The 144,179-nt window shown below is 45.8% G+C and overlaps 1 protein-coding gene and 1 long non-coding RNA gene across 3 annotated transcripts; both read right to left on the bottom strand.

The window, feature by feature from the left end:
* Nucleotides 1-16,879: 16,879 nt before the first annotated feature.
* Nucleotides 16,880-20,920, bottom strand: LOC125641477 (uncharacterized). The gene is made up of 3 exons (XR_007358068.2): nt 20,674-20,920; nt 20,407-20,505; nt 16,880-19,425 (listed from the first exon to the last, which is right to left on the bottom strand). It is a non-coding gene; the product is annotated as an uncharacterized LOC125641477 (long non-coding RNA).
* Nucleotides 20,921-51,535: 30,615 nt separating this feature from the next.
* On the bottom strand, nt 51,536-113,497 carry ADRB2 (adrenoceptor beta 2). 2 transcript variants are annotated; one of them, XM_048860363.2, is made up of 2 exons: nt 111,372-113,494; nt 51,536-52,407 (listed from the first exon to the last, which is right to left on the bottom strand). In XM_048860363.2, exons 1-2 carry the CDS (start codon nt 112,555-112,557, stop codon nt 52,373-52,375), a joined length of 1,221 nt encoding a protein of 406 aa, XP_048716320.1. In that variant the 5' UTR covers nt 112,558-113,494; the 3' UTR covers nt 51,536-52,372. The 2 variants fall into 2 exon arrangements, with proteins under 2 accessions (XP_048716320.1, XP_048716319.1); XM_048860362.2 differs by lacking the exon at nt 51,536-52,407 and adding an exon at nt 78,844-79,529 and having other exon boundaries at nt 111,372-113,497.
* Between the last annotated feature and the right edge of the window lie 30,682 nt (nt 113,498-144,179).

Genomic DNA, 144,179 nt, shown 5'->3' with positions numbered 1-144,179 from the left:
CCTCAGCGTTTCCTTTGTTGACATCCAGTGTTCAAAATGGATAATAAAATTATTTAAAAAAAAAACCCACCCACCTTTCTCTACCATGCTGCTAGCGCCTGTGTCATTCAGAGGGGTCCTGCTAGTGCCTTTAAGACAATGAAGTGTGAGTCATCTAGATGGAGGGTGTCTGTTTGCCATTGTCTCCGTTCCCCAGAGGCCTCTGTGGTAAGACAGACAAAGAGAAAGGGACATTTCTGATGTCCCAGTTCCTGACAGCAGCCCCCAAGTGCATGCGTGAGAATCTCAGGAATGATTAGCAGCTCGTTAGTATTTCCTGACACACAGGCTAGCGTCTGTCATGTTGGGCGGCCACACAGACACAGCTCCGGCTCTCGCAAGCATCCTGAAGCGCTCCCTCTGCCAAACCGCAGCTGCCGTTTCTGTGTGATTGGGGGAAACGAGCCCTTTCCTTCCCCCGCCTTCAACAGGGGTGAGAGGCCTTGGTTGGTATGAAAATAAATGTGAACCACGGTCAGGACAAAGGCGAGTCCCAGAGCCAGATACTGTTGTAAACAGTGTCTTTCCTTCCCCTCCCCAGGCCCTGAACATTCCTGGTGGTTTCCCTCCTGCCCCTGACAGCAGGGCTGCTGTCTCAGGGTTTGGCTTAGCATGAAGACTTGGTTGGTTTTGGTGCACTTTTCAGAGAAATACGTGCCCTGCACCAGAGAGATGTGCAAATCCTGCCTAGTAACTATTCAAGCACCTCAAAGGAAATGGGAGAGGGAGAGGGTAGGGCTGGGGAGGAGGGCAGGGGAAGGAGTATCGGGGAAGTGGAGGAACTAGCTACTTGTTTCATGTCTAATGTTCTGGTGATTCAGAGCAAGGGTGGTGGTGCTTGATTTCATTCACCTGCTGCCATTCTAAATCAGCAAGGAAAGCTAATTTACCCCAGCTCCCTCCCTTCCTTGGAAAGTCAGTACATGTGTATCCATATCAATGGTATGGTGACCCTCCCAGGTGGACATGAGCTCCCCTGGAGACATAACAGAGGGGTTATAGTTAGTTTGCAATGGAAATGGAGTAGATCACTCTCTCCTCCTCCTCCCTTCACTTTCTAAGCAGCAGGGTGTTTAGCACAGGAGGAAATAGCCTCTAGTGAACAAGATGGAGGTGCTGGTATGAAAATCAAGAAAAGGCGTGTTAACCTGAGTTCCCTTGAGTATAGGGAGCTAGGGTGTAGAAGTAGAGACTAGACACGTGGCCTGTCAGTGCCACAAACTCAGGACTGTGTTAGACCCTAGAGCGGAGGGAGGACACCCTTAATTGGCACTAGTACAGTGGTTTCCAAACTAGGGGTGCCGCTTGTTCAGGGAAAGCCCCTGCCGGGCCAGGTCGGTTTGTTTACCTGCCGCGCCCACAGGTTCGGCCGATCGCGGCTCCCACTGGCCGCAGTTCGCCGCTCCAGGCCAATGGGGGCTGCGGGAAGGGCGGGCAGCACGTTCCTCAGCCTGCGCCGCTTCTCGCAGCCCCCATTGGCTGAGAACGGCAAACCGCGGCCACTGGGAGCTGTGATCGGCCGAACCTGCGGACGCGGCAGGTAAACAAACCGGCCCGGCCCGCCAGGGGCTTCCCCTGAACAAGTGGCGCCCCTAGTTTGGGAACCACTGCTCTAGTAGAAGTTCTTTTATCATTTCTGGGGACTAGCCACTGGGGCGCTATTTCTCTCTCACACACACCCACCCCCCCCCACCATTTCACAGCGATCAGTGTGGGCACACAGTTGAGCAAAAGAAAACACGTGTCTCGATCACTATTGATGTTACCCGCAGCCCTGTGGGGCTTTCTCCATTCTGGGCTAACTCCATGCAGGCCAGTGTTCCCACCTCAGAGGGAGGTGAAGGCTCAGTGACCAAGAAGACACACTGAGTGACTGCAACCAGGTCCGCTTACCGTCTCTGTAAAAGGGGAAGCATAATACCAACCCACCTGTGGGCGTCTCAGTCCCAAGGTGCTCAGAGCCAACACCACCTTGGTGGCTACAGCACTAGAACTCTGGCTCAGGATAGGCCCCCACAAAGGAAAGGGTTAATCTCCTGTTTTAGGGTTAATTTCCAATTTTTTGCCTGGGCATGTTGGCTCTTCCTGTTCTTGCTAAGATACCCATATTCCAGGGTTCTTCTGGGGCTGAGAACCAAGTTAATTAAAAAGATATGACAGCTTTTAACTGAACAGGTGGGGAAGGAGCAGATCCCAAAGGAAAAGGCTGAAGGTATCTGGAGTGAAGAAATCTTCACAGAGGACAGCTGGAAGGCTTGATTGGAGCCCTTGTCTGGAGTGAGTGAGACAGTGACAGGTCCCTCATCTGTGTGACAGAGGTGGCAATTTCCTGCAATACCTCTGGGAGATCTTAGTGACTTAAGTTTAAATAACTTGGGAGTCCGTTGTATTATGAATGCAAAATTTATGTATCATGGGATTGTGTGTAACTTCTCTCGAGGGGAGTCGTGGCCAATGTGAACCCTGGGAAGTGTTGGGAACTTCAAAGGAATATTTTAAACAATGTGCCAGATTAGAAAACACTTTTGGGATGAACAAAGTTAAGTGGATTTCATAGGAAACATCTGGAGGGGAGGGGAATGTAAATCTTTTGAAGTTGAGCGCTGAGGAGACAACCATTTGATGGGCTGTTTACCTGTTCATAGTCTCTGCAGCTCAAAGATCCAGGCTGTACCAGGGAAAGGCTAACCTATGCATTTGTGTTCTTGTTCTGAGCAAAAGGTGCTATGAACCTGTAACCACAGAGAATGCCAGAGTGGGGTTTGAAGAACTGACTCTTACTAGAGCCCTTGTTGGAGTTGTGGTGATCTCTGGTACCTTATTATCATATGTGTAGGTTCCTTTATTTTTTAAATATGTTTTTTCTGTAATGCTTCCACCTTAAGAATAAACGTGCTTGCTTCAGAAAAGCTGTGTGGCACCTTATAACTGGGGGGCAATTACTCTGCTTACAGCTTCTGAGGAGAAAAGTAAAGCAGGCCTGATTAAACATTCTGACTTGTGGGGAAATTCACAGTGCAGGCAGGGAACTGTGCATCCAGTAAATACCCTGATCAGGAGGAAGAGAGATATGGATCTCTCTCTGCCCAAGAGAGGTGACTGAGGAGCCCGGAGCCTAAAAGTGAGTGCCCATGCTGGACCACAGAGGGGGAATACAGGTGCAGTAGCCCTTAACTGTAACCATCTGGTCACTGGACACACTCTCATCTCCCAGGGTCTCCATTAGCAGTGTGTGTTTGTTTCTAGATCTGGATTCTAGGTGGGCGATACATTACAAGCTGTTTCCAAAAGGCCTTACATGAGCTCCTTAAATTGCCTGTGTATATGTTCCTGTATTCAGAATGAGAGATGTGCACGCAGACATATGCCCCCCAGGTTGCTGTCATGATATTTGTGTGACAAACTGCAGGGCCATGTGATAAATTGCTTTTGTCATGGGTCTTTGAGCACCTCCCCAGCACTTGGCTCATTAAACTGTCTCTGTAGCATGTATTTATATATATATATATGCATGTATAAAAGCAACACATACAGTTCTCTGCAGATTAGCCTATAAATAGAGAGATGAGCTAATATTTAACTCATTTGGGCACTTTGCACACAGAGTCTATGCATTAATCTCTCTCTCTTTTTTTTAGAAGCTTTAATTAAGCTAGATTTAGCTGCAGCAGGCCTGGGGACATCTCAAGTCAAGACATGTTGCAGTTAAATGTTTACACATAGTAAATAATTCTTCTCATTTAGTTAGAGGGTGATAATTGTTATCAGATTCTGAAGGACTCAGAGCTTGTGTAAACACTTAAATTATCCTCCTCGGTTTCAAGAGGCTAGTCAGGGACTGTTTGGAAATCTCTTAAGTTTCCATAGAGCTAATAAACCATTCATTTGGGTTCTTTATTCCCCTTGAAGAATTGCTCATCCTTAGCCGTGCTGCCAACAGTCGGTCTTTAGCTGCTAAAAGATAACAGGCGCCAGCCTCACAATAAGCATCACCACAGCCGACACAAATCCTGGACCAAAATGAACCAACCACAAAATGTAAGAGTAAAATACTTCCCAGTGCTGCAGCAGCCTGCCTCTCTAGGGCCTGATCCTGTGAGGGACAGAGGACCAATTCCCACTGATTTTAAAGAGAGCCAAGGGGGCTCAGTGTCATTCAAGGCTCTTGTGCTGCGCAGTGAAAGCATTTCCACGGGCTGTATATATTTCAGCTAATGTTGGCATAGGTGTGATGTTGCATTCGTTGTGGATCTGACAGTTATTGTTGCAACAGCGGCCACTGGGGATTGAATTGAGGATTACAGCTGGCTGGGAATTTTTCAGCAAAGCTTTTTTTTGGTCTGAAAATGTCAATTCCTTAATTGAAACTTTTTGTGGAAGCATCTCAGTTTTCATTAAACCCTGGGAAGTGGGGGGTGGGGGCTGTAGGTATGTGTGCCAACAGACCAGTGGTTCAAGTGCTCACCTGGCCTATAGGAGATGCAGGTTTAAGTCCCTGCTCTGAATCAGGCTATGGTCTATTCTTGGATAGCTCTTGCGCTCATGGTTTTCGGTGAACATTTTTGAGAGGTCTCATTTTTGTTCCAACGTGGAACAAAATCAAATTTTGAAACCTCTACATGTTTTGTGAAACAGAATGCTTTCTTTTTTGGCCAGCCCTGCTAGGGATCTCCAGAACTAAAAGCATGAGTTGCTACAGCTTGAGCAAAAGAACTAAGCTTGGATCTAGGAGCTATAGCAGGCTCACACCCTCTGAGGACTGGGCACAGCGGGGATGCAGAACACACAATGAACAGCGTATTGCATAGTCACCACAGATCCATGGCACTCACATATTTCAGGGTGGGTTTCTGAGGAACCTGTGGTAGCCAGGCACTCGACTCCCATTGAATTCCAGTGGGATTCAAACACCTTATTTCATATATTTTTAAGGTCAGTGAACGGGGTCATTAGGATCACATCTTTCTTGCATGACACAGGACACTCACCAGTCATTCCTGCCTCAAGTCCATATCTTCTGGTTAACCTATATATAGCATGTCTTTTAGAAAGATATTCAATCTTGATTTAAAGACTCCGAGTGATGAAGAACCAACCACACCTCTAGGTGATTTTTTCTCATGATTAATTACCATCACCATTAAAATGGTGCATTATTTCTAATCTGAATTTATCTCATGTTAGCTTCCAGCCACTGGACTTTGTTACACCTTCGTCTGCTAGAATGATGAGCCCTGTATTATCAGAAATCTTCTTCCTGTGTTGGAACATACAGATTGTGATCAAGTCACTCCTCAACCATCTCTTTGTTAAGCTAAATAGATGGAGCTTCTTTCATCTCTCACTGTAAGGTCAGTTTTCCAGACCTTTATAATTTCCTTACACATCTGGCCAATATCTGCAAATAATGTGTGTGTGTGTATAGATGGAGCCTTTCTAAGGGGGTAAATTACCTTTTTGGGGTAATTTAATATTCTGCAGAATTCTACAGTCAGGCTGGGGAGGACACACAGAGTTTGATAATTTCCCTGTCTATTACAACATTCATTTGATGTTCAGTTCATCAGTTTAATAAAAATGGCCCTGTTCTTGCAGCCTTTATTCATGCAAAATGCTATATAAACACATATCAAGAAATGCCGAAGCATTTAAGATGCAATAAGCGATGTAATAAACAATCACTGAGGACTGAGGAGGGAAGACCAGGATAGCGTGTGGTTATGTTGACTTGCTATGTACAGAGTGAGATGGCCTGATTTATCTGATGTTTTTAATATGACAGACATAAGTACTTACAAGAGATCAGCACTAGGCCAGTGACATGTGGTAGTAGATTATATTGCCTGGTTTTTAGGTGGCCTGAGGAGGGGTAGGAGTTGTGCGTCCTCTAGTACCTAAAAAAATCGGGCTTCGGAGATTCGGATTTCCATCTGGTATTCCCCACTGACTGGCTAGGCTTGTGTGGACAGTGGTGGGATTCTTCAGTTCTCTATTATCCCACTGGTCGTTCCTGAGAAAGGTGCCAACATTTAACAGCGACCAGCGGGATAGGAATTGGCTCAGATAACCCTTAAATAAATTAGAAGCAAGGTTCTAACAATGTGACTAATGTGTGACAGATGGGTTGATTCCCGTGCCTGGGTTCACAAGTTCACAGCAAACATTTTCAAAGTTATAGAGCAAAACTTACATATGTTCTTACAGCCTGGAATACAGCCATTACAAGTGAGATTAATGCATGCAGTCGCTTACAAGCATTTCATAGTCTAACCACTAACTACATCCTATTAGACTAATATCTATCCTGAGCAAAGCTAACATACAGGTGAACTGGTCTGGTCTCCAGCTATGAATTTGTCAGTTCTCAGCTAACGCCTACAGCCTGGGCAAGAACTGGCACCTGGCCTGGCCAGCATCACAAAGCTATCTGATTGCACTGGCATTTGATCGGACTCCTTCCCCTCAGAATGAGAGCGAAGGGGAAGCAGCTGGGGGGAGGGAGAAGCCATTGGTGGGGGTTTAGGGAGAGCAAAGCCCAGGGGGTCCAGCTTGGAAATGGGCAGCAGAAGAGTTGCCCTGGCTAAGGAGAGCTAGCAGCGAGTGACCAACTGTGTGGATTTGACATGGGAGCAGGAGAAGGAGGAAGGCCAAAGCCTGGCCAATCACAGTTTGGATCTATTTCTAGTAAGACTGAGTGAGACTGACGCTGCTGGGGATTCATATCCAGCCCAGATTGAGCAGGTCTGTCTCTGGTAGGGACTGGTCTCCAATAACATTAACCTCAGCAGGGATGGTGATTACCTGATATCAAACCCAAATGTCTAGTGGTGTGGTCCCCCTAGATACTGATTGGGAACCAGCTATATGTTTTTCCAGCTTCACCACTTGTTGAACCAACATTATAGTCATCATAATCGCACATACCCTCGGTGAGGGTGGTCTTGCATTCAGAAAAAGAAAGAAAGCAAAGGAAGCTTTTCTATCTAAGCAGGAAGGAGCTCTCCTGAGATACATAGACACAAATATTCACGGTGAGCCTTCCAGCCCCAGTGAGGATGTGCGTGGTGAGGAGATGCCCGATCTTCAGGTTAGTCAGAGTGCAGGTGACCTGGCAGCTACTGCAGTATCCATATCTCCATCTCAAATGGATGTAACCATGCACATTCCTGAAGAAAAGTGTAGATCAGAGAAGAGTGTGGTGGAGGCGCAAGAAACAGCTGCTGCTGAGTTTAGTTCCTTAAGTCTAGATGATCCATGACTATGGACCCACTCGAGGAGTAGCCTGAGGGACTTCCTTGTACTGCATGGGCCACAGCAAGTGAAAAACTTCATGTTCCCCAAAGACAATGAAAATAGAAGTTTCCATCTAACACATTACTGGTGTGAAATCCTCAATGGTGACAAAGTGGAGAGGCCATGGCTTATGTACTCAAAAACCCAGAATGCTGCATACTGTTTTTGTTCCAAACTCTTCCAGTCTAATGTTCCAGCCACATTAGGTTCTACAGGAACAAAGGACTGGAAAAATCTGGCTAGATATCTGGCATGCCATGAGAAGGCAGCAAATCACCAGAGAGCATTCCATATGTGGAAAGAGCTTGAGATGAGATGGAGGTTAAAGGCCAGCATCAAGGCCAGCTTGATGATCAGCATCAAGAGAAGATTGCATCAGAGTCTCTTTACTGGCAAAATGTTCTGAAAAGGCTCATTGGCATTGTGAAAATGTTTGCTACCCAAAACCTAGCACTGCGTGGCACTTCAGATCAGCTGTATGTGTCAAACAATGGAATTCTTAAAATTGAATTCTTTAACCAGGTGCTTGATTGTGCAATACAGTCAGTTGAAGAATGTTTCATGCAGCTCAAGGAACACAGCTGTATATGTATGATATTCCAAAACTCCTCACTATAACTGAAGAAGACCTGACCTACACCAGCAATGCAGGGCACTAGACACAGTGTTGACACATGATGACATGCGTGATACTGATGCAAGTGATTTAGGTGATGAACTGAAAACCCTTTCAAGATACATTTCAGCAGGATCAACTCCAAAGGCTGTACTGGAATATATGTGCACAAATAGGATGACCACCCTCTTTCCAAATGCTTTTGTTGCTCTGCGCATACTTCTAACACTTCCTGTAACAGTTGCCAGTGGAGAACGCAACTTCTCCAAGCTGAAGTCAATAAAAACACTTCTATGCTCCACAATGACACAGGAGAGGCTGGTCAGCCTTGCAACCATCTCAATAGAGCATGAGCTGGCCTAGACTGTGGACCTTCAGAAAGCAGTTCAAATCTTTGCAACAAAGAAGGCACGGAAAGCACCACTTTGATTATGCAAACAGATAAAAATGCCAGTGTTTACTATGCAGACAAGAAAAGTTACATTTGCTGTTCAGGTGTTTGAAAGTTAAGTGTTACTTAAAATGCCCTATACAAAAATTTTAAATTGTTAGTTCTCCTTTACTGGGGTAGGTAGCAGAGCAGTACCATGAGAGGAGTAGAACAAGAAGAATGCAGAACTGAGACCTTTCAAAGTTTTGGCCCAAGCGAGGTGGAATGGAGGCGTCATTTGAGCTCCCCGCCTCAGGTATCAAAATGTTGTGGGCCAGCCTTGGTATCTCCAACCCAAACAGAGTGTTTGGGATTCCTTTTGATTGAATATAGCTAGACCCTTTCAGTGGTGTTACTGGATACCAGTCCCTACCAGAGACAGACCCTAATAATAAAGATCTTTGTATATTCCAGAAGTACTTGACAATACTCGACCCGTTCCTGCTATTCCCTCCAATGCCCTGAGGTCAAAGAGCCAACTCATATTTCCTTACAAGTTGACACCCCTCTCCCTGCCTCGCCCCATCTTGTTTAAATGAATGTATTTCAAATTTAAGATTACCCTAAACTTCATTGGCCTGTGGCCTTGGTTTTTAATAATGTTTCTAGATGAGTCACAGGCCTGCTTATAGCACTGTAACATGTTAGAGTGAGCGGTGTATTATTCTCTACACAGAAATCAAAGATAGGATTTCAAGAACATGGAGATGGAAGGTAAGGACTGGGGGGCTGTTAAGAAATTCTGGAGCATGACTGCTCTCCTTTACTATAGAGGCTGCCTAATAGAAAAAGTTAAGAAGAAATAGTCTAAATATGTTCAGTCAGAAAATCTGGAATGATTTTCTGCTCCACATAAGAAAAAAATGAACAGCCAAGTTATTCAAGTAAATCCTGTTTGGCATATAACCTGTTACTTAAGTGAAATCAAATGGCCCAGATTTAGGCTTATTGCTTAAGACCCATGAGTTAATCCATAGGGTTAAAGGTGATAATTCTGGGAGAAATAGACCTAATTATAAATTCACTAGCACAATCTTTCAACAGCAGCTCAAGAAAAGGAGGTAGAATGACTACATGGGCCTCATCAAGACTTTGTAAAAACTTTAATCAGGATTGTCTCATGGAATATTGTTGGCCTTATGGCAAATTGCCGGCACTACTATGATGGGTCCCATGCTTTCTCTTCTGGGGGGGAGGGGGGTGTTTCAGGGCGCCATTTCTCGGCCCTTATCTGGGGTATTAACTGTCCCACTAGTATCCCAGAGAAGGGGAGTGGAGAGGGAGGGACCCCAGGCCTGCCCTCTACTCCGGGTCACAGCTCAGGGGCCCTAGGGATAGCGGCAAACCACTTGGACTAGTGATTCCTTCCCCTGTCCTACATCCCTGTCCAGCCCTTCAGCTTGTGGGGCTTCCTGCCCTCTCTCTGCTTGGGCCAGGTTTCTCCCAACCACTTGTGTCTGTGGAGTCCCTCTGCTCTGCACAAGCCAGGTTTCCCTTTATCTAGGGTCTTGGTCTTCTGACCCACCACAGAACTTCTCCAAACTCTCCTCTGCTTCCCTCCAAACTGCTCTCCTTCAAACTGCTCTCTGCTCCAACACCAAACCACTCTGCTTCAACTCCTGCAACTATCTGATTGAAGCAGCGGTGTTTTATCAGGTGACTGGCTTCAGGTGCTCTAATTAATCTATAGCAACCTCTCTTCCCTCTACAGGGAATAAGGCTCTCATCATCCTTGAGCTAACATATCTCTCCTCCCCTCAGCTCCGTGTGCAGGTGACAGAGTCCCCCTCGGTGCGCCAGAGGTTGGTCCTGGGAGAAGTCACCAGAGTTGGAGACCTCCTGGACTACGGCCGGGGAGACTGGCTGGATTCCCTGACACTCGCTCAGTGCATGGGGCTCTCCTGGCCTTGTACTCCCTGGCGCGTACTTCAGGAGGTGAAGGCTTCTAAACTGGACAGTGATAATCAACCCCTTCGGTGAATTTTTGTTCACTTGCCACCTCTGAATGGGGGGATATTAGCTCAGGCAGAATGTGTTCCATCTCTGAATTTGAAGTTGTAAATTTGAGGCAAATTAAATGGACTGCCTTAGTTAAACTTAAAATCAAAGAGAAATTTGTGTTTAACAACCTGACCATTTTGAAGAAACAACTTTTGGCCCTTAAGGGATACACTGCTAGTCTGTATAGTATTTATTGATATTGTTAAAAATACTACAGGGTGATTTAGCTACGAAGAAATGATATTTTCATCACATAAAAGAATCTGGTATGGTACAGATTACTTTGGTTATAAGAAACAGCTTCAGATTATATAGCAAGGGAAGTTAGAAGCAGAAGTTCACCAGAATCCATTAGGGAACATAAAAAAAATTAAATAAAAAGTTTGGAAGGAATTCGAACTCACTGCTGCTGACCAAAAAAAATTACTTTTCTTTTGAAAGTTGGTGGTAAAGGGCTATATGATAACTCAGCCACTACCCCTTCAGCATGGTCTGTTCTGATGGACCTTACCTATCCCACTCTTGCAGAATGGCCACCAGTTTCCATTAGAGATGTTAAAACTTTAATAAATCAACAACATCATAATAAATTTCCTGCTGAAGACTTTATTCCAACAGAAGTCTATGAGGATCATATCAATTGAGGTGTTCCTGTTTCATCAAAATTATTTACCAATACAAATACAGGGGTCCCAGCTGATTTATCTACGAGTAGTATTGTCCCTCTTTAGCAAAAAGATGAAAGAAATATCCTTGGGAATTAACCTCCAAGTCAGACTTTTAGCTGTGATCTTTAAAATTAGAAGACCAGGCTGAGAGCTGTAACCCATTTGGAGAGGCACGAGCTAGTTTTTGGAATGGCCCTGCAACGAAGGTAATTGTTTTGTGCTCTCACATTTTATTTATAAATACTGCTCCCTCAAAGGGAGGTTGTGGTGCTTTTAGAGGGGGAGCAATATTTTACCCCTAAAATTCTAAATCAGATGTCAGTCCCACTGTACGAAGATGATGTGACTTTGTTGTCCCAAACACTTCCGGGTCTGAAGTATCCTTGAAAAGATTTTAGCATTTCCTGTTGACAGAGGTGTATGAATACGAACTAACAGAAAACTAAAGGAATTTCCTTTGGCTGTAAACCAAAGTTGCATTAATGGATAATCGATTACCACTGTGTTGAGTTAAATCCTTTTCTTACCTGGGTATTTGCTTTACATGCAAGGGTGACAGGGATAAACACAGAATCATAGAATCGTAGGACTGGAAGGGACCTCAAGAGGTCTTCTACTTCAGTCCCCTGCACTCAAGGCAGGACTAAGTATTATCTAGACCATCCCTGGCAGGTGTTTGTTTAACCTGCTCTTAAAAAACTCCAAATTCCACAACTTTCTTAGGCAATTTATTTCAGGGTTTAGCTACCCTGACAGGAAGTTTTTCCTAATATCCAACCTAAGCCACCCTTAGTGCAATTTAAGCCCCTTGCTTCTTGTCCTATCCTCAGAGGTTAAAGAGAACAATTTTTTTGTGGTGCATTGGGTCTGGGAACTTTCCTTTTAGGCTTCAGTTCCACAGGGGAAACCACCTACAGTCTAGAAGGAAATGTTCATCTGTGTATTTTCAAGGCTCCAAGCTCCCCCAGGCTCTCTCTCTTTGGCTACACATTATGGTTGATCTTTCTCTATCTTTCCTAAGACTCTCTTCTCTAGACAACACTGCTTGTTCCAAGAGACAGGAAGCACAAAGTCACTTCTCCATGGAAAGTAGCATTTCTCAGGACTGAGGCACATTGGAAATTGCATTTATTCAAGGTCTACAAACCTGGAAATGGGCTCGGGGATGAGGCAGTCAAAGTGGGCTGAATCATGCTTTCTCCCCTGTAGCACCTGGGTCGGTTTTTGTTCTCAGTAATAACGAGCAGCCATCAAGTGCCCTTTGTCAAGACATCTCTTTGTCTGCCTACCTACATATCAAGAAACTTTAACAAAGGATTCCATGGGAGAGCAAAGAGCAGGAGGACATGTGACTCTAGCATTGTGAGCGAACTGATAACAGCAGCCATTTATTCCAGCAGAATAGTTGGGGGATAGGAGATCTTCTCCATTCCCCACTACTGATGGCCTCAGAATTAGATAGTGAAGCTGGGAGGCATTTTAAGAAGAAGAAAAGCTGATGGAGAAGGAGACTCGAGTGGCTGCTTTACAAACTGTTTCATTTTTCTTCAAAATGAATTGGCTGAAATCAGACAAGACCTATTGTTAAAAGCATACAGTCACTTTTTTAATTACCCTGGCTGTTGGTAAAGCCTGCTTAGAAAGTGGAAAATCATTCCCCCTCCTCTTCTGCTTTTCTTCATTTCCATGTGGGGGAAAAGCAATTACCAGACTACATTGTTAAACTGCAGGCACCTCATAGCCAAAGGCAACAGGTCTCTGGAAAAATCCCAAATAATAACACTAATAAAAACCCTCTGTAAAAACAACTCAGCTGAAAGAAAAACAAAGCCAACCAAAGCATACACCTGGAGAATGCCACAGATGTATCTGGGGGCATGGAACAGGGAAGGTACACCATACTGTGAGCCTACAGGGGAGATACCCTGGCTTCCTCTATCATCTCCATATGTGGGTTGGCAAAGGACTCCGATCCCACCAATCTTAACTGCCCCTTCCAACAGTATATTGCTGGTTTATTGGTTTTGATTTATTTACACACACACACACACACACACACATATCTGTGTATGCTAAAGCTCTGCTCAGAAAATGACTCAATAAAAACGGCACTGCGGCATTCCATTATTTCTCAATGTACCAGTACAAAGAAGGGGATGGCGAGGATGGGCAATGATCAGCTCTGCTCTTGCAGCTCAGCAGCTGAAAATCAAACTGGGTTCTTTCCCGCTCACAGGTCACCCCCAGTAAGATTTTGCAGGCCAAACCCCAGCCTGAGTCCCATCACATTGTGTTCAGTGGGCTCGGAAAGACGTGACTGTGTCCCCAGGGGATGCACGGGTGCATAAGTTGGCCCTAAAGGTTGGAAAGAACTAACTGTCATTTGGGGGGGGGGGCGCGAATAGAAAAACTACCTATTTGCTGATGGGGCACCCACACCACAGCTCTGCCAACCCCCAACTGTGGGAGGCCCAACTGTGGGAGGATAGAGAAGGAAGCTGGAAATGAAGTCAGTCTTTTTAGTAAACCTCTTAGGAGCCACTGGTGGAGTTCTCTGAGCAACCATTGATTTCCATGGCAATGTGTCACATGGAAATTCAGTAGCATTCAAAGTAGGATAGCTTGCAGAGCTGTCCCTAGGGTATGGCAAATCAGGGCAACCACTCTGGACCCTATGCTTTGTGGGGCCCCACAGGTCGGCACAATTGGAAGTGACGGATTCGTCACTTCCGCCCCGGACCCCGCACCCTCCTAGGGATGGCCCTGATAGATTGTGACCACAAGGGCCTCATAACCTGCTGCTGGTGGGTTTAGACAACTGCCTAACATGCTGACCAATATCATCTCAGTGTTTTCTCTTGTCTCAGACTGTAAGGGGCAGGATCTGTCTTCTAGTTCTGTGTTTGTAAAGCATCTAGCACGGCAGGGTCCTGGTTCATGGCTGGCGCTCCTAGACACTGCAGTAATAAATAATTACAACACCTGTGTGGGTCATTTACAGAGCAGCAAAGGAGCTGAGCATGTACATGGCTTTCTGCAGTCCGGCTCTCATGATTCAGCATTTCTCATGTGGCATCCTATCCAGGCTATTTATTCTTAGGGGCTCTTGTTATTTATCAGTCCCCCCACATGGGTATGGTATAGGGAGCTGGCTTAGCTGTGCAGGCTGACTCGCACTTCTGTTGGCCACATCAATATTCATCTCTTTGTAAACATAGCCTGCCCCTACTGCTTGGAATCACTTGAGATTATTCATATTGATTCAGCAACCCGTTAATGATTAAATACAATGTTCCTCAAAACTAATATTTAACAGGAAAACCTGATTGGATTTGCTATTTTCTGCCTCGTGGAACATGCTGTCATGGTGTAAATGAAGAATCATCCTATTGTCTTTTAATAAAAATTTCCATCTCCGGCAAATTTGCATCCTACTGGTTAATTAAATATACTATTAGCATACTGTGCACAGTATAATCCCCACTGTCACCCAAAACCTAATAAACAAAAGCTATCTCAAGCAAAGCATCTCCTGGAGGTTTGCAGGGCTGGACCCACATTGCAGGTAAAAATCCAGATGGGGTGGGGATTTGTCCCCCGTCTGACACTCGTGCAGGTGGGGAGAGAGCATCAGGACTGGAACAGGGGTGGCTAAAATCAGGACTTGGGTGCACTGGCCGAGCTGTGTGGGGCCAGTGACATGAACAGCAGGAGGCCAGGATAGAGGTGCATTAGGACAGATGCATGGCAATCACGGACTAGAATAGTAGCAAGCGCCATAGGTCCCAGCAGAGACGCATTGACAGGACTGTGTAGGGCAGAAACTTGCAGAACACTTATCAGTACTTTTATGGCCATTACCTTATTACCATTGTATCTGAGAGCCTCATAATCTCTAATGTATTTATCTTCATAAAACCCTTGAGAGGTACCATTATCACATTTTACAGATGGGGAACTGGGGCGCAGAGAGACTAAGCAATTTGCCCAATATCACCCTGTGGCAGAGCAGGGACTATGAACCTAGATTTCCCAAGTCCCCATGCTAGCACGCTCACCACTAAACCATCATTCCTCTCTACACTATCCCAGCCTCTGTCACACCTGACATACTATGCCTGGCTCTAGCCAGCTGTTTCCATTTCTCAGTTCCATGGGTACTAAATTCACTCTGAATTTTGTAAATAACAAAAATTAGAAAACAATATTGCCTAACATTCTGTAGCCGGCCCAGAGTCCCTCAGCAGATAGTTGCAGTCCTCTGTCAAACCCTGCTTAGACATGGCAAGATCCAGGTCTAACATCATAAAGTCACCATGCCTACCCATCCTGCCAGCCCACCACCACACTTCTCAAGCGTGGTCCCATGCCTGCAAAGTCCGGAGTCTTCAAAATTATTGCAACATGAACAACCTTGTGCAGCCCTGGACACAAGCAGGAGGAGAATGGTGAAAACAAACATGCACGGTCACGTTACAGTAGCTTCACTAGAGCTGACGTAAAGCAGCCTGGCAGAGGTATGTTGCCTACGAGGTTTTCACCACGTTAGCTCTGCAAAGAAGACCCTTAACAAACCCTCATGGAAGAGCAAACCTACCCACATTGAGAAAAAATAGATGGATATGGACTTTCTGTGAAGCTGCATGAAACAACTTAGCACGCATCTCAGATCACAATAGCCGATGGACACTTCCAAATCATGGTCATGTCATTAGTTCTGAGTACAGTAAACTAGAAGCCAATTTATCTTGATAAAATAAATTCAAGGCACAGTGCATCACACCTTTCGCTGGCCTGCTTTGCAGATGGCAGCTGACAGATGACATTTGCCTGGTAAAAGTTGTCACCATGAAACTGCTGCTTGAAGCAGACCAGCTGTATCCTGCATACTGTCCCTACTTCACCATCAGTCCAAGCAAAGCAAAGCAACAACGGAACTTGGGAGGGGTGGAGCACATAGGCTTAGTAACCAGAAGTTAACATGCGGAGGGAAAACGCTTCGGCCCAGGTAAGGCTTTGCAGAAACCTCCAAGAGAAGGGTGGTGTAGGGTGAGAAAGGCCAGAGCAAAATCAATCTACAGTTCTCTCTATTTGGGGCATGGAAATGCTGGGCTAGGAACAGAACCTGCATTGCTTCCATGGCCACTTTTATCTGTTGCTGGCCTGAGGGCAAAAAGAGACAGAACTATTAGCTGGAAGTGGTTAACTCACATGGCATTGCAAAGCATTATTAGCTAGGTCACTGGACTGGCTCATCATGGGCTCACTGTGCACAGCTTCCCATTATGTCTGATGGCAGTGGCTGTGTCATAAGAATTACCTGAACTCCATCATCACCTCCTTTTAGCTATTCCCCCAATCCCCACTTCATTCCCAGGGCTCTGGAGATAGGAGGCCAGGTGAAAATAATTCTTCTTAACCTTTTCTCTATCTTAGTTCTTCCGCATGGTAATGAAACAGTTCTTTGCTTTTTCATTGGTCTTTCCCATTCATCAGCTTAGTAAGTTTCAAATTAAAATGAAATTAAGCCTCCCTTGAAGGCAAAAGCCATTTAACGATTACCCAATGTCTCCATTAAAGATGAAACAAAGCATAAATATTTATTCATGCCTGAGAGAACCTGCCTGGTGATGACACCACATGTTGCTTAGGTAATGGGAATGGGATTGCTGTCTGCACTCCATACTGCAGGTTTCCTATATTTCAGCTAGCTGTAACTCTCCATGTTTACATGGTATTAATAGAACTGTTTTTCTGTCAAGTGATAGAAAATGCAGTAAATTAATAAGTAATACACAATTTTGGCACAGCCCTTTGCATTTCAGGATCTCCAAGAGCTTTGCTAACATGAATAAGAACCTATACAGAAGAATTGTAGCCATCCATCTGGGAAAGATAGATATTATTACTTGTCTTTTACACAGGGGAAAATCAGGACACAAAGAGATGAAGGGACTTGCCCAAGGGCCACCAAATCAGTGGCAGAACTAAAAAAGAACCCAGAAACCCTGACTAACAACACTCTCCTCCCCTATGTTCTTATATGATATAGAAATCTGGGATCAGGTAAGCAGTCATCTTTGTGTAAGCGGGGGAATAGTCCCGCTCTTGTGGGGAACTTTCCTGGCTTCTGCACTACCCCGGTGAAGTGGGCTAGCGAAAGGATCTGAGTCCTCGCTCCCACTTCCTTTACCCAGTGGCCACCCTGCCCTTGAGGACTCGCCTTCCACTTTCCTGTCTGGCAGAGTCCTCGTAACCCCAACAAGGCTGGGCCCCGGATTCCTGGGGAGCTCAACCCCCAACCCTGCTGTGGTCACCTAGGACAGGGGCTAGGGTGTTCCCACTCCGGGTTTCTCTCTCTGCACTGGGCACTTCTCTGACCCACTTACCATTACATACAATTTAAAGCAAATGCAAGCTATTTAATCAACAATTAATTTTAAAAAGAATAAGGGAAAATGGGAAAGGTTAAAAGAAACACATCACCCCGCTCTGTGGCAGGGAACATCACAAACAGTGTCTCTGGAATGTCCGGGCAGTTCACAGTCTGTTCCTTGCAAGTCCCAGGCCTTCTTCTCAGGCCCTGGCTGTGCTGCAGGGATGCTGTGGGTTGGACACTTGCTCTGGTGGTGGCCACACGCTCTCAGGCTCTAAGCGGTAGGACCCTTCTTCCCAGCGTCTCCCCCGCCCTGTCGAGGTTATGATCCAAGCCTGGCCTGCAGAGCCCCTTGGCTGAGGCGTCTCCCTCTGCTGGGCCTGCTATCCAGGGTCCCCCTCGCTCTCCCCAATTGCTCACCGCACCCAGCTCCAGACCGCTCCAGCCCCAGCTGCGCCACTCTGTCTCTGCACTGCTGCTGCTTCTCTGCCTTCAGGTCCCTGGGCTGCTTCTTTGGCTCCTCTGGTTGCTGCAGCTCTGCTCCCAGGACAGGTCTGCTCTGCAGGCTGCTTCTGTGACTCTGCTCCCAGCACTGACCTGCTTCATGGGCTGCTTTTCTGGCCCCTCTGGCTCTGGTTGCTGCAGCTCTGCTCCCAGGGCAAGTCTGCTCTCTCTGGGCTGTGCCTCTGGCTTTCGGGCTGCAGCTCTGCTCCCAGGCCAGGGTCTGCTCTCTCTGCATGCTGCACAGCTCAGCTTGGGCCCTTGCTTTCTCCTTAGCTCAGCCCCACTCTGTCTGACCCAGGCAATTCCAGCTCACATGGAGGATGGGACCTCCCTGGCCTCCTGACTCCCTGATTAGCCTGCTCGCCCTGTCATTCAGGTTGACCTGGAGCATTGGCCTCTCCCCATTGTTCCTGGAGACTGTCCATCTCAGGGTCCTGATTTCCCATAGACCCTTCCCCTTTTAATACTGGGAGCTAGCCAACCAAAACACCGCACTGAATGTTAGTAAGGGGGCAACAGTCCCCTTACATTTGTGTGACAGCTTCCTCAGACACACTCCTAGAGAATTCAGTCTGTGTGGTAGAGATTCCTGTCAGATATGGATTCTGTGATAAATGCAATCTGTGATCCATGGATTTCCTGACTCAGGAGTTTGCCCTATGACATATGGATTATTCCTTCCCATCTCTCCCCACAGCCGGCCTTATGAGTGGGTGACATGGGCATCCACCCAGGGCACCATGGTCAGGGCGGCACCAAAGTCAAGAGGCAAGAAGTGGGGCAGGCCTAGGGTGCAAGGCTGTGGAAGGGAATGTGGGGCAATGGGGGGAAGGGAGGCAGCAGAGCCTGGGTGTGATATAGTGTGGGTGTGGAGTCCAGGGAGGCAGCGTGGGCCAGCAGTGATGGGAGGATGCAGGGTGGGGGAGGCAGCAGGGGCCGGGGCACCAAAATACAAGTTCACCCAGGGCACCATTTTCCCTAGGGCTGGCCCTGTCTCTCCCTCTCAAGATGCTTGTACTCGAGCTAGAGAAGTGTATGAGGTTGATTTCCCAATATGAAGCCCTTCTTGGAAACCAGAACAATGGGACTGGTGAAAATGACATGCCTTTGTATTATATATCCTTTCTAACAGTCTTTCCCTAGCAGTTCTATACCTGAAGGCTTAACTTGTTCTGAAGTGTCCAAAGTGTAAGCATCAGTCCCAGCAGGAATCAAGCAAGCCTCTTGTATTCCATTATAGTGTGAACACCGAGGTGGTCTGTAGTTTCCAGCTCTTTCCTAATCTGAGAATGTGTGATCAGTTCGCCCCCTGCTCTTCACCCAGGGACATCAGATGTCTGAGAGACTGCTCTTCCTCGCTCCCCCACAGGGAGAATGCACAGTCAACATGTGCGGGCAAAACACTTGTGACCCATCCCTTTGGCTCGGATGACCGTACCTCAGAATGATATCCTTCTGCACATATGAACTGGTTCTCACAGCATCTGAGAGATGAGTTCTGCAGAGGAATAAGGGCTTTATTTATATCCCAGACATTACACTCCAAAGCACTTGAGACCAGAGCACAGATCCAAAACTCACTGTCTTTTGAGGATCTCCTAAGCTGCTTTTTTAATGGCAGCCAGGACTAGTGAAATTGGACTCCCTGGGTCCTGGCTGGAGCTGGGAAATGGTATTTGTGACCCTTTGTCTGCACGCTGCCAATATTGATATGAGAAACCTCACAAGAGAGCGTGCCCTGAAGACATATTTAAATGTATATTTGCACAACTGTTGGTGCTGGAAGGATTTGCACGTGTTGTGTCCCTCTGCTTCAGTAAATACAATGGGGATTCTTTATTGAGGCTTCTGGACACAGACAGGGCCTGTGGATTTCTCTGGAAAGGCAGATTCTGATTGACCAATACAGACTGTGTTGCTTAATGTCACCAAAGGGTCCCCTAAATCCTGTCTTGGACTTCATAGACAGGGAATGGACTCTAGAATACATTACAGCCCGGTTAGTTTGAAAGCTCTTTGTGGGGTTAGGAGACATCCAGTCAGGGAGCAGAAACAATACCAGTGTGATTTAGATGGCCAATCACAAAGTGGGAATAGTAAACTATGCCTAATGAACACCTGAAGCTGTAGGCACAGCCAATAACATTCAAGCAGCTGCCCATTGGCTGAGCTAGGCTTCTGTGAACCATTTGCTAAATACTGCATATGGAAGCATCTGTAAAAAGCGAAAGAGTCAGTTCAGAGACAAAAGGGCAAAAATCTGTTTAATACAGTTCACCTAGCTCTAGCCCTGACCTTAGATGTAGACCTAATCCTTCTGTGATTCGATCGAGTTGGGAGGATCAAAGGAGAAGGACTGATTTAGTGTTAACAAGTCACAGACAAGCTTGTAAGATGGGGTGTGTGTGTGTGTGTGTGTGTAGATGGATTCTTTTTCTGTATATAATAATACAAAACCAACAGAGCATTTTGTCCTTACCAAATGATCAGAATAGGAAACTCCTTTGGCCAGGAACTGGATTGGGTGGAATGGATTGTTTACGAAGTCAATTAAGAGTCCTTCGGAAATTATTCCAGCCTGTGAGACAGAAACATAATCAGAAGCACAAGTTCTGGAGGCAGTTGGTAGTGGTCTACAGGCAAAGAAACATGGAAAAGGATACAAGTGGAACTAGTTAGACAGGACAGAGCTGCCAAAGGTAAACAACCGAGTTGCATGCAGCAAATGTGGCCTAGTAGAGCTAACCTGGAATATTTTGAGCTTCTGTTGGGTCCTCAATCCACGATGTGGTGCTGACTGTAGTCTTGGCAGATGCTGTCTTTCTTTTCCTGGTGAAAAGGGGTCTCCCATAGACATAGGCTACAGCAGAAGAGGAGCTGTGGGGAATGCATATGAGATTCAGCCCCACCTTCATTACAGCCAGAGTCCTAGGTGAACTTCATGACCACATCACACTCAGCAGGTTTGGAAGGGGGAAGTGAAACCTCTGAGAGTGTTTCAGGCACTGATCATTTTGTTGCTGTTAACTTGTATTTCTGCAAAGCCCGTAGCTAGGAAACTGCTCACCAACTGTGCAGCTAGTGCTGCTCAGCGTGACTTTCCTTTTCTACCAGCTCCCAATTGAAATGACAGGGAGATGATTTCCTTTCTCTGCAGCTTAGGCTCAAGCTGGGAGAATTAGAAAGAGAAAAAACTAATTGAACAGAGAGCACATTCAGTACATCCACCAAAAAGGCTTGTCCAATTTCTCTCTAATTAGGTGTGTGGATACTCAGAACAAATCTTATCACCTGCACTTTGCTTCTTTGTTAATGTCCCCAGTGATGGAAGGGGAATAGCTGCTGGGAAACGCTGCCCACTTGTGTTCATTCACACACTGCCCTCCATATTGTCACTCCGGGAACCTCAGCATTCCTTTCAGAGCCTCCAGCACCCTTCACCCTCCATTTCAAGGCCACAGCACAACACACCCAGCTGTGGACACTCTCTTTTCACTTGAGAAGGACTGGATATAGATTTGATTCATCTCAGAAACCATCATGGTGCTCCTTCATTGTCCAGATGGATTTTGCTCAAGAGATAGGGGATATTCCCTTTGCCAGAGCCCAGTGCTTATAGGGCAGTGAAGGATTAACCCTTTCTTTAGTCATTAGCCAAGGCTAAAAATGTTATTCCCTACCCCAGCTTGCTCTACTTAAGGCTTAACAGTAAAGAACTTGCTCCATCCCTATAGGCTGCTAAGGGGCCTAACAAAGAACATGGCAAACAAAGGAATTTTCAAGCATATAAGAGAATACTTTGCATGCAGCGTTCCCATGATCAGAGAGTCAGGCATAACACAAAACATGACTGAGTCACACATCAAGATGACTGTGGAGACAACATGAAAAATCTTCTTCATATACCTTTCCCCCTCCCTCTTTTGGAGGTCCTGATTGCTGCTCCCATCTCCTCTTGCCCAGGTTTTGGTAACCATGTCACTATTCCAGAGTCCTCCAATTCCCTCCTGGCTCATGGGGATAGAGAAATGGGATGGGAAGTGGAACTCAGGGCTCCATGCAGAGCACTAGTCACAAAGCCCACTGGTTCAGGCTTGATTATTATGTATCTAGGTAGTTTCACGTGCCCCACGTTATGTATTTTATGATTTTAAGACGAATGACGAGACACTATGGCACCCTGCTGCCACAGTGATGGACATTTTAGAAATGCACTGGCAGAAAGATGTGGGTCTACTTCAGTATGTCTTTACTATTTATTGTAATGAACGTACTGAACAGTAATAGGTCAGCAGAGAGCAATGTGATGAATCTGCTAAGGGGGAATCAGGAGGAAGACAGGGAACCGGGTGCAGGGAGGTTCCTTGGCAGTTGGGAAGCAGTGGATTATGGAGTCAGCAGGGCAAGGGCCCCTGACAGGAGTGTGGTGGCTGGAGGCAGTGGGCAGAATGTTGATTGTGATCCAGTAGCTGAAGCACCTACAGCACTTGCCTGGGAGCAGTGTGCCTGACAAGGTACGGGGATCGGTGTCCCATGGCCCCGTCGTCCCCCCACAAGGAAGTGACTGCTACTCTATGTAAACTATAGAAAGGTGACCTAAAGAGTTGTTCCAGGGCTAATTTGTGACTTCAGGCTACAGTGAACACTACTGAAAAGTCAGTGCTCCCCACCCGTTACCCACACCACAGCACCTGACTAACACAGTGAGTTTCTATTGTAAGTTATCATCTCGGGCTGGTAAATTTTAACTGAAAACCTAGCACATCCATCATAACAGGAAAACTCTCCCCAGCTATCAGTAAGCTCGGTGCATTTCCCGAAGCATGTCCAGAACCCGCAGTGCATTCCCAGAGCCCAGTTGTCTGCACTGGTATAAAATACCTGTGAACAGCAAGAGCACTCTAGGTGCTAGAGCCATGCAGAGAAGTGCTCTGAGTAACCCCCTTCAGAAGCCAGTGCTGATATTTAATGAAGCTGATTCTTATTGGTCAGAGTTTCAGCCCTTTAAAATGAGTGGAGAGACCATTCAAACAGTTCCGTCGGGTACAGTACAGGACATTTTCTTTTTTTGGCCCTTTAACACCTTCTCCTTTGTGCACTAATTTTATTACATGGATAATCCTCTGTGAATTAGAGGATCCTGAATTCAGAATCAGTTTGTTTTCTTGCTTAGCGTTGGGGATGGATTCAATGTGGTTTCCCCCCTTGTTTTTTTAGGTCAAATGATTTCCCCCCACCCCTTATTTAGACAAAGATGGTAGAACCATATAATTTCAAAACCAGTGCATTGTCCTCTTGTTACTATTTTAGCACATGCTTTGTCCGAGAGTATTGCAGTATATGTAGCGAGGGAGACATGATTTTGCTTTATCCGCTCTGTGCCTTTAAAGTTCTAGAAGGCTTTGATGTTCTGGGGGAAACTGCCAGTCAGACTCAGCCTGTTCTAGAGAAAACATACACAGGCTGTACCTATTCTCTTATGGAGACTTTACTTTTGTTCTCGTTGAGCCTAAAATAAAAGCAATTAAGACTGAAACTATATGGTCACTCCTTATGTGTGGAAAACATAAAAAGGACAGGATCTACACAGGGGCCTCATTTCAGAAAAATTTCCAGGGCAGGGCAAAGTTGTGTCAGCATATAGGATATCCTCTGTGATTAGTTTATATTTTGTAAAGTCGGGGTGTGTGGAGTGGAAGACCTAATGGGGCATATAGACCAGGGGTTCTCAAACTGGGGGTCAGGAGGTTATAACATGGGGGGTTGCGAGCTGTCAGTCTCCTCCCCAAACCCCGCTTTGCCTCCAGCATTTATAATGGTGTTAAATATATTAAAAAGTGTTTTTAATTTATAAGTGGGGGGGGTCGCACTTAGAGGCTTCACCAGTACAAAAGTTTGAGAACTACTGCTATAGACCATTGGTCTCCAAAGTGGGGTGCGCAAGACCATCCCTGGGGGTGCACGGCAGGAGGAGCGCTGCCGAAGGAGTGCCGCTGGCATAGTGGCAGCAGATCTCCCGGACTTTTGATTCTTCGGCGGCACCTTGGCTCTCTCCGCTTCATATTTGGCGGCACCTCTTCTCTTTTTTTTTTTCTTTTTGCTTCCCTAGAGCTGGCCCTGGGGGTGCGCAATCCAAAAAGTTTGGAGACCACTAATATAGACTATGAAAAGTTGGGGGGGGAGGCAACTTCCCCCCTAAAGCCATAGCAAATCACCCATAATGGATCTAAAACAAGGAAGAGCTCAGAGGAAGTGAAGTAGACATAAAGAGGTTTTCTGGTGAAATAGAAAATCTTCAAGTTATGTCCCCACACATATCACTTTCAGTATCCAGTCCTCATCAAATGCCTTGAAGAGGCCAATTTCCACAAAATCACTCACTGTAGGCAAAATTAGCCTACACTAATGTTATGAATTGGATCTAGAAGCACTTTCATTGCCTGATTTTTGCATAGTTGAAAGTTTCTACCTTGAGGATTTGGTTTTCTTTAAATAACCAGTGACAACAATTGCTTCTACAAGAGCCAGTTAATGTTCCTTTGCTGAATTCTATCAGAAATGGATGATAAAAATGGCAATACCTAGCTCTTAGGTCAGCTTTTCATCAGTGGATCTCAAAGTGCTTTACAAAGGAGGTAAGTCATTATCCCCATTTTACAGATGGAGAAACTGAGGCACAGAGTGGGGGAAATGGACTTGCTCAAGATGGTCAAGCAGGTCCAGGGCAGAGCCAGGAACAAAACCCAGATCTCCTAAGTGTTCTAGCCACTAGAGTACACTGCCTCCATCAGGACAGGCACTTGTTGATCATTAGGAGTCTGCAGACAAAACACCTTTAGCAGTCACTGAATCCCAGCCATTGTCAGATACTCCAAAGATTAAGCTCCTTCCTTCTGAAGAAGAGCTTCCTGCTGCTGTTTCAGTGAGCTCAAATGCAGGTGTTTGGACACAACACCTGCACATCACTAGGGAAAGGGTTCTGTTTAGACTTAATGTGATGTGATCACACTATCCTAATGACCGCCATTCAGCAGGACAATATTGGAGCCAGGATAGCAGAGACACCTGTCAGGACTAATTTAGGAAACAGAGACCCCTTAACTCAGCCCTCCTCGCCTTTACACTGAGCTCATACCGTGTCAAGTGAGGTCTGCTGGAGTAAGGGTTATGGAAAGTTCTTTTTGCAGATACAGACTAACATGGCTGCTACTCTCGAAAGTTTTGTTCTTAATGGAAATGTTGGGTCAGGAACTGGCTTACCAAGTCCCCTTGTAACACACAGCTCAGGTTATAACTTTGTAGGTTTTTAGTGGCTGCAAAAAACCTTACAAAGAAGCCCACTGGTGTAATTTGGAACCAACTTTGCTCCTAGAGGTTTGCCCATTCCTGGGATCTCAGGTTTGGTTTCAAAGGCACAATGGTTGGATTGAATCCCCATTTATTACAAAAGAAGCGAGAGTTCAGCTCAAGTTTAGACCCTCCAGGGGACTGCATGTCCCACTGGTGTCTTGGAACGAGTTGGAATTTCACAGCTGCAATGCCCAATCTAAATCCATTAGCTTAGTTCACCCTCTGCCTGCAGCCAGCGTGTAGCTTTCACTTCAGTAACCCTCTGGAGGGACTCTTATCCCAGGGCAGCTGCACTGGGAAGAACTAAAACAGCCCAGATTTGCAGTGTGGACCGTAGACCAGCACAACTAGGAGACCAAACCACAGGGATATTTTAGGGCTGCTTTCCCACATACTAGAGGGCAATGTGAATACACCGCTCAGGGGCAGCATGCACATGCTCTTGTGCAGCAGGCATATTATCAATCATCATCAATTATTTCTATTATTATAGCACCCAGGAGTCACAGTCATGGACCAAATTCATTGAAGAGACAACAGTGAGGAGGTTTTCTCTCCTAGATCTGGGGTCAGCTGGAGATCACATAATGACAAACAGGGGCACTACATCCGACAGGGATGGCTCTAAGGTGGGCTCGGTGTGGCTGGTTTCCGCTCTAAGGTGGGCTCGGTGTGGCTGGTTTCCACTCTCTTTGTACCAACAAAATCAGTGCAAATGGGCCACAGAGCTACCGTGGCTCAGGCCCATGGAGCGTACAGGCCGACTGAGAATTCTTTCAGTGTAATGCAACACATTGCGTATTTGATAGACGGACACAGGCCAATCCCAGCAGACTCCCAGGAAGCAGGCTTTGGGTCACTATTATTCTTATCACTAACATTATAGCAGTGCCTAGAAGCTCCAAGCAGGAGGGGACCCAGCCATGTCCAGCCCTGGCAGACATACCAACCTGCACTTTTGAATCCTGTAGGTAACTGGAGAAGTTGGCAATACCCTGGGTAGGCTGGAATCAGTGGCTTTGTTCGTAAGTGTTAGCCTTGGAGCCACTTTCTGCAGCATAGACTCTCCCCCTCCTTACTATTTTAAGCAGGCTACAGGTTTTCTGCTTCTAAGTGGAGGAAGCTGGGTTGGTCCAGACAGCTTGCAGTGCCATCGTGCAGGAGAGCTGGGTTTGGTTTCCAGTTACATCCTCTGCCATATAGCCTGGTAGCAGCTGGGTGTGCTGCAGCGACTATGCACTTTGGCTGTTTAGGGACAAAAGTATCATAACTAAAACAAGGGATTCTGACACAAACTGTAAAACAAACACAACAAATGTTCTTTATGCAAACAGATGATGAATCCTCCCCACCAAGGACAGATCTTACAGTGATTTGCATGCAGAATGAAGCATAAATGTACGATTTCTCATCAGAGTAGCTGATCTTGGCAGCCAAGTACACACTTTTCACGATTATATTGCAATTAATTCAACTTAACGCCAGAGCTACTTTTGTTGTTGTTCCATTATTTTTCCAAGACTTTGTCATACTTGAACCTTCTCTTTAGAATTACTGTCTTCTCAACACAAGGGGAAGTTATTGCCTCTCACATTTAATTTCCCTGGCAACAAATTCATAAACCCAAACCCCAACAAACTGAGTCTGAGAGATGCAAATGTATATCAGGCAAGGACAATCTTTAACTGCTGGGAAAAGAAAGTAGAACAATTCATCCAAAAACAGAGGAACTAATTTTGCTTGAGTTAACCCTTCACGTAGGAACACATGTTGTCAAACTTGATTAGATCATTGGACTGTCAAGTCCAGTGTCTTGCCTCCAGCTCTAGCTAGAGTAATGCCTGATACATCAGAAGATAAAACAACCCTGTAAAGCCAAGTGTGCAATTCTGTTCTTCTTTTCCCTTACCCCGGGCAATCAGCTGAGGCCCTGAAGCTTGAGCTTTCAATCCCTTTACAATTCCGTCCAGAGCCTGCAGAGCTGCAAATGTTATGGATGGTGGTCATAAAGTAATCTGGACCTTTGTCAGAGCCAGCCATAATATTTAGCTTGATGTCCTTCTGCAGCAGTTACTCCCACAGCTCTGCCATAAGCTAAAGGGAGAAGTATCGCCCTCTCTTTGCTTTCAGTTCGAATCTGTACATTCACAGCAGTGATTATAAACTGAATGACATAATAGCTTCTTAACTCAGACATGCCTAGAAATAGAATACAGTAAAGCTAGAGGGTAAGACGTGGCAGAGCGCTAACCAGGAGCCACTCTAGGAGACGGGGCAGGATTTTCAACAGTGCTTCTAGGCGCCCGACCTGAGACTAGAACTAGTTGGAAAAATTTCAACAAAACATCGTTTCATCAGAATTTTCCAATTCCACAAAATCAAAATGTTTTCTAGAGATAGTTCAGTTTTCCGAACAGAATCCTGCCTGCTAAGCCAGTTGCTAGACAGCCTGGGCTCACAGGGTCTGTGGCTTCAGGGCAGCGCACCCCACCCCCCAAGGGTCTGCAGCCCACCAAGTGGATTGCCCCTGAAATGGGGACATCAGAGCTTCGAGGTTTCACAGCACTAGGGCAACCAGCCAGGCAGGATCCAGACCCTTTAGAGGTGAATTTCCAAATTTGGGAGCCTGGGGGAGGTGGGAAGGGGAGGGTTGTTTTTAATCAGAATGAAACCAAATGCCAAAATATCAAAATCCTCTGGGAAACAGAATTACTTTTCTCTGCTCAGCTGAGCTGGTTATACCTTAGAAGGGCCTGGTTTCCTGAAAGTGCCAAGCTCCCTGCCTCTGAAAATCAGCCAGCTTTATAGTATTTGAGTCTGAACACCCCAAAACTGAGCCCTCCCCCCAAAACCACTAGCTCTTTATCGAAATTGTAGCCAGAGTGCCTTACCCTTGTCAGTAAACACTGTGGTCCCTCACCACCTCTCTAGTCTGCTGGGGTCCCAGTGCCAAGATGGCTCTAGTGTCCTTGCTATACCCTTGTTTGCTCTTTGTTTAGAGATCCCCTGAGAGCAGCGCTCCTGCTGAGACGAGAGATGCAAGCATCCCATTGCTCACCCCCACAAGGCACTAGAACCTAGACTTCTAGTGATACTGAGGAACCCTCAACTCCCAATTGAAGTCAGTGGGAGCTGCAGATGCTCAGGCCCTGGGGGTTCTCATTCTGTATCCCCTCTTCTAAGCACCGTGGTACAGGCATGGATGAATGTGGGTGATACACAGCATAAGAATGATCCTTCTCTCTTGCTATCTTTTCCTTTAGAAGTCTGCAATGTTCCATCCTTTCCCCAGCACAGAGCTGAAACCTACCCTTTCCTATGGAAGAGGCTCCTTAGATAATGGAGTGATACAGCAGGAACACAACTCAGCTAAGCTCTGGACTAGAATCTCTTTGTGAAATAGAAAATCTTTAGCCTAGCTCCACCCCATTTTCACTAACCCACAAAGTTAAGAGTTATTTTAGGTGATGAGGAAACATCTTCCTTGCCCTAGTTCAGTTGCCAAACACTAGATCTCTGAAACACTCAACTACTAACTATTGCCACTAGCTAAGCTCAGCTGAGGCAAATTTACAGAAACACCTGCATGATGACCAGCTGTTAGCAGGAAATAAGGCAGTAAGGGCACAGGGTACAGGTACAAAAGGCCTGAGACAGGACTCTAAAGTCATTTCTGTTTGACAATTGAAGGGAACAGATCAGAGTGTAGAAAAGTTAGACTGTAACCTGGATTATAGTTTTGGACTGTGCTCAAGAGCTAAGCAAGCATAAAAACCTTTGTTTTACATCTTTAATTGGATCTATCTGTATCCTCTTTAGGCAGTATAGCTTGATGATATGTATATCCATTTCTTTTAATAATAGCCCACTAATGAGTCTGTTTCTCTTACAAAGACAGTGAGTCAAGGGGGACACCAAAGCTGAGTGGCCTAAAGTTAGATCTGGCTCACCCAGATACTATAGTAATGAAGGTCATATAAGTTAACTCAGTAGACAGGTTATCCTGTCATTTGATTCCTAGTCTAGGAGGCCTGCTGGAAGTGGGCAGCAGGCAGATTTCAGTTGCTTCCCCCTGCTTGATTGCAGTAATGCAGTGGACAAACAATGTGAGGTCATCTGGTGTTAAGGAGTGTACTCCACCCTGAGTTTGGTGATTGTGGAGGGTAGAACTACTTAAAGATTCAATACAGAGTCAGTATCGCAGCCCGTGTGTGGTGGGAGCTCTTCCTGACTCAGAAGTGCAGTTTATTTTGAGGTAATGGAGGAGAGGATGCTTGATGCTCTTCTGTTCTCTTTGGGGTCATATGCCACTGCCATCACCATGGTATCTGTGCTGCCAGTATCCCCTTTAAAGCTAATCCCCTCTGGGTCTGCTTGGATAGGAAGTCCAAACTCCTGACCACATGTTAGAGTAGTTGAGCATTTGCAAGCCAGCTCCCATGAGGTAGAGGGTCTCGAGAAACAGCCACCCGTGGATTCTTGCCAAGTGAATGGTTGCTTGTATCTCCTTTGTTTATGGTGCAATTTCTACTGTAATAAATGATAATCTCATTTATGAATCACAAGCAGACAGCCTTCAGCTAAAGCATTTTTCTGCCACTGTAAAGTATGCCCTGATCAGCAAAAGACAGAGAAATAAATCTGGCACAGACTGAACCCAGCATTTGAACAGGGCACACAGCTCTTTCTCACCCAGATGAGCACAGAGGGATGAGAGGAAATTTCCCACTCCGTGAAGCCTTTTGTCTTTCTTCTACTAAGACTTTAATACTAGAGGGGGAAGTTGGCAGGTCTAACTCCATTGCTTTCAAAGTACTTCACAGAGGTTGGTATTGTCATTCCCATTTTATCAGGGAAACTGAGGCACAGAGACAGGAAGTGATTTGCCCAAGGTATCATAGTAGTTCAGTGACAGAGGAGGGAATAAAACCCATCACTGTCTAATCCCAATCCCGTGCCCTACTCTCTGGACCTACTTGCCTCAATATAACTTTATTTGTTCAGTGGGAGGTTGCCTTTGAGTTCACGCTTGAGGAGGCAATGAGGGGGAGAATTCCTATTACTGGGATCCCTTAGGATCAATCCCCAAACTTCCTCTGCCTCAGAGGTGAGCTCTGCTTATGTAAAGTCTCCCTGGTTTAGGCTGATGGGCAAGGACTCCGGAGGGAGTTACAAACAGAGAATATGCATTCATCACTGCATCAGAACTTAGCTTGCTCAGTGGTCCTAGACACACCAGGCACCGGATCTGCCTCCTGTGATTAAAGACGTCTCTTTAGTAGTTAGACAAAAGCTAGTCCCATTCCTTGAGGATAATAAAAGTCCCTCAGAGCAAGGAAAAAGCAAGTAGCTCCCCAGGCTTCTCTCCACCTTTTAGAGTAATCCCAACACACTCTCCCTTCCTCAAACCAACCTTCTTTCATCTCTTGATCAGGATCTTCCTGCCTTATTGCCTCTCTGCAGGGAGGGCAGACAATGGAAGTTAGGAACCTAACTACCTTTAAAGATCTGGGTCCTGGAGACTTTCGGAGGGGGAGAGATTTAACCCTTTCACCTCCCAGCACAGGGGATGTGGAAGTTTTGGGAAGCAGACCCCCACTGGAGAGGTTAGACTTCTGCCTATTTGAATTTTCCGGGCAAAGCAGGTCTGGTCCCTACCAAGCCTCAGGGGGTGGCCTGAACACAGTGGGCAGTGCCTGCTGAGCACCCAGCCCAGCACCCACACTTCTTTGGGAAAGGTCAGCAGTGCTTGTGAATGGATTCCTAGGTGGGTGGGCTACAGACAGCTGGAAAAATGGAGAGGAAAAAGATTAGTCCAGCAAGGCCATGTGAGGAGCCCTCCAGCAGCGCCCGGGTAGCTGGGAGAAGAATGTTAAGGGCAGTCGTGAAGGGCACTTCTGTCATCAGGCAGACATCTGCATGGGGCAGGCCAGAGCGGCTGAGCCTCCACAGGCAAACAAGGCCCTGGAAAGACTAACGCCAAAAAGGGGATGGAAAAGTAGCTCAGTCATGAACTTTCATTCCCTGGTAAAGGGTCTGGAGGGAAATTCAGACACAGGTGCAGCCAAGGCGAGGATGCAGTGAGCCAAGTTCTTTTTCCTCCGTCTAATAATACCATGTGACCTCCCCCCTGGAGAAGTGTTACAGGGGGTGAGTTGTGCCCTGGGTTACATTAGGTCACATGGAGTCAAGCACTGAGGGAATCTGAGCTGGTGAGGCTCCGGGGGAGAGGCAGCGGTCAAGTAATTCCACCCGTGGGCATGATCCTCTACTCAGTTACACCCGTTATGCAGGGATGTAGCTCCTCTGGCTTCATTGGAGTCACCCTGGATTTACTCCAGCATAACTGATAGGGGATCAGGCCTAGTAAGCCTGGGCTGAAATCAGGGTAGTTGATGCAGACACAGGTGGCTGCAAACTCCAGCAGGGGACTCTGCCGGGGATGACCTCTAATTAATTATATCAGCTGGTGACTCTTTCTAAGAGAATGAAAGTCCCAACGGAGGCACTCTTCCCCTCCGCCAACTCAGCCCTACAGCACCCCTGAGAGCTTTTAGGGTACCCCAGGATTTGGAGCTGTGGGCTCCCCTGGAATAGAAACTAACAGCTCCTCTGGCAAGTGAAAGGATGCTGTGGGGAGCTGTTAGTGAGAGAGCATCTGCAATGCACCCCCTAGAGCAGTGTTTCCAAACTTGTTCTGCTGCTTGTGCAGGGAAAGCCCCTGCCCGGCTGGGCCAGTTTGTTTACCTGCCGTGTCCACAGGTTCGGCTGATTGCGGCTCCCAGTGGCCGCGGTTTGCTGCTCCAGGCCAATGGGAGCTGCTGGAAGTGGTGCAGGCCAAGGGACGTACTGGCCACCGCTTCCAGCAGCTCCCATTGGCCTGGAGCAGCGAACCACGGCCACTGGGAGCCGCGATCGGCCGAACCTGCGGACACGACAGGTAAACAAACTGGCCCAGCACGCCAGGGGCTTTCCCCGCACAAGCAGCAGAACAAGTTTGGGAACCACTGGCCTAGACGTTAGTGATTGGTGCTACATAAATAAACCCTTTCAACAAATCCAAACTGTCTCCTCACCTCAACCTCCCTCGCCAAACGCCCTGCATGCGACTCTCAAATACGAATTGGATTTATTAACAGCACACACATAGCAAACAAGCCTTTATCATCTCCTGAGCCTTGGTTGGGACAGAAATCCAGGCATGAAAAGGGAACAGACTCATGCCCCCTCTACCACCACCCTGACATGTGATCCTAACAGGGTGTAGGTCTGTTGCACTCTGGAGGATAGAAGCTATGTCACGCACCAAGGATATCATCCCATCAGATGCTGTGCCAAAGTTTCAGGGATAAACCTCCTGTACTCGGGGTTATATGATGGATCAATTAATAAAGATTAAAGCTTCATTGAGTTGCCTCCTGTTGCCATAGAGCCAGAAAGAAGCTGGAACGCTCAGAATTATAAAGCACTTTCCCTGCAGACCTACCGCTGAGCCCTCCCTGCCAGCTACCTCTGTGCCAGAGTAAGAAGAGGGGCTTAGAAATGGCTGCCTTTCTCCTTCTAAGCACCTCCAGAGGGACCCCCTCCTCAGGCCAAATCCTTGGCCCATTTAGTACCAAGAGGCAAGATTTGGGCTGTAGGTCCTGAGAGGGGCAGCCCGATTCAGGCTTCTCTATCCAATGGCAGGCTCCCCAGGGCTGTAGGTTGCTTGTATAGCAGTCCAGAATCCACACAGCTCTCATTGGGGGTATGACCTCTCTCACCTCCAGCTCTGACCCTGCAGTGCCAGAGCTTGCAAGGGGGGCAGCATAGGGACACGTCAGCCCTACTCTGCTCTTGCACCTGGGCAAGGTCTCCCTTGGTACACTGAGACTTTTGCTGTACTCAACAGGAACGGTATAAATGGGACAGAGTAGGGGGCAGACCTGGCACCTGCTGTCTGTATTTAGGCTGCCAAAGGCACTGTGTTTATGCTGTGGACAATACAGTTTAGAACTCCTCCCACACCTTCCCTATGAGCTCATTTCATGTAGGCCAGCATCATCCCCGAGCTGCAGTAGGTAACAACACCTGGTCATTGTTGATTGGGGCTAGATTAAAACCAGTGAGCAAGGAGTTTGTGTCCCACTGCCTATTCCCTAACACTCTGTCACCATCAGCAGGTGGCCTCTTCTAGTTTACTGCACCTTCAGAGCAGGACAAACCAGGATGTGATCTGGGTTCATTCATATTCATTTTCCTTCCATCTTCCTGTGTGCTCACTGCAAGCGATCCACATCTGCTCTCACTTGTCTTGCAACCCCAGACATTCTCTGCCCCTTCAGGCTGGCTTCAGTCAGTCCAAACCCTGTCTGATGATTTGGACTTGCCTGATTTTTCTTGACAGTTATATTATTGTAACCTAATGTTTGCTCAGTCCAGACCTTGCCTACTGCTGCTGCTCCTGGTGCTACTGATTGTGTGAGGCTATCCCCCCATTGTAGGGTCATGCTCTTGTTAGATTTAATTACTCAGATATTGAGTGGGTTCATTACTCAGATACTGACTCAAAATGCTGTGTGGGACCTGCTTCTAGAGATGGAGCTGGTAACTGATTCATTACTCGGCTTATTGAAAGAAAGCTGTGCCCAGTTTTGCTCATCCCTAACTAGCTGAATATTCAAAAGGTCAGAAAGTATCTCAGAATGAATCAGATGTGAGATGTATATTTGAGCAAAAGGATTTTTATTTCAATTGGCAGTGGAAGCCATCATGCTTATAAAACTTAGTCCAACTTTTCCGCTCTGAATATGACTCTGCATGAATCCCTGCACCTTCTGAACTCCTGCTTCTAATCCCCCTGGCTCTCCAAATGCCCTGAGATTGACCAGAGGAGGAGATGTAGCAAAATAATTTGATTCTATTTCTTTTTCTCTCCTATCACAGCTCTTCTGCTATATAATAATGCTTCTTCTCTTTCTTAGTGTTGATTAAAGCATCCAATTTCCTCACTGAAACTGCCCATCTAGATCAGTGAGAGGAAATCCCGGTGTGCCAGGTTTGTTAATTAAGAATTTGAGAATTAAACCTTGTGTTGCAGGGCATAAACTGATCACCATCAAAGCAATGAGAAAGATTCCTCATTTTGTTCCAACCTCTCCCTCTCCCCATGCTGAGTGCTGAAGGCATTCTGGTGGTTTACTTTTATGCCTTCCTCTAAAACACTGGCTGCTCTTGGAGATAGATCTAAGGTCTATTATCCTGGTGTGTTAAAAGGCAGGATGTCAGACTAGGTGGAACATTGTTCTCTTCCAGCACAACAGGAGGAGGGACACCAAGCAAGAGAGACATTTGATCTTTTAATAATTATTCATCCTTTGTATTATGGTAGCACCTAGACCCCCAAACTGAGATCAAGACATGCAGCAGGTCAGTGGATGAGCTGAGAATAGGTACCAGGTCTCCTGACTTGTAGGCTGATGGCCTATCCGCTAGGCCACACTGCTCCCCAGCTGAACCATGCTGATATGGACCATGTGTACCAGATGTAATACCTTGCACAAAAAAAGAAGAATGGCATATTAATGCTTTGCATCAGTACAGATTCCTGTGGGAATATCTACGAAACCCACATTAATACCCTATTAGTTCATTAGGATTCATACTGGGGCCAGGAAGTCTTCACCAAAGGAATGAATAGCAATGAGGCCATTATTTGACAGGGTTTACTGGAAACAATTACTTTTTTTCCATGCGGTATTAGTGTAGCGTAGCCAGAAGGTGATGTTCTAGGCAGAGCTGAGAGACATTGCCAAAATGCAGTGATCTCGTAACTCCTACCAATTGGCAGCTGAGCCTCTCTTTGACACTCCAGGGTCATGCTTCCCTGATTATTTTAGAGGCCATGACTTCCTGTCTGATAGTAGGAAACCATTCCAGAGCCATTGCAACCATGCAAGGGGTCACCTGGGAGAATCCAAAACTGGTCAAGGGAGCAACAGCTGCTGACTTCTTTTGCCTACTTTCCTCCTCTTTCTCCACTGCTTTTAGGAATGTGGGACTGGGCAAATGGAACAGTGCTCACCTGTTTGCAGTGTGAGATCTGTGTCTTTCCCCTGTCTCTCTGTCTTGCTTCCCTTGGATTCTTTGTTCACTTCCCTCATCCCCTCTTTTTCTAAGGCTGTGATCTCCCCTTTTGCATGGGGAGAAACAGGGTTTGGCTGCCACTGAGGCTCAGCTGCAAAAGTGACATTTTGAAATCAGCACTTACTCTGAAAACAACCCCCTCGGAGGTGTTCTGACCCTACCCTGGCACTGGGTGTGTGCATGCACTCAGGGTGGGGTATGGTCTGGGATAATGAGTGCTATGCCTTCACCTCCTGAACAAAACCCCCCAAACACCTGCAAGGCTAAACTCCTCAATGCACAATTTAAAATGAAGAGGGGAACGGAGCAGGCAGAGCCAGGGTCCCCAGCCAGTGAGGAACAGCCTTAAGCAATACAAAATGGTGTCATCTCTCGCAAGCTGACATGCGGGTGTCCGAATATGGTTTGCTTTCTCCCAGGTTGAGTGCCTGGACAGCCTGACACTGCATGAAGCCAGCTTCTTCTGTTGCTTGTTTTCTCACATGGAGGTGGAAGCACGGTCATGCTAATTCCACCCTCAAAACTCTCCGTGTGCTCCCCAGTATAGGTGCAGATGAAAATTGTCTTCCTTGTTTTTTAAAATCCTCCAGAGACTCACCCCAGTCTCTCTTCCATCTCCTCCCTGATCCACCAGCACTGCGCTCCATTTGGTCCTTCCAGATGATCTGGCTGCCGTTGACAAAAGTCTCCTCCTCCGTATCTCCTGCCATCTGGAATGGCTTCCCCTGTCTCTCCAGATGATTGGCTGTCCATCTCATTTCAGATCTGGTGAAAGTCATCCCTGTTCTCTCGCATCCTTCCCATTCCCTCCCACATCCCCTGGCTATTTTTCTCTGTGATTCTATCACCCAGCTCTGTAAAGGGTTGAGGGATACAGTTGTATGAGACGCACTTGGCTAAACAAAGTTACACTGCATTGCGCTGATAGCGGGCGGATAGCAGCTTTGTCCCCACATTCATTATTTCCCTACATTTTTGTAACAGCATCTGAATGTTGTCTGCTTAGTAATCTGCCATGAGTCAGAGGGGGTCTCACTTTAGATCAGCTTCTGACCTGGAACTGAAACCAAGTAAAGAAAGGCCTGTCAAGTCAGGCCGGGTTTTCCCCTCCAGTTGCTCCTATGGCCCGGGTAGTGCTTGTCCTGAGCTACTTTCTCTTCAAACTCTGCTAAAAACGGCTCTTTGAATTTTGGTCCCAATAATCCCACCTGCTCTCGAGTGCCTTCCAAAAACAGTGCCATGACTCTGTGCACACTACACGTGTAATAGTACCCATAGGCTCCATCTTCTCTCAATTCCCACTAACATCCACGAGAGCTATGGACGTGCAGCGTGAGGAGTCCATGGGAGTCTTTCCATTGAATCCACTGGGCTTTGGATCAGGTCCAGTGGGAAGAATGGATTCCTAAAAGGGCAACGTAGCTCTGAAAAGGGTCTCCTTTCCCTCTTGGAAGAGGGGCACTGCTTTTCCTGAAGCGTTTGCACTTGGTGGGCAACTCTCTAACCTGCTCTGTTAGAAGTGGCAATCACATGTAATTACACTTAGCATGAAGGTTGAGTAGCCCCATAAGGGCTAAATCTTAAAGGTTAAATTTTATCTCTATTAATGGTTGAGCAATTTAGGCTTACATAGAGGCATAGTGGTGTACAGGGCTTCACTGATAACTGGATCTGGAAATCATACATAGATATGATGAGCTATTTATGCTAATGATATCTATATATGATTATCATAAATAGCTGGTACTGCGTGGGTTTATATTCCAGTAAGACTAATGAAAGCTCACTCTTCTTCAACACTCAGTGACAGAAATAGCATTAAGCTAAACTTACCCAAGGGACTCTAGTTTGAGGAGGAGGAGACCCCAGGAAGTATCTCTTTCCTGATCCTGAAACCTCAACAAGCTTGTGCTGAATTTGCATTTTTGGTGTCCATATGGCAATGATTTGTAAAGTTGCTTATACTTTTTGAAGAAAGATTTATGATAAAAAAAATCTCAATAGGGATTTAATATGCGCAAACTATACTGTAAAATGTCAGGTGTTTCTTTAATGCAGCACATGGAGTTTATACCATCTGAAAGGAAGCACACAATCAGAATCAAACAATGCATGAGCTTTCTTTTCACTGCAAAAGATTAACAGCTGCAGGAGAGAAAGGCACTTCAAATACCTGCTACTGCACCTGTGACTATTGCATGGCATGCCTGGCATCTTCATTTCAATGGCAGGATTTGTGCAGACACCAGGCTGTATAACTGAGTATGCCTTTAGAGTAACAGCCGTGTTAGTCTGTATTCACAAAAAGAAAAGGAAGACTTGTGGCACCTTAGAGACTAACCAATTTATTTGAGCATAAGCTTTCGTGAGCTACAGCTCACTTCATCGGATGCATCCGATGAAGTGAGCTGTAGCTCACGAAAGCTTATGCTCAAATAAATTGGTTAGTCTCTAAGGTGCCACAAGTCCTCCTTTTCTTTTTGAGTATGCCTTGAATCCCTATGTTACAGTGCCAAGCACAAAGGTTTTGCCAATGTAGAAGGGTGCGGGTGTTCAATCAACTCAGTAGCTAATTTAATCATCTCAAGGTCTACTTTCAAAGAGTGGCTCCTGAATGTCTATGCTATGACTAACCAGAGTCTGTATACTCCTAAGACATGAGACGCTCACTGGATGGGTAGCTTGAAACATGATTGGCTGTTATTTCAGTAGAGGTGGCGAAAAAATTTTAACCAAAAAGTGGGATTTCATCCAAAAAGAATTTTTTTCAAGGGAAAATGTCATTTGTGATTAAACTTTTCATAGGAAAATTATGAAGCACAGCCAAACGTTCCATTTCAATATGAACTGAAATTTTCACTTGGTTTCAGTTTTTGAAGACAGAACAGTTTTCAAAATGTTGAATTTTTGTTTTCCCCCTTTCTACTCCTTGGTTTGTTTTGGTTTTTCTGAACACAATAGAATGAACGATATGGAAGGTGTTTTCCTCACACTTTCCCCACCATTTTTTCTTCCAACCTGTAATACTTTAAAACGTCTCCAACAAAAGAAAAAAATAGAAGGAAAAAAAAGGAAAGTAAAGCAATCAAAAATCCTGGCCATTGTTCACTTTATCGTTCTCGGGCAAAAAGGGAGAAGTGTGGGGAGGGGTGGCAGCGGCAGGGGTAAAAATAGATTTTTATGAAAAAAAATCGTGAAACATTTTGCAAAAATGTCAAATCGTTCCATTTTGATCCTTGCAAAATGGAAACAACTTTGAAATTCCAACATTTTTGTGAGATTGTTCTTCCATTGTTTTGACCCACTCTGTATTTAACCTATTCTTCATCTTGACTGATGAGTGGAGATGGCCAGTTTTGCAATATTTGTTGTGGTATGTTTTTGCAGTGGCTGTGGCTTATGTGTGCTTTTGCAATAAACCAAGCAGGACTAGATGATGGAAACCAGACTGGAATTTCAGTTCCCCAAAGCTGCGAGGCTAATGCATTCATCACTTTGCTGCACTCTAATGGCAGGTGAGGTAAAATGTATCTCCACCACTGATCCACCTGCCAGGTATATTACCTGTGTTAGGCCTGATCCAAAGCCATTCAAGTCAATGGGAGTCTTTCCATCCAGCTGAATAGTCCACAATCAGGCTCATTGTGATTTCATTGGCACTTCAAAGACAACCAGCTCACCATAGAAGTTGCAGCAGAGAACAGCAGCATTAACAGTTCATCCTGAAGCATCGAGTACCCTTCTGCTCCTTCAATTTCAAGTCAGAAGTGTTGTCCTGATGAGGGGAGCAGCATCAATAAACAGGTCTATTTTTTTGGCCAGGCATGGATACTCTTTACTTTTATTTTCTGGGATTTAATTACCAACATTTTCATTTTGGTAACACCATTTTCTCCCCTGGTTTCACTTCCAGTTGTCAGATCAGGGCCTTGTCTGCACAGATCCACATTTTCATTATGAATTTCTTGGGCAAAAAAACATAAATAAAAATTAAAAAACCACTCTATGAGCCGATGAGGCAAAATCCTTCCCAGCAGCGCATCCTCTGCCAGGATTATGCATTTGAAAGGTGGCCCTTATGTCAATTTCCATGGAAACTAAAGCGGCGTGTCAGAGTCTCAAAGTTCTTTCATAATACTCAAAATTATGGTAAATTACCAGCATGCAGTTATTTAACCCCACATTTACTGACAGGTGGTTTGTGCCTAATAGATTAGAAGGTAGATGTGATTAGGAGATGCAAAGATCTTCTTCCCAGCCTGACAAGCAGGGCAGAGCTGTCTGGCATTGTTAGAGTCTATTAAGACAGGACTGGTGCTTCTTCAGTGGGGAACTAGTGGTGGCAGCAGATCCGAGAAGTCCTGCTGGGGGAAGGCAGGCATCAGGAATGGCAGGATAAGGCAGGGAGAGCAAATGGAGGCTCTTTATGCTTCTGTCTCTGGCTGACTTGGGGCAAGAAGATTGAGAGGCCAACGATCATGAAATAGTGGTGTTGTAGGCTCCTGTGAGTCAGTGGGTATCTTATATGTGTCTTAATTTTACAGCAATAAATTGATATTTAACTCAAGATGGCCAGCTGGGCATTGTATTCCATAGCATAAACCAATCTTTTGCTGGTCTAAACCAAAAGGTGTAGTCAGAGTTAGGCCTCTGACCGGGCCAAGTTTCGTGGGTTAAAATATTAGAAATCCATAGTCCGCTGGCCCCTGGAAGAAGCAGCCAGCCTTTTCTGTCTTCCCTCCTAAGCGGTGACTGGCTTCTGCCTGCTCCCAGCTCTTCTAGACACTGGGGGACCAATTCATTTTGGATCTGCCAACTGCTGATTCTGATTGGCCCTAGGTAGCTCATGGAGGTCTGAACTTTCACTGCTCTTTTTCTCCTAAAGTACACCTGCCTCAGGCATGCCAATGGGCCTCCAGCATGAGGCAGCAAATGCCTGGTACACCCCATCACAATTCAGGACCCTAGAACAAGAAAACATGAATGTTGCTGGTCTCTGGAGAAGAAGAACCTGAGAGGGAAGTTCATGCAAAACCAAAGAGAACATTGGCTGAATATCATTAAGACATCCTTGGGTCACATCACAGGCCGAGAACTATGGTGGCTGTTGGCAGATCATCGTGCAGCCATATTTTCATCATCATCTTAGAACAGCACTTATTGCCACAATATCCGAGGTCCATCACCCTTTGTCTCCATGATATGATGCCTCTGTTCATGAAACCCAAAATCTCATTGGTCCTTTCATTAAAGCCAGTGATAAACAGGATGCTAAACAATAGCTGCTAAGTTAGACATTTTAAAATCAGCAAATCCTGATAATGTGAATCCAAGAGTTTTAAAAGAGCTGCCCGAGGAGATTGGTAGACATTAATGAATTTTTTTTTCAAAATGGACTGGAAGAAAGCTAATATGCCTATATTTTAAAAGAATAAGTGGGATGATCTGAGTAAGTTTAGGCCTGTCATCCTGACTTTGATTCCAGGCAAAACAATGGAGCCGCTGCTACAGGATTCAATAAAGAATTAAAGGAGAGTAAAATAATTCATGCCAATCAACATGGATTTATGGAACACAGATCCTATCAACATAACTTTATATCTTTTGCTGATGAGATTACAGACTTGTTTGATAAAGGTACTAGTGCTAATGAAATATACTTAAGACTTCTGTAAGGCGTTTGACTTGGTACCACATGGTATTTTGATTAAAAAACCAGAAGGATTGAAAATCAATGTGGCACACCATTAAGTAGATTAAAAACTAGCTAACTGACAGGTCTTAAATGTAATTGTAAGCAGGGAATCATCATTGAGCAGGTGTGTTTCTTAGTGGGATCCCCCAGGGATTGGTTCTTGCCCCTTTGCTATTTAATATTTTATCAATGACCTGGAAGAAAACATAAAATCCTCACTAATGAAGTTTGCAGACAACACAAAGATTGGGGAAGTGGTAAATAACAAAGAGGTCACTGATACAGTGCAATCTATACTGCTTAGCAAACAGGATGCAAGCAAACAATGTGCATTTTAATATGGCTCAATGTAAATATGTACATCTAGGATCAAAGAATGCAGGCCATGCTTACAGGATGCGGGATTCTATCCTGGGAAGTGGTGACTCTGAAAGAGATTTGGGGGTGCTGGTCACTAATCAGCTGAATGTGAGCTCCCAGTGTGATGCTGTGGCCAAAACAGCTAATGCGATCCTTGGGATATAAAAATGGGAATATCGAGCAGGTATAGAGGGGTTACATTACCTCGGTATATGGCACTGGTGTGACTGCTATTGTGTCCAGTTCTGGTATCTGCAGTTCAAGAAGGATGTTGATAAATTGGAGGGTGTTCAGAGAACAGCCACAAGAATGATTAAAGGATTGGAAAACACGAGAGAGCTTCAAGGAGCTTAACCTATTTATTGTAAGAAAGAGACTGTTAAGAGGTGACTTAATTACATTTTCTAAGTACCTACATGGGAAACTACAATTTGATAATTGGCTAACAGAAGGAGGTATAACAAGATTCAATGGCTGGAAGCTGAAGCTAGACAAATTCAGACTGGAAATAAGGCACACATTTTTAACAGTGAGGGTAATTCATTATTGGAGCAATTTACGAAGGATTGTGGTGAAGTCTCCATCACTGGCAATGTTAAAATTGAGATTGGCTGGTATTTTGCTAAAGGATATGCTTTAATTCAAACAGAATTAATTCAGGGAAGCTCTATAACCTGTTTTATACAGGAGGTCAAACTAGATGATCACAGTGGTCCCTTCTGGCCTTATCTATGACTCTATAAGCCTGGCCAGATTCAGCACTCAGAAACTTAAATTGGTACAGCCTTGAGATAAGTACTGGAGTGGAAAGTAAACAAGAGAAGGCTGCAGGAGTTTGCAATGCAGAAAAAGAAATGATGGCCACGGTAATACAGATGCTATTGAAGCTGTGTGTGTGTGTGTGTGTGTGTGTGTGTGTGTGTGTAGTTATAAACATCTTGCCTGACCTGCTGCAGGCCTGGCACCGTGTTCATAATTGTAGCTGCCTGTCTAACATTGCTGTGATGGCACACTGAATCACTGCACAAATAAACTAAAAATGACACACCATTAACTGAGACTCAGGGAGCTGGAAGTCAGGTGATGGCAGCCCCTGCCTAGGAGGAAGGTGCTATTTCTTCAGACCAAAGAAGCTGAGTAATGAGACCTGAGCCAGAGAATTTAAACACCTTGAACCACCAAAGATTAGCAAAGGATAATGCAAACAGGAAACAAAGTTTATATTTAAGATCAGTCCATTCTCTGCTCCTTCCCTTCTTCCTCAGGCTGAAAGAGCAACAGGACTCAGAGTACCATGAACATTCTTCTGGACCACTCTCTCGGTCCTTTTTCCATTTGCTGCTTCTTGTGACTATCCAGGGTAGAGGAACTCTGGAGAGAATCCAAGCTGATGGTTATTCCCCAGCTCTGCTAATGCTGCAACTCTGTGGATAAATCTAAAGGCATGGGGCATGCTCAAGGGTGCTAAAGTTGCCCCCCATCCTGAAAGCAATCCCAGTTTTGAACTACCCCACATCCTCCTAGGCTAGAGTTGGTGATGCTGGGAGGACCTGAGGCTGAATTAGTTAACCTCTGACTATAATGTTCTTTAGGCCCTTCTAGTCCCTCATTTCAAAGAAGATCAAATTATTATGGAGGTCTCATGATGTCACCATGCCATGCCCCTCTTTGAATCCTTTCATGACCTTCCTCCTACTTACAGCACCAGGCTCAAATTTCTCATTCTCATCGTTCAGGTCACACACAACTGTCTCCAGATGTTGTTATAATTAATAATACCTAGCTTTTATATAACACCTTTAATCTGGATATCTCAAATAACTTTACACAGGGAGGTCAGGATTATTATCCCCATTTTGCAGATGGGGAAACTGAGGCACGGGGAGATGTGACTTACCCAAGATCATCCAGCAGGCCAGCAGCAGAGGCAGGAATTGAACCTAGGTCTCAATTTACATTGAGTCCTAGTCCGGCACTCTGTCTCCTAGGCAGCACTGCTTCTTAAGGCCTCCACTTCTAAGCCTCACTCTGAGTCATGTCCTTTGTATCCCACTCTCATTTTTAAGCTTTTTTCCATGCTGTTATGGAATGCTAAACTGTGTTATACTGTTCAGCCACTAGGTGGCATTGTGTGTAAAATACCTTATTTAAAAGAAACCTCAAGGATTCTATGATGAACACATCCAGTGTGTGTAAGTAAATTCTGTGACCAGTCCATATTTGGAACAAAAGAACATGACATGGTGTCAGGAATAAACTAAGAACAGAAACAGAAGGAAAACAGCAACAAAGTTTGCAGACAAAAGGAACAAAGAAACAAAGGTGGCAGGAACGCAACACTCTTCAATGCACAAAGAACTTCAGCTTTGACAAACTGTCAGAGTGGATAGACTGGAAACAGTATTTTGCATGACTTGGCATTCCAAACAAATTCCACAAAGAAACTGGAGATATACATGTATCGTCTTTAACTTATGCTATGGGGAAGCAGGCAGAGCATATCTTTAAATCCTTTGACTTTACTGAAGACAGTCATACAGGTGACTAGGAAAGGGTTCGGGCTAGGTTTGAAGTATATTTTTATATTCCAGAGAAATGTGGTTCATAACCACCGACTCCGTGGGTGCTCCAGGGCTGGAGCACCCATGGGGAAAAAAATAGTGGGTGCTCAGCACGCACCGACAGCATCACGGATCAGCCCCTCCCTTGCCCCTAGCACCTCCCGCCCGCTAGCGGCCTTGCAGATCAGCTCCTCCCTTTCCGTCCCAGTGCCTCCTGCCTGCCACGGATCAGCTGTTTAGCGGCGTGTAGGAGGCACTGGTGGGGGAGGGGAGTAGCAAGGGCGGGGTGCACTTGGGGGAGGGGGCGGAACAAGGGCAGGAAGAGGTGGGGTGGGAGCTTGAGGAAAAGGGTGAAGTGGGGGCAGGGATGGGGTTGAGCACTCCCCGGCAACTCATAAAGTTGGCACCTATGATGTGGTTTATGAAGGAGCATGTTTTCACCAGAGAATTCAGCCCCTGGGGGGAATGTTGCATGTTTTTTAAGAGCTCTGCATATGCTGGCTGAAAGCTGTGGTTTGGGGACTGCAAAACACGAAAATATCAAAGACAGGCTGGTTATTGGGTTAACAGATAAAAGCCTTGCACAGCAGCTACACTTGAAGAGAGATTTAACCCTAACCACAGATATACAGGTAACAAAACAGTCAGAATTAGTCAAACAACAGAACAAAAGGCAGGAGCAACTTGAAAACCTGAAACTAGCTTTGAAGGAAAGCTAAATGTTAAAGACACATAAATGTTAAAAGTCATTATCAACCTCCAAAGCGGCCAGACAGGAAGAGAGTAGCCAAATCTGATAAAAAGGCTAGAAGAGCTTGTGAACACTTTTACAACAGAAGTCACTCACTTAGAGAACTACCAGGTCTAGAACCTGGTGACTGTGTTACTGTCCAACTGGATGGAGAAATAGGATGGACAACTCCTGCTGTTGTGAAGAAAAAGAATTCAGTGCCCAGATCCTATGTGATTGAGATCATCAATGGAGAGTTGAACGGAAACCGTCGACATCTACAGTTTGTTCCTCAGAAAGAACAATCAACAGAGCAAACTCTATCAATGGCAAATGCAGAACAAGAAGACTCAAGGATTCCAAACCAACCACAGCCAGTCATTGCCCCTACTGGACAGCCTGATGACCAATTTGTCATGCATTTGGGCCATGTAATTAGAAAACCAGTACAATTCTGGGACACTCAACAGACTGATATGTACTGAACTTCAAAGACAGCGTGATAGTGTAAATGTTGTAAATGGTAGGAATGTAGAACTTAAAGGGGGAGATGTAATTGAATGCTAAACTGTATTATATAGTTCAGCCCTACTGATGAACCTCAGCCATACCTGGCAGAGCATTAAAGGATCTTATGATGACCACATCCGGTGTGCATAAGCAAGGTCTGTGAACAGTCCCTATCTGGTACAGAAGAACATGACACATGCCATCTCTAATGCTTATCTGTAAGAAGCACAGATACAGCTCAGAGGGGCTGTAGAGCACATAGTTCACACCAGTTGCGGTGGATACCCTCCTCCAACATTAACAATGGGCTCGCCACCTTGGCTAAATAAAATAATTCTGAAAGTGTCAGTAACAAACAAACAAGTTGCAATTAGTTCAGGAGCAATGAAGTCTTTCCTGCTGCCTTGCTGTAGAAGCAAACTGGATGAGTGAAAGATTTGTAATATCTGCTGCATTCTGCACTCCCTACTGTTTGCAAGATAGTAACAAAACCAAGACACATGTGGTTTTAAAATTAACCAATTTATAGTTGCAAAACCTGATCAGCTGCAAAAATGACACAGCACCAGAGAAATCTAGACCATAGAATGAGCAAACGGATATTAAAAGCAGTCCTTTTGCTGCGAGGTATAAGTAAGAGCTGTTTGCCTTTTGGAGAGATTAAATAGATTAATAAAATACTCCCACTTGGACACCACTGTTTGTGACTGCGGCTGGTTCAGTCAGATTAACAACAGCCACATAAAGCAATTTTACATTCTCCTATCAAGACAATCTAAGATGCCATAATTCATGTTTGTACATCTAACCATGAAAGGATGAAGCTGTGTTTTATTGCAGCCATACGCCTAGGAATATCTCCTTGCAGTTATTTTTTGGGATGGGGGAGAAGCTTTGGGCTGCATGAAACTTTTTGGAAAGTAAGAAAAATATTTAGATCAATTGTGAATGTCTGGGTATTCTTAAAAAAAAAATCTTTTGGAAAGCATGGCTCAATTAATCACTTTGCCCCATCCCAAAAACCAAGGCAAACATCAGTGCTTGCTCAATTCTAGAAGCTAAAACATCCACAATGTTCAGTATGTGGGGAGTATAAAGAAATGTTGAGTTGATAAATGGTTGGTGGATTAGGTAAGCCCTACTGAAACTATGTGGGTTGGCAGGCTTGGATCTGGAACTAGACAGAAAAAAGATACAAGAGGCATAATTAAGTTTTGACACCCTTTGGTGCAAGATGCCATAGGCATACAAAGTGCCACTTCTATGCCTTCAGCTGAGTTGTGCCCGCTGATGGCACAGCTGAATATGCCCTACCGTTTTCTAAGCCCTACTTCTTGGAATCAGTGTGTCAATGCATGTGTTGGAGACTGAGAGATGGGTTAGCTCCACAGAGCAATTATCTGTTTTCAGGGTCTCCAGTCTCGTGGCAAGAGGAAAGTAGGTGGAAAATGATCCAGTGAGATGAATAGGCCAACAAAAATACTGAGAACACCAGGACTGGTTAATAGCCAGTGACATGCTGCTGCTGGAATGCAGGCTTGTCTGGCCGATGGACGGTTCTCCCCCAAAGGATTTGCCAGCCTCTCTCTGAGCAGCCGTCTTACATCCTTACATCTTCTGAGTGGGAGAGGACAGGGAAATTGCTGCTAAGGGAGGGTTGCAGACAAAGGTCTGGGACAATATAACACCATCCTGATGGGGAGGTTCGTGGCTAGTGAAGAGTGAAAAGGCCAGACTATAGATACCGTCCCAAAGTCGATCAGATGGTTCACTGTGCGTATAACACAAGGCACACTCGTAGTAACATTAAATGACTGGCTCAGATATCAGGAAATATTAAGGCCCTGGCTAAGCTCTCTTTTATGTTTAAGATCCAGATGATGTTTCGTAAGGCATGGTGTAAGTGAAATCTGGTTACAACAATGTGTCGTTTACGTTCTCTAACGATGCACGCATTGAATGCTTCCCCTGACTGGTGCTTTTGTAAAGCTAGCCCCCCTATCCACTCCGCCCACCTCACAACCATAGGACTTCACTAGTGGCAGATACCGGCACTAGCTGGGGATCTATTAGAGGGGAAGTTATGGTACATGCGATGTTGTGGGCTGAAATTATTCAAAGAAGCCTTCAAGTTACAGACCTTGAAGAGTTAAAGGGTGATCGTCTCTCCTCCAAAATCTTCTATCAGGATACTCTTACACCCTGGAGAGCCCCAAGTTATTTCCACTTTGATCTGGTTCTTGTTTTCCTCCTCGCTCCAGTTAAAAAGATGAGTCTGATACAGTTCTCGCTTGGTCTACGGTGGCTCACAAGCTGCTCTCCCTAAGTTGAAGGATCCTCGCTCTCCCAGACAGCATTGCTGTTACCAGATTAAGCACACACCCCCACAGCAGCGACTGGAGTCAGTGGATATTGATCCCTGTCCTGGGACCCTCCCTCATCTCAGGTGACTTGAGCAAGGAAATAAAGACCAGCCCCTTGTATTCTTTGTGTCATGCCTTTATTGCAGCTGGAGTGTTCAGTGCTCGCTCAGGCTCAGACTTTTAGAGGCATTGGGGTGTGGCTGCACTCAGTGATCCAACACCTACGTCTCCTTTTCAAAAGTGATTTAGGCACTTGGGAGCCTAAATCCTGTTGACCTAGCCCCACAAAGCCTAAATACTTTTAAAAATATGGGACTCAGCACTTAAGATGCTTGCAAGAGATCTGCTTAATTTTGTGTCTGGTTCCAGCTGGCTGTATGCTGGGGTGGCTTTAAGGGGGGTTCATGGGTTCAACTGAACCTACAGAAATCATGGAACCAAGGGTGCAAAACCAAGCAGACATAGACTTCTCCCAGCCTGGTGTGGAGGGGAAGCCCCGGGCAGTTGGGTGTTGGAAAGTGAGCCCACCCTGTATTCAACTCTGTCCCACAGGGCTGGGTCCGGCTCCTCCATCCAGGCATTGTGACCTGGTGCATGGGGTCACAGTGCTACTCAGGTTTGGCCCAGCTTCCCCTTTGTCATGGGGTCCCTGGGGCCACTCCCCCACACCAGACAGGCTTAGGGTTGCGATGCCAGGGCAGAGGGTGCTGCTGCAGGTGGTCAGTGACCCATTGGCAGTTTAGTTTAGTGCACCCACTGAATCAGGAAGCTACATCCACCCCTGCTGTGTATAACAAGAGATTCACAGTGCCCTGGCCAGACTCTGTCTGGGAAGCTGAGCCCTAAAAGGCACAGCCTTTGATACCAGCACAGCCTTTACTTATTTGACTTTGGGGCAGAGACCATTAGTCACATACCAATGAGGTCTTTTCTCTCTGACCGCAGCATAGACTCTAAAGTGCTACTGAAACATTTCTCACCAGATGCATTTGACAGGCGACTTTTGGACTGGAGTTTTGGTGCCCACCTGAAAGGCAGCCTGCAAACCCTGCCTCTCTCTCCTCTCCTCTCCTCCATCATGCTGCCACAAACTCCAGTGTGACTGTGCTCCTTTCTGTTCTCTTCAATCTGACGAGAGTCCCTTCTCTGATCCACCACAACTTTTGGTGTACAGTGAAAATTCAGGACAAAGGAACAGGGCATTTCTGACTTTATTTGTGAGAACAATTTGTTCTCTGGAGAGAACAGAGGATGTCAGGTTCACAATAGCACTCACAATAAATGCAGCGTACAAAGACTCCCTCTGCAAGCCTGCCATGTGCATTCACTATGCTGATGTGCAGCTTTATTCTGCATGCCTACAAGGCGCATGTGCTTCTGTGTGTTGAGCAGTGTACAATGGCGCTCTCAACATGAACTGTGGCATCAGCCAAGGTGGCACCAGAATAAACTGTGCCCGTATGCCCACAACTGGTCTTAAAAAGCCCTCTTCCCAAGAGCCACGGGTCAATGCAGTCACACGAGCTGCTAAATGGTGCTGCACGCCTCCACTACCCAGTTTGAATTTGTGGGAGCTGGATTACTTTGGGATGGAGATTTGGTCCTATCCTGTCTTCAGCAGGATTTAATTCCCTCCTGGATAGACTAGGACTTGTCACTGAACTTGTTCCAAATTCTCCCTGTGTCCCATGACGTGGTAGCTGTCTGACCCCTCATTGTGAAACCTGTGTTCAATCTTCCCGGGTGGTGAGGGCAAGGTCAACCTCACACATGCTACTGGGGAGCTATCCGTGTACGGCTAGTGCTTCAGGCATTGCTTCTAGAGCTAATTTGAAAACAGCTCCGTCACAAACTCCTCGCAGCTGGAGTCAAAATTGAATCAGCCTATTTGTATGTCAAATTAGAAGGAGTTTAGAGAATAGCAACCATCAGGGAGCTGGAGAGACTGATCTGTGAGGAAAGATTAAAAGAGTTAAAGGGGCAGTGCTTGGAAAAAGGACATCTTCCCTTAGACATGATAATGAGTGACATGGACTTGAAAGGTATGACCAGGTGTAGGTGTGATATTAGTAGAAGCTTTCTGACCTTGGCTGTGGAATGGTCTCCCAAGGGAAGTGGTGAAAGCCCCATTGGCTGAGGCATTTAAAAATAGACTTGACAATCCGCTAGCAAATGTAACATAGGGAACAAACCTGTAGGGCCTCAGCAGATGGACTGGATAGCGTCTAAGAGATTTCTTCCATCTCCTATGACTCTGTGAGGAAGCAATTGTTGGTAAACAGATCATAGATGACTTTGGGGGCGTGTTTGTGAGCTACCAGTGAGATTGTGTCCATTTTAGTTACTGTCAGCTGCTCCCACGCCCACACAAGAGAGTATTAGCAGGAAAAGTAACTGAAAGGATCCTGTGTTGCTCTTTGGCCTGAAGAGAAAACTCATGGTACCATTTCTAAGAGAGACTCCATGACTAATCAGTCACTGTAATGACTCCTAGGCATTGTTCTGTAAAAGGACAGTCCTCAAACATTAACAGAGTCAGGCCTAGAGTTCTCTCTCCAGCATAAGAATTCACGGGAAAGTGTGCTAAGGGATAAAGAAGTGAGGTTCATGGCCTCATTCAGTCACACCGGTTTGAATGGCTTGGGCCGAGGGTGAGCTGTTGAGGAGAAGAGAATGCCTACCCCATTTGCCTACAGAGTCACTTCGCAGCCAGCATCTAACCAGCTGCACTATACTGTATGGTAGTGTAGGGCACGTTGGAGATACTGAGCCAGATCATCAGATGCTGCCAACTGATGTAGCTCCTCTTCAGTGGAAATATGCCAACTCACAGCAGCTGAGAACCTGGCCACCAGGTGCTTACAAGGCAACTGTATATAAAACAAATTTGATTCTGCTGTAGATGGCAGCATTGAGAAAACAATATTAAGAATATAAAGTACCAGAGTCCAAGTAGCGTACAAACATGCGTTTTCTTACACACACACATACACACACACACGCTCTGTACCCTTCACATCCTGTACAGCAGATAAAGAAGGTCAGACTGCAGCCTCTTGTTTTGTAAACATCAGGCAACCCCTGCGAAATGGCTTGCTTTTATTTTGCTAGAGCTGAAGGCCAGCTTACGGCATTACACAAGTTGTCAGTGGCTCCCACTTGCAGACACAGGTTCGGAAGCTGCTCTACAACAACGCTCCGCATTTTTGTGTTACATCAAGCAGCAAATAAAGAAACCCAACTGTACGTTAGTGAGAGGTTTTCCAGGTGGAAGCCCGGCCTGCCTGCACACTTCTTGTCAAAACAGAGCTGTGTGCAAAGCTGAGAAATTCCGTTATCGCTGCTGGTCCTCAGAACTCAGGGGGCTGTTAAGCAGGCTGATAAGCAGAATCCTGCACTCACTCAGCTGACCCGGGTGCTTGGCATACAAGACTATCCTTTTGCCATCCAAAACTGCAAGAACACCACTGCTTTCCTACTGTTTGAATTCGTCTTTCCAATGGTTTGCTGCGTGGACCTCTAGCTCTCTGCCTTTTTCTTTGCAACATGGGTAAAGAGATGAAGGGCCTCCTGATCTTTTGAGATGCTGAGCTCCTGGGAGGTGCTGGTCACCCAACGCCCCTGGGTGCCAGTGGAGGTTGAGCGTCTCGTGGACAGTGCTAGGCAGCCTCACCAGATCAAGCCCTTAATAGCCAAACCAGGGCTTTTCATTTTGAACCCTTTTGTATATTTAATAAGCCAGGGAGCTCAGTTTTCAACAAGGATTGACTTGCCCATGCACTGATTTCAATACCCGAATGAGGGATTTGAGCCTTGTATGGCATTTGGGGCTCAGGTCTGAAAACTGGGCTCCAAGGGTGTGGTGAGTGCTGGTTGACCATCAGGGCTGAAAAGTGAAAGGTGAAGCAGCTAAGTGCAAAAACATGGGGTCAAATCCTAGCGCCTTACAGTCATTGAAGTCAGTGTCTTGGGGTCTGTGGGAGTGTTGTCTGAGTAAAGACCTCAGATTTGGCCCATGTTAATGTTCCTCTTCTATCTGAGTAGGGCTGAGTGGCGTATTGGGAATTTATTAGTTTCTACCCATGGCATCTTCTCTGTCTCTTCCTCTGTAGAAACAAACACAGAGTAAATAAAAGCAAACTTCAGTGTTCCTTGTCTTTCTCGTCTTTAAAAGGTTCCTGTTTCATCTGAACCCCACTGCCAGCATGTGGACAAAATCCCATGGCCATGTTCCTAGCAATCCCTTGGCCTGGCCAGGAGGCAGTGAGCTTGGCTTCTTTTCCATGAATTGGCCAATGGAGAGGACAGGGCAGCCCTAGAGATTTCTTGCCTTTTGAAACTGTGCTTTCCGAGGTTAACATGACAGGGAAACCCCTGGATGTCTTTTTTCCTCCTGCATGGAAACTCAACTCATTCTGTGCTGTGTTGTTGGGCCATGCTATCACCTTCCCAGAGTAGATCCAATTTCACATGGTTGGTTCCGGAGATGTGGCTCTTTCAGGGCAGATCCTGCTCTTATATCCCCCTCAGATGCTTGATGCGCTGATGGATCCTCGCCTGGGTCGCTGTTACTCCTTCATCAGCTTCTCCTTCGGGTGACTCACTATGGGTGATGGGCTGAGATGAAGGCAGTTGCCAAAGCAATAGTTTCCCACCATTTCACCAGCCTCAGAGAAGCACGGCTGTGCTCCTGCTTTCTCTCTCCAGAGCTCTTGTGAGCTCAGCATGGTAAGGAAGACACTTCAGCCCATTCAACTTTCCACCATTCCAGGACATCCAGGGATCTCTGTGGAGCAGAGAGAAAAATTATCAGCTTTTTACATTACAGTTTTACAGGCCTAGAAAAAATGAAGACTTTATACTGAGTCCTGGGAAAGGGATTACACCTCCCCCACTGCAATTTATCTGCTAGTGCTGTGGGCTGTATCCAGCAACTACAGCCCAGTAACTTAAGCACCCAGTCCTGCTCCTGTTAGTGTCAGCAATAAAAGTCTCCTCGGCTCCACATGGCCTATACGTGTATTTAACCAGCTAATGCAGACCTCACCCGGCAGTTCTACTCACTGAGCATGCAAGGCACACATTACCATAGACAAGACTCGAACTGGGAGACTCAAGTGAGCAAAGCCTGGCATCCATGGATTTAGAAGGAAGCTCACCAGGCACCATATCCCAGGGGAAGCCTGCTCTGGCATTTCCAGTGTATTTACAGGGTCTGTCTCCTCCCCGCAGCATAAGCAAATAAAATATCTAGCCGCATTCCCTTCATGCAGCTTTAAACTCCATAACAAACTGTAGACAGAGGACAGCACTCCCCAGAGCTGCTCACTGTACAAGCAGGATACAAACCCAACAGGAGCTGCTTGTGTCCTTCAGTGAGAGAAGTCAGTTTCTGACTTGGCAGTCAATGCGCCTCTCCCTCTTTCAAGCCTCTGAGCCTAACTAGGCTCATCCACAGCTAATTACCTCAGCTGCAAGCAGCAGGCCTACCTCTAGCTCAGGGAGCCTCCCAGATGGCAAAACTAGTGAAGAACCATTCCTGGGACATGAACCCCTATAAGACCCTCCCCCACCCCTTTCAGACACCCCCTCAGGACACCACTAGCTATGGGGCACCAAAGAACCTGTACCCCTCATTGTGATCCTCAGCTGCTGGTAGCTGTGCTATGCTCCCCTTGTCTGGAGAATGCTCTTTGCACAGGTCAGAGTGCAGCTGATGCTTCTCCTTCTGCAGGTAGGTGGGGAACCGCTGACACTGTCCCTAGAGACATTTCCACAACAATCCTGCGATCTCCATTCAGGTTCTCTGAACAATCTCACAAGCGGCTCAACAGAGAGCACACACAATTCTGGACATTTTAATTGTTAAACAATACTTTCCCCCCAACAGCAACCTCCCCCCCCCCCCTCAATGGCTCAGTATCACTTCCCTGCAGAGAGCAAATAACAGAAATAAATAACGAATGCCTCCTAAGCACTTTTAGGGTATTACATAGAGCTTAAGACCAGAAGGGACCATCTAGCCTGACCTCCTGCACATCACAAGCCACTAAACTCCCCGTTACCCCGGTATTGAGCCCAGTAATCAGGATTAGACACAAGTATTTTAGCTTTCAGGAGACTCAGCTAGCATAATGGTCCCTTCTGGCCTTCAGATCTATGAAAGGGTGGAGAGTGCAGTCTGTCAGAGGGATTTTTACTTTTCTTGGTTAAGTTTGTGCTCCTATACCCCAGTGACCGTAATGATAGAAGAAAAGAAGAACTCTCAATTTCCTGAAAATGGAAGGGTGTCGGAAAGAGAGAGAATATCCTGGGTCTGATTTTGTTTTTATTTTTATTTTTAAATGCTATTTTAATGAATGACTTGATGATTTTGACACAAAGACCTAGCTTTATGGATCTTGGAGGGCTAGGGGAGGACCTTTCAGTTCTATGAAGGCTGAAATAAAGCAAAATTTCTGTTGTGAATGGAAGTCAAACTTCCATAATGAGACAGATGATTTACAATAGTGTTGGCTGCCAATTCTGTCTGGTTTCAAAGCCACCAGTGCTGTCTCTGCTCTGTAAAATACAGACCCCTCTCCACCCTTCCTTCCTTCTAACTTACAGGATTTCTGGCTCTTGTGATGATAGTTTCTGCAGGGCTTGAAGATTATTTTGTACACTGAAATCAGCAGAGGGAGGATGGGCGCTAAACTTGCTGAGATGAGAACCACATTTTTCTTGAGGCTTTGTGGAGAGAATTGCACAGCATGGATACAGAGAAATGGGGCTTCCCTGGGAAACCATAGCCGCACTGAGACATGGAATCAACCCAACAGCTGGAGAAAAAAACTGCAATAAAGTATTCCCAGACACTCACTATGGGCCTGATCCAAAGACTACCCAAGGCAATGAAAAGTCTCCCATAGACCTCAGTGGTGTTTAGATCAGGCCCCGATGTGAGTAATACAGTAGAAGAATTGGTTTAAACTTTCTTCTGTGGCTTTCACACAGAGTTTGATTCCTCAGCTGGGGGAAAGGCTATCAAGGGTTCTGGCCTGAATGAATAAGCCAGTGAGTACTCTTCTTTCCTTTATTGCGATTAGGACTCCTAGTATCCAGGCTTCAGAATTATCCAAAGAACCATCTCCATGCATGCTTCATGTAGCAGCCCAATGGCATTGTTTTGACAGTATTGGGTCGTGGCTGGCAATATCTGGGGGAAGAGAGAGGCAATGTAAATAGGATTAAATTTTAATTTTATTCCTCATGAAAGTGAGGGGGATGGCTAGTGCTGACTAGATCCAGGATAGCATGGGAAGAAGCAGTGCAAGTTCCTCTCACTCAGCTCTGCCAAGGCACTATCAAAAAAGAACTACATGAGTTCATGGCGGATAGGTTCATCAATGGCTATTAGCCAGGATGGGCAGGGATGGTGTCCATAGCCTCTGTTTGCCAGAAGCTGGGAATGGGTGACAGGAGATGGATCACTTGTTCTGTTCATTCCCTCTGAAGCACCTGGCATTGCCACTGTCAGAAGACAGGATACTGGCCTAGATGGACCTTTGATCTGACCCAGTCTGGCCATTCTTATGATGTGTACCACCTTCTTCTATGCCAGCTCTTCTCATAAAAAGAGACTCTGATCTACTGAATAGTGGTTTTGTGTGGATCGGATAAAGATCTCCAAACTCAGTAGTGACTTCAGTCGTGTATGTGGGGTGGCTATCCAATAACAATAGTAGTTACAAATACTGATTAGAGGAAACTTAAAACTACACCTCAAAGACAAAAACAGAACATTTTAAAACACTTTATGATGAAAGCTTCTATTAGCCACACAAAGAAAAAGGAAGAGAACATGACCATCGGTATTTCCCCCTCCAAAAAGGTCTACTGACAGTTAGTATTTCTGTTGTCACAGCTATTAAAATACCCCAAGGGTTGGTCTGATATACACTTCACACAAAGTTAGTGGGAAACCGATTCAGTAAATAATCTTGGATTCTATTATTAATAATAATTATTTTATGTAATTTGTTTCTCTCATTGTCCACAGTGTATCATAAACTATTGAAACCTCTAAGAAATCATGTTCCCTGCTCCAAAAAACTTGCAGTCTAGCAGCTTACTTGAAATTCCTTAAGGCTTCCTAGGTGCAACGTGGTAGATATCAAGATTCCATTGGTTTCAATGCATAACGGCACCACATTAGGTGCAGTGAAGGACCTGGAGCTAGAGGTTTAGCACCAAAAAATAAGAATATTGTAAAGTCTGAAGTACCATTGCAAAGGTGAAACAAATCAGTCTCAGCAATGAAATGTGAAAACCACCCTTGAGTGAGACAGGAAAACTGGAATCAGTGAGTGACGCTTTTCCTCCTATCTTACCAAGTTGGAACCTGAAGGGATCTTTTTCAGTTCCCCTACAGATGGAGCTTTTGAGCTGACATTGACAAGGAAACTAACTTAAAACCTGGGGTTTGCAGAAGTGCCACACTGCAACCTCTGAGAGAAGATCCTAATTTTTGCAAGGGATTCACTTTAAAATAAGGGAAAGAATATGCCGGGCAAATAATATGTATGAAATCCGAAATAGGAAGTCCAAAAAGCAGATCAGGATTGGGTTTGATAGGACATAGCAATGGCAACATACCTACCCATTCTCTAACTTTGGAAGAGCCACGTTTTGGCTCTGCTACACACTCAGTCTTGTAGGTATTGACTGCCCAGAACTCTTAGGTCTAGGCCTCAGGTCCTTACACAGTTCTTACTCAGACAAACTCTCATAGAAGTCATTCTCTATCTGTAGCTAGTTTATGAGGAATTTATTGTGATTATTTGGTATTCTAAATTCAGTTAGTTTTGACTGGACAAATCGGTTACGTTCCATATTTCTGCTTCCTGACTGGACAAGTTGAACATTTATACTCAAACTTCCAGGGCCAACAATCACCGTTTCATTCGCTTTTTGTGACTGTCTTAAAGGGTGCTGATTCCTGCCAGTGAGCTCCTCTCCTAACATAGTCACAGACAGCAAACACAAAAGAGGCAGGAAAAGTTATGCAGCATTTTCCCATCTCTAATCATTCCCATTTCAGTAACACTGAGCAGTAATTTTCATCTTCCATTCATGCTTAGATCCAGGAGTGCTGCCTCTAGGGAGTATTTTTCACTTTGATGGGACAATAAGTGTGAAATGAAGGGCGATGTCTCATTCTCACACTACCATACACATCCATCCTGTCCAATCCCCTTCAGCCACGTATCTCAGGGAATAAGAACTTAAGGGGAGGAATACATTTCTTCTTGAGTTTGTCATGTTCCCTCTATCTGGGACACTGGCCACTGCTGTTCTGTGACGGGATTTGGAGCTTCTAGAATATCCTCACAACTGAGCGTGCCAGGAATCCTCCTTTTTTTTTTCTCTCTTTCCTAGGGAGATTCATTACACTCTTCCTCCCCTTTGGTGCCTCATGCTCTGTGACTTCTCGGGAGTTGCAGCAGGTGTGGAATCACTTCACTGTGTAAACTCTGCTGATGACACTACTTTCTTAGCACACACGCACTAGTAAAAAAAACCAGTCCTCTAAAAACAATTAACAAACTGGCCAGAAGCCAATAAAGGACTCCAGGCCAGTGGGGGTAAACAGGAATAGCTCCACCACTGACTTTAATGGAGCCAGGTGATTTACACCTACTGCAGGTCTGGCCCTCCACTTCTCCCGCCATGAGAGCCATAAGAACCCCAGACACTTGCCAATACTTCCTCAAGCAAAAGCCTCTTTAAATCCCTGAAGGTCGACAAGCTCAGGCTCCCACAAACCCTCTAGGAAATGGAGTTCCTGAGCCAAAGGCCCTTTCCTGAAAAATCCGTTTCCACCTTCTCCTTCTGTTTAAAGCTAGGGGCTGATGACAGCTCGAGCTGCTGTATCATGACAGAAGGAGAGAGGCAGCCCTGAGGTAGCCAGGACCAAATGGTACAGGGTCAGAGTCTCCCACTTTCACTTCCTTAGTCTTCAAACCGTCCCCATTGGGAGTAAGGGGGAGGGGGAAATCTGGCCCACAGAAATGTAGAGGTCAAAGTCAATGACATCTAGTAATGAAGTAGAGGACAGTGCAGAATATTTAGACCAGGTGCCCCATGCTTCCTGCAAGCAGCACCACAAAGCAAGCATCCCACTGCATTTTTCCCCAGAGGCAGTTTCAGGTGCACCTGCAGACACAGTGGGACATCTACATTTGGGACCAGTAGGTGCCATTCCAAATTAATTAATTACTGTTTCAAGAAGGTAAGTAATAAGGCACAACAGGAAGAGGCTGATGCTACTGCCTAGGGAGTGTAACCTAGGAGGCATGAGGCAGAAGTGTTTACAAAGGCGCCGGGTGTGGTAGAGATATTGGAAGGTATCGCCCGCCCTGCAGAGTCTCACTGCTATCATAGTATGGCTGGTGAATTAAACTAGATGGCCAGATTCATTCCTGGTGTAACTCCACTGAAGATAGTGGATTACCCCATGGATCAACCTAGCCCAACAAGCTTTATGTAGGAGCATAGGTTAATGCTTTGCTGAAGAAAAAAATAATCTATTTATTTGCCCCCGATACTCAAGACCTCACACTGGGATGATGACAGGCCAGATTCTGATCTCTGTTACACCATCGTAAATCAGGAGTAACTCGAATGGAGTTACACTGCATTTATATTAGTGTAACTGAGATCAGAATCTGGTCTGATTTCATATTATCCTAGTTGGGAATGTCCAGTGGTCATCCAGTTTCTTATTTCTGAACATTTTGGGCCCAATTCTCCTCTCACTGGCACTGGAGTAAATCAGGAGTAACACCATCAGAGTCAATTGTGCTGATTTTCCTCTCATTTACACCAGTGTAAAACCACTGTAACTCTCTTGACGTCAGTGGAAAAACTCCAGTGTACACTGGTGACAATGAGCGGAGACTCAGATCCAGCATATTTACACTGCTGTAAAACTGTTGTGAGAGGAATATCAGTTCGGCAGCATACAGTATATACAGGCAGTGATGGAAGACAGGGCTAGCTGTCCTAAGAACTGCATCACCTAAAGAATTCTTATTTATGGTTCCTGAATGTGTGTGCACATGTAGGAAGGAGGCTAGGAAGATGACAATTAAAATAAACTTCAGGTTGTTTTTCCAAAACATCTGTCATATAAACACAAAAATCAGATGCTGTTCTGGAATGCGAGCTATCTGCCGCTCTGCATAACCCAGCAGGAGCTGCAGCTTGCCTGACCCCTCATGGTCTCGCCTGTGATCTGGGAACTAAATTCCCGAGAGTTCACAAACTAAAACATGGGTTTCAAAACAGAAGCCAAATGAAGAAATCTCCCAATCCCTCTTCATGATTCCCAATCCCTGCTTGCCTATGAGAAGCCCAGACTTCATAAAGGAACAGACATAACGGTATGATGAACCACCTGCATACCAGAGTGCAATGGACATGACCAGGAGACTGGGCTGTGTGCCAGACGGAGGAATGTTACAGCCGGCATATGTGTGAATCTTATTAATTTATTGTATCTTACTAGGCCAGTCAGAACTCATTAACCATATTTCCTGGTTTTGTATCAATATGCCCTGTAATGGGTTTGGGCCCTTTGGGGTGTCACCTGATGTGCTGGGTGCTACTGAGTCAGCCTATTCTGCCAGCCTGGGTCCCCTTTACCTGGCCTTTGCTGGGCTAGGCTCACAAGCCTCTTGCAGTCAAGTACACAGGCAGGGCCACACCCAGCTGCACAGAGAGACAGAGATCCATGCTGGAAAGATTCAGCCTGAGGGTCTTGCCCCAACACCCTGGTGCCCACTCCCTTTAAGGGGTACAAACCCAAAGGTTTTATGAAATTCGCTCCCTTCCTCAATGTGGAGGGAGAGATGCACAACTTCTTGCCCCTGTCCCCAGTTAGAAATTACATAAACTGGGTTATATTATAAACAAGAAATAAGTTTATTGACTACAAAAGGTGAATTTTAAGTGAATATAAGAAATAACAGACAGAACAAAGCAGATTACTGTCCTAAAAAAGCTAAATATGCAAGCTAAGCTCAATATACTTAAAAAACTGGTTACAAAATGTAAATTCTCACCCTAAATGTTATTTTAGGCAGGTTGCAAAGTTTCTGTGGTTCAGAATTCCAGTTATACTCCTTTTCAGACTGGACCCCTGTCTCAGTCTGGACTCCCCGGCACCTTCCCTTCAGGTGGCTTTAGCAGTCTTTCTCCTTGGGGAGACAGGTCATGGAGAGGAAGTGTCCCGTTTGCCTTCCTCCCCACCCTTAAATAGGATTTACATAAAGCGGAAATCCTTTGTTTCCCAAATTTGACACACATACCCGTTCCCTTCCAGTGGAAAGTTACAAGAAGTCCCAGGTAATGTTTAGTATCAGGTGACAAGACCACCTGACCTAGTAGTGTCTCAGTTACATCCCCAGACACCTCCCAGGAGGGAGAGGGATTAGTATCTTCATGGTTTTGTTGTTCCTTCCTGATGGCTCATCAAATTTGATGGCCTGTCGTCTGCTGGGTGTCTTCCCAAAACATACCCAGTTGTAATTGCATACAAATTGGATAATCACTTCAGTAAATCATAACCTTTCCAATGATACCTTACAACACCCATCTTGCATAAAATATATCTCAGTTTGTCATATTCATATCATAAGTATATTTCCATAAAGAATATGGAGTGAAACGTCACACGCCCATGAAAGAGGTGAAAAACTAGTGGGGAGAATGCTTCTGTTCCATTGTGATAGGTCCAGCACAAGCTTCAGGGCAGCCATTTTGTAGGGGCACTCATTTGTTTGTGAGGAAAATGAAAATGACACTTGCACACACAAGCCATCCATATTTCTAACTGGATGTCAAAGGGCACTCTGAGTAATGGGTATTTGTGGTGAGGGGTTCAATGGGGGCTGGAGGGGGATAAATCATCTCCAGGCTATGGATTGATAGCAGAATGCTTCAGTGGCCTCTACTGTGTCCCTGTAGGAGCCCCTGTAACATGCACACCCTCTGAGAGGGCTTGGAGGATCAGCACAGTCATGGACTGCCAGCCCCACCCCTCATCCAGCTCATCCCCAACTCCCCACCCTGTGCTGAGGAGCAGAGAACCACAGCGTAGCAGGGAGGGACGGACACCCTGTAGGCAATCTCCAAATCCTGCTGTCCCAGCGCAGTAGAATCACACTATGTCCTGGATGCTTGGTGTCCACTGGATTTGGGGTTAAGTGGTGGCTGGGGCAAAACTGGGGTTAGGATTTACCCTAAATCTCTCCAGCATACTCAACAAATCAGAAGAGTCCATTATCTTAGCATTGCAATGGCTCTGTGCTGATGAGAGAAGTCTCTTTATGTGTTTTTGTAGTCACCGATTCCCACATCTTCACCTCACTGCCCTTTTTGCCTCACCTGAATTGCTCACGTATGAAAAGAGAACTCATCAGAAACTCTTCTTATTATATCTCATGCCCCAACCACCTGCCACCTGTAGTTTGCATCTGGCCACATGGCTCAGAGAGTGCATGCTAAATGGCTACCACTCTGTCCCACAAAGCAGAATACAAAATGGCTCTAGGGCAACTGACTATAAAGTAATCTATCAGTTACTTCTTCATCTCATACTAAAGTACAAAGGAACCTGATTCCCAATGCGAAACAAGAGGAACAGTTGTATTTCCCCAGAACGGCTGCAGGACCCCTCTAGTGTGTCAGCTCTGCCTGGCAGTTACATGATGATAGACGCCGGGGAGCTGTGGTGTTCTATAACCTGATTTATTTAGGAAAAGGAAAGGCTGAGCATCAGACCCGTTTGTCGAATGTGAGCTAGGCAGAAGCTGCCCGGAAGATATTAGGATTGGCCGGAAAACAGCAATTCCTTTTTGTGAAAAATGCTGAGCTTTTGAAATACATTTTTGTTCCAGTGAGGAACTGAAAAGAGACATTTCTTGAAAAGACCCACGCATGAGAGACCAAGCCCTACATCCGAATAGCCAGTAGCCTGGTGGAGGAGACACAGCTTCAAGTGCCTGCTCTGCCGGATTCAGAGTGATCCAAGATGAAAAGCTCTGCTCTGAGTCAGGCAAAGCAGTGGTTTGTAACTAGGTCTCCTACATACCAGCTCAGTATCCTGACCACTAGCATATCCCTACCTCCTTCCAAAATGCAAAGCATGGGTTTCAATCTGCAAACAGACATCTCGACCCAAATCTGCCTTTGCAAAGACTTTCGAAAGTTTTCCGATTGTTTTTATTCCAATGCAGAAAAAAAATAGTTTATTTTGAAATCTATTGGCTGTTCTGGGATGTCTGTCTGTCTGTCTCTCTCTGGGTTTGACCAGAAATTCCATCCTGGAGCAGAGAGACCTTCCTGACAAAAATGTCATCTAAGTTGATATATTTCCCTGAAACAACATTTTTTAAAGGAAAAAAGGGTCATCTACCCTTTTCCAGCCAGTCCTAGTAGATATATAAGTATGCTCAGGAGGATGAGAGCTAGGGTTGCCATCCATCCTGGTTGTCACAGAAGTGTTCCTTCAAGGTTTTGTGGTCTGTCTTGCATCACGCTGGGCAAGCCAAAGCTGCTGACATTTGGATTGCCCCTGCCAGGTGAAATCAGTGCGTCAGGACATCACAATGCCAGATTGCAATAAGAGGCATGTCTCTTCCCTGCTGTTAAACACCCATGGCTGGCCCCTGTCAGTTGACTCGGACTCAGGCTATGGAGCTGTTTTAATTACAGTGTAGACATTTGGGCTCGGGCTGGAGCCCAGGCTCTGGGACCTGTGAGGAAGAAGAGGAACTTCTGTGCCACAGTTAAATAGCCCTGTAGCCAGAGCCCTACAAGCCCAAGTCAGCTAAAGTGCACCACCACGGGGGTTTAATTGCAGTGTTCACATACTCATGATGTTCTGCTTTTGCATCATGGCAATGCCAAATGTTTCCATTCTGATGTAAGGCTATAACACAACACCCTCTCTAATGTGTAGTCAGGAGTTTATGCCACAACTGCTACATATCAGCTGGGACTTAGGGAGTATGTCTACTCTGCAATATAAGCCTCGAGTGAGTAGAACTCAGGTTAGGAGACCGTGGGTTTGTTACCCTAGGGCTTGAGTGTCTACGCTCATTTGTAACCCGAGGTTAGAACTGTTGAACCCTGGCACCCAACCTGGGGCTCTAGCATCTACAGTGCATTATGGGGGCTCAAGTCCAACCACCCGATATCCCAGACTTCCTAGCATGCTCCCAAAACATGACCACCCTAGAAAGTCAGCCTCTGGGACTGTGGGATACTTTAGGTGGACTCCCAGAGCATGAGGCCATTGGAGCTGCATCTACACCGCAAAGCAATCGGACTTTAAACTCTGAGTCCCGGCTCGACTCAGTCTCAGACCTTCCATCGTTGTGGGGTCCTGGGACACTGGGTCTGTGCTCTGGGTTAGCACAATTTGTGTGTAGACAGGTTAGGCTTGAGCCTGATTTTGAGCCCTGCACTTTTGTTGCAGTGTACAGTGGTGCAAGTGGAATCCATTTCTTACTGATATGGGGGGAGGACACGGAGGGGCACGTGACCTCCTCACGTGACCCCCCCCACATGACTCCTCCCCACCCTGCCACCAGCATGGGGCCCCCACGCTTTTCCTGTCCCCTCCCCATTATCCACCCCCTGTACCTGGGGAGGGTGGGGCTCTGTCCTCCTCCTGCTGTGCCTTCCGAACCGCAGCAGGGAAAGGAGCAGAACCTGGTGCCACTGGGCAGCCCCACGCCAGCAGCTCCTCCGGCGCAGTTGTACTGCCCCAGCCCTTCCACACAGGGTCTCATCCGTCTCTACAGCAGCAGCCTCACAGAGGACAGGGATGGGGCGAGCTTGGGACAGTACAGCAGCCGCGCCAGAGGATCTGCCAGCGTCGGGCTGCCCAGCGGCCCCACGTTCTGCTCCTTTCCCTGCTGTGGGTCCTGGGAGAACTGCAGGGCTCTCCCAGGAACCGCAGCGGGGAAAGGAGCAGAACCTGGGGCCACCGGGCGGCCCCATGCCGGCAGGATACCAGTGAAAATCACTGGCTCCTAAAGTGGTGTACATGACAGTCCAGCTGCTAAGTTCCAAAGTGGGTTCTCATTTACTTGAGTGAGAAATAACGTCCAAATACTATTTTACATTTCAGGGACATTTTCTCTTCCTGGCAGTGGATAATTTGAGTAATTCTGGAGTTTAGTCAGAATGTGGAAGAGCTGCAAGGCAGCAGGAGTTGAAAAGCAGTGTTATCCTATTTCTCCTTCTTGTTTGCCTGGCCCGGCTTTTCTGATTTTGTTTTTAAGTCCCTGAACAATTTGGACCTTGGTCCCAGAAGTGCTGTAAGTCCCTTGAAACTCTGTAAAACCAATCTATAAAATCTCCATTCCGGCAGGAGTTTTTGATTATATGAGAGTCAGGAGGGCTTGGGGTGTTTTTGCCAACAATATTTTTTTTCCTCCCTTGTATTTCCGTGACCGAAAGGCTGCGTGTGTGTTAGTGCATGCATGAGAAAATATTTTCATGTGTTGCGTTTGTGCCCTCAAATCTGTGAAACTGGTTTCCTCCACCCAACAGAGCTACTGTGATGTGAACTACCAGGGGACCAGGGTGAGAGAGGAAGGCCTATGAAGATGGACGCCAGTCCTCCCCCTCCCCCTTGCCCCCGGATCAGGAGGGGAACTAACAAACAGGCTCACCCAGAAATATTGGTGGCAGTTTCATTTCCACCCAAGAAGCATTTGGTTATTGTCAAGGAGGAAGGGAAAGGAGGTGAGTTTTTACAGAAACCAGACTGTTGGGTTACTTCCCTAAGTGGGATTCACAAGGGAACATACAACAAAGATAAAGAAACCACAGCCTCAGAGTACACATTCCTTATACTCAAGGCCCTGACAGCACTGTAACAGCTACATCATGAGGCCTGGTTATAGATGAGCACGTGCCCAGTGTGGTGACATTTCTATCACAGTTTGCTCTTGCAGTGTAGATGGAGCCCACTTGAGCCTACTACAAGCTTGACCTTTGGGCAGCTGCAGCAGAGTTTGCGAATGCTTAAAACATGCTTCAATCTTGTCTGCCCTGCAAGACCAAAGCCCAGGTTTTAACTATGTCAGAGACAAGAGTTTGTGACCGAGTCCCCTGACACTGTAGTTATACTGTAGGCTGGACCCTAGTCTACCCAGTGCATTCTTTCTTGTTGCTGATATGGTTCTAGTGTAGTATGGACAGGACCCTGGCTTGGGTTTAAGTACTATTATCAAAACAACATGTTCAACTGCTACACCTGGAAAAAATAAATAGCAACGTTACATTGACTAGAAATTCTCACTTTGCCTGTAGGGATAATGGAGCAGTCTAAATGCACCTCCGCTCCTCCATCTATCTGTGTTCTTATATGGCATCTATCATGGTAGTATCTGAGTGCTGGAGAGATGTCAAGGGACGCATGGGGGGGCATGCAAGGTTGTGTGCAACCCTCCCCCACCATTTGCTGCTTTTGCTGCCTGGCTTATACCGAGCATGCTCACACGGACTCCCTCCCACCCCCCACTGCTTGGCTTGTACTGAGCATGCTCACACGGAATGTCCCCCCATTCCTCCTCCCACACACTATCGGCAGGCATGGGTCATCGGGCTTCTAACTCCCCATCCACCCAAATCAAAGCAGAAATGGAGAGCGAGAGAGCTTCCTTTTACAGTATTTAATGACTGCAGATTCCAGTTGCTCTCTCTAAAAATGTGGATCCAGACACAGCATTCTGTCTCCCCACACTCCTCTACTGACAACAGAAACAAATTTCAGAGGAGTGGTAATTGCCAGGCAGACATCAGTGATCCCAACAGCTGTGTTTAATCCCTTCTATCCGTACTGATTCTGTCTCAGAAGATTGCACAACATGGCGGTGGCTCATATACATGGGGATAGCAGCATCCCTCTCTTCCTACCAGGCTTACCCAGGCAGCCATCATGTGTAAATTGCTACATTTAATTTTCCTGCAAACTGCCTACTCATGGGTAACATAAGACACCCTCTCTCTCTCTTCCCCAGTCAGACATTAAACTCTGTGTGGCAGGCTCCATGTGCTACCTGATCGCAGTGCTCTTGAGACGGGTTGGGTGTAATCGCTGCTGCACTAGAACAAGGAGAGGCGTCCCGGCTGCAATCTCAGTCAAGGGTTCCTTTGCTATTAGTAAATTCCACCAGCAAGAGCCATTAACTAAAGTGTTGCTCTGGTCTCTGAGTGGAGAGGAATAATATATGTGAAATCAGAGGGGTCCTGTCAGCTTGATGAAGCCCTAAACCGGACCTCTTTAAATATTGCTCCTTTGATTCTGAACCTTTGAATCCCCTTCCAACAATTGCTGTTTTAATTAATGATACAATGAATATAATATAGTTTGAGTTATTTTAAAAAACTGTGTCTAGCCTTCACAAAAGCTACCAAACCTGACACCCCGAGAGTCTGAAGCCCTCCATGCACTGAAAAGGCACAGCACCAGTGCAAATCTTCCCCTTGTTGTCTCCCCAGGTCTATGTGCCTCAGTCTGGATGGGGTGAGATTCCCACTGGGGATGGGATGGCAGTTCGGTCTCCATGGCTCATTCAGACCTTTGCCGTTCTGCTAAGCTTGCCATCAGTAGGGGTCCTTAGTGCCAGTTCTGGTGGTGTTTTTAGTGAGGTGGCTACCTGCTCACTAGTAAAGGGACAGAGACCCATCAGCCTCCCCAAAGCCGTCAGCTGGAAATGGCTTCCAATGGAAATGCATGCTTCGGGAGCTGCCTATCCTTGTTATTACCAGATGTGTTACCAAGCCAGTAACAAAGATAAGCTTGGCCAAGATTTTCAACCCTGACTAGTGATGACAGTGTCTTGGTTTCGGAGTACCCAGAGGGCAGGTGCTCAGCACCGTCTGAGGATAAGACTCCTTTATGCTGTCTTGAGTTGGGCAGCCCAAAATGGAGACAACCAAACCCCCAAGTCACTTTGGACAGTTTAAGCCAAGGTCCATGCATTGTCTAATTTTAGATTCAACTCAGTGAGTGAGAGTAAGGAACAAAAGGGCCATGGGCTGAGGAAGGACAGGTCTACAGTCACAGGACTGTAGGATTATTCAATACTGGCATGGGCACATTTTGAGGATCCAAACAAACATTACTTTCAAATATACCACATTAAAATTGGTCCTGAGTCTGAAGGAGGAAACCCTTGTGGACACTTGGCTTCAGGGGATGGAAATACTTCCCCAGCTGTAAGACAATCGTTTGTGAAACTTGAGTATGAACTGCAATTCCCCCCTGACTGCTGAGCTGTTATAACAATTCCTGGGAAACTTCATGAGTGTATTTTTGGTGGCTTGTTTGATTGTGCTACATCGTTATGACTGTGCTATCCAAAATAATTCAGGGAAAACCAATAATAATTCTTACTTTAAAAAGTCCAACTTCGTGACCATCCAAGATATGGATAAAGCTGTGCACACAAGTAGAGTCCACTGGTTGTTTTCGGAGCACACAAAGGTAGCTCTAGTTGTTACCATCAACAAGCAGATGCGGGATTTCTTGTTGTGCTGTGCATTTATGGCAAGAGGACCTGGAGGGTGACAACTACAAAAGAGAATCCCTTCTCAACTCTGTTGAGGGAATTAATCAAGTTGACATCTCCCATTTAAATGCCAGTAAAACCCATCCTCCCTATGCTGAAACACTGTTGAGGGTCTGACTTGAAATGACGAAGACTGGGAAATTCAAAGTTAAACTGAGTATCAAGGTTAATAGATTTAACATGAGACCTGTCAGCTTTATTTTATTGTGAGAACACAGTCACTGCAGTCTCCCTTCCTACTTCCTTCTTGTGAACTGGCAGGGCCTAGAAACCTACAAGAATCCAACAAAAAAACACCGCAGTGACAACACAGCATCCATGGCAGCAACCCTACAAAAACCAATCACTGGCTCACATATAACTCATGTAACCAGCCCCAAACCCACAAGTAACCCTACATTTACACTCTACCATGTGCAGCCAAGTGGCTACGAGCAACCCTACAATAATGCATTTTCCGCTTATATATAATGGACGCAACAAAATTGCTAAGGAAATACATTGCCATTCTAAGCGCCACACTTGCACTTAGGAGTGCAGCAAAAATGAAAACCCTTTGTGGGGCCAGTAGGAAATGTCACAAGGTAAACACAAGATTGGCCCTGCACTGACTGTCCAATCCAAAGACACTGAAAAGGCTCCATTATGGTCCTCCCCATGAACTCCACCTGAACGAGTTTACTTGCAGGAAGAATCACTTTGAATAGCTGGTACCTTACTTCCCAGCCTCTTCTGTTTTCATTTTTTCAATCCCCATGTAATTGCTATTAGTTTTATTACTGGAATGGTTGCAGTGTCTGAATATCAATGCGTGTGTATATATAAGAAAATTCCAACAGCATCCCTGTTTTAATCTGCTCTCTGGATTGTAGAGGCATTTTTGCAAAAGCCTCTGATCCTGCAGCGATCCCACTGAGATTACTTCTTGAATAGAAATACCGCTAACAGGCCCGATGAGGAGGAAATTCTCTATCCCTCAGTCATGTGCATTTCCTGCTCTGTGGCTGCGTCCCCGGTGTAAATTGTTCCCACGTGAGCCCACCATGCGGAGGGTCAGTAACCCAAAGTGGACGAGAGCGGAATGTGGGAAATGATTTACAGCCTTAGAGCCAAGTCCCTAAACCCCAGGCAGCCTATTAACCCAGCATGTGCGTGGGGGAATAGATGCAGTGCGCAGGGTTGGAGTCAAACACTTTTACCCTTCTCTTTCAAATCGGGGTGCCCCCTGCTGCACCACAGCTGGTGGCTTTATCTGCAGGAATTCATTACTGGTACAAGTTTCTTTTCTGCAGGTGAAATGGGACAATTAAGCTAAATAGAGCTGAGCTGGGAATGCGTGCTGCTGTGACAGAGACTGCTTCCCTTTTGCTCCTTTGCTCTCTCCCCAACTTCCAATGCACTCTGTTCCTCCCCCACATCTTCTTCCCCGTGGGCCTAGTCTACACTTAAAACTTAGATTGACATAGCTAATTCTTCAGGAAGAATCCCCCCCTCTGAGTGCTGTCGGCTCTGCTGACCTAACCCCCGGTAAAGGCGCAGCGATGCTGATGGAAGAATGCTTCCATCAGCCTAGCTGCCATCACTCAGGGAGACGGAGTTAGAGAAACCCTTCCATCGCTGTCATCTGTGTCTGCACTGCAGAGTGATGCAGGCATGGCTCCAGCACTGTAGCGATGCTGCTATAGTGTTCGTAGTGTAGACATGGCCTCAGTCTTCTCAGTGTCGCTTTCCTCCTTCGATGACACACAAATGGTTGCAGGGTGAGATGCAAAAGCTTTACACTCCCCAAAAGCCAGCCACTCTGCTTGAGAGTAGGAACTGTTAAGAGCAGAATGTGGCTGCACAAAGGAGATGGCTCCCTTAAGCCTGCTGAAGAGGGAATGTAGTGCTGCTGTATGAAATTCATGGTGGGCTGAGGTACAGATAATGCAATGAGTCCAAGTATGTTCCTATCCACTTTATTCCAGCCAAACCCCTGGTATTTTGGGTGTACAAGCAAGACAGGATCCCGTCCATTGTTATTAATGTAATAATACATCGCTCTCAGATAGCACCTTTCATCTGTTGCTCTCCAAGCATTTTACAAGGGATATAAGTGTCATCATTCCCATAGGGTGAAACTGAGGCAAAAAGAGGTGAAGTGACTTGCCCAAGGTTACACAGCAAGCCACTAGCAGTCAATAATAAAACCCTTGTCTCCTGAGTTCCAGTCCAGTGCACTGTCCTCTGGACCAGTGACCAAGTGGCTCTTTAATGTGTCTCCTCTGGCTCTTTGCAGCACATGATATTCAAACACTGTGTGATTTCATTATTAGCCAATCAGGATGCTTTCCCTACGTTATTAACCAATTGTAAGTCGATAAAATAATAATACTCGATCAATCATTTTGCTGTGAGAATAAAATATATTTATCTATCAAAACTATTTCCCCTGTGATACTGTTTAAATATTAATATACAGTCCTATAATAAATGAAACAATGAATTCACACGACTGTGGCTCTTTTGGGTAATGCTGATCACTAATTTGGCTCCTGAACCACTGAGTTCTGAGTGTCACTGCTCTGGACTATCATGCTGTCTCATGCTATGAATTATTCATAATAATGTATACAATAACACAGATGTGCATGGCACTTCACCAGCAAATAAACAACTAGATCCCTCCTTTAGGAGTTTATGATCTACATTTATTTCTTATTTAGTTAATTTCTTTTGACTTATAAACTGGATCTGACCCAGGATGGGTTAGGGTTAGGGTTAGGGGGACGTATACAAGAGAACAAAGGAAAGTCCTGAGATGTGCTTTATTGTATAGTACACATCTTGTTACTTCCTGGGCTTTACAAATATTAATTAATTATATTTGCATATAAATATTTGAGAACAGTGTCCACTCCAGAAAGAACTCTGGGTCACGGGTCATGTCAATGATCATAGAATCATAGAATATTAGGGTTGGAAGAGACCTCAGGAGGTCATCTAGTCCAATCCCATGCTCAAAGCAGGACCAACACCAACTAAATCATCCCATCCAAGACTTTGTCAAGCTGGGCCTTAGAAATCTCTAAGGATGGAGATTCCACCACCTCCCTAGGTAACCCATTCCAGTGCTTCACCACCATGATGTAAGGCACGGCCCAAAAGCAGTGAGTTCTGAAGATGATTTTGATGATTTATTCTTTAAGCACTGTTTTTCAGAGTTGTACCAGTACGACTTCACATTCTATTCTGTTCAGTTTCTTGTACTGGGTCCATCACTGTAGTATCTGACGACTCAGTATCAGTGTATAGTTTCAGGGTGCAGAGGGATATGTATTAGTTAATCTTGCTTCAGAGGGATCCTTGAGGATTTCTGTGGGTGTTCAGGGCACAATGTGGCTGTCTGGTCGAGGACTCACAATCCCTTTTGTAGAGCTTTGGTGGAGAGCTAAAGCTAAAGGGGAACGATCAATGAATTTTAGCTCTCACAGGGGCAGGCAGTGTTGTCAACTCTCATGATTTTAACATGAATCTTGTGCTATTTGGTGGTTTTTCTCAAGTCCAGGGCCTGGAGGCAAGTGATTAGGTGAGGATCTCAGCTTTCCTTATAAAATAAAATATAAAAGAGTACCAATCCCTTGAGTTTCCAGAGGAAAGCTTAAAAACTTGACATGTGTTCACCCTAACAGCTCATTAAGCAGAAGACAGAGAAAAAGGACTCAAACATTCTTTTCTAAAAATATCCAAACCCATGATTTTTGCATGCTTCAAGTGGGCACTGTTGGGGAAGAGGTTACATTACAGCTGGTGGAATGATTCCGCAGACAGAAGCCCGTCACAGTCAGCAAAACCTCTTCCTCAAGAATTAGTGTCTACAATGAGAAAGTAATGTAAGAATCAGAATGTAGACAGGTTGGGCATCATTCCAATTTGAAAACCCTGGGTGTACAGCATTATTTCCCCAAGATATACCTCGCTCCCAGGAGCCATTCTTAGAGCCCTTCTCTGACACTAGTGTATGGTAAGGGAGAAAGCTGGACTGAAGTTAACCTTTGTTTGCGAGGATCCAGATAGTTTCCCTGCCCCTGACATTAAACCCTAACCTGAACTGTTTGTAGTACATGTGTGTGTGATTTCCATAGAAACAAGTGTGCAGGAGATTGCTTTTTGTGTGTGTTTATTTTTTATTGGAAACTTCATTTCCCCTCTAATGATGGAATCTGAAACACAGCAGCCTTGTGTTAGCCTAGGAGCACCCCGACTGAGACAGACTAGAAACAGCAGTGACACTGACTAACCTTCCTCTGCTCTCTCCTCCTGAGTGGCATGTGCAAATGAAACTAGCAGTGTGTAAATGTTGCACGTACATTGGATCCTTTACAGTTCTCCCAGCTGCAATGAAGATGTTGTTAGTGACACAGATAAGGACATTTGTTTTAATAAAACCATGTTAGCCAGCTTTATAAATACCACAAAGAACTGCAGCCAGCCCAAAGGATCTGTGTTTAGCACTCTGTGTAGCAGGCAGGAAACTCAGGCTCAATGTCCTTTCTCTTACTCCCTAAATTAGTTAAGGGTTGCCAACAAGGTGTCTTGCTCAGCAGTAAGAAGAACTAGGAGTACTTGTAGCACCTTAGAGACTAACAAATTTATTTGGGCATCAGCTTTCATGGGCTACAACCCACTTCATGAGATGCATGGAGTGGAAAATACAGTAGGAAGATAGACAGATAGATAGATATACAGAGAACATGAAAAGATGGGGGTTGCCTTACCAACTCTAATGAGACAAATCAATTGAAGTGGGCTATTATCAGCAGGAGGGAAGATCACTTTTGCAGTGGTAATCAGGACGGCCCATTTCAAACAGTTGACGAGAAGGTGGGAGTGACTCTTCTGGCCAATCTGAGTCTAATGCTGGTGATCTCAAAAGGGAGTGCAATCCTGCCCTTTCCATCTGAAGGCAGGTACCAATGGCACCAAGCCGTAATACGTTGTGGGGTCTCTGCTGTAGCGCAACACAATCCCAATTCAACCTGGATGCTGCAGGATGGGGTACAAGTGCCTGTTGATAATGCAGATTCTTCTCCCTGCAATGACGTCTGTGTGGCTGCTAAAGCCTTCTGCTTTAACAGCATTTTATTTTTTTCCCTTGCAGATAATTTGACCCAAGTAACCATCTTTCCACTAGCTATAGGCTGACATACACTAAGGACCCAATCCTGCTCCCTTGGAAAGCAGTGGCAAAGCTCCCAATCATTTCAGCAGGACCAAGCCCACATGCTCCTCACCCTAATGCAGCAATGCCTGTGTATTAATGAATACTCCTGTTCTGGGCTGAGTTGTGGGAAAAGAGCCCAGGGACCTACGATTGAGTTTGCTAGTTTAGAATGTAAGTGCGCTCCAGTTAGTTTTGGGTGCCTTGCGTCAGGACTCCGTGTCTATGTGAAAGTGATGGGTGCTGCAATAGTTGCAGAGAAGTCCAAAACTCTTTTAATATTGACAGGTTTCAGAGTAGCAGCCGTGTTAGTCTGTATTCGCAAAAAGAAAAGGAGGACTTGTGGCACCTTAGAGACTAACCAATTTATTTGAGCATGAGCTTTCGTGAGCTACAGCTCACTTCATCGCAGTGAGCTGTTGCTCACGAAAGCTTATGCTCAAATAAATTGGTTAGTCTCTAAGGTGCCACAAGTCCTCCTTGTCTTTTAATATTAACACTCTCTTGGGTCTGCGTCTAGCTCCTCCACGCCACAGAAGACTCTAGCAGCAGCTGCAGAAACTGAAACCACACAGAGCTCCATGGCCTCTGACATCAGGCTTCTAAGTATGTTTCCTTATCAGGAGGCCAACCAGCAAACAAAGACCAGCATCCTGCAGGCAGTGACTACCCTGTGACCCTGCTCATTGATCTTGTGTGCCCTACTCTCCCGACAAAAACTAATTGCCCCCAACAAACCAAAGAAGGGAGCAGAACAAAATGCCATTTCACTCCAGAATAGCCTCTTCCTATGATTGCACATCTTTCCCCTTCCCCCACCTACTTTGCTGGGGGCAGTTGTGGGGAAGAGAGTCCTCTGCCAGAAACCAAAGGATCCCTCTCATTTGGACTGCTGTTCACGCTGTCACTTTCATCCTGGAGGTCTCACTGGGCAGTCTTCATCTATCAGGGCACTGAGGACTGGACAGGGTTCCCCTCAGGGCTGGTTGGCATTGGTCCTTAATGGAGGGTACTATGCAGCAGCACAAGACATCTCATTGCCTTACTGGGGTGGTCGGTATGTTTCTTTTGCAGTGGTATTTTTTTGTCTGGGTTGTCCAGGGCAAATGAAAGCATGACGGAGAGAGCTAGGAACCAACAGCTAAACCTGCACTTTGGTCAGTTAAACTCCAATTAATTCTCCTCCAATTAATTCTCCTCAAGGTAGACCTGATGGGCCTAATTAGTGGGTTAGAATGGTCTGGGGGAGGGCTAATGGGCAAATTGGCCCATTAACACAGGAGGGATGAGCAGGCACAGGAAGGATGGGCATGGGAGAGAGAGGCAGGGTAGCAGAGCTAGAACCAGGAAGAATTTCTGGGTAGAAAGATCTCTTCCCTCTTCTCAGCAGAGAATTGAGGAGAAACTGCAAATCATTAGGAGCAGGATGCTGTCCTGTCACGGAGAAACAGGGGATGGGAATCAAACTTAAGTCTCCTGCATGGCAGTTGCAGACAGCCCTGGCTTTGCCTGCTAGCCCAGGGCGAATGAGAGACCAGGAATGGAAACTGAAAGCGGAGCTCTCTGATGGAAATGTAGAGCACAGATACAAAACCTGCAGGCTAGTTGGCAAATCATTGTGCTCTATAATCAATCATAGGCTGGTGGGTTCCCGCACTGTCGCTAGCTCCCAGGGAAGTAGACATGGAAGGTCTCAGTCTGGATTCTTCTCCTGATTTGAGACCGAGCACTGCTTAGTGAGCAGCACTTCTGACTTTCGCCCTTCATGCCTGTTGGATGCTCCTCCAGTGGAAAGCCTACCCTGACTGTTTCCTTGCACAATACATCTGTAGTGTCTCCCTGCCTGAATGTATGGCACCTGACTGTTCTCCTCGCTTTTTTCAGTGATATGTAACCTGAACAGAAAAAACTCAACAAGCCAGATTCTCATCTCAGTTACACTGAAGTAAATGAGAGTAAATCCATTCACTTCAAGCCAGTTATGCTGCATTTACACCCAGACAACTTGGCTAAAAACAGGCATTGTGGCACTTTTTCTAGCCTGGGCTGTGCCATTTGGGGTTCTAAAATGTTATCCTTTATGGGAAATCCATGGACCTTGTTACTTCAGTAATGGTCATACTAAAATTATGTAGCTGGATGAACGGATGGGAGAGGGATAAAAAAAATCACTTGTTTTTTAATTCTCCGCTGCAAGATAAATCTAGGGTAAAAGTTTCAAATGTACCCAAGTGACTTAAGAGTCTAAATTCCATTTTCAAAATTGGGCAATAGTTCACTCATCAAGAGTGAGTAATTTTTATTTGACAATATGTGGAACAAAATTGATTTTACCCTAATGTGCACCATGAAGGGTGGAGCAAGTAGATTTTCTGCTTGAGCAGATAAATGTCCCTGAGTTTTGCACTGGGGAGCAGAAGAGTCTGTGAAAAGGATGTCAAGGCCATAGGTGACCAAGTTATAGTCCTGTCTGTTTGGCCTAATCTATCAAACCAACATTACAGCCAGCTAAGCAACGGGTGCAACTCTGAAAAGCTGGGCCACTGATGGTCTAGCAGACAGAATGTAACATGACACGATGCAACCCTACAGGAGGTGAGTGACCTAGTTCTGAAATATAAACAGAATAAAAGTAATGACCTGGAATTCATGGGTGGAGCACATATAACATCCAGATAAATAATATCCCAGCAATGGGGCCTGTTTTTCCAGGCCCTGGCTTTGTGTGGTGATTGCACCATATCAGCCCTTGGGGGCTTTTCTGCAGAGATCTCTAGCAATCACCATCTTAAATGAGCAAGAGGTTGGCATCTGCCACAAGGATATAAAAAGATTTCCATGTGAGGCAAAGCTTTGCTTGCTGATGATATCATGGTTTCAGTCACGGTGATCTTCCATGCTTGGTTGGAGCACCCACTCCAACATCCTGCTTGCTCCCTGCTTTGTTAGCAATTTTTTTTTTTTTTTTGGTTGTGCTTTCAGCCAGGAAACCCAGGCACTCCAAACCTGCTGATCTGCAGCTCAGATCTCATCCTGACATATAGCTCGACGTAAGGACACTTCCTCCCTATCCCCAGAAGGGATGGTAGAGATCAGACAAGGCTTGGAAAAGTTCCAAGAGGGGAAAGTAAAATCTAAATGTTGCCATCAAGATTTGGAAACAGCTGTTGCAGGATTTTAAAGGGACACGGCGGCCTAACGATCATCAAATCCTTACATCACAATATCATGGCTCTACAGCACAATTTCACCTCATATTGTGAAGGCAAAATGTAACATGGTACCAGATTTAAAATGTGGATGGTCCCATGATATTTGGCCATGAGTTTTGTACCACAGGCCTAACTGGACCTTCGTCACTACTGTGATGAGCTCCTGGAGAAAGTCCTCTGGATTTCTGATTTTTTTTAATTTTTTTTTTAAAGGTAAATTTCATAATGACAAAAGCTGTGCCACTGACAGACCTAGAGGCTGAAGTCCTCGATTTACCCGAAAGAGAGGTACAGTACAGGCAGTGGTAGTGGAAGTTTCTCCACCACTGGCCTCCAACATATCTTAATCCTGACCCAGTGGGAACCCAGGAGAGATCAGTCTTCATGACCATTGGCCTCTCTGCTGAGATTGCCAATACAGTAAAGGTACAGATTACTATCATTTGTGGTGGTGGTTTCAGTGACATAAAAGCCCATCCACTGGGGCTTAGAATGAGGGCATCAGAATTTATTTCGCACAAGCTACTGAACAGCCATCACATGCTAACATCTTCCAAAACAAGCCTGGTAAAAGAAGGTGCTGGCAAGTTATATTTATTCTTCTTCTTCGCCATCACCTTGTCCAGACAATCAGGGTCAGTGGCTCTCATTCTTCATCTCCAACAGTTCCAGTGTTGTGTGTCTTCCACGATGACAACAATGTTCTTCATGTCTTTCTTCAGCATCTTGAACCATTTCCTGGGTCTTCCTTATGGCCTTTGTTCTGTGACTACTATTTCTAGTATTCTCTGGCCAACATATTATGTGCTTTGTCATATCACATGACCCAGCCATCTCAACTGATACTGCCTTGGCTTTTCTGTGATGGGGTCTACCCGCATCATGGATTGTACCATTTTACTGTGTAGCCTATCAGCTCTCAGCTTACCCAACATCCACCTGAGCAATCTCATTTCAAAATATTTATATGTCTACTTAATTCTATTAATCTCTCCTCATAAACCAATCCTTCGGTTGGTTTGATTGCTCGTCTCTGAATTCTCTATGATATGTTATTAAGAAGAAGAATTTATTTATTATTTGTATTGCAGTAGCACTGATGAGACCCAGTCATCGGCCAGGACCCCATTGTGCTAGGTGTAACACCAACAGACCCCAGTCATCAGCGGGTGGAATTGAACCTGGGACCTCTGGAGCTTAGTGCATGAGCCTCAAGCCAATGGGCTGTTAGCTAAGGCTGTAGAGCAGACTCATTTAACTGTCTCTCTCTCTAAGTGGTCTCGGTGCCACTAGATGGGACAGAACACCACACCCAGGAGGTGTGTAGGTAACACTAGGCACTGTACAAACACAGAATAAAAAGATGGTCTCAGTGTCAAAGAGTTTATAATCTCAGTTGATTGCATTTTGTTGATATCTTTCATATATTGAAGTGCTCAGAACTGAGGGCATGGCTACACTTGCAGATGTAGAGCGCTTTGAGTTAAACCCACCTTCGGAGAGCACAGTAGGGAAAGCACTACAGTCTGTCCACCCTGACAGGAACAACCGCACTGGCATGGCCACATTTGCGGCACTTGCAGCGGCATTGGGAGCGGTGCATTATGGGCAGCTATCCCACAGAGCACCTCTTCCCATTCTGCCACTGTGGCTTGTGGGAAGGGGCGGGGGTGCAGGGCATTCTGGGTCCTGTCCCAACGCCCTGTGATGCATCAGTTCGCATCCCAGCAATCCCTGTGCTTCCGTCCACTTTTGGCGCCATCTTTCCACGTTTTTTGTACTGCGCGCTCTGTCTTCCCTTTCGGTCTGCAGGAATGGAGCCCGAACGGCTGAGGAGTATGCTGATGAGTCTCGCCAGCATGTCACGTTTGGCAGTCAAGTTATTCCTTATGATCCAAAGTGACAGCGATGGCTCCAACGATGAGATCGACTCGAGTAACGCATATGACACAAGTTTGCTTGTGGCATTCACAGACATGCTCACCACCGTGGAATGCTGCTTTTGGGCTCAGGAAACAAGCACTGAGCAGTGGGATCACATCGTCATGCAAGTCTGGGATGACGAGCAATGGCTGCAGAACTTTCGGATGAGAAAAGCCACTTTCATAGGACTGTGCGGAGCTCGCCCCCACCCTGTGGCGCAAGGACACGAGATTGAGAGCAGCCCTGATGGTGGAGAAGCGGGTGGCTATTGCAATCTGGTAGTTGGCAACTCCAGACAGCTACCAATCAGTCACTAACCAGTTTGGAGTGGGAAAGTCAACTGTTGGAATCGTGTTGATGCAAGTTTGCAGGGCCATTAATCGCATCCTGCTCAGAAGAACCGTGACTCTGGATAACATGCATGACCTTGTGGATGGCTTTGCACAAATGGGTTCCCCTAACTGTGGAGGGGTGATAGACGGCACACATATTCCAATTCTGGCACCAGCCCACCTAGCCTCCAAGTACGTTAATTGGAAGGGGTATTTCTCTATGGTTCTCCAGGCACTTGTGGATCACTGCGGGCGTTACATTGACATTAACTCAGGCTGGCCCAGAAAGGGTGCATGATGCACGCATCTTTCAGAACACTGGCCTGTTCAGGAAACTGCAAGCCGCGACTTTTTTCCCAGACCAGAAGATCACGTAGGGGAAGTCAAAATGCCCGTTGTGATCCTTGGAGACCCCGCTTACCCTTTAAACCCTACACAGGGAGCCTTGACAGCAGCAAGGAGCGGTTCAACAACAGGCTGAGCTGGTGCAGAATGACTGTGGAGCGTGCTTTTGGCCGTTTAAAGGGCCGCTGGCACTCTCTGCATGGGAAGCTGGACCTGGCCAATGACAGCATCCCTGCTATTATAGCCACGTGCTGTACCCTCCATAACATTTGTGAAGGGAAGGGTGAACAATTCACTCAGGCATGGAACTCGGAAGTTCAACACCTGGAGGCTGAATTTGAACTGCCAGAGGGCAGGGCTATTAGAGGAGCCCAGTGTGGGGCTGCAAGGACTAGGGATGCCTTGAGGGAGCAATTTGAGGCTGAAAGCCACCAGGAATGTCTGGTGCCCTGCATGGGAGTGAGGCGCAGTGGTTCCAGTGTTAGTAGGAATCTGTGTTTGCTACGCTGACTTGCAGTGCCTGTTTCTTTCCTGGGCTAAGGTATCTTTTACTTTATGCAATAATAAAGAATGTTTTCAAAGCCAAAAAATTCCATTTATTGGAAAGAAAATTCATTTATTGCAAAGAAACACAACTGCTTGGGAAACAGAAAGGGCAAAAGGGTGGGGTGGGGAGGGAAATGGCACAATCACAGATTTGCGTATGTCCTGTTATCATACTCAGCCTTCCTGTCTGGAGTGCTGTGCAATGAGTGCTGCACTTCAGGATGGCTACACTGCATGGTGATGGGGGTTGAGTGCAGAGGGTAATAAGGGTCGTAGTTTTCAGGGCTGGGTGGTGAAGCTTCCGGGGTTGGAGGCAGCTGGTGGCGGTAAGAACCCGGATGTTGGGGAAAGTGGGTTGGAGGTGAAATGGGGGCACAAGGGAAAGAGTTTTGGGCTGGTGGGGGGTCTGGCACAGTAGTGCTCCACCTGCATGGCTACGAGCGCCTGGATCGAGTCTGCTTGGCGCTCCATTATGCTTATCAGCCGATCCGTGCTTTGCTGCCGGAGCTCCGTGCTTTTGTGCCGGCGCCCCTCATTCTGCTGGTTGATCCTCCTTTCACTGTCCCGCCACTCCTGCACTTTTTGATTTTCATTACTTGAATGCTACATTACTTCATGCAACATGTCTTCCTTGTTTCTGTGTGGCCTCTTTCTGATTCTTTGGAGTCTTTCGGCCGGTGATAACACAGATGGCTGAGATCTCAAGGTTGCATCTGTAGAGGCAAAATGCAACACTTAACAGAGGCAGCATTGTTCACACCAGACAGAGCAATGATTCCCCCGTACTTAAGGGAAAGAACAGTCTACAAAATAGCATAATTTGGCCCGTCCCAAAGCGAGCACACATAACCCATGGGAGCCCCAAAATGGTGAGTAAGCACAGTCAAGCATGACTGATTGTTTCATGGCTGTACTGTCCTCTGGGTTTCTGTGCCTTGGGGAGAGCCAACAGTGGCAGGGGACCCCTATACTGAACACTGTCCCCACATTTTCCACAGGAGTTCGTCCTAGAAGATATCTCACTGCTGAGGGTGAACTGGGAAGCAAGGGAGGGTCTTCTACTGCAATGCGGATTCTGCCCTGGCCCATATGCAGCTTGCCTGTGTGCAGCAATGGTCCCCCTGCCCCTCACGGCACAATGGCGCGGACAAGTTAGCCTTACTGGGTCAAGGAACACAATGGCTCTCCCAAGAAACCCGCACAAGCGCATTGCCCAAGTTCTGGATGAGACCTTTGAAGAGATCACTGAGGCCGATTACCACGAAGTGAGAGAGCACATCAACGCCCTATTCAGCATCTAGGCATGCATGCAGCCCTAAACCTCTACACCCCAAGAGCCCGCACCGAATAACTTCCTTCCCAAAATATAAGCCGCTTACCGGGAACGTCCTCTGGTGTTTGTCCTTCCCCAAGCACCGGCCACCATGACTGGCTACCTTCCTCCTGACTTGAGAACAGCTCCTGGCTGCATGCATCTAGGGATTCCGGGGTGTCTTCCTCTGCCTCATCACCCTCGCTCCTGCTTTGCTGCTTCTCCTCCTCCTGCTGCCTTAATGAACTGGACTCTGAAGTGTCCATGGTGGTGGGGTGGGCTTGGAGTGGAGGTGGGGTGGGCCCCAAGTATTGCATCCAGCTCTTTGTAGAAACGGCAGGTCACAGGGGTAGCACCAGAGTGGCTGTTTGCCTTGCTGCTTTGTGCTCGGCATTCCGCAGCTCCTTCACTTTAATCCTGCACTGCAGTGTGTCCCGGTCATGGCCCCTTTCCATCATGTCCCTTGATATCTGCCCAAAGGTATTGTAATTCCTATGGGTGGAGCGCAGCTGGGACTGGACAGCTTCCTCCCCCCAAACCCTGATGAGGTCCAGCACCTTGCCATTGCTCCATACTGGGGATCGCCTGGCGCGTGGAGGCATGGTCACCTGGAAAGATTTGCTGAGAGCACTCCACGCCTGGCTGAGCAAACAGGAAGGGGATTTTCAAAATTCCCAGATAATTTAAAGGGCAGGTCTGATGGTTGGTCACCTGAGGGCAGGGCAGTAGAGTTCAAAGTGATGACCTGAGTGGCTAGAACAGGCATTGTGGGACACTTCTGGAGGCCAATCAGAGTGCACTAACAGACCAAGGCGTCCACACTGGCGCCGCAGCGGTCCAGAGGGGGTGCACAAAACGTTATTCCACTCGCCGAGTTGAAGTACCAGGAGTGCTCTAGGTATGGAGTCAGAGCGCTCTACGTGCCTTGCCAGTGTGGACGGGTAGTGAGCTAGTGCACCCGGGGCTCCTTTAATGCGCTGTAACTCGCAAGTGTAGCCAAGCCCTAAGGAAAGTGTCCAAAGGACTTTTAAAAGTGAGAATAACTTAACAAGGATTGCAGTGGATTCACCATCACTTGCAATTTTTAAATCAAGAGTGGAGGTTTTTCTAAAAGATCTGCACAAGTTCAAACATGAAAGAATTCAGGGAAGCTCTATGGCCTTGGTATACAGGAGGTCAGACTAGATGATCACACTGGTTTCCTCTGGCTTTATCATCTAAGACTCTGTGATGAACCCATATATCTTGGTAAATCCAGCAAATGAAAGAACATGAAAGGAAATACTGAGATCATGAGGAGATATTTAAAAGCATAGAACATGCATAACTTGGCCAAACGACAGCATAAAGGGACTGGTGGAACATAACTGATTTTAAATGTTTGAGAGAGACAAGGTGGGTGAGATAATATCTTTTATGGGACCAACTTCTGCGAGTGGATCGGACAAGCTTTTGAGCTTGTCAGAACTCTTCTGCATGTCTGGAAGGGTTAGAATCATAGAATATCAGGGTTGGAAGGGACCTCAGGAGGTCATCTAGTCCAACCCCCTGCTCAAAAGCAGGACCCATCCCCAATTAAATCATCCCAGCCAGGGCTTTGTCAAGCCTGACCTTAAAAACTTCTAAGGAAGGAGATTCCACCATCTCCCTAGGCAACGCATTCCAGTGTTTCACCACCCTCCTAGTGAAAAAGTTTTTCCTAATATCCAACCTAAATCTCCCCCACTGCAACTTGAGACCATTACTCCTTGTCCTGTCCTCTTCCACCAGTGAGAATAGTCTAGAACCATCCTCTCTGGAACCACCTCTCAGGTAGTTGAAAGCAGCTATCAAATCCCCCCTCATTCTTCTTTCCGCAGACTAAACAATCCCAGTTCCCTCAGCCTCTCCTCATAAGTCATGTGTTCCAGACCCCTAATCATTTTTGTTGCCCTTCGCTGGACTCTTTCCAATTTATCCACATCCTTCTTGTAGTGTGGGGCCCAAAACTGGACACAGTACTCCAGATGAGGCCTCACCAATGTCGAATAGAGGGGGACGATCACGTCCCTCGATCTGCTTGCTATGCCCCTACTTATACATCCCAAAATGCCATTGGCCTTCTTGGCAACAAGGGCACACTGCTGGCTCATATCCAGCTTCTCGTCCACTGTCACCCCTAGGTCGTTTTCCGCAGAACTGCTGCCTAGCCATTCGGTCCTTAGTCTGTAGCTGTGCATTGGGTTCTTCCATCCTAAGTGCAGGACCCTGCACTTATCCTTATTGAATCTCATCAGATTTCTTTTGGCCCAATCCTCCAATTTGTCTAGGTCCCTCTGTATCCTATCCCTGCCCTCCAGAGTATCTACCACTCCTCCTAGTTTAGTATCATCCGCAAATTTGCTGAGAGTGCAATCCACACCATCCTCCAGATCATTTATGAAGATATTGAACAAAACCGGCCCCAGGACCGACCCCTGGGGCACTCCACTTGACACCGGCTGCCAGCTAGACATGGAGCCATTGATCACTACCCGTTGAGCCCAACAATCTAGCCAACTTTCTACCCACCTTATAGTGCATTCATCCAGCTCATATTTCTTTAACTTGCTGACAAGAATACTGTGGGAGACCGTGTCAAAAGCTTTGCTAAAGTCAAGATACAATACATCCACTGCTTTCCCTTCATCCACAGAACCAGTAATCTCATCATAGAAGGCGATTAGATTAGTCAGGCATGACCTTCCCTTGGTGAATCCATGCTGACTGTTCCTGATCACTTTCCTCTCATGTAAGTGCTTCAGGATTGATTCTTTGAGGACCTGCTCCATGATTTTTCCGGGGACTGAAGTGAGGCTCACTGGCCTGTAGTTCCCAGGATCCTCCTTCTTCCCTTTTTTAAAGATTGGCACTACATTAGCCTTTTTCCAGTCATCCGGGACTTCCCCCATTCGCCACGAGTTTTCAAAGATAATGGCCAATGGCTCTGCAGTCACAGCCGCCAGTTCCTTTAGCACTCTCAGATGCAACTCGTCCGGCCCCATGGACTTGTGCATATCCAGCTTTTCTAAATAGTCCCTAACCACCTCTTTCTCCACAGAGGGCTGGCCATCTATTCCCCATGTTGTGATGCCCAGCGCAGCAGTCTGGGAGCTGACCTTGTTCGTGAAGACAGAGGCAAAAAAAGCATTGAGTACATTAACTTTTTCCACATCCTCTGTCACTAGGTTGCCTCCCTCATTCATTAAGGGGCCCACACTTTCCTTGGCTTTCTTCTTGTTGCCAACATACCTGAAGAAACCCTTCTTGTTACTCTTAACATCTCTCGCTAGCTGCAGCTCCAGGTGTGATTTGGCCCTCCTAATTTCATTCCTACATGCCCGAGCAATATTTTTATACTCTTCCCTGGTCATATGTCCAACCTTCCACTTCTTGTAAGCTTCTTTTTTATGCTTAAGATCCGCTAGGATTTCACCATTAAGCCAAGCTGGTCGCCTGCCATATTTACTATTCTTTCGACACATCGGGATGGTTTGTCCCTGTAACCTCAACAGGGATTCCTTGAAATACAGCCAGCTCTCCTGGACTCCTTTCCCCTTCATTTTAGTCCCCCAGGGGATCCTACCCATCCGTTCCCTGAGGGAGTCGAAGTCTGCTTTCCTGAAGTCCAGGGTCCGTATCCTGCTGTTTACCTTTCTTCCCTGTGTCAGGATCCTGAACTCAACCAACTCATGGTCACTGCCTCCCAGATTCCCATCCACTTTTGCTTCCCCTACTAATTCTTCCCGGTTTGTGAGCAGCAGGTCAAGAAAAGCTCCCCCCCTAGTTGGCTCCTCTAGCACTTGCACCAGGAAGTTTGTCTCCTCCACCAACAAAAGTTGATCCAATAAAAGATATTACCTCATCCACCTTGTCTGTCTCATATCTTGGAACCAACCCGGCTATAGCAACACTACAAACCATAAATATTTTAAGCATCTAGATACCAAGGAAGGAAAATAACTATGAAGATTGCAAACTAGTGGGAGCAAGAACCAAGATTTCCTTTGTGTCTTGTATGGCATGTCTCACACTGTCAGTACCGAACAAACACATTCTGATTATAATCACTGTTTAGCGTGGTTCAAGCAGAAATAACTCGTAGCAATGGGATGAAATTGAGCAAACATCAAGTGTAGGCAGGATAACAGAAAATACAAGGCACTAAGGTATATTGGACAGATCTCCCAAGGAAAATGGGGGAAGACCCATCATCTGAACTGGGTAAAGTACTCAATATTTATTTTAATAACTTTGCAATTGTTTACCCAGTGACGTCTAGTCACAACACAGGTGTAACTGTGTGCACTGTAGTGCAAGAACAACCCAGCACTGGGCTATGGGCAAGGGACAAGATGACCTAATAGTTCTAATTCTATTTATCATCTGTTTGTAACAACCAGCATGTGGAAATCACGGCTGAAATCCCTAGGGGCTCCCTCAGAAAAAGCCAAGACAGGATCTAGCCCTATGATTCTATAATTAGTGTGTGTACAGAAACTTACCCAGTAGAACCCTCCTGTTCCCCTGGCCTGATTCACTCAGAGATTTTGCTCTGGTGTTTGTGATACAATTGCTTCCTTGATGCTGGGTTGTTATATCACAAACAGCAGAACGTAGCATCCCTGAATGAATCACGCAATAGGATGGGTATAAAGAAAAAAGTCCTGTGTAAACAAAAACCCTCTTGGCAATCGCCATCAAACATGCATAGTCTACTAAGGACTGTCGCACCAGCCAGAGTGACCACGGTTGATGGTGTCACACCAGGCATCGTGTACTGAAGTTCCTAGATCAAGCTCAATCCTGCAAATCCCCAGTTCTCTGGGATGATCCTGTGGGTGGCACCAAGGCGTGCAGCCCTTTGCACATTGATGGAAACTTTGAGAGCACAGTGTGCTGGGATGGTTTTATCCCTGCTGGTGACACAGCCAAAGAACACGCAATGCCACTTTGGATATAATGAACGATTGAAGAAAGGACAGATATTTGCAAGTTTGTAACATTTCATATAAAGTCAAACCACTTTATGCTCAGGATTTTGCACATCTCCAGTCAGCAGAGAGAAGGAAATACAGAAAAAGTTAATAAGCTCTTAGTGTGAAAGAAAAGATAGGTTTTTGTGCAGGGGACCGTTGGTTTTAAATTAGACAGGATTATACAGAACTAGCTGACAAAGTATAACGCCAGGGCCAGGGCCTTCTACTGCTACTAGCTAAGAGTTATTACTCTGTTATTAGCTCAAGTAATTATGTCCTGGGCTTTAAAAATGAAAGCCCTGGGTTTTCTCACTGGCTGTTTTACAGACAATCTCACAATAGTCTAGGTAAGAGCTGGCAATATAACAAAATGTGTTGATTAACAGCTAGCAAAGTCTTGCTGAATCTCTATTGGTAACCAGATCAGGCTGAGGTTCAACTTCCCTTGAGGATGCCAAGTAATGATAATTTCTGGCATTTATAAAGGTTCTCACCCCCTTTGCAAAGATGAATGAATTTACTCTCTCAGCCAGCATCTGAGGTAGGTGAATAATATTAGGTGAACATCATTCTGGGATGTATTAGCAGGAGTGTTGTAAGCAAGACAGGAGAAGTAATTCTTCCACTCAGCACTGATAAGGCCTCAACTGGAGTACTGGGTCCAGTTCTTGGCACCACACTTCAGGAAAGATGTGGACAAATTGGAGAAAGTCCAGAGAAGAGCAATAAAAATGATTAAAGGTCTAGAAAACATGACCTGTGAGGGTAGATTGAAAAAATGGGGTTTGTTTAGTTTGGAGAAGAGAAGACTGAGAGGGACATAACAATCTTCAAGTATGTGCAAGGTTGTTATAAAGAGGGAGGTGATCAATTGTTCTCCTTACCCATTGAGGACAGGTACAAGAAGTGATAAGCTAAAATTGCACCAAGGGTGGTTTAGGTTGGACATTAGGAAAAACTTCCTAGCTGTCAGGGTGGTTAAGCACTGGAATAAATTACCTGGGGAGGTTGTGGAATCTCCATCGTTGGAGGTTTTTAAGAACAGGTTAGACAAACACCTGTCAGGGACGGTCTAGTCTTGCCTCTGCACAGGGGACTGGACTCTATGACCCATCAATGGTCCCCTCCAACCCTACAGTTTTATGATTCTAGCTCGATCTTACTGATGAGAGAACTGAGGCATGGAGAAGTGAAATGACCACAGCTGGGAACAAAACACAGATTTCTTGACTCCCAGTTCTGTGCCTTAACCATAGACTATTGTTTCCAGAGCAAGGGGGTGATTTTTTCTCACCCCAACAGATCCTGCTTCTCATGCCTGCCACTCACAACCCCCCTATTCTCTCAGAGAATGGAGTCAGTCCTCAAATGAGCCCCAGGTATTGAGGAGCCTTTGTGCAGAACCGGAACAATTAAGCTTGCAGAGGCCCACGCCACAGACTCGCACGGGTTTTAGTACCAATAAAGATGCAATCGCCACCCACTAACCCTGACAATTGTGACTGCTCGTCAGTGGAGATTGCAGATGTGAGATTGGGAGTATGTCTACATTAGACAAAGACCACGTCTACACTATGAGCTAGGGGTAGGATTCCCACCTGTCATGCTCATGCTGGTTCCCACCGAGTTAGTGCCAGAATGAATAGCAGCACAGCTGCAGTAGCAGTGATGGCATGACTGAGCCATGCTGCATATATACCCACCAGTTTCAGGTGGGTTTATACTTAGCACAGCTTAGCTATGAGAGCTAGAGCGAGTATGTGTAAATGAGCTGGGAATCGCACCCCTAACGCAGAGTGTAGACTTAGCCAAGAGGTTAGCTAACATCTTAGCTAATCACTTACTAACCATCACTTTTTCTCAAGTGTAGACACCGGCAAACATCTTCTACTTCGCTCTGGCTGGTTGACCCTAGGGCAGTCAATAGGTTACATAGATGCGTAAAGTAGAGCATGTGTTTAAGTACTAGCAGGACTGAGGCCTTTGACTGTAAACTCTTCAGTGCAGTGACTGGCTCTTCCTGTATGTTCGTACTGCACCTAGCACTATGGTGCTGTGACCCAGACAGGGACCGTTGTGAACCATTGCAAACTGACTAATATGAATTAAAAATAAACTAAGATGGGGGAACAAGAAGAGATGGACAATAGGGCAGAGGAATCCTGCACACAAAGCAGAGTCCCAGTCAGTGAAAAGCCCGTATTTGAACTCCTTTCTTTCCACACTTTCTATGCGTCTTTCTATGGAGAGAGGTAAACAACTTTGATTGCTGCAGGGAAAATGCCACATTATTCACACATTCACTGGCTTTCAACAGGTGGCCATGCTTAAAAGCCAGCCCAGTCCCAGGGAGGGAGATACAGGAGAGAGAGAAAAGACCATGCAGATTCATCTCTGTACCTGTCGGATGCACTCACTGAAAAGGGATAATGACTCAGAATAACAGCCACACACCTGCTCCACACCCATTGTAAAAATGGGTTTCAGGTAATTAGAGCAGCCTTGGAGAAGGAAGCTGGATTGCTATTAATCTTAAAGGGACACATCAAAAAACAAAACTCCAGCAATCAGGCCAAGCTTGGGAAGGGACACAATGAAAGAACTGTATTGCCACAGATAACCTGATGTCTGCAGGGCAGGATTAACTTTTTGTGGGCCTGGTGCCAAACATATTTGTGGGGCCCCCTGGGGAATGAAGGGGTCGGGGCAAAAGCACAGCGGGCAGGGTGGATTTGATTTAAATCATGATTTAAATCACTAGTCAGGAAGACTCGATTTAATCATGGTTTTCTACAGAAAAGTGCATTCTTGTTGGTTGTTATAACCTTAATACATATTCCTCACAACTCAGAGATAGATGTAGGTTTCATTTTTAGAAGGTACACACTATACATTTTTAAACAGTGATTAATTTTGAAAACTTTTCAGATGAATTTTACAGCTATATCAGAAAATGAATGATTGGTTATTTCATTTACCAAAGATAATTGAAGCACATATTTATGAAGTCATTGGGAGGTGAACTATCTCCAATTCAACAGGTTAATCATTAATATTTGAAGGATTTTCTTGTCAAGCTGTATTAGGAGGAGAACATCACCAGACGGACATTTAAATTGTTTTATTTAACTAAAACAACAATATTAAGTATTCTGGATTTTTTTCTTCAACAGCAAACATAATATTTTAACAAAAAAGCATATGTCCCTCGCTTCTCACATTTATCTCCAGACTTCTTCTCCTTGTCCAGATCTATTCTGCCCCCAACAATCTTCTATTCATTGAACTTTTTGAAAGTTTTCACTTTTAAAGAGAGGTAAGGATTGACTCTGCACACAAATTTGCAGAGGGACAATAGAGTTGAGGTCTGTTATTTCTCACCTCTATATATTATTTATTTAAAAACATTTTTGCTGTTAACAAGCATGTTACCTCTGGAGACACAAATCCACAGTTTGAGAACTGCAAAACTAAGCATCTCTGATGGTATCTTCTAGACTGAGCACTGAGTCCCATTGGGTAGATAGAAAGATTAACCTAAATAATCTATACAGAAGCCTATGAAACCCCATATGATTGGGTCCCTAATCCATGAACTATTAGAACTCATTTACAAAACTTTTCTTAAATATGGTCTCATACTATAGAATTAGCATTTATAATCCCTATTCCATGATGAGATATAATAGGTTTTTTCCCTCAAAAATCCAATTTAAATTTAAAAAATCCGATTTTTAAATTTTTTTTTAAAAGTAATTGATTTTTATCCATCCTGACAGCGGGGCATGGTGGGGGGGAGGATTCGTCCCCAGCTGGAGCAAGGCAGGGGCTAGGGGCAAGATGAGCGCAGTGGGGCATGTGGGGAGGATTAGTCCCTGCTGACTGGAGCAAGGCAGGGGCCAAGGGCAAAAGCACAATGGGGTGGGAGCTAGGGTTGGTCTCTGGAGCAAGGGAGGGGCCGGGGGTAAACTGCAATTGCAGCAGGGCTGGGGAAGGGGTAAACCGGATTCCCCCCTGCCCCTGCCCCTGCCCACATAGAGTAGGTACCTACCTTCTCCCTGGTTCTAGCCCATTCTGTTCATCTCTCTCTGCACTGAGCTGAGGGTGGGGGTGCACTGAGCACAGGGCTGGGGATGCAAGGTCTGGGAGGGATTTAGGGTGCAGGAGCAGGGTTGGGGTGCAGGGTCTGGCCAGGAGCTAGGATGAGGGAGGGGTCTCAGGGTTGGGGCAGGAAGTTGGGGTGTGGAGTGCTTACCTGGAGCAGCTCCCATTTGGTGCAAGGGGTGCAAGTGAAAATGTGCGGGGGGGGGTGCAGGAGCTCTCGTTTGGTGCTCAGGGTGGGGGGTGGGGATGGAGGGGGTGCAGCAGTCAGGGCATGGGGTGTAGGGGGGCTGGGTATGTGGGGGGGGTGCAGGAGTCAGGAGTAGGGGCTGGGTATGTGGGGGGGTGCAAGAGTCAAGGCTGGGGTCGTGGAGGTGTGTGGGGGGGTGCAGGAGTCAGGGCACAGGGCCGGGGGTGTGAGCTGGGGTCGTGGGGGTGTTCCCAGCCTCCTGCAGCTCACGGCAGGGGGCTGGAGGGGGTATGCTCTGATTCCACCCCCTTCCCCAAGCCCCAGCCTCCTCCCCCGCCTCCTCCCCGAGTGGTGAGTGTGCTGCGGCCCCGCTCCTCCCCCTCCCTCGTGCCAGCAAACAGCTGTTCGGTGGTGGGGGAAGCACTGGGAGGGGGAGGGGCGGAAACACGGCATGCTCAGGGGAAGAGGCGGGGAAGTGGGGAGCTTGGCTGCCGGCTGAGCCAGCTCTGCTGCAGCAGCAGGAGTCGGCAGGACCAAGGTTCTGCCCGTTGCCCCTGCAGAAGGGAGTAGGGGGCGGAGAAGAGCGGGCTGGACCAGGGCCCCTTTGGAGCATGGGCCCAGCAGCACGGTAAATCCGGTACTGACACCAGGGCCGTGCATCCAGGAGCAACGGGGGGGAGGAGGGGGCACTACTTTGCCCTCCCTCCACATCACAAGCCCAGGAGGTTGTGGCTGCAAGAAAACCCCCTGGTGGCTGCATTTGAGAAACGCTGCATAGACCACAGGAGGGCTCTTACTGGAGGAAACCTTTTCAGTGAGGCGTGCAGGTCTCTGAGAAGGATTTAATGAATGCTCTTGGCTAGTAGTGTTGTGAGGATCCTTGCTCTGTAATCTCAGCCTTGGCTGAGTGAGGGTGCTCAGGTCACGCTGGGTTATGCAGAAGAGCTAATCTATACGTGTACCTCAGTCACATAGGGTCCCATGTACGCAGCCCATTGAAAAACAAGGCACCTTTTGCCAAGATTTGTCTATGAGGTCACTGTTTGGACCAACAGCTGCTGGACTGTTGGCTCCCGACTTCCAGTGAAAGCCTTTGACAAACTGCAAACTTCAGTGTTTATGTGAAATGAGTGTGAAATGAGGCTTGGGGCTCATGTGGAAATGCCACAGGGAACTCAGGCTGGAAGAGAGTCAATGCCGAACAAGGTTTCTGTTCATCTACATTCCCAGAACCAAAGCAAGGGAAGGCCCCACTTGACAATGCTTCCAGCTAGTGGCAGCTCTTGCAGGATTAACATATCAGCGAGGCATGTCACAGCCGCCGAGTGGAAGGAAGGAATGTTCTGAAACGGTTTCCGTGGCGGTGGCAGCTGAGACTATGGGATGGTGGGGAGGGAGGGGAAAGACGACTCTAGCCTGCTAGAATTTGGAAGAACGTTCTTCCCTGTACAACAGATGATGGGGCAGGTATAGGTGAGAGAACAGGGGAGAGGTGGCCATGCAGGATGCAGCTGAGGGGCCAGGTGCAAAGAATGCTGGAGGGGGCAGAGAGGGTTCAAACAAGGGTGCAGCGTGCAAGTCAAGCTGCAACTATCAGGGCAGGGTGATGGGGCTGTCCACACACAGTCCTCAGGCGCAACCGCCATGAATTAGATAAGTAGCCTTGCAAACTCTACTGTCCCTGGAGCCAGTAATGCCTTTTGACGGGCGAGTAAAATGTCATTCAGTTTTTTCCATTGCCACCATCATTCGCATTAGTGCAAAGGGCAGGAAAGTAGGTTTTATGACTGGGTAGTCAATTTCATGTCACAGGGTTTCAAGAGATTTAAAAACTGCAATAATACACCCTCGCTGGTGATCTGCATTATCTCCATCACAGGTATATTCACACATAGATATATTGAAGTCCTAGGCACATTGCTCATGTCTGCATGACTATTTTGCCAAATGGGGGATGGCAGTATGCTTTTCTTTCTTTCTTTCTTTCTTTCTTTCTTTCTTTCTTTCTTTCTTTCTTTCTTTCTTTCTTTCTTTCTTTCTTTCTTAAATCTCCTGAAATCCCAGTGGTTGAACCTAACATTACAAAGTGCATTGGTTCCCAAAACCAGCCATGCATTTTATTATTATTAATCATGTTTATTAGGGTAGAGCTTAAGAACCTTGTTTATGTTCTGGTTTCAGTTCAGAATCCTATCAGACATGACGGGATCATGACCATCCCTAACACTACACTAAGTCAAACCTGATTGTCAACCTAGCTGCCAGAGTTTGTACCCAGGGGGTCAGGCAGGATGGTACTCGGGTGACTAGCCCAAAACACCACCCATGCCACTGAAGCCTCGGTCCTAGCTCGAGCACACTTAGTATGTATACATCCACCAGAGCTAGAATTACACCTCCCGGCTACTGTGTAGATGTGCCCCTATTGACTGCACAGCATCTGGGGTTTGTTCAGAACACTCATAGCCCACTGGAGACAGGAGCTTTTCCATTTTCATGGCTTCATTCAAGACCTCCACTGGAAACCTGTGGAATTCCATGGTGGACAGCTGTGTAACTGGAGAGACATGGCCATTTTCATCCCTATTTTAACCCCATTTACTCTACTGGGGATACATGAGGGCTGAGTTTCACCCATGATGTTAAATTGCAATGTAGAGTCTTAAAAGTAAAGATGTGTTTGAATCTTGGATCTCATATATTCTTTTTACATTGATGAATCCTGCAGTTTATGACCTAGGAAATTAAGGGTCTCTCTACACTACAATTAGACACCTGTGGCTGGCCTGTGCCAACTGACTCAGGCTCACAGAGCCTGGGCTAAGGGACTGTTTTATTGCAAGGTAGACATTTGGGCTTGGGTTTGGACCTGCCTGGACTCCAGCCCCAGCCCAAACATCTACACCACAGTTAAACAGTCCCTTAGCTTGAGCCCTGCTGGCCTAAATCAGCTGGCCCGGGCCATCTGCAGATTTTTAATTGCAGTGTAGACACACCCAAAAGAAACAATATGGGGGCATAAGTGACACAGCAGATTAGTGCCCTTGTCTTTCAGCTCTGGAGATGTGAGTTCAAATCCTGCCTCATGGTTACCAGTGAACACAAAGAATAGGAATTTCCTCCTAGGATTAAATGCTGGCCAATGCCACAGCCCCTTTTGCCTGCTCCAGGGATGAATTTGGCACATACATTGTGGCCAACTCTTGTAATTTTTAACAGGAGTCTTGTGGTTTTTGGTGTTTTTATTATTATATAAACATTGCAGCTTTTTTTCTTTTTCTTCTTTTTAAGTTTCTGACCTTCCTGGCTGGAGAGAAAAGCTTGAACATGTGAACCCTAAATGCTCAAAACCCAGAAGGGAAATAAACAGAATCCAAAATGTATTCGTAAAAAAACCCTCAAGATTTTTATGTTAATCTCATGATTTGGGGAGGCCTAGCTCATGGATTTTGAATCCTTGGGGTTGGCAATACTGCCATTAGTTATTATTATTGTTAATTATTATTTGTATTTCCTAGCAGGCCCAGCTATGAGCCCAGGACCCTATTTGCTAGCACTGTACATAACAAAATGATGCCCCTGCTTCAAAGAGTTTTGTGCTATTGTTGTTCTTCCAACATTTTCAGCTTTAGGGGAAACTCTTATGCAGCAGAAAGATATTCATTCAAGCACATGGGGTTTGCTGTTCACCTCTGGCATAGAGGATAACATGATAAGAAAAATACTCCAATCTATGGAAAAGCCCCGAGAGCTTTGCAGAATCACCGTAGCACAACTGCTAGTGTTTTGGTCCATTCCCACAGAACCCTGTAGTGCTGTCCTACAAGGGGAGACACGTGATGTTTGCCCCGGGTCAGAGGGCAGAATGAGCCTGATAAATGCCTGCGTCCAGCGGGGAGATAGGAAGATGATGTCACGTCTCTGGACCTCCCTGAGCCTGGAGCTGGAGGGACATCCGAACATGCGTGTGTGATCGAGATCAGCAGAGCAGAATGTTTCACCAGCCGGCAGCTACGAAAGCCAAAGAAGATGAGGCTTTGTGATTTGTTTTTTTCTTCCCCATACTTTGTTTTTATCTCCACAGGCCAAAGTAAACGAGTCACACTAAAAACAACAGCCTCATCTGCCCTGTCCTGCCTGCTGCCGCCCCTGCCTTTGGTTCTGAGTCTGGTGACACTTCATTTGCATGCTGTGCTCCTGACCTTTCTTTGATGGGAATGGCCTGGGCCCTTCGCCACGGATCACTTGACTCTTGTGCTCCTCATGCTGTTAGGTACAGTGCAGCTGGATAAGCCACACACCCCCATCCTCCCCCATCCCCGCCCACTGCTGGCGACGTACAGTATGTCATCACCTTTTATTGCTAGTGAGAACTGACCACAACTGTCACTTACGGTCTGCTAGCAAATGTCAGCCCACAGGCTGCATTAGGGAATTGGGGGGTGGAGAGGGGGAGCACAGACAGAACAGGGTGTACGTTACTCTCCTTGTGGGAGACTGAAAGATGTTCATTCAGGAATGGACAGTTCAGTGATACCTCTTTGCAGGGTTCCGGCCTGGAAATAAACATTTCCAGGAACCCCTGGGAGAGGGGATTATCTCCTCTGCTGATCCCCATGCCGGGGCTTGGACAACCTGCCAGTTTTTCACAATGAACTGAATAAGCGAATGGCACATTTAGTGGGTGCTGTCCTTTTTTAAGTCATACAATGCCTTTGCCATGATTTTGTTCACACACACACACACACACACCTCTCCCGGCCCTTCCCCCAGGTCCCCTCTCCCTCTCTCATTCTCTAATTGCACTGAACACATATTAATTAGTTCAAATGGTCTCTGATCCTGCCAGCTGCTGAGTCCCTTCCATTCCCCTGTACTTGGGGTGGGGACTCTCATGGTCTTACAGCCACCAGCGTCCCCACTCTGCAGGTACCCGGGACACCATGATCTTCCCAGATCTTCTTTGCTGTTTGAAAATGTTACCCTGTGGTGAGTGTGTGCTACAAGAGCCCCTCTGTGCTGGGCCACAGAGGCTCTGACTCTGATATAGAGCAGTGATGCTTTAGTTGAAGCTGTAGCCCCTCTTATGTTTATCTCTGCAGGTCTCTGGTTCAATCCCTGCTAGGTCAGCTAAGACGACAGACGTCACAAAAAGACAACATCCCCATCAGTTGGGGTAGGAGCAGAACTTGGGAAGGAGGCAAGGCCCGGCATGGCCGGGTGTATTTGGATCTCAGCCTCCTGGGCAAGGAACTGTACTGGCTCCGTGGGGACTATTATATGTCAGGTTTGCTCCCTCAAGAAGCAGGCTGCTATAATTACCCCAATCACAGGCTGCTGTGCATTTTCTTTTTTAAACTGGCTGTTGTCTTGGAGGGGAGATAATGTTTTAGGTGAAGAGTGACAGGGGAAGGAAAGGTGTCCGTGAGTGTCAGGGTGGGAGAGACAATGGAGGGCTGGTTCTGATCTCACCTGGTTTTGCACTGCTGTAACCATTGACTTTAATGGTGGTATTCTTGATTTATACCCCCAGGAGAGAGGAAACTACCAACTCGATTCTGACTAGAACTACAGACTTGTACATGGGCGCTGGGCACAGTTGCCAACTTTCACACAGTAAATAAGCACCCCGACTTTCACAATAAGACAAAAATCAAGCTAATCCCATTTCAAAACAAGGTCAAAACAAGCCAATCCCTAAGAACCCCAACACTCTAGGTGACTAGACCCCACGATGTGCAGTCCAGGACTGTGGTGGGCCCGTTGTGCACCCCTGACTCTCTCCCCCCTTGTCCCTGCTTGCCCCTTGCCTCTGCTTGCCAGGAGCTGATCAAAAAAAAAAAAAAAAAAAAGAAGCAACAAGCTACAAGCCAAAAACTAGCCCAATTTCTGTGGTTTCTTCGCAGATTTGGCATGTCTGGCACTGGGAGGAGTAAGCCCCCATCTTACGCTCCTGCATAGGCAACCAGGACCACAAAGGTGTGACTGGGCACTGCATGCCTCTTTCTTCCCCCGGCCCTGGCCAAAGCAGGCAGGAAGCCTTGGCACTGTGCCCCAGCCCACCAACCAGCACAGCTCTGCCAGTGCAGTGGGTGTCGTAACTTGGTGCTCGTATAGAACAGCAAATTACTGCTCCCCTGGAGCAGGAGGGAAGCAGGGAAGGAACTGTACCTCCAAGGGATATCGCTGAGGCACAATGCCCCCCTCAGGCTATGCCTGGTGCAGTGCATTTTGCATGAAACCCCCTAGTTCAGGGCGGTGACTAATGTCTCACAATCAAGCCCTGAGCAAAATACAAACTGAAGACACTGATACCTTGTCTACACTAGGGAAATTTGCCACATTGAGTAATATTTGTTCCACCAGCACAGTTGTGAAAGCCACCCTCTCCGCAGTCATTTCACAACCATGCCAGCAGCCATGCTTCACAGATTATGCTTTTTCAGAGTTTACTATCAGTTGTTGAACTTGATGTCAGTGGAGTGAACTGCAGATTTTCACCAGTGTGACAGAGAGCAGAATCTGACTGTGAAAGGACAAACAAGCTGAATAATAGGCAATTAAAATCAGTGCCCCCGCAGGTCACAACACAGCCAAACCTACTGGGGAATTACAAGAGCTGAAGATACTTGGGTTTAATAAGGATGAGTCACACAGGCCCTTTGCTTCTGAGTCCTGACCAATTGACAGCACATGTACAGAGGGTGGGATCAATGAGGGAGGAGACATGAGAATGGTAAAATGGGGATCTGCATATAACAAGGTGTGATGGGGAGGATCAAATCTTCTAGTGAGCACAACCTAGAACCTATCCTCTGAGATTCAGCATTAATTTAGCAACCCCAGACCAAGGCAGTGATCACTGTGATGCTTCTCCCTCTAATTATCTTTGTTTCCTGACACAAAGAGAAGGGATTTCTTTTTCTTTCTATTCTTTTGGGTGCTAGGCTGATCACACAAACCTTATACCCAGGAGACTTCTGCACCTAGAACAAAAGGGATATTTTAAACCTAGAACGTGCATGGAAAGAAAAAGGGCCAGGTTTTCAATTCAGCTGCACTAGTGTAAATCTTCAGTATTATGATGATTGATTCATATTACAGTAGCATGCAGGGACTCCAGTTAGGACCAAGGCTCCGTTGGGCTAGGCACAGTACAAACACACTGCGGGAGACAGTCTCCCTTCCCCAAAGAGTCTGCTGATTGAAAGCAAGGGATGCCAGGTTCATTTACACTAGTGTAACAGAGACTTGGCTCATGGGGCCTCACTTCAAGCAGGAGCTTATTGGATAGGGCATGACAACCTATATTTAACATACACGGCTACCTGCCATCTAGTCTCAGAACAAATAAATCAGGTGGGACCAAAAAGGGTGGGGATTCCTGAGCCAGGAATGAGAAAACACTTGGATAGTGAACGGTCTAGAACTGGGGTCCAATATTAATATATTGATAAATGAATTAACAAATAATTAAGGTAGTTCCTTCTCTCCCTCCTTCCCCTACCCCTGTTTCATGTAACTCTCCGGGAGCTATGTCCCATGAAGCAATATCTCCTTTTAAAAACATGTGACCGAGAAAAGCTATCTTATCGAGCTGGATTGTGAGCTATTTACTCAGGTTTTATTCCGTGCTTACTCAGGCAAAACTGATAGTAAAATCAATGAGTAAAGACTGAGTAAATGCCTTCAGGATTTGGTCCTGGATCATGTAACATTTATGAGCCCAGTTACACCCAGGGGTTTGAGAAGCAAGTGTTCAGGTTGCAGTGGTGAGATTCAGAAAGGGTGAGTAATGCTTTCAGCTGGGTGGCTCTGATAGGAATAAGGACTGAAACCTCGGGGCGAGAGAGAGCCCTTCCCTCCACGCCCAAGGTTGCCTGAAGGGTTTCCTCCTCTTTGTGGACCTAAAAAATCAAGCAAAAAGAAAAGGAGGACTTGTGGCACCTTAGAGACTAACCAATTTATTTGAGCATAAGCTTTCGTGAGCTACAGCTCACTTCATCGGATGCATTAAGTGGAAAATACAGTGAGGAGCTTTATAGACACACAGAACAGGAAAAAATGGGTGTTACCATACACACTGTAAGGAGAGTGATCACTTAAGATGAGCTATTACCAGCAGGAGAGAGGGGGGGCGGGGAAGAAGACCTTTTGTAGTGATAATCAAGGTGGGCCATTTCCAGCAGTTAACAGGAACGTCTGAGGAACAGAGGGGGGAGGGGGAAATAAAAATGGGGAAATAGTTTTACTTTGTGTAATGACCCATCCACTCCCAGTCTCTATTCAAGTCTAAGTTCATTGTATCCAGTTTGCAAATTAATTCCAATTCAGCAGTCTCTCGTTGGAGTCTGTTTTTGAAGTCTTTTTGTTGTAATATTGCGACCTTTAGGCCTGTAATCGAGTGACCAGAGAGATTGAAGTGTTCTCTGACTGGTTTTTGAATGTTATAATTCTTGACATCTGATTTGTGTCCATTTATTCTTTTACATAGAGACTGTCCAGTTTGACCAATGTACATGGCAGAGGGGTATTGCTGGCACATGATGGCATATATCACATTGGTAGATGTGCAGATGAACGAGCCTCTGATAGTGTGGCTGATGTGATTAGGCCGCATTTTCTCCAACTCCTCAGACAAAGAAAAACACCTACAAGATCTCTATCAAGCATTCTTACAACTACAACACCCACCTGCTGAAGTGAAGAAACAGACTGACAGAGCCAGAAGAGTACCCAGAAGAGTACCCACCTACTACAGGACAGGCCCAACAAAGAAAACAACAGAATGCCACTAGCCATCACCTTCAGCCCCCAACTAAAACCTCTCCAGCGCATCATCAAGGATCTACAACCTATCCTGAAGGACGACCCACCACTCTCACAGATCTTGGGAGACAGGCCAGTCCTTGCCTACAGACAGCTCCCCAACCTGAAGCAAATACTCACCAGCAACCACATACCACACAACAAAAACACTAACCCAGGAACCTATCCTTGCAACAAAGCCTGTTGCCAGCTGTGTCCACATATCTATTCAGGGGACACCATCATAGGGCCAATGAGAGACTGCTGAATTGGAATTCATTTGGAAACTGGATACAATTAACTTAGGCTTGAATAGAGACTGGGAGTGGATGGGTCATTACACAAAGTAAAACTATTTCCCCATGTTTATTTCCCCCCCCCCCACTACCCCACCCCCTACTCTTCCTCAGAGGTTCTTGTTAACTGCTGGAAATGGCCCACTTTGATTTTCACTACAAAAGGTTTTCTCCCCCCCCCCCCCCCCCGCTGGTAATAGCTTATCTTAAGTGATCACTCTCCTTACAGTGTGTATTATAACACCCATTTTTTCATGTTCTGTGTGTATATAAATCTCCTCACTGTATTTTACACTGAATGCATCCGATGAAGTGAGCTGTAGCTCATGAAAGCTTATGCTCAAATAAATTGGTTAGTCTAGCCACAAGTACTCCTTTTCTTTTTGCGAATACAGACTAACACGGCTGCTACTCTGAAACCTAAAAAATGAAGGAGACTCTTGCACTAGCATGCACTTGAGAGAAGCAAATATTTATCTAAGGAGAAAAGACTTGGAAGGGATTTCCCTGAGGCTCCTTTTGCTGCCTATACATTTCAAAGGACCGGGTTGAAGCTGCAGGATTCAGCTCTGGAATTTGAACACCTGGAGCCCAGGAAGGGGGTGTTTGGAACCGTGGGTTGGGACAGTCTATAGTAAGGATCCCTGCCTTCCAGACCAGGTTTCCCTGCTGCTTGAGCCTGCCATGAAGTCAGGTGTTTGTGAGACTGCAGGTAATTTTCATAGTAACCACTGTCATGTCACATTGTCCTCGCTACAGTGACATCACTGCAGGATCAAACCTGAGGAGGAGGCAGGTTGGGGAAGGAGGGAAGCCCCGGTTCAAACACAAAGGGATGGGAGAATTGGTGGTCATGGCTCATAAGGGTAAAATGCCTTTCTATGTAGTGTGATGTGGCTGGAAATTTACTCCAAGATGAGGTCCCACTTGAAAGTGTAGGGCTGATCCTGTGCGGTGCTGAGTGCCCTCAAAGTCCATTGAAGGTTTGGCACCAACTCAGGGCCCACCCTGTCAGGAAAGGCTTGGATCTCTCTAGTGTTCTCAGTCCTTTTTAAAACTAATACTTATCAATGAAGAAAATGATTAGATTCTGGATAGTTGTGGTGGCTTTGGCAATGACTGGATTTAACCATTTCCCTGCCCAAGCTGTGCTGTGCCTCTGCAAAGCCCTGCTATTATTTTTTGGGAAGGGGGAATGCTGAACTACGCAGGGCATACACAGGCCTTTCACTACAGAAGCCCTTATCACAGCCCTATGTAGCATGAAGAATGCAAAATACTTTTCATTGCAACACTCTGGGCTGTGTTTCTGGCTGACGTTAACCATTTTGTTTCATCTCGGACACCTGCAGTGATGGGTCCCCTGGAGCAACCAGAGGAATGAGGTTCTGGAACAGCCTTCCACTAGGAGTAATGGGGACAAGAAACCTAGATTTAGGATGGAGCTTGATAAATGTTTTAATGTGGGGTTGCCTGTGATAGCAAGGGACTGGATGATCCAGGAGATCTGTTACAGTCCAGTGTTCTTATGTTCTTCACCAGAAATCTTTATCTGCATGGTACAACGAGCCATAAAACTATCATACTTTTCAAATACCCCACCTAGTTGCTCCAGCCCTGACCTGGAACTACCTTCAAGGAGTTGTAGAGGGTACAAATGGAAAGGACCTATCAAGGTATGCTATTGCCATTCCCTGCCAATGTAGGACTGGTCTCCAGGATACATTTTCTAGTGCTCGGTCCCGTCTGATTTTAAATGATCTAATCGAGCAGGGGAATGCTCTCAGTATTTTACATCTGTTTCTCTGAAGTCCCGCTGGAACACTGGCACTGGAGATCAGCAACCAAACGGTTTAACAAAGCTGTAAATAAGTGCATGACAGCACCTCCTAAACAGGCCTGTTCTGTGGCAAAAGTACATTATTCATTCAGGATACAAGGGGGCGGGGGGTGTGAGGTAATATCTTTCATTGGCCCAACTTCTCTTGGTGAAAGAGACAAGATTTCAAGCTAAACAGAGCTCTTCTTCAGGTCTGGGCACTGTGTAGCTTAAAAGCTTGCCTCTTTCACTAGTAGAAGTTGGGCCAGATTCAGATTAAGTTGGGCTTAAATTAAGCCGGAGCTGTCCGGAGCAGAGGTCTGGTAAACATTTCCAAGCCCCAGTGTGCCTCCCATGGAGCTGAAGCCCCAAGCCCCAGTGCACCCACCCCCAGGGGGCTGAAGCCCCGTGCCCCACACCGCACAGGGCAGAAGCCCTAGCCTCACCAGCCTGCAGGGCAGAAGCCCTGAGCTCCACTCACCCTCCCCCCACCCCAGCCCAGATGCTGAAGCCTGGAGCCCTGAGGCCTCCTGCTTCCCCTCTCCTCCCCCACCCTCCCCTCTCCCCATTTGGTCCTGGAATTTTTATAGCATGGCGGGAACGACATGTCCATTATTTATCATATCCGGGAAATAATCTGTGAGAATTTAAGCCCTGAGTTGGTCCAATAAAATATATTACCTCACCCACTTGATCTCTCTAATATTCTGAGACCAAGATGGCTATAACGATGCTGCAAGCAGTATTCATTCAAGACAGTGATATGTTGTTTGCAAAGTGATCAGACAGAAGAGCAGACGGATTGTTTGAAAACCATTAGAATGATAGCCCTCGATGGTGAGATGAAACAGAGAGAGGGCCCTATCCTGGGAAGTGCTAAACACTCTCAATTCCTGCTGGATTCAGGAGATGAAGGTGCTCAGTCCCTCATAGGATCAGGCCCCAAGAGAGGAAAACCTTATGCAAAAAAGGTTATGCAAACTCAAGAACGTTTTGCATCCTGCCTGCTAATGCATGGTTGGTGGCTTTGTTTTGTTTCCAAATCTTGGAGGATTTATCAGCAGTGTTTGGGGGAAAGTGTGAGACATGCAACCAGCCAAAATGACAGCAAATCAACGGCAGAAGCAGTACCATAAATACTCTTTATTTAAACACATGTCAAACAGTAGGGCCTGTAATAAATACTCAGACTTTGTACATACATATTTTCATATATCTCTCTCTCTAGCTAGCTATAAGAACAAAAATATATTTACATTTCTTTACTCCATATTTTTATATAAACAATTGTGCAAAAATGACCTTACCAAGGACAGTAAACAAAAAACTATTTCCCCATGCACTCTCACTGGCACCAGCAATATTGCACAGGACTTCAGATATCCTTTCCTGCCACTGGGAAGATGAGAAGACGGGAGGAAAGCTGTCATTATGTTAATGGAGGACCTGCAAGCCCATTTTTGTGATTCAACAATATTCTGTCAAGGTCTGACACCTTGCAAAATATTGGTCCTGATTCTTCGCTCCATTACACTATGATTCCTGTGTAAAATTGGAGTCAGAGTGGTGCATCGTGGTTATTTTGGCACAATCTTATGAATAGCCCCTGGCAGCACTTTACAGGCAAGCTGGCCCAAGGAATTCTACAGTGCAGCCTGTAGCTGCCTTCATATTTAGTACAGATAGAAACTACAGCTCCCACTATGCTCTGTCTTGATCCAGGCTGCGTTACTGAGACCTGCTGGGGTACTTCTACGTTAAAGATTAGGCTAGTTCATAGTCTGCTCTGATCCTACAGCTGATACATACGTGGACTGCTGTGCCCAAGCAGAGCCTGTTGTAGCTTCAGAGCGGCATTCCCCGCTTGTAGTATCACAAGAAGTGGCTGGTCCTGTGCACTCCCTTCAGTACCCACTGGGTATGTCTACACTGCAATTAAAAGCCTGCAGCTGGCCCGTGTCAGCTGATTTGGGCTTACAGCACTTGGGCTAAGGGGCTGTTCAACTGTGGTGTCGACATTCGGCTGAAGCTGGAGCTCTGGGACCCTCTCACCTTGCAGGATCCTAGAGCCTGGGCTCCAACCCAGGTCTGAATGTCAAACACAATTAAACAGCCCCTTAGCCCAAGTCAGCTGGCATGGGCTGGCCACAAGTTTTTAATTGCAATGTAGACATACCCATTATGATCAGTATTAGTTATAGGTGTTACCATACCCACTATTGGGGGGAGGGATAGCTCAGTGGTTTGAGCATTGGCCTGCTAAACCCAGGGTTGTGAGTTCAATCCTTGAGGGGGCCATTGAGGGATCTAGGGCAAAAATTGGGGATTGGTCCTGCTTCGAGCAGGGGGTTGGACTAGATGACCTCCTGAGGTCCCTTCCAACCCAAATATTCTATGATTCTATGAGGGTGATCAATTAAGGTGAGCTACTATCAGCACTCTCGTGATAGTGTGGATGGCAACACCCATTTTTTCATGTTCTCTGTGCATATATCTATATCTTCCTACTGTATTTTCCACTGCATGCCTCCGATGAAGTGGGTTTTCGCCCACAAAAGGTTATGCCCACATAAATTTGTTAGTCTCCAAGGTGCCACAAGTACTCCTCATTCTTTTTGCTCAGTATGGTGTCAGTTACTGATAACAAGGTCATGCAGGAACCTTGTTCCATCCTACTTTATAGGGGAGGGCAGTTTCCATTACACAGGTGGGCTCAGAGATCCCAGACAGCAGAAAGTGAACCTAGCAAAGGGAGAGTAAACAATGGAGGGAGCCTGCAGCCTGGGGAAATGACCTATTCCATAAGTTGATCTCATTGGGAAACAGATTTGCCAGGCTGGTGAAAAGAAGCAAGAAGAACAAGTGGAAGAGAAAGGCGAGAGAAAGCCAATCTTTCCTGTTTGCCAGCCTCAGTGTTTCTAACTCCTGAAGACTGGGCTGTTGTAACACAAGAAGGCAGGGAGATTCAGTGGGAGGATCTCAGCATTCTGTTAGCTCTTGCTCAGCATTGTCAAAATTGGGAGGCCTCATGCACTGGCTAAAATAGGTCCTTTATAGTAAGTAAGTAAATAAATAAAGGGCTTGAAAAATGTAGAGTCTTGTGACATTGCCAAGCTGGAGAGCATGGTATGTGCTCACTCACCCTTTTGTTACCTCTCCAGAGAGGCAGGGGCTCTTTCTTGTTTCTTAACTTCTTTAAATTTCACGCTGCTAATATTTCTGGATATTTGGTAACTAGCTCTCCTCCTCCCTTTCCCTGCCTCCGCGCCGTGTCTCAACACAACTCTTGCTCTCATCTTTAATGTGCCCAGCACATTAGACTTCGGCAATTTAGGAGCTAAACACCTGGCCCAGAATGCAGAGGAATGGGGGTAGATTTACATGTACAGTCAGTGGAACCTCAACTGTTTGCCCTTGATCCTTCAGCTCACAACCTTGGCTCCTCTATATACATCCATCCATACATGTCCTTTTGATATCATGCTATAGTATAATATGCATTGACCTGCAGTGCCTTTCATCACTAACTTCCTATAGCAATCAGCTGTTTTCTGATTTTGGGGATATGAATTAGCTAGATTCTACAGCATATACCATACGTCTGAACTAAGGAAAGCACAGCTGAGAGAGAGAGAGAGATTCCATAGTAACTAGAGATGGGCACAGAGCAAAACCCTGCTTTCAAAATTCACCATAGGCAGAATCAAAGCCCAGGGTCCTGAACTTGTGGGAGTGAAATATAGGTGTAAACCTGGACTTCTCCAGATCTTGGGGTGTTTGGAATTGGCCCATTACAGAAAAAGGTTTGAGCTGTGAGAATTCCCCATAACTGGGGCTCTGGATCAGCATACTTCTCATAGGTTAATTGTACACACATCAATAATTCTCTGATATTGACAATTCATCTTCTGAGGCCAAGGCATCTCACAAAGCAAAAGCTCTCCAGGAATGTCTCCAATGAAGCAAAAGACTGACACAGTGGAGGGACTCTACATACTATGTCTGCTTTGGAGGACGGAGCGAAGACAGCTCCTGAAGTGGAAAATGCAGCTACCAGAGTAAAAAAAGACTCAGGGGTCTGCAGCTACACCATTATTCTGCAACACTGCTAAAGCAGGAATTACAGCACCAAGACTTACAAGAATTCAAAGAATTACACAACTGAGCATGGATGTTATGCAAAACTCTATTCATCCAAAGTGCAATAAGCAATAGATGGGGAGGGCACTTATCCCCCACTATAAAATATATTCACAGGGACTATACATATACATACACAAGGGGTACAAAATATTCTACTTGCCTCTGGTGCAATCTCAGTGACACGGCAGTCTTTGTGGGAGGTACAAACCAGCAGCACAGAATGTAGGCCTGTGTGTTTTCAGTGGAGCACATTATTTTAGGTCTGGACATGGTATTTCATTTCAGTGACAGTGGAATTCTCTAGGATTTTTTTTTCCACGAGTGAAAGCAGCACAATGCGTATTATACACTCTGAGCCAGATCCTCAGCTAATATAAACAGACAAAACTGCACTGAAGTCACTTTACACCAGCTGGGGATCTGGCCCAGATACTTTATCTATATATACCTGTTTCTGCTGTTTTTTAGGATATTTTCTTCATTACAAAATAAATGACCAGGCAAGAGGTTTTCCTTTCTGCATTTTTTAATCTCCACATGGCAGTTTCTATAGGGGCCCATTTATTGTGTGTGTTATATTGTAACTGGTTGGGTCCATGACAGTTTCATTCTCTGAACTGTCATGTTTCTATGGAAAGTCAACAGTTTTCACTGAGCCAAGTCCAATGAGAGTTTGGCTGAGTAAGACTGAGTAACACATGACTAAGCACCTGAGAATCTGACCTATTGTTTGGTGGATTTCCAAAGAAGTTGCTGATCCTTTCCTTCAGCTTCAGCTAGTTTGAGACCTCCACAGCTCACACCCCACCTGTGCTGACGTCAGAGAGAAAAGTAAAACCTGAAGCAATTGTCAGGTGATCTACACGCAAATCTCAGGACTAATGATGCCTCCTTTACCCATCCTGTCTGTGTTGATCAGTGCCACCATATCCCGGTCATCTTCCCAGCCTTGCCTCACAGTGAATAACCTATTGCTTCCTGACCCTTCCATCTTCCAGTGCTTGGAACAGCCCTGTGGTTCTGAGATAAGCCATGTCCCTGTTCACGCCTCTTCTTCAGATACACACAGCAAGAGCATTTGAAGTTTTAATACCAAATAGCCAAACAAATGTGGTCATTGACAAAACATGCACAACACTAGCAATGAGGGTGTGGCATTGTTTACACTCAGGGCCCACTCCTATTGAACCACTGAAGTCAATGGAAGTTTGGCAGTAACGTCAATGACAGAAGAACTGGGCCCTTGCTAAAGAGAATGTCACCCTGCCACTTGTGAGGGGTTGCCGTTTCCCCCCTACTTGGCCCAATCAATCTTATAAGCTACCCTATCCTGGTGTGTATCCTCCATGTCACATGTGCATGTAATTCCATTCATAAGGGTATATTCATATTCATATTCCAAACACTGACAGCGATTGTTGGTTGCTGGCTGTTCAGACTAAAAAACACAGGAGAGGAAATCGAGAACCACAACTTGTACCTAATTTTTTACTTACTCTGGACTGCTATATAATAATAATTAATATACACACACACTGATGCAGCATATGCAACATGTAGATAATGAATGTGTGTGTTTACATGCACCTACTGTACTGTACAATAGCATTCTGTATCTAAATCCTCATACTACACAAAACGAGCTTCATTAACAAATGGCACCTGAGTTTCTGAGTTCCTAAATCTTGCACTGTGTCAGGTTTCATTCTGCTAGGACAGTGTGTTAATGTTTATCTGGAAAGAGATTGTTTTTGTAGACCCAGTGACTCCCCTAACAGCAATTGCATGTACCCTGTAACGTCATCACTATGTGTTTGCTTCAATGGGACTGGCTGTATTTTAAAGGCTTAATATGGGAATTGAACTGTGCACAGGATCTGCTTACAGCCTGACATCAACAGCAGGGAGCGATGCACCAGGCAACTTCCTTAAAGCAAACCCTGTTCTCTGCTTGGTGCTAGGGGGCAGTCAATGGCAGACAAGCAGGGATATCTTGGAAGTCATCTCCCATAGGAGGGAGACAGCTAGTGAAAGAGGAAGAAGCTTTCTCAGGCCACATTCTCTTTCTCTGTATATACTTTGGGCTCAGCCCTGCAGTCCTGACCCAGGCAGAACTCTTTGTAATGGCAACCACACCTCCCATCCTCTAAAGGAGGATTCAAGGATCCGGCTCTTTTAGCCACTCTTCCCAGAGGACCAGGCCCACTTTGCTGGGGAGAGGGAGGAGCACCCATTTCAACTCCTCTTCCCTATAAAATGCCAATAGTTGAGACAAGGCTTCATGGACACGGTTCAAAATGTCTCAGAGCTGAATTCACCCTAGCACCTTGTATCACCATTGCTACCAGTGCAAAGTGAGCGTGAAAACAAAGCAGAATGGCATCGTTTACACCTGCTTTGAACTTACTTCACAATGGGGCAAATGACTACACAAGGTGCAGGTCAATGGTGAATTGGACCCTAAAGGGAATGTGGGTGCTACACAGTTATCTCTACAATCCTTCCACAGACTTCTGCAGGGTTGAACGCTCCGCATGTTTAAAGAATGCCTGGTATTTTTATTTTAAATTTTGTTGCCATTATTTTTTATTTCACATTCCACATTTTTAGAGGTGATTTGAATCATTCCACTCCCCCCCCGCCCCGAATTCCTTCATTTTCCCGCACACACACACTTTTGTAGTCTCTGAGCTCGCATCACCGTGTCGGAAAAGCCATGACATGGTGGCCCCCCTTTAACTTGCAGATACTCCTTTGCAAAGTAGCACAATAGTGCAAGTGTGTGTACTGTGACTGCAAGGTCTCTGCTATAAATAGTCCCACTTCATTGTGTTGCATGGTGTCTGGCTTTGTCTTTTAATTTGGCCGTCTCCTTTAAGGACAACTGTTAAAGGTGCAAAAGATAACGCAGCATTGTTTTTGTGGAGATTTGCCTTAGCATTCTTCTAATTTCACAGATGCAGTGAGTCTCTCCATTAATCACACTTCACAATTGGCCCCTAGCTGCAGAAAGGGCTGTCAGAAAGCCCCATGCATTTTGCTCCAAACTCTGCTGCAGCATGTCCCTCCCGGTCACCTCTCTTGAACCTGACAGCAGGCTTTTTACTGTTTTAATAACCACCTTGCATGGTGTAAACACTAATCCCAAGCATGACTATGCACAAATTGGAAGGTTTATGAAGGTGGTTCGGGCTACATATGCTTACTAGCTGCTAAACAAAGTGCTTTCTCCACTTGGAGGGTAGGTGAGTGAGTTGGGCAACAGGAAGAAACACTGTATATTCTGCAAAGAACAACTCAGCATACCTTTTACCAGTTTGGCGGGGGAGGGGGCTCCGCTACTTAGTTACATCCCTCTGGCATCTGCAGTTAACAGACACAACAAAAGATCTAACCTGAAAGAGAGCAAACTACAGATTTCTGATCAAGATGCAGAGACTTTAGCTTGTAAGAAATCAGTAGGCAAATCCTCACCACTCACTTGACAATCTCTGCAGCAGGCCTCACTTGAAAGGATAACGCTTAGGAGATTGAGCTTCCTGACTGCTCAGCAGCTCCCAGGAACCACAGGAAACTTCCCCAACTATGTGCCAAAAGCATTTTCAATACAGAAAGAACATAAGGCGAAGCCAATCTATGCTTTACATGGACAGCTTTCCAGGAGTTATCACAAATGATTTGCAAAGGCTCATTCAGAAATTCATTGGAAATACCAATTACAGTTAGTGACGATATTCTTGGTGGAGAGTTTTTTCAGGGCAAAGGCGTGGGTGTGCGGTGGAATAAATGCTGAGGTTGGGAGCAGCTCACCATTTGAAAACACCACGACTCTTTGCATTTGTTTTTTTTGTTTTGTTTTCTCTGATATTTCTTCCCACTAAGACACTGTTCCAGGAAACTCCTTGTTGGAATCCTAGGGCACAGGTCAAAACAGTCTTGGTTGCCTAACCCATGCATGATTCCGAGATTGACCAAAAGCTATTTCAAGCAAATTAGTCAAAGCTCAAAGCAGTTCCCTAAGACAGCACGCCTGTATTAACAGAGTGCAATAACAAAGCAGCAAAATAGAAACATACCAAGATATTAAGCATTCAGATACTGTGTTGAGGGATCTGGCATACAAATACATAGAACAGATTGGAATGGAAACGTGTCACTGCTTTGTAAGGGACCCAGTGTGTGATCTTCCCCCACCTCAGTCTTTTTCACATGTTTTGAAAGGACCCTTCTCTTTCACATTCTCTTTGCAGCCATGCTGCACCCTTTTAAAAAAACGTCTATGTAAGCCTGAAGGAAGAGTCCCGTTTTCTGATCACTGCTTCCTGCATCGAGAGGCTGCTCTGCTGAAGGGTAACAGTCTCCTCTCGCTCCCCCACAGGTCTCTGTACTCCTCCCCACCCGCACCTGTCCACTTGTGTCTGAGTATTAGCTTCCCATCTGACAGCCCCGGGGAGCTTGCAGCCAACATGAAGCAAGGTTTGCAAACCAGGAACAAAATGTAAAACCTGCCAAGAGGGAAAGCTAATAAATAAAACGGGGCCAGAAAAACAAAGACTGATCTACCCTTCCATATCCACTGTCTCCTGAGACCAAACACTCTCTGAATTAAATACACCTTGTTATTTTATTTTAAAGATTGGGAAAACCTTTAGCTAGAGGAATTTTCTGTGATTTTTAGCAGCACACAGGACAATTTTCCAGCTACCTTCTCCAGGAAATTTACAGTCATAGTCTTCTACATTCTCCCAAATTCCCCAGGCCTGTTTCTTTTTTTTAATGAAAAGTCCTATAGAATTGAACAGAGAACATTAGTTTATTTGTTTCTTTAAATCAGCCTTCCAAATTTAACAGAAGTATCTCTCTTGTATAGAATTCTATAGAGTGATTCTATCTCCCCCTACAGAAACTATCTGGTTTCCTTTAAAAATCTAAAGGTTTGATGGTAATTTTAAAAGCACCCGACAGAACTTTGTTGGCTTCACCCTTGTACAGTTCCAGAGGACTTTTCCATAAACAGGGATTTGTCCCAGACCCTCCATCTGAGGCTAAAATTGATTCATGTTTTGACCGCGTGTTTCATTTGATTGTTTTGTTTTGTACATGAGAAATCATGTTCAAGAGCTGGTTTATTGGATGTGGAGGGGGGATTTCACTGTACAACAGCCTGGAGTGGCCTGGCTCATGATACGGTGTTCCTGTCCCTCATGAGATGGGGGACACAGTCGGAGATTACACAAAATGCTTTATAAGAGCACTATAAAGGGCAGACTGCCAGGCCCATGATCCCCTTAGCGCTGGGACTCCAGAGGGGGTGTAACCACCGTTGAAAGATGGGAAGACTAAAAGGGGAAATTTCAGGAGGGGGAAAATACAGCCCAGATGAATTCCCTCAGTGACCCCCAAAGCCCATGATTTAGAGCTTAAGCTCGCTCAGACCGGAGGGGTACAGCTCCAAGCACACTGAGTGCTTAACAAATAATACAGAACATAATGACCGGGATCAAACCACCCTTTATTTCACAGGTCATTGCCGAAGAGCCCCCACTGCGTGTCCTAGCCTACTCCACGCTTGGACCTCTGAGGCCACTGAGACCCAAATAGACAGGGGGAAAGCGCCTCTATTGCGAACACTGCCACTGAAGTGGCGTTGAAATGTCTTTAGAGTCCCTCTGTAAACGGAACGAGCTGTCAATGGGAACTGCTCATGGGCTACTCCCTGAGCTGAAACCTGTTGGAACCTGCCGAGCACTGCTCTGCCCACCTTTCCAATCAGTGCTCGCTCGCCTCCAGGGCAGAGCAAGCTCAGCCACGGGGTGGTGGCAGGGGAATCAGGTTCAGTGTGGCCAGAAGGGAAGTGCTAGTTATCGTGTTACAGCCCTCGCTGAGCTTCCCAGCCACCCCCGCTCCCTGCTTTTGGATGATGTCAACTGCAGAACCCTAGTGCTAACAACTTTATAATTATGGGCTTAATCCTCATGAATTCCGCTGGCATTTAGGCTCAGACCTCTCCAGATGCCAAGAGGGAACAAAGATCGCAAGTGAAGAACACTATTAGCGTAGGAAGCCTCTAGTAATGGGGAAAGGGGCTGGTTTCTTTAGCATACGCGGACATTACCCATTAGTTTCACAGCCAAGTCTTTGGGAAGCTCAGATCTCAAAGGAAGGGCAGTTGAAAGGTATGTTTACTGCACTAACATGAAGACTGAACTGGGATTAATGGGGATTTGGTGCGGGGGAGATGAGCCATTCCTAGCAGAACTGAGTATGAAGTCATTAGAGCATCACTTAAAGTTGTCACCATACTTTTATACAGTGGACAGGAATTTGGACAAACAGGTGCAGTGAGGTCATCCTTACACCAGTATTCACTGCACAAAGAAGTAAACTTCAGACTCGATTCCCCCAAATGACGGCAAATCGAGCCCTGACTCGTCCCCGAAGTAAAGGATCATCTTCCCCTCTGATGGGAGACAGCCCACTCACCAAAGGGACAGGAGTCCTGCTAGGCTTGAGGGCAGCAGTTACGTGCTTATTATTACTAGATCTCTGAGGTAGATAAACACAAACACCACAACAGTCATCAAGTCTTCAAGGGATGACCCTCATCCACAGTCTTAAAATAATCCCCGGTGCATATAAATATGTACTTGCCCGAGGATTTTGTACATCCTGCAAATAAACAACCCCCTCCCGCCCCTAAAGGGGGCACTCCCACATACTTGTATAAAGGTTGCTAGTTTTAGTTCTCTTGCAGATACTACATTAAAGGTGCCTTTTTCATTGGACTGGGTTATTTTTGTTTTTGGTAAAGGCTCATCTCTCTACAATATGCAATCGTGTGTGCTATGACTGATGCTCTGGGACTCAACGCAACCGTTCAGCACAGTACCTTTACAGTGCAATAAGTCCTCACTGGCAGGTGGCCCCGCTCCATCACACAGCAATTCACACGTTTTGTCTTGTCCCAACTGATATCCATCCTCCTCCTCGTTGAAGTCACTTTTCCCGTTGCTGTTGGAATATCCATTGGCGTGCATCTTCAGGGCAGATCGCCGGAGGCACAGGAGCTCCTGGAAAGCATACCTGAAGTCCGGGCTTCTGCAGTAAATAAGGGGGTTGAAGCCGGAGTTGACGTATCCCAACCAGTTCAGGAGGATGTACAGGTAAGTGGGGATAATGTTGTCCTGTATCACGTGCACGATGTTGACTATGAAGAAGGGCAGCCAACACAAAGTGAAGGTGCCCATGATGATCCCCAAGGTTTTCAGGGCTTTGTGCTCCTTCAAACAAAACTTGGAGGTTCTCCTGTGACTTCCTCTCCCATTCTGCTCCTGCTGGTGGTTGTTCTGGTTATGAAACCTCCTTTCACATTTGTCTATCTTCTTCAACTGCTTCTTGGCTACCTGGAAGACCCTGGCATAGACGAAGACCATGACCACCAAAGGCAAGTAGAAGGAGATGATGGAAGAAGCGATGGCATAGGCTTGGTTGGTGAAGAAGTCACAGCAACTCTCATCTTTGTAACACTTTTCAGCTACCGGGCCCTCTGCTCTGTACCAGTGCATCTGGATAGGCAAGAAAGAGGTCAAAACAGACACCACCCAGACCACGAGGATGACAATCCTGGCTTTGCTCTTGGTCAGCAGGCTCTGATACTTGAAGGGGGAGGTGATGGCGAAATACCTGTCCACGGCAATGACGCAGAGGGTCTCGATGCTGGCCGTGACACACAGCACGTCTAAGGAGGTCCAGAACTCGCACCAGAAGTTCCCAAACTTCCACTGCTTCAGCATGATGTGGCTGGCTCCGAAGGGGACCACGGCCAGCCCCATCACCAGGTCGGCGCACGCCAGGGAAGTGATGAAGTAGTTGGTGACGGTCTGCAGCCGCTGGAACTTGGCGATGGCGGTGATCACCAGGATGTTGCCAAAGACGATGGCCAGCACGATCACAGACATCAGGATGCCCATGCCCACCATCCAGACGTCTTGCGACAGGCTGGAACTGCCCGTGTCCTCGCTGCTGCTCACATTGACCGCAGCAAGCCCCGGGCTGGTGGGACTCACCGATCCCATGGCTTCCTACCCGCAGCAGCGCACGTTCTGCGCTCTGCTCCCTGTTGACATGCAAGCCTCGGGCGGCCCCGCGTCCGATCCCCCGCCGCACAGCGCCGGGGCTCTTCGCAGGCAAGTCTGGGACAGGCCGATGCCCACTGCGCAGCGCCGGCGCTCCGCTCGCGCTCTTTACACGCCGGCTGTCTCCTGCGCTCGGTGCCCGGTGCGCCTGGCTGGTGCCCTGGAGCAGTCACACGCGCGCTGCAGCCTGGGCAGCTCCTGCCCTGCCGGGAGTCTCGTCTACAAGTGTCCTGAGCCCGTTATGTGTTGGGGAGCTTATAGGAACAGCCAGCCGTGACATCAGGCAGCCCCCAGCCAATGGGCTGCTAGCAGGACACGGGGACACACACACACACACACACACACGGCTGACAATGGTGACGGTGCTCCTGCTGGTCTGTCCCCTAGGGTGGTTCTCGCAGCCCCAGTGCCGGTCTCTCCCGGTGCCCTAGTTGACGGGGGAGCCTCCACTTTGATCCGCTGCAGCCTGCAGACGTCCCTCTCTCCTCACTCCCCAGCCCCGGCCACGGGTGCTTCTGGCAGAGCTCGCAGTCAGCCCGGATCGCTGCTTGCCCCGGTCGCATCTGCCTCTCAAAGCAGGGCGCTCCCTGGGAACACAGCCCGCAGGCTGATCCCTGGCTCCAGGCGCTTTTGCTGACAGAGGCAGGCGCGCCTTCCCTGGCGCTTTGGTTTCACTGTTGACACTTCGGCCCTTTTGCAGCGAAGGTTTCGAGTCTGCGACCGAGTGGCATTTTGCACAACTGTCTGCATTCACCCTCCCGCCTCACTTGTGCATTGCCAGCGAGGTTGGTTTGCGTGCGCCACGCTCCGTTCCCAGCGAACATTACTGCCTCGCGATCAAGAGAACTTCTCGCTAGTAAGTGCGTGCTAGGTCCTTGTGTGTTTTCAGACACACAACTGCCGCAGCGTCCTGTGGAAGTGGATTGGCCCGGAAACCACCTGTGGAGCGGTGAAGTGAAAAGTTACAGATGCTCACTGTAAAAGAGAGGAAGAGGGATACTTTCTCAGCATACCTCGCCACCTAATCCCCTGGGGACCTGCCGCTGCATCGCTCGCAAAGCGAGCCAACAGCCTGTTGTTATTCCTTAGACCTGAAGTTTCTCTTCTTCAGCTTTAATTCAAATCACCGGGTAGCGCTGGGAATGGTACATTTCTAGTCTCCCTGCCAATCCGCCAGTACCCTGACATGCAGTTAGTGAGAATCACTGAGACAGCTACCCATCTGTCTAGCTACTTTCAACGGTTAGCCAATTTACATCGGATATAGATCGGTATGTGTAGATATGATCGAAATCAAAGGTTTCGAGCAATAAGCGCAACGGCTTTGGTTGCTGAATTAGCCTTCGAAGTAGGCTGTGTCTCTCTGTTTACAGCATTCATCTTCCAAAGCCTCCTTTTACATGCATGTCTAAATTTAGCACGGGATCTCTGAAACCAAGTCATATAACCGGTGTAAAGAAAACTTCCTTCCCGGTCACGGAGGGGTAGAAGAAAATATAACGCATCATTTACTCTGGAGAAAGCAAAGAGCCAGAAACCGAAAGAACAGTGATATATTGACAAGGCACCGTCACTTTGAGACAGGATCCGAATCTGCCTCCCCCTCCAATTATTCCTGCTAGAGCTAGACCCATTCAGAGAGACCACTCGCACAGCAAAATAGAGCTCAACAGGAGTAAGGGTGGCAGAATCGGGCCCTTTACTATTTTTCAGTGTTTGTTTTAAAAGCAGGCACAGTACGCCATTGCATGGAGAAGTCACGTAAACAACGGACAGCGCAACACTGGAACGGAGGGAAGCTTCCCCAGGTCTGATCCTAATGAGAGGTGCTGAAGATACAACAGTACAGATTTCTCATTGTTAGTTTCCATCCAGATACTATCTGTCTATCTCCCTGCCCGGGAGCTATCAACTGGATAAATCCAAGAAAAAAAAAAAGAGGATGGAGGGAGACCATGTGTTTTGGACTGAGTTGGAAGATGGCAGGGGAAGTGGAGTTCAAGAAATCTGGAAGAGGTGAGGCCCCAATCTCAGACACATTGTTTGAGCTACATCTGTGCTCTCAAAGGCCATATACAATTAAAGACCAATATAGTCTTTTTTATAGTCAGTTTAGCTCATCCTGAGGCCCTGAACACTAATAGGAAGACCTTATTCTTCCTTGGATTGTGCTGCAATTTAAAGTTTCCTGATTTCTTGGTAAGTAGAGATATCTTTTGACTGGAGAAAAGGAGTATACAAGGAGAGGAAGGAATTTTTAATGTGCTTTTCTTACATGATAGCTTTGTCTTAGTTTTTCCCCCCTCTACCTTACACTGGAATTGTTATTACAGATTGTACCTACTTTATCTGGCTGTACACTCAAAAGATAATCTTTTCAAATTAAAGGTTAATAACTTTTAATTTAAATGATTTGTGGCACATGCCTGGGGTGAGTGAGTGCCCTTTCTCTCAACAGCTCTAAAGGTTTCTCCTTAATGCACATTTGCTTGTAATCACAGCTGTGACCCATCTCCAGTAAAACCAGGGAACTGAACAAATGCATTCAGTTATTTCCCAAACACTTGAGAAATACTGTTAGAAATATGCCTGAGCTGACCATGTAACTTCAGTGCATCCCACTTGGTGATGTTGAAGCCAGATATGGTTAACCTGGTGGTCTGAGTGTAAAAGCATTTTCCCCAAAAGTAAACAGTTTGCTGTGTTAGGGAATAAAGACTACCACAAGCTCCTTTTCATCTAAATGAAGATAATTTTGCCTTTTATGTTTAATATCTGCTTGTTTATTTATAATTAACCCATATTGACTCAGCCCTTCTTGTTTCTGAGATAAATTGCATTCCATGCAGTGTGTGAAGTCTTTTGGACATGACTTTAAAACCTGAGGTTCTGTGGGCTGTGATTTGAATGGACTTAAAGATCTTCTGGCATTTAAGATTAAGGATTGCAGCAGTGTCTTTGGCTAAAAATACACCTCCATCCATAATGACAGGTTTCAGAGTAGCAGCCGTGTTAGTCTGTCTTCGCAAAAAGAACAGGAGTACTAGTGGCACCTTAGAGACTAACCAATTTATTTGAGCATAAGCTTTCGTGAGCTACAGCTCACTTCATCAGATGCATTCAGTGGAAAATACAGTGAGGAGATTTATATACACACAGAACATGAAAAAATGGGTGTTATCATACACACTGTAAGGAGAGTGATCACTTAAGATGACCTATTACCAGCGGGGGGGCGAGGGGGAGAAAACCTTCTGTAGTGATAATCAAGGTGGGCCATTTCCAGCAGTTAACAGGAATGTCTGAGGAACAGTGGGGGGAGGGTGAAATAAACATGGGGAAATAGTTTTACTTTGTGTAATGACCCATCCACTCCCAGTCTCTATTCAAGTCTAAGTTCATTGTATCCAGTTTGCAAATTAATTCCAATTCAGCAGTCTCTCATTGGAGTCTGTTTTTGAAGTCTTTTTGTTGTAATATTGCGACCTTTAGGTCTGTAATCGAGTGACCAGAGAGATTGAAGTGTTCTCTGACTGGTTTTTGAATGTTATAATTCTTGACATCTGATTTGTGTCCATTTATTCTTTTACGTAGAGACTGTCCAGTTTGGCCAATGTACATGGCAGAGGGGCTTTGCTGGCACATGATGGCATATATCACATTGGTAGATGTGCGGGTGAACGAGCCTCTGATAGTGTGGCTGATGTGATTAGGCCCTGTGATGGTGTCCCCTGAATAGATATCTGGACACAGTTGGCAACGGGCTTTGTTGCAAGGATAGGTTCCTGCGTTAGTGGTTCTGTTGTGTGGTGTGTGGTTGCTGGTGAGTATTTGCTTCAGGTTGGGGGCTGTCTGTAGGCAAGGACTGGCCTGTCTCCCATCCATAGTTGTGCAGTGTGCTGTGCACCTGGTAACTGCTGCCCTCCCCCCACAAGAGATAGCTGTATTTCTGCATTTCAGTGGTGATATATATACACACACCCTTATTCACAGAAGCAGGTCTTACTCACAAGAGTAATCCCATTGATTTCAGCAGAGCTATCATGCAGGGACTACTTATGTATGCAAGTGTTTGGAGAACGGGGCCCACAGTTTGCAAAGTTCTTTGGGATGAAAGGTGCTATTCAAATGCAAATATTATTCTTAATTGAATGGGTTTGAAGTAGAGGACTGATGATTAATCTTCTTCAGATTTCTGAAGGATTAGTAATGTTGAATCACACTTTAAAGTTATTAAGACATTAAACATGCATAGGGTTTCAGGATTCTGCCTCATTTTTCTATTGCTAATATAAAAGTAATAAAACCCTAGATGTTAAGTTCTGCTGAGTAAACCTGCCTACAGTTGCTCTGCTTCTCTCATTGTACCCATCACTTCTCAGGCCTTGTGGTATGAGCAAACTGCTCAGAACCTACTGCTTCAAAGCCACTACTAGATGTCCCATGTCATGCAAATGCTGCTCTTAGAGGATGTATTTTTTCAGCCCAGAGCTGCTATTAGCTGCTGTTAGAGCGCTACATTGTTTATAGGAAGTTTATATAAAGTTTTGTGGTTTTATAAAAGAAGGGTTAGTGAGGTGCTAGAAACAAGAAATAAGCTGTGTGGTTTTTGCTAAATGTTGCAGAAGTTTCCTTACGAAGTATCAGCCACAGTACTGCAAGCATTTTCTGACCCTACCCCCACATTTTGTAGTTAAAAACCACCCCTGCACACAGGGTCTTTAACACTACTAAAATGAACAGTATTTAAAAAATAAAATTGATGGTCTATACACCACCTGTTTCCACTGGAAATATCCAAGGCCTCTGGAAAGAATAAGGTTTGGATAAGCAAAGCATGCGGAATATTACACTAGGGAACATAAATGACCTTTGATAAAACAGGAGTTTCAGTTAACTGGAGATTGAGTAAATGGGGTTATACTCTAAATACATCTCTATCCATAGTTATAGGGCCAGATCCCCAACAGGTATAAATCAGCCTAGCTCCATTGAGTTAAATTGAGTTACACCAACTGGGGGGAGGGAGAGCTCAGTGGTTTGAGCATTGGCCTGCTAAACCCAGGGTTGTGAGTTCAATCCTTGAGGGGGCCATTTAGGGATCTGGGGCAAAAATTGGGGATTGGTCCTGCTTTGAGCAGGGAGTTGGACTAGATGACCTCCTGAGATCCCTTCCAACCTTGATATTCTATGATAGCAGCTGAAGATCTAGTCCATAATTGTTTAATGTAGTCCCACTTGCTTCAAGACCATTTAATAGCTTGCTCTTAGCATTCCTCTTTTGCACATGCATTCAACCCTCCCCTGCACCAAAGCTAGTGGTACACACTTTGCAGTGGGGACACTGAAGAAAATAATTGGGAGAGCATGCGGGGTATTAGGAGAGCAATATCTGAGAGAAGATAATGGGCAAACAGAGTAGAGAAAGGAAGGTAGGATGCACTTGGGACTTTAGGCACCTAACTACCTTTGGGGGTCTCGGTTTGTCACAACACCAAACCCACTGGCTTTTTGTCCTGTCTTAAGAGCTGGTCAAATAAATCAGAAAATGATCAACAAATGTTTTTGTGAATAAAGTAGGAAGTTCACTTCGCTGTACTTTGTGGCGTATGATATTATTTATTGATTGTATTTAAATATCTGCTCCAAGAGTTCAAAAAGCATATGACAATCTCATGACATTTATTTCTAACCTCCATTGCATAAAATCTCCATATCCCTAAACATTCCTTACACACACATACACAGTATATGCCTGTTTGCATCATTTCAAAAAAGCATCATATCTTGAAAAGAGGAGGAAACTTACTGGAAAATACCTGGGAGATAGTAAATGCTGAATGATCTGTTTGCAAGTCCAAAAATGCTGCATAAGGCCTTGCTGCTTTCACTCTCTCTCTCTTACACCCACACACCCCTATCTACTTCAAGCAACTGGCCCATTTGCTCCCGTCACAACTGATCTCAGAACTCTAGAGCTCTCTATCATTTTGGGTGGAGAGAGCCACTCAGCCCACTTTAATTCTTTGCTGATTTACAGACTCCATGAACCACCGCCTGGTTAGCAGGGTACGGTGGGGAAGTTGGGCAAGGAAGATTTCCACTGACTCAGGCAGGCGCCTGTTGGCCAAATGGTGGGACTTGTCTCTTTACAGACATTCCATTGAGTTTTTGTATGAAGATGGTCCATTGACTGATTTGTCTGGACCTTGTCCACTTTATTAACTCAATATAATCTGCTCTGCTGCTCTGAAAATGAAGATCTCCATTTGTTATCTCCAACACAAAGTTTTCAAGAGTTGATTGTATTGTTAAGAAGTAAGGGGGCAGGTTCTTTGGTCCACTAAGGCCATTATGTCAGCCAAAGATTACCAGTAGAGAATTCTCCCTACCTAGATGTGACAGGGAGGAGGAGACATGTTGAGTAGGTGATGGGGCTGAGGTCCACTTCACCAATCCTCTGCTGGTTGAAGGACCCTTATGCCAGCAGTGCCAGTGGCATGAGTTAGAGCAGGATCTCTCCTACTCTAACTTACACCAAGGCCTGGCAGCTCTGAATCAGACATAGTGAAGACTCAGGGGGGTATGGGAAAATACTCTGTGTGAAATGCTGGCTCTGGTGAAGCCAATTGCCAAATTCCTATTGACTTCAATGGTGCCAGGATTGCACCACTGACATCTTGTCAGAGTGAAGCCTTCAGAGGTCTCTGGGGCTCTAAACTATAAAATTGGAGCTCTAGTAACATTCTAAAACATTCACAAGACGCCACATGCACATCATAATGGATGCTGCAAACTCTGGGACATGTTTCTGCAACCCTTTCTGTGTAAAGAAGATTGCAAAGCCGTAATACCACTATTCAAATAACATCAACCCATTCTAGTTTTTGTGGTCACTGAATAAAACCGGACTTTGTTGTGGATGGACAAATAGTGTAGATTTTTGATCTGCTCTGGGCATAGCTACAAGGGGCAGAAGTAAGATTGCCCTATTCTCAGAGGTTAACGAGAACAATTTTTCTCCCTCCTTGTAAAAACCTTTTATGTACTTGAAAACGGTTACCATGTCCCCCCTCACTCTTCTCTTCTCCAAACTAAACAAACCCAATATTTTCAATCTTTTCTCATAGGTCATGTTTTCTAGACCTTTAATAATTTTTGTTGCTCTCCTCTGGACTTTTTCTAATTTGTCCACATCTTTCCTGAAATGTGGCGCCCAAAACTGGACACAATTCTCCAGCTGAGGCCATATCAGGGAGGAGTAGAGCAGAATTATTTCTTGTGTCTTGCTAACAACACTCCTGCTAATACATTCCAGGAGGAGGAGGATCTTTTTCTTTTCTTTCTTTCTTTATTTTTTTTTGCAACAGTGTTACACTGTTGACTCATATTTAGCTTGTGGTCCACTATGACCCCCAGATCCCTTTCCGCAGCACTCCTTCCTAGGCAGTCATTTCCCATTTTGTATGTGTATAATTGATTGTTCCATGAATACCCTGAGAGAATCTGATGCAAGAAAGAAAGAAAACCTTCTCCAACCTCACACCTCTACTTGTCACCTGCCACCCCATACTGGAACCCATAAAGGTATCATCAAACCATTACAATCCATACTCAAAGGGGACCCCATCGTGAAAGAACTCTTTTCTGAACCCACTCTTCTGGCCTTCAAACAAGGCCAGAACCTCACCAAGCAAGCTCCCCCACAGGCCAGGACACACAAACTCAAAGCAGAACCAGACCCTGCCAGAACAACAGATGCAAAACTTGTAGCCATATCTCCACTGCTACAATGATCAACACTCCCCACAACACATCTTTCAAGATCCAAGGGTCCTACATATGCCTATCATTCACAACATATGGAGAAGTGTTAACGGGCCACTTAACTTTCAGTGGTCCCTTGAAATATGAGTTAACTACTTATGCTAAACAATCGGTTCCACCTTAGTTAGCTGTGAACCTCTGAGTACATTTCTCAGACCTGAAGAAGAGTTCCGTGTAAGCTTGAAACCTTGTGCCTCTCATCAACAAAAGTTGGCCCAATAAAAGATATTACCTCACTCACCTTGTCTCTCTTGGGGCTTGTCTACACATAACACAGTACAGCTACAATGCTGCAGCACTTCAGTGTAGACACTACCTAAACTGATAGAAGGGATTCTCCCATCTCTATAGGTATCCACCAGGCAGTAGCTCTTCTGTTGACCTAGCACTGTCTACACTGGTTTCAGAGTAACAGCCGTGTTAGTCTGTCTTCGCAAAAAGAAAAGGAGTACTTGTGGCACCTTAGAGACTAACCAATTTATTTGAGCATGAGCTTTCGTGAGCTACAGCTCACTTCATCGGATGCATACCGTGGAAAATGCAGAAGACATTATATACACACAGAGACCATGAAACAATACCTCCTCCCACCCCACTGTCCTGCTGGTAATAGCTTATCTAAAGTGATCATCAAGTTGGGCCATTTCCAGCGCAAATCCAGGTTTTCTCACCCTCCGCCCCCCCCCCCCCCCCACACACACAAACTCACTCTCCTGCTGGTTATGCTGCTTGGGGGTGTGGATTTTTTACACCTTTAACCAATATAGTTAAAACAATCTAATTTTCCAGTGTAGACCTGGCCTCAGTTTGACTCTAACACTCTGAAAAGGGAATATGCAGTCAGACCATTACTGTGTGGCTGGTGCTCTGGAGTCCAGCAGCAGAAATCAAATGCAGTCCCCACAGCAACATCTGTGGCAGGTATGACTGTTGTGGTGGAGAATTAAAAAAACAGAGAAAGGGAAACTTCAATGGGTGGGTTCACAGCTGATGCGGGATTTGTCCAAACTTCAAACAAAAGAGCCTGGCAGGCGGCATGTAGCTTTTATGAGGGGATTGTTGTGGTAACAAAATAATCTGGCCTGGTGGTTCTTTATTTCTCTTTTCTTTCTCTTTTTAAATTGTAAGGTGCGGCAACTTGAGATTAACCTGGCACCATGAATCACTAGAGAAGGAACGTGTTTATATTTGTTTTGAGCCACAGCCTGCTTGCCTTAGTCTGATTTGAAATTAACACTGAAGTGACACATGAACCTGAGTTTTTCCTCTCAGGGTTTCCTCCATTTCCCTATGAAAGTCCTGAGGACCCCCCCTTCCTACCTTTTATACCCTCACTCATGATGCCCCGCTCTGAAGCTGCCATTCCTACAACCAAAAAGGAACTAGATGGGAGCTACCTTCAGAATCTGTCAGCACTTCTGCCAGAGGGCTTGGTTTACTATGGAATAAAGATGCAGCACTCCCTTTCTTTTCCTTTCCCACAGCAGGAGAATGTGCCTCCTCTGAGCTCTAGGAAAACATGCTCCCCTATATAATGAGAAGACATTTACGATAGATCTAGGCTAATGGCCTGGGCTCAGTCTCCAGGCTGGCAGGAGCTGTAGCTAATGGAAGGACACCTTAGGTGGCAGATGACAAAGAAAAACTTCTTGCTTCATTCAGTGATGATCCTTCCTCTTGTTTAGGGAGAGACGTTGGCCTACTGGATGGCTCAGCATATTGGCTGTGAGCTACTGTTTCTTTCATCTCTAAGTCACCAATCTGAATCCAGGTCAGTAGTGATTGGAAGGTGTTGCTGTTACAACCTGGCCCAGTTTTCTCTCCTGGACCCAAGTCCTGGGCCCCACACACTTCCAAACACCACCAGTCTGGGTAGTGACTGATAACAGTTCCTAGCTCTGGGTCTTTCAGACACACTCCCAGGTGCAGACCCTTTGTCTGACACCCTTCTTGGGCACTAGGACCCAGGAATCCAGCTGCCTTATCCCCTGAAACCAGTGCTGCAGCCTTCCCAAGCTGACAGTTGCTTAGACATATTTCCCCAGAGTGCACTTGGCTGTGGGAGCTGTAGTTTCTAGATAAGCCCTGCTGGGACAATGTGGCAGGAAAGCAGGGAACACAGGCTTAGCAGAGAAATTTCTTAACCAAAGATACTTTATTCTTAATAAAGCACACTAGAGAGTTATAGCCAGCAAAATCCTGAACATACACCACATAGTCTGATCTCACCCCTCCTGCGAGTCCTGGGGTTGGTGAGCTTCCTGCTTTCTTTCTCCTTAGTCTGGTGTTCTTGCCTGTGGTGGTGCTCTGACCTCTTGCTTAGAAAAGCACCCTTCTTCTAAGACAGACTCTCCTATTTCCCCATGTGCTTCATCCAAGAGACTTCCATATTTCAACTCCCCTTTCTGTTTCTGAGCAGACAGACATGCAAAGGCAGTCGCCCTACCAGTAGAACACCCATTGTTCCAATACAGGAGAGTCATTTAAAGTTGGTGGCCTCTGATTGCTCTCTCACAACTTCTCAGACATAGCCTTCCCCTGAGGTGTCAAGTCCCCATTACAAAATGGATGCTCTAATACAGTAGTTTTCACCCTGTGGTTCGTGGACACCTGGGGCTCTGCAGACTATGTCTAAGGGGTCTGCGAAAGGTGACCATGAGAATAAAGTTTCAGATCCCAGAAAAGGCATTCCATTTTTCTGATCAATCAAAGGTATACGAATATCCCCGCCCACAGGTCGAAATCCAGAAGCGTTGTCATTACCGTAGAAGCCCACAGTTTAGCGCCCGTTCTCACACTGTGTCAAATGCTGTGCCGAGCACATGCAACATTTGTAGTTGATTTCTGTTCGGTCAGTTTTCAGTCTTAAGGCTTCTATGGCAGCTGTCCATGGACCACAGGTTGAATTTCCAAAGTGGTCTGCACCTCCATACAAAATTTTTAGGGGACCACAAATGAAAAAAGGTTGAAACTGTAATTCATAAATGAGGGTGCAAAGAGACCGGAAGAAGGTCACACTCCAAACAGAAGCAGACAACACAAAACCAGTTCATGGTGTGACTCAGAAATCTCCCCAATCTTCCATAATTACCAGCGGTGTGAAATCAGCCTGGTGGGTCTCATTCCAGTGGACAGGTCTCTACATCACAGTGGCACTGTCTGGATTTAGGGCACTTGATAGTCAAGAGCTGAATGAGTTGCAGAGATCTTTTTCCAGGTCAGGAGGGAAATATTTCCACTGCCCAGCCAAGTCAACAGATGTTGAATGTGGTCTCAACTCCTTACATGAACAGGCCCTATGTGGGGACGGTGTGGGCGGTCCACAGGAGCACTGCGCCAGGGATATTTTATTTTACAGCAGGCTAACCAACAGCCTCTGATCTTCTTTCTGCCTTCTGTGGAGTGTGCTGGAGATTAGGATAATCAGAACTGCCTTTCAGACAGGACCAAGGGAACAGGAAGCTGGTCAAGATGAGTAATCATCCCAGTATATTTGATCTGCTTAATATGAAATATGATATTGGATACAACAGCTGAACACTGGGAATTTATAGTCTTCAGAACAAGTGCTAAATTGTTCCGCTAAAAATCAATAACAATGCTGAACAGAGGTTATAAAATGACACAGTGTGAAGGCAAAAGAGGAAATAAAGAAAACTCCAAAATAATAGTTAAAAGATAAATGTGTTTTTGAAGAAGCTTCTATTATTACTAGGGATGGGGAGTGAATTTTGTGCTCATAAATGTGGGTGACAGATAGCGCGAGCTATCACCAAGCATAATGCTGGCTGTGCCTCTGCCCCAGAGCTCTGGCAATGGACCTTGATCCTGTCCTGCAAACATCCCCTTCTGTTGCCTCCCTGTCCTCCCCAAAGCTCTGGGATGGCACCTCATGTCCTGAGCTGCAGACCCCATACTGTCCCTGGGCCTCTCTGGGGCAGAGACTGACTCTAATGGTGAATAGTGCAGGGATTTTATGATGTTTTGAAGACTGGGTTGAAAGCCCTATAACTAGTTTTCACTTGTAACCTAATTCGGAGCCAAATTCTCATATATGGACAAGACTCCCACTGAAAACAACTTGGACTATGTATGCACAGCTAAGGGTAGATATCCAGGTGTCCAGCAGTGAAAGGTTCAATCTTTTCTTAGGTTTCAGAGTAACAGTATGCATCTGATGAAGTGAGCTGTAGCTCACGAAAGCTTATGCTCAAATAAATTGGTTAGTCTCTAAGGTGCCACAAGTACTCCTAATCTTTTCTTAATCGTCATTCCATGGCTTTTCAGTTGCTGGTAACACATAATGTTATTTGTAATGTTCCAGTCTAGAGCAAGCCCTCTCCTGTCAGACACAATGGCCCCAAATCATCCCCTGTGAATTGAGTTACACACCAAGGATGAATTTGTACCACAGGAAGTAACTACATCATGTTTACTACATGAAAGTCAGCTCTGATAAAGAGAAATGGTAAATACTGATAACGAGCCCACTGCCTATGTTCCTGCGTTTGGAGAGTACATGCATAAAAATAATTGAACCGTAATCCTCCCCCATATTCTGCTCAGGCAAAAACTGGTATCTCGGGCCTTGTAGCGTGCCCTCAAATTCAGGCTCTGATGGAAAAGCTTGAGGAATGGTCTCCCAAGTCAAGGATCCTTCAGATAAAACATCCTGACCTAAGACTTTTACATATGGCGGTGTCAGGACCCAAGACTTTTAAATAAGGCAGTGTCAGCATGGGCACCTCAGCTGATTCCAGCCCTTTTAGAGGTGGTCACTAAGGTGTCAAGAAAGCCAAGCCTCCCACATGGGCTGTGTAGTCTGATGGATAACACTAGAATTGGGAGTCAGGAGCTCTAGGTTCTATTCATGACTCTGCTACTGAATCATGGTGTGGCCATTGGAAATCGCTTCCCCTGCATGTGCGTCAGTTTCCCCATCTGTAAAATGATGGTAATTATCCTTAATCTCCTTTGTAACCCACTCTCAGATCCTCAGAGGAAAAGCCATATTAAAGTGCTGTGTATCCTTATTATCACTCGACAGGACTCAAACCACAGAGGGTTTACAGATTTCTAATGTCAGACAATTGATGCTACTAAACCTGTGGGGACTTGAACAACAAGAAGGAGCAACATGGTAGAAAGAATAAAGAATGTATAGGGCCAGCCACCCTTCTTCCATTTCAACCACGGATCTGGGATAGTAATGGACTGAGGGTGAAATCCTGGCCCCACTTAAGTCAATAGGAGTTTTGTCATTGACTTCTATGGGTCCAGGATTTCACCCCTGGTTTCTAATTTTAGAAAGGCTACTTAATGAGATTATAGGAAAGGGAACTCTATGTGCTACAGTATGTGCCCAGCTCTATTTAGTCCAAGAGGAAATTCGTTTTTTCCTGAAAGCTTTCTTATCAAATCTGCTGCATATCAAACCCAAAATAACTTGTGTGGCTGCTGGTCAGAGAGATTTTTCTTTCAGTTCTATGGGATCATTCCAACGGTTGATGGAAGGAAGATAGAGCCAAGAAGAGTCATGGGGGTGAAAGAGCAACAGGGTATGAAGAAGTGGAAGTGAAGTATTGCCCCTCTGTTCCTGATATAAAAAACACTGTCACATCTCTCCTTCCTCCAGTTGCTCTCCATAGGGAAGGGCCAGCAAGTGTTCTCTCCTGAACAAGAGGGTCAGCTGCGGAGGAGGGGAAGAACTGCTTTCAGTTTCTCACTCAAGATAGTGAGAATCCAATCCCCTCAGTGGCTGATACAATCAGAACCTAATGAGGGACCACAGTCCAGCCACTGACAAAGTGTGAAAGAAGGAAAGTGTAAGGAAAGGATGAAAAGTGAAGAAGGGTAGTTTTGTGGTTAAAGCACTAGATTGGCTCTTAGGAGAGCTGCGTTCAGTTCCCACCTCTGCCACAGGTGTCTTGTGTGACCTTGAGCAAGTCACCTAGGCTAACATTTTCAAAAGTGACCTAAGTGACTTAGAAATCTAAATTCCCATTGAAAGTTATAAAGAAGGGCTGTGATCAGTGGGATTTAGACTCCTATATCACTCAGGTGCTTTTGAAAATGTTATTCTTAATCTCTGCGTGCCTCGGCTGCCACTCTATAAAGTGGGAATAATACTTCTTTACCTCTCAGAGGTGTCTGGAGGACACATTCATTAGTGTTTGTGAGGTGTTCATTGGCAAGGGCTACATAGACAGTGACTGGTGATTATTCGTTCCCTGCTGTACAATCCACAGCATTGTTCTGGAAGAAGGTTGTTCTCTTGGCCCCTAGTCTGGTTGTCTTAGATATGGACCTGCCCTTTTCCTGTCAGTCTCTGTCTGCTCTCCTGGTTGGTTCTTTCACAGAAAGGTAGGGAGTTGGCTCGAGTAAGAATAAAGTATTCTAAGGCCACGCCTATGACACTGTCTCGCTGTGTCTTGGTTTCCCTGATTGTCTGTTTGGATCCATCTGTTATCTCTTCTTTTATACTTCAATTGTAAGCTCTTTGGGGGCAGGGAGCATCTTTTTGTTCCATGCATATACAGTGCCTAGCAGAATGGGGTCCTGGTCTATGGCTGCCTGTGGCTCCTAGACACTATGATCATACAAATAATAATGACTCTCAAACCAAGAGCAATCATCTCATTGATAATTGTCCATGCAGCTTATATTCTTTGCACTCCATAAAGCATGATCTACAAGCCACTCTTCCAGTTACATGTTTGTTGTTAAAAATGGGATCAGGTTGTAAGAGTCCAAGTAGGGGCACATGGTCAGTTCATGCCAGTTCTGTTAGACATTCACAGGCTGGGTGGGTGATGGAGCATTTTCTTTTTTAGGAACTTATCTATCCCTGTTGCATGAGGGCACAAGCACTCTTTATGTTAATAGTTTTGTGGGAGGCAGTCTTTACAAGTGAATGTAAGGCTGGTGGCAGGTGTCTGATTGACAGCCCTGGAGACTAAAGTCTCTAGAACAGGTACAACATGGGTGGAGACAACATAACTCCTAACTCACCCTCTGTGGCCAGTGGGCCTCAACTCTGATCTGGGATAACCTTTAGATGTGAGAAGGACATTAGTTAATAGGTTCTTCTCACACTGTGCCTATTGCCATGGTATCTAAGTAGAATAATTCAATCTCCACAGCTCATTCACTCCTTGATCTTTCTCTGGAGTTTGTTAAGGCCAACTGTGGTGGTGTGTCTGGTGATGTGGTATCTGTTCACTAAGAACAGGACTCAGATCTCTCCCCATCCACAACTCATCTTGCACAGGCCATTCACCTGTCGGATACTGTCAGCTTTTTCTGCTTATTAACAACCTGAGCCAAATTCAAGCTGGTCGCCTGCAAGCGAAAGGCACCGTATCCCATGACCACCTAATCCCCTTATCCACCCAGGCCTCCAGTGTCAAGTCAAAACAAATGTTGTGTGTAATTTCTTAAACAATGCATGTAATTGATTTTAGATTTACTATTGTGTGTGGCATTCATTTGTGTGATGGTATCAGTGAGTGGTGTTTTGCACTGATATTTTATGTTAATAGCCCATGCAATTAAATCTCCGACTGGTGTTTTTATATCCTATTGTGTGGTAATGGATTGATTTTTCTCTCTAACTGATGGTTTTATAGCTCCTGTTCCTCAGGGAAGGGAACTAATGTAAAGATGTATCTTCACTGCAGAGAAACCTGGGCTCTTACTCAGATGTAGACCCAAATGACCTCCTGTCCACAGGCCCTGTAACCTGAATTTGGGTATGCTTTCAACCCAGGCTAGCTAGTCTGGTTGGGGTTGCGGGCCAGAACTTTGGTTCTTGTGGCACCTTAGAGACTAACCAATTTATTTGAGCATAAGCTTTCATGAGCTACAGCTCACTTCATCAGATGCATACTGTGGAAAGTGTAGAAGATCTTTTTATACACACAAAGCATGAAAAAATACCTCCCCCCACAAACCCACTCTCCTGTTGGTAATAGCTTATCTAAAGTGACCACTCTCCTTACAATGTGTATGATAATCAAGGTGGGCCATTTCCAGCACAAATCCAGGGTTTAACAAGAACGTCTGAGGAGGGAGGGTAGGAAAAAACAAGGGGAAATAGGTTACCTTGCATAATGACTTAGCCACTCCCAGTCTCTATTCAAGCCTAAGTTAATTGTATCCAATTTGCAAATGAATTCCAATTCAACAGTCTCTCACTGGAGTCTGGTCCAGTCCACACAAGAGATCCACTTCCTGGACACTACAGTGCTAATAAACGATGGTCACATAAACACCACCCTATACCGGAAACCTACTGACCGCTATTCCTACATACATGCCTCCAGCTTTCACCCTGACCACACCACATGATCCATTGTCTACAGCCAAGCTCTGCGATACAACCGCATTTGCTCCAACCCCTCAGACAGAGACAAACACCTACAAGATCTCTATCAAGCATTCTTACAACTACAATACCCACCTGTGGAAGTGAAGAAACAGATTGATAGAGCCAAAAGAGTTCCCAGAAGTCACCTACTACAGGACAGGCCTAACAAAGAAAATAACAGAACATCACTAGCCGTCACCTTCAGCCCCCAACTAAAACCCCTCCAACGCATTATTAAGGATGTACAACCTATCCTGAAGGATGACCCAATACTCTCACAAATCTTGGGAGACAGGCCAGTCCTTGCCTACAGACAGCCCCCCAACCTGAAGCAAATACTCACCAGCAACCACATACCACACAACAGAACCACTAACCCAGGAACCTATCCTTGCAACAAAGCCTGTTGCCAACTGTGCCCACATATCTATTCAGGGGACACCATCACAGGGCCTAATAACATCAGCCACACTATCAGAGGCTCGTTCACCTGCACATCCACCAATGTGATGTATGCCATCATGTGCCAGCAATGCCCCTCTGCCATGTACATTGGCCAAACTGGACAGTCTCTACGTAAAAGAATGGACACAAATCAGATGTCAAGAATTATAACATTCATAAACCAGTCAGAGAACACTTTAATCTCTCTGGTCACGCGATTACAGACATGAAAGTTGTGATATTACAACAAAAAAACTTCAAATCCAGACTCCAGTGAGAGACTGTTGAATTGGAATTCATTTGCAAATTGGATACAATTAATTTAGGCTTGAATAGAGAAGGGGAGTGGCTAAGTCATTATGCAAGGTAACTTATTTCCCCTTGTTTTTTCCTACCCCCCCCCCCCCAGACATTCTTCTAAACCCTGGATTTGTGCTGGAAATGGCCCGCCTTGATTATCATACACATTGTAAGGAGAGTGGTCACTTTAGATAAGCTATTACCAACAGGAGAGTGGGTTTGTGGGGGGGAGAAAACCTGGATTTGTGCTGGAAATGGCTCAACTTGATTATCATACACATTGTAAGGAGAGTGATCACTTTAGATAAGCTATTACCAGCAGGAGAGTGGGTTTGTGGGGGGAGGTATTTTTTCATGCTTTGTGTGTATAAAAAGATCTTCTACACTTTCCACAGTATGCATCCGATGGAGTGAGCTGTAGCTCACGAAAGCTTATGCTCAAATAAATTGGTTAGTCTCTAAGGTGCCACAAGTACTCCTTTTCTTTTTGCAAATACAGACTAACACGGTTGTTACTCTGAAACTTTGGTTCTGTTCTCACTCTGTCTGGGAACTCGCCTGCTCTTCAGTGAGGACACAAGCTAAATCATCTGAGTATTGATAGGTTTCAGAGTAGCAGCCGTGTTAGTCTGTATTCGCAAAAAGAAAAGGAGTACTTGTGGCACCTTAGAGACTAACAAATTTATTTGAGCATAAGCTTTCGTGAGCTACAGCTCACTTCATCGGATGCATTGATAGTCCTCCAGTGCCTTCCCACAATTCCCTCCATGTGCACAGAAGGACAGACAAGTTCTCCCACAATTCATTGGGAAAGAATCATGCAGCAACTCAGCTTACTGTAGCACAAAGAACCATGGGATGTTGTACGTCCTGGGGACATACGCACAGTGAAAACGCAGTAACTCAGGTAGGGCTTTATACTTTGTAGTGTGGCTGGTTACACCTAGGCCAGGCTAACCGGGGCACTCAGACCAGGTGCCAGTCACCTAGGCTAACTCAGCAGTGGAGTTAAACCCTAAGTGAGATCCTGGCATGGTAACTTGCACAAAATGCAGCATTTCTCTGCAGGGTCCTCTGCCTCTTTCCCTGGGACGCAGTCATGCAGTTGCACTGAGTCTTTATGGGATCCCTTCAGTGACTGGGCTCCTACCACAATAAGTTTCTTCACACAGGTTTCCTACCTATATTAGATACATGGGGCCAAATTCTTCTTTCAGTTGCACCCAGTTCAGCAAGACTGCTGGGGTATTATTGGGGGCAGGAGTGAGGGCTATGGGCCGTAAACTGGGAGGCACAGCAAAGTTTAACATATGAATTGGGCATATCATGGGCTGGCTCCTTGCCGTGCCCCAACAAGTTCAATAAAGAAATACAATGGCACTTGAATGCTTGTAAATAATACCACAGTGAATTGGTCCCGCCTCAGCCCTTCACTTCCCACTTCAAAGGTCAAAGTCACTTGGTTTCACAATAGTTGATGTAGCCACTTAACAGGAGTGAAAGGCAGAGAGAGGGAACCTGGAGAGACAGGTGAGGCAGCGAGAGTGATCCTACATTTCCAAAACAGCCAAGAGAAACCCTGAGAATATGTCACCTATGAGGGCTAGGAGTGGTGAGAAACTGGGAGATTGGAGGGCTCAACACAACACCACCCTAGTATGGTGCTGTTTTATAGCCAGTCCCCATAAACAGCCCTTTTTTATGCAGTCTGAGTGGGGAGGCCAAAGACTCAACGAGTGGTAGAGACTGAGTTCCTGTCTCACCTCTAATGCTGCTTCCAACTGAATCTGGATTTGAGGCAGATGGATGAGGAAGAAAATCACCACTGTTGGAAGGCTGAACCGTATGCAGTGCCAATTCCCTGGATAAAGAGGGGCCATGTATACAGTGTCACAAGCATAAAATTCCCACATAAACTTTGATGGGAAACTACAAACATGGCTTACATCAAAGGAATCAAGTACATAATTCAGCTAAAACCATCTCTAGGACTAAGCAGCCAGAGGGCTCTCAGCATTGGTTCTTCTGTGCAGAGCATTTCCAGGTGAGAGTGAATACATCAGCCCAGACTGTGGGCATGTCTACTCAGCAAATGAAGGTGTGACTGTAGCACAGGTGGGCATATCCAGGCTAGCTGTAATTGAGATAGTGCAGGTAAGGGATGTGGCAGCACAGGGGCTAGCAACCTGCGTATGTACCCAGGGTCCCTGGCGGTGTTGTAGTCAGGCTGCTAGCATGCGCTGAAGTCCAGGTTAACATGTCTTCACTCTGATTGCTACCCAAGTTAACTAGATTAAAGCTAAATCAGGTATGCTTACCTGTGCTACAGTCTCACCTTCATTTGCTGTCCTCTTCCCCATCCCCGCCATTTGGAGAGTCTTATAGGGAGAGGAATAAATATGTTTTTGTGTAGGCCTGAAGGGCAGCTACATTTTTTATCTTCATGACTCACATATAATCTTCACACACACATACCCCCCCTTCCAGTGCCAGGGTGCCATTCGTGAGTTACTTAGTCATCATTACCTCATTCATAACGTAACCACAAATGACCTGCTGGATGTAATATGAACACCATAGATCCATGTGCACACATTATATATGTTTCCTATGACTGCCATTCTCAGCCCAGAATTAGCAAGAAATGTAGCAGGTCAGGGTTGATGTGGGTAACCACAGCACTGTGTGTTTGTATCTAGGCATGTGTGAAAGGGCGGGTATCCTATGACTGGCATGGCAGGGGTTGTTGCTTGTCAGGACTGGCAGAACTGTGCCAGGATCCTGAAACTGCTCGCACAAGGAATGCAGTTGATCAGAATTAAGGTGTATTGCATTAAGTCATGCATGATGTTAATTTTGCACAGTTCCTGCCCACATATGGTATGCCTACGCTGCAATTAAACAGCAGGGGCTGGCCCATGTCAGCTGACTCAGGCTCGTGGGGTTTGGGTTACGAGGCTGTTTGATTGGGGTGTAGATGTTCAGGCTTGGGCTGGAGTATGGGCTCTGAGACTCTCCTCTCTGGTGGGGTCCCAGAGCTCGGGCTCCAACCCGAGCTTGAACATCTACACCACAATTAAACAGCCCCATTGCCTGAGCCCCGCGAGCCTGAATCAGCTGACATGGGCCAGCCACAGGTATTTAATTTCAGTGATAGTGCTTAATGCTGGCCAGAACTACTATACAGATCCTCAGTTTCATGAGCGTTACATTCATACCACACTATTTTCATATAGCTAAAAGGAATGGGCTGATGCTTTCAAAGCTGTCTAAGGGATTTGAACATCCAGTTCCCATCAGAATTGTCCAGATCTCCTAGATGGCTTTGAAATTCTCAGCCCTGGAGGCTGTTTCATAGGTTAGGTCCACGTGTAATTTAGTTTGACTTAAACAATGAGGATTCCAGTGGCACTTTAAAGACTAACAGATTTATTTGAGCATAAGCTTTTGTGGGTAAAAAACCCACTTCTTCAGATGCATGGAGTGAAAATTACAGATACAACATACATAGACTGGCACATGAAGAGAAGGGAGTTACCTTACAAGTGGAGAACCAGTGTTGACAAGGCCAGTTCAGTCAGGGAGGATGTGGTCACTCCCAATAATTGATGAGGAGGTGTCAATACCAAGAGAGGGGAAATTGCCAGCTACTCCCAGTCCCTATTCAAGTCCAAATTAATGGTGCCAAGTTTGCAAATGAATTGCAGCTCTGCAGTTTCTCTTTTAAGTCTGTTTTGGAAGTTTTTTTGTTGAAGGATGGCTATATCTGAAGAAGGTTTTTAACCCATGAAAGCTTATGCCCAAATACATCTGTTAGTCTTTAAGGTGCCACTGGACTCCTCATTTTCGTGGAGACAGGCTAACACAGCTACCACTCTCATACTTAGTTTGACATGTGGCGTTTGCCTACTATATGGGCATGATCAATGATTTAGGTGAAGGACTTGTCACCTATCAAATGCAACTCAATCCTTTTAGCAGTCACCATGGCTATTGGATATATTTCCTACTAGGCTATCTAAACTTAAAATATCCTAGATAATTTCATAGGCAAGACAGAGATGTGGAGAAGATCAGTTATTTAGTTATGTCGGCTATTACAGACACTATCTAAAACTGTATTGTGAAGCATATAGAAGACACAGTTCCCCACCATCACTATATGTTAAAAAAAAAAAAGAACCTTGTTCCTTTCCACATTTAGACATAAGGCTTTTCCTGGTCTATAAACCCTAATAGGAGATAAACTATTTTTAGGAAGGTATATATTCCCTTTCCTTGCAAATCCATAGCTCATTCTGATTGCATTAGTTAAGGGAGAACAATAAAGCTTTAGTGTGTGTGTGTTTTTAAAATTAAAATCATAAGATCCAAAATAAACAGCACAACGAATTTGGCATTATAAAACAATTCAGCCACACTTAAAAAATAAGCACTTCCATCATTTATCTGCCAGGACCTGAGTTCAGAGGTCTATGCTTCCCCAGCAAGGGTTGATTAGGATGGTTTATACAAGAAGCTAAAGCAGCCCAAGGAATACAGAAAGTGGCTTCTACTGCTTATTATGGCAAGGGAGGCAGCATTGTTCGCTGAACTGAGCATGGTCCCAGGAAGTCCTGAGTTGTGGTTCTGGCTCAGTTGTTGATTTTCTTGGGTGAGTCACCATCTAACCCTTCTTTTTGCCCATAAGCAAGAGTTTGTGAGGATTAATTAGTTAACTTGTGTAAATTGCATTAGTATTTATTATTATCAGGTCATCAGCTTTTGTGGGAGAAACAAAAGAACGCTGATTCATTAGGGCGTCAAAGTTAGTGCAGAAGAAAGTATATTTGAGTCCAGCCCTGCAAGATACTGGGTGCTCTCAACTCCCACTGTAGTTAATGTGAGTAGCCAGAGGAAGGTGCTTGGCAGCGTTCAAGAGGTGCTCACCATCTCACAAGACTGGCCCTCTATTTTCTATTTTGAAAATTAAACACACCTCCTACACACACCTTCTCTTACAACCAGTGTGACAGTCAAGGTCCAAACATCCCAAGAGAAGAACAGAAGGGTTAACCCCCCACCCCCAAATGAGCAGTTAAAGCTACTGATTGCACGATATTTTACTGTAAAAATTTATCGAGTAAGTTCTTTTATGAGAGCTTGTAATGTTCTGGACTTGATGGTCATTATGAGATATGTATGCAGCCTGTGATTATGAATCTGTGTACACAGAAAACTGTGCTCATAATCTGTACTATAGCTTCAACGTCATCTCAGAACAAGGCAGTGAAGCAGTCAAGTGTGGAGGGGCATCTCTAGGGCCCTACCAAATTCACGGTCCACTTTGTTCATGGTCACAGGATTTTAAAAATCATAATTTTCATGATTTCAGCTATTTCAATCTGAAATGTCAGGGTGTTGGAATTGTAGGGGTCCTGACCCCAAAAAGGAGTTCGGGGAGGGGGAGGGGTTTGGCAAGGTTATTGTGGAGGGTGTTGCAGTACTGGTACCCTTACTTCTGCGCTGCTGCTGGTGAGGCGGCGCTGCCTTCAGAGCTGGGCGGCTGGAGCGCGGCGGCTGCTGGCCAGGAGCCCAGCTCTGAAGGCAGAGCCGCTGCCAGCCGCAGCGCAGCAGTAAGAGTGGCATGGGATGGTATTGCCACCCTTACTTCTGTGCCGCTGCCTGCAGAGCTGGACCCTCGGTAAGCAGCCGTCACTCTCCTGCCACCCAACTCTGAAGGCAGCAGCGCAGAAGTAAAGGTGGCATGGTCTGGTATTGCCACCCTTACGTCTGCACTGCTGCTGATGGGGCGCTGCCTTCAGAGTTGGGCACCCGGCCTACAGCCGCCGCTCTCTGGCCGCCCAACTCTGAAGGCAGTACAGAAATAAGGGTGGCAATATCACAACCCCCCTAAAATAGTCTTGTGACTCCCCCCTGCAACTCCCTCTTGGTCAGGCCCCCCAGTTTGCGAAACTGTGAAAATCTGTATAGTGTAGGGTAAAAGCACACAAAAGACCAGATTTCACAGCAGGGAGACCAGGTTTCATGGTCCATGGCTGTGAATTTTGTAGGCCCTAGGCATCCCCAAGCCAGTTGTTTACATGAAACCCCTTCAAATACCCATCCATTGTCCAGCCCTGGAAAAGACAAAGGTAGACAATCAGAGTTAATGGGAAAACATTGAAACAACTTGAAACTGAAAAGCAAATCCCAGTCTTCAGAAAACAAGAAATTAGGGAGTTTCCCTCACTTTGCGTATCAAGTGACTGAAGGGGAAAAAAAACCCTGCAAACCCTTTTAAAATGGAAGAGGTTTGAATTGACGACCATCCAGAAACTGAGGGGCAGTCTGTAGGTGGGAAGCTGTCTAGGAATAGCTGGATCTCCTCTTTGGCTAGGTGGTACTCCGGGAATCTGTGCAAAGGCAATAGGCAACTTGTATTAGAAACCAGGGTTTATCTAGTATGAAAGTGTAAAACCTACAGTTGCTCTTGAGGTTTGTTTTCTGTGTAATTTGTCTATGTTTGCTTTCCCTCATTATTTCATCTTTGAATCTGTGGTTTTTCTATTAAATAAACTTTTTGTTTATTTTTACCCCAACCAGGTCTCTGGTGTGCAAACTGTGTGCAGTGTGTGTCAAAATGAACTGATAACTGGAGAGCTGGTTCCATGTCATCAGGGGATGACAAACCAGAGGGGAATGGTCCAAGTGTCTGGTACTTAAGAACTTGGGAAGAATGGCTTTGGGGAGACTCAGGACTGGAGGGGTTATTGGTGTCAAAGAGTAACAAGGCTGGTGAGAGCCAGGGTGAGGCCTTATGGTTGTGGGGTGGTTCTGGTGTCAGGGATCTGAATCATAGCCACACGGCACCAAGGCACCCAGAAGCTAAATGACAGGCGGTGACTGAACCCCTTACTGGTCTGGGTGGTCCCCAAAACATCATGGCCAGATCCTGCAGCCCTTACACAGGCAGAACTGCCAGTGACATCAATGAGAGTTTTACCTGAACAATGTCTTTGTAGCCACTGTAGAATTTGGCTGGTTAGGTTAGCTGTCTAATGATTAGAACTTAGATATCTTATTCTTTTTCAAGGATTTTTAAATAAAGCTTTATGGTTCCCCTGAATCTGGGAAGCCATTTCTCAAAGCTGGCTGCTGAAGCTATGTGCACAAAATGCTGCGTTAGTGGGCTGTGGTTAGAACTTAGGTGCCTCATATTTAAGGCATTAAATGGCCATGTAAAAGCCCAATCATGAGGTTGGGGGATCAAGTTTGAAAACTGAGTCTACCATCTGTGTCTCTTTCCAGCCTGTATACCATCTACCTTTCTCACTTTTCCATTTGTCATTAAATTGAACTAAAACACATTGTTCACGATCAATATCATGATACTACCCTCTAGTGAGATTTGATTTTCTTAGCCAGCATTGTTTCAAGTTGTGCTGTATACCAGTGTCCTTAGAATTTGTCATTCAAGTAGTGTAACTCCAACATTTGAGCCACAGCACCTTCAAAGAATTGTAGCCCTGTAGGAAATGTCTTCTGTATTCTAAATCCTCGTTTTACTGACCTACTTACTATGGAAATATTTACCCAACAAAATAAAAAATACATACCAAGTGTTTCGGTTTGGCCTCATTTCTACATGTCAAAGCCAAAAATATGCTGGATGCTTGGTTATTCATTATGTAAATAGTTTTTCGAAATTAAATAACAACCCTCCAAAGAACGGATTGGCCCATGCACATCAACATGGGTTGATAAAATGGGGGTTGGATGCGCAGACTCTAATAAAAAAATTAGCAGGTACTTAGCACCCGCTGGCAGCCAAGCTCCTCTTCCTCCCGACCTCCCAGCAGCGCCTCCCCCCCACCGGTGGCCCCGCTGATCAACTCCTCCCCTTCCCTCCCAGTGCCTCCTGCACACCGTGGAACAGTTGTTCCATGGCATGCAGGAGGCGCTGGGAGGGAGGGGGAAGAGCTGGGATGGGGCGCGCTCAGGGGAGGGGGTGGAAAGAGGCGGAGTGGGACAGGAAGAGGTGGGGTGGGGCTTTGGGGAAGGGGTGGAGTGGGGGTGGGGTCAGGGGCCGAGGGAGGGTTGAGCACCCCCCAGGTAGAGAGGAAGTTGCGCCTATGGTGCACATTACAAGAAGATTGGTACATTAGTTCGGTGCTATAGTAAAATCAGGAGACTAAAGGGTGTGTAGTGCTGATCACTGGGGGGAGCGTGGTGCAGTGACTTTTTGCACTATTTTTTTTTATCGTGGGAGACATGAGTACAAAATGCTGCTTAGATTGGAAGTGCAAAAAGGCTGGTGGATTTTATTATAGTTCACATTTTTGCAGCTCATTGCAAAATTTGCAGGTGCAGCCAAAGCGAGTCACTGAACTGGAAAGGCCAAGGGTGCTGCAGATAAAAAATGAAGTATATTGTCAAAGTTGGCTAGGGACCCAAAAATGGACTATCTGGGGATAATGCAGGCCTCCATGAGATACACTGAAAGAACTGTGTGTGTCACAGGACTGAAATAACTGGGCTTGGGACAGGTCATAACAGGTGTATTAACAAAGCTGTATGGGGCTGTGAGACAGGATTCTGCAAGGTAATCCTGAGGTGTGTTGATGAAGCAGTCAGGTGTGCAGGATGGGAATGTCAGTGTACAGGGAAGGACTGAGGTGAGTTGACAGAGCTTGTATGGAGGAGCCACAGACTGGAAATGGAGGTGATGCGGGTGGTCAGGACTCACGCAAAGTTCTACATGTGGGAATCTCTGGGGAAGTCTGCAGTGTCTGTGGGATTCATACTTGGTCCAGTAGGTGGGCTGCAGGTGCAGAATGATAGCATGCAGGGGTGGTATCTGGAGGCCAATAGAACTAACTCTGCTTCTGATACCACCTCTATCAAGCTCTAGTAACCTTACAGTCCTTCCCCAGGAAAGGGGGTATAGGGCTTGGGGGGATATTTTGGGGGGAAAGACGTTTCCAAGTGGGCTCTTTCCTTGTTCTTTGTGTAACACTTTGGTGGTGGCAGCATAAGGTCCAAGGACAAAAGGTGAAAGTTTGTACCTTGGGGAAGTATTAACCTAAGCTGGTAAAAATAAGCTTAGGGGGTTTTTCATGCAGGTCCCAACATCTGTACCCTAGAGTTCAGAGTGGGGAAGGAACCTTGAATGCATCCGATGAAGTGAGCTGTAGCTCACGAAAGCTTATGCTCAAATAAATTTGTTAGTCTCTAAGGTGCTACAAGTACTCCTTTTCTTTTTGTGGATACAGACTAACATGGCTGCTACTCTGAAACCGCACAGTCCTTATAACTCAGGCAGTGAATACACAATACGTGGTGAGGGGGAGGGAAAGGACCATAGGTTCCCACAGGTACAGGTTGATAGCCAAATATCCACCCTCTTATCTGTGGCCCAGTAACTAGCCTCCATACCCAGACCACCCCATTTCTTCACAGTTATTCTAGGAAGACCTTGCCATTGATTCTCAGAAAAGTCAAAGTATGGTAACAGTGCCGAGAACCATTTCAGTTACAACAGAGGAAAGGCCTCATCAGCAATTCTAGGCTTTGCCTGCAGTGACTTCTGCTGCTGTACTGGAGAGACATCAGATCAGATTTGCAACTGATAACTGGTTATCCCCTTTACAAAACATGATTTCAGCTAATCCCCAGCTTCCCACTGGTGTGACATGAGATGAGGATTTCAAAGCAAATATTATCTGATATTCTAACAGCTGAAACATAGAAATAGCCATGTAGCAGGTGCAGAAATTATGAGTGAAGTAGAAAGTCATGAGTGTAATAAATTATGCAGTAGAGGAACAAGTAAAATCTTTATAGTGTCACAAGCTGACTTAGTGGAAAGGGTTCCCTTGGGAGCCCTCTGCTTTCCCTGAACTTGCGGCAAGTTCTGGTTTTTGGAGTGAGCAAGAAGGAAGATGAATATCAGGTAGACATCTGACAAACTTGGATGACTAGGGTGATGTCATAGGTTAGGGCATCAGCCTTTCATCTCTAGGAAGTGGGTTCAAATCCTACCTTCCGGCTAATGAGTTATGTGTTCTTTTATCGTCCCACCTGCGTCACATTTGTCCACACCACAAAATTGACCATGGCTACGAGTCTCTGGAAGTGCCTCAGGTCACGAAGGGGGTTTTGGAGGCGAGAAATGCGCTACTTTGCAGAGGTGTCTGTGGGCTCAGGACTGGAAGAGCCAGCAATGTTGCAGGTCAAGACTGAGGTGGAAGGGGCCTAGGATTATAATAGCAGGACGTCATGCAGCTGGATTTAAAATAAAAACCCCTCTTGCTGTAACTATGGTAAAAATCTATGCAAGTGTCTTAGGTCATGATTGGAGTCCATGATGCACAACTCCTCATTTATACAAGCTATTGTGGTAGCTAGAAGTTACACATTGATGTTCTCTGCACCAGGGAGGTTAGAATCAGAACCCTTAGATTCTGGTTAGGAACCCAGGACTGGAACCCAGCCAGATACATCAAAAATCCCCTCCCCACTTATCAAAATCTTACAGGACCCAGGAACCCATTTAACTGCTGCATGCTCCATCTGGTATCTCTTTTGTGCGAGTTGCTGATCTCTGAGATATGCTTGTCGATAAAAGGCTTTGCACGTTACTGGGGATGGGAGGGTTCGCCTTGTCTGTAGCATCAGGTACAAGCTGCTGCCAGAGGCAGAGTGCCCCGTCAGCTGAAACAGACCTTTGATCTGGTATGAAAAGTCTTATATTCTTCTGAGCCTCTCCCCTCTGCAGCAAGCCCTGCAGTGTGCTCAGAATATCCTGCGGAGACAGGAGAACAGTTCCCTTTGCACTCACGTGACTTGGCAAGCAGCAGTGATGGCAGAGGAAGAGCAGATCAAACAGTGATAGCTGGAGGTGAGGGGGGTTAAGGATTTGATAAAATCATCTGTATTTTAATATGGTCCTGAGTCTGAAAGGCATGGTAAAGCCAGGGTCCACTCCATGGAAAGGATTAAGGGCCAGTCCTGCAAGAGGCCAAGCACCTTCAACTCCCATTGAAGTCAATCCTACTCCCATTGAAACCAATAGGACATTTGCCATTGGCTTCAAAGGAAGCAGGATCAGACCCGAAAGGAAATGAGAGTGCGCCGCCCATTGCAGCATTGGACCCCAGGCTGGTAGCATTTCCTAGTTTCTATGCAGTTATGGACTTGAATTGGATTCCCTGCTGTGCCACTTCTTCTAATAATCTCTGTCTAGGGACAGAGCGATCAGAGCTGTAATGCCTCCTGGCACATCAGATGTTCTTGTACCACTTCAGCTGCACTCTCCAGTGCTGGTGGCATGTCTTCAGTAGGAGGCCCTGCCTTTGGAACTCACTCCCCTTGGCAGTCAGCAGGACCTGGAGCTTTGCTGCTTTCAGAGCATAATGTAAAGTGGGTTTCTTTGGTTTAGACTTGGGTTGAGGTTTATTTTTAGTTCTTGGGGTTATATATTGCTTTTACAGCACTGGTCTAGTCTAGTCTATATAGATTCTTATATCACCCTCATCACCATTGTATCCGAGCAACTCCCAGTAGTGCATGAAGTGACGTGACTGACATCTGTTACATGTAGTTCATTCTCTGACAAGTTGGAGAATTAGGTGTGCAGTGAAGTGTTTTGCTTTGGTACTTATTGGTGTTGTATTTTAATGTACAAGCTGCTCCAGGTTTATGTTAGAGAAGGCAGGTCAAAGCAGTTGGTGAGGTTTGTGATGGTCCTTAGTTCTTGTAGGAATTTGTTCCTAAGAAAGTTCTGTCTCCTGCACACAGAAGCTTTGTGGTAGAAAGGTCCATTATCTCTGAGAAGTGGTCCTCATCCTGGAGCTTTAGGCAATCATTTACTTATGCTGGGCCCATTGATCACTTCAAAAAGGAGGAATGTGATCCTGAACTTAACTTGACATTCTAAGGGAAGCCATTGTAGAGTGTAGAGGACAGGTTAGATGTGTTTGCAGGAGCCGACTGTGGTGAGGGAAGAGAATATTGTTTGGAATGGGGGAGTTGTATGTTTAAATATTATGAAAGCCTTATTCTGTACTTGCTTACATCATTGCAACTCCATTGACTTGAGTGGAGTTGCTCTTGATTTACACTAACATAATGAAGTGGAGTATCAGGCCCTTGGTGTCCATAGCAATGATATGGCAAAGCAAAATAGTACTTTATGAGTTAATTAATTAATATTCTGGGTCTGATGTTTCTCTCACTCTTCTGTAAATCAGAAGAAACTCCACTGAAGGCAATGGCATTGTGCAGCTGCACAGGAGAATCAGGCCGTCCATGGTTTGATTAGGCTGAATGTTCTAACTATTAGTAGTTATGAATTATTATTGTCATCATCAGTAATTTGAGTGCAAGCAATGTGGCCAGTATTTTGACAACAGAGAAAGAGATGTGGTATCTGCCCCAGAGAGCTTACAGTGTTGCTCAGATGTAGTCAAAAGTTTGGAAGGTGAAGGGACAGACTTGAGGTGATGTCTGTAGGAATCTGTAGTGGTGATTGCTGAAAGGTCCTTTGAAGAAGAAAATTCGGTTGAGCAGGGAACTGAATTGAGTGGTGGGGATGTTTGGGGCATAAGACAGAGATGCATTTCCAAGCATGGAAAATGTCACAAAACTGAGAAGGATACAAGTGGGCAGTGACGAAAGAGTCTTGGATGGAGCAAAGGGAGAGGGCGCAGAGCAGAAGAAAATAAGAACAGAGATGTAGCTGTGCAGGGTCCTTAGAAGTGAAAATTAATAGCTTGAACCTAACATAGAAGGCCAGGGAAAGCCAGTGAAGAAATTCGAATATGTGAGTGACAGGATTGGAACCATAAGAAAGGAAGGCTGTCCTGGCAGCACATTCCTAGACAGATGTTCCAGGAAAATCCTGTCTTTAGATACTCAGTGGGCAGAAAGATTCTCTTCACTGTGCCAAGTAACTCTGAGGGCAGCTGAAAATCTCCAGGAGTGTGGATAAAAAATGCTAACTGTGCTAGACCCTGAGCATAACAACAATCTAGGGGTGTTAGATACTTTACAATTAAAGAAAATGAAAGCACCCTGTGTCTTTCAGCCTGCTGATTTCAGTCTCCCCCCACCTCTTCATAGCTGGTGTTAGAGATAATAGAATGTACTGACACTTCAAGGAAAAGAAGCAGTGAAAAGTGTTGGCCTGTGTTTGGAATCAGAGGGCCTTCTCCACTGATCTCTCCCGCACTACTCTCTAGTCACTGAATAGTAAACCTAAAGAAATGTAATTGGAAGGAAAATAAGCCTTCAGAAATCCAGTGCTGTCAGTGTTAATGATAGAAACATAGAAATGTAGGGCTGGAAGGGACCTGGAGAGGTCATGTAGTCCACCCCCCTGCACTGAGGCAGGACCAAATAAACCTAAACCGTCCCTGACTGTTTTTTTTTTACAAATCTCCAATGATGGAGATTCCACAACCTCCTTTTGAAGCCTATTCCAGTACTTAACTATCCTTATAGCTGGAAAGTTTTCCCTAATATCTAACCTCAATCTCCCTTGCTGTAGATTAAGCCCATTACTTCTTGTCCTACCTTCAGTGGACACAGAGAACCATTGATCATAGGCCTCTTTAAAATATATTTGAAGACTCTTCTTTTCTCAAGATTAAACATGCCCAGTTATTTAACTTTCCTCGTAGTTCAGGTTTTCTAAATCTTTCATCATTTTTTGTTGCTCTCCTCTGGACTCTTTCTAATTTGTCCACATCTTTCCTAAAGTTTGGCTCCCAGAATTGGACACAGTACTCCAGCTGAGGCCTCACCAGTGCCCAGTAGAGCAGGACAATTACCTCCCATGTTTTACATACAACATTCCTGTTAATACACCCCAGAATAATATTAGTCTTTTTTTGCAAGTGCATCACATTGTTGATTCATATTCAATTTGTGATCCACTATAACCCCCAGATTCTTTTCAGCATTTCTACTACCCTCTCAGTTATTCCCTATTTTGTATTTTTGCATTTGATTTTTCCTTCCGAAGAGTATTACTCCGCACTTATCTTTATTGAATTTCAGCTTTGCTGATTTCAGAAAAATTCTCCAATTTGTCAAGGTCCTTTTGATCTAATCCTGTCCTCCAAAATGCTACCATCCCCTTCCTGTGTAATGTCATCTGCAAATTTTAAAAGCATACTCACCATGCCATTATACAAGTCATTAACGAAAATATTGACTGTGTCATCAACTGATAATCTAGCTGGCCTGTTCTTGCTTCCTCGCCTACTTTTTTTCTCCTATCTACCCACTTGCAGACCGACATCACCAATACAGCTACTTACTAAGAATCAGACATCAGTGCCTCTCTGGGAACTAGCCCAATAAAGGATATTCTGTTGTAGAGTTAGCTGAAGCTTACACACACACCCTACTTCCTTCTTTTTCTGGCGCTTGCATGCAGCCGTACCTCCATGGGAATCCTGACATCTTTCCAAACCCAGGTCCCTAGTGTGCCTCTGACCTGACACAATAAGGGTCCTGAACTGCTAAAGGAATTGGGCTGGCATTGTAGAATGCATTCTCTCCCCAGGGGCTCAGAAAACACACACTGAGTGTTCACTTCCACCCAAGCAGCCAAGCTTCCAGGACCCTGAAAACA

Source organism: Caretta caretta, chromosome 8 (assembly GCF_965140235.1).
Source record: "Caretta caretta isolate rCarCar2 chromosome 8, rCarCar1.hap1, whole genome shotgun sequence".
Classification (NCBI taxonomy): domain Eukaryota; kingdom Metazoa; phylum Chordata; order Testudines; family Cheloniidae; genus Caretta; species Caretta caretta.
Note: the sequence above shows the minus strand (reverse complement) of the source record. Positions and strands in the feature narration are given on the sequence as shown.

Coding starts and splice junctions, on each gene's coding strand:
- ADRB2 (XM_048860362.2), bottom strand. CDS start 112,557: ATGGGATCGGTGAGTCCCACCAGCCCGGGGCTTGCTGCGGTCAATGTG. Junction 79,530..111,371: donor GGACTTATTGCACTGTAAAG/GTACTGTGCTGA, acceptor TTGCCTCTACAG/ATGCAACCTTGAGATCTCAG.